The sequence below is a fragment of the Castor canadensis genome, chromosome X (genome assembly GCF_047511655.1).
Source record: "Castor canadensis chromosome X, mCasCan1.hap1v2, whole genome shotgun sequence".
In the NCBI taxonomy this organism is placed as follows: domain Eukaryota; kingdom Metazoa; phylum Chordata; class Mammalia; order Rodentia; family Castoridae; genus Castor; species Castor canadensis.
In genome coordinates, this window is record NC_133405.1 from 76,835,258 (window position 1) to 76,957,153 (window position 121,896).

The 121,896-nt window shown below is 36.1% G+C and overlaps 1 protein-coding gene and 1 pseudogene across 1 annotated transcript; both read left to right on the forward strand.

Annotated features, from left to right (window-relative positions):
* The first annotated feature begins 8,696 nt into the window (after window positions 1-8,696).
* On the forward strand, window positions 8,697-9,964 carry LOC109684158 (serine/threonine-protein phosphatase 4 regulatory subunit 2 pseudogene; annotated as a pseudogene).
* Window positions 9,965-16,919: 6,955 nt separating this feature from the next.
* Zdhhc15 (zDHHC palmitoyltransferase 15) lies at window positions 16,920-121,164 on the forward strand. Its single transcript, XM_020160423.2, has 12 exons — window positions 16,920-17,308; window positions 49,415-49,441; window positions 62,744-62,838; window positions 67,462-67,582; window positions 79,199-79,268; window positions 80,676-80,708; window positions 81,392-81,512; window positions 86,001-86,133; window positions 87,868-87,994; window positions 91,928-92,031; window positions 106,833-106,911; window positions 116,973-121,164. The coding sequence occupies exons 1-11, from the start codon at window positions 17,173-17,175 to the stop codon at window positions 106,877-106,879; spliced, it is 1,014 nt and encodes a 337-aa protein (XP_020016012.2). The 5' UTR covers window positions 16,920-17,172; the 3' UTR covers window positions 106,880-106,911; window positions 116,973-121,164.
* Window positions 121,165-121,896: the final 732 nt, after the last annotated feature.

Sequence of the window (121,896 nt, forward strand, 5' to 3'; positions counted from 1 at the left end):
CTCAGAAGACCAAAAATCATATGCTCTCCCTCATATGCGGGCTTTAGATCAAGGGCAAATGCAGCAACGTGGTTGCACTTGGATCACATGACAAGGGGAAAGCACATACGGGAGATATGGGAAAAGGTGAAAACCCAAAACATGAAAGCGTTTGATGTCCCCACTCCAGAGGAACTAATACAGAAACCCTTAAGCGACAGAGGTCAACATGAGAAAGGGGATCAGGAACCAGTGTAAAGATCAGTCAGAGATGAATCAACATGGGTCGTAACACATAGGTACATGAAAGCAATGCTAGAAATCTCTGTGTATAGCTATCCTTATTTCAAATAGCAAAAATGCTCTGTCCTTCTTATTATTGCTTATGTGTTCTCTTCAACAAAATTAGAGATAAGGGTAGAACAGGTTCTACCCTTAAGGAAGCGAGGGAGGGTGGGGTGTGAGGGTGGGGGCAGGGGGGAGAAACGGCCCAAACAATGTATGTACATGTGAATAAATGAATAAAAAATGTTTTTAAAAAGCAAGGTTTTAAGGAAAGAGTTTAGAAGCAAGGTTTAAAAGAATTGTAAAGGAGTAAGGCCTTAAAGAATAAAGATAGAGAAAAGAAGCAGAGTAAATGAAGAGAATAACATAGAAAAGAAGCAACGAGGCTTCTGTGCGTTTCCATCTGAGCACCTAGCATACCTGGCCCCAACTTTCTGTCTGTCTACCCTGTGTCCTTTCTGCATCTCCTGTTGCCGCCCAGTTAGTCCCAGTTAGGTTCAGTAGTAACAGGAGTCAGAGCAAAAGCTCGCTCCAGTTTCAGACTATCATGGCAGGGAGGGTGTGACAGAGCAATGCCCATCATGGTGACAAGGAAACAGAGACAGAGACAGAGACAATTTTGTTTTTTTAGATGACAAATGGAATAATACTCTACCCAACATTTTCAGACTGTTTTTTCCACCCAGTAGAATGCCTTTGAGAATAATACAATTTTATTTTATTAATAGTTCATTCCTATTTGTTGCTGCATAGTATTCAGTGGTATAAATGTACTGCAATTTGTTCAGCCATTCACCTGTTGAAGGACATCTGGGTTCTTTTCACTTTTTAGCACTCTGTTCATAAACACTATAAACATTCATGTACAATTTCTTGTGTAGATATAAATTTTCATTCATCTGGGATAAATGTCCAAGAATCCACTTGCTGTGTCATATGGTATCTTAGTCCATTTTCTATTGCTATCACAGTGTACCACAGAGTTGGTAATTTATAATGAACAGAAATTGACTTGGATCATGGTTCTGGAGGCTGGGTGGTGCAAAAGCACAGGATCAACATTGGGTGAGGGCCTTTGTGCTATGTCATAACATGTTGGAAGTGTAAGCAAGCACATGCAATACACTCAGAGAAAAAAATCAGGCTGAATTCATCCTTTTTCCAGGAACCCATTCCCTCAATAACTAACCCACTACTTTGACAATGGCACTAATCCATTCACAAGGACAGAGTGTCATGACCTAATCACCTCTTAAAGGTCTTCCTCTCAACAGTATTAGAATGGCAATTAAATTCTTTTTTTTTTTTTTTCATTTTTCTTTTATTATTCATATGTGCATACAAGGCTTGGTTTATTTCTCCCCCCTGCCCCCACCCCCTCCCTTACCACCCACTCCACCCCCTCCCACTCCCCCCCTCAATACCCAGCAGAAACTATTTTGCCCTTATCTCTAATTTTGTTGTAGAGAGAGTATAAGCAATAATAGGAAGGAACAAGGGGTTTTGCTGGTTGAGATAAGGATAGCTATACAGGGCATTGACTCACATTGATTTCCTGTGCGTGGGTGTTACCTTCTAGGTTAATTCTTTTTAATCTAACCTTTTCTCTAGTTCCTGGTCCCCTTTTCCTATTGGCCTCAGTTGCTTTAAGGTATCTGCTTTAGTTTCTCTGCATTAAGGGCAACAAATGCTAGCTAGTTTTTTAGGTGTCTTACCTTTCCTCACCCCTCCCTTGTGTGCTCTCGCTTTTATCATGTGCTCATAGTCCAATCCCCTTGTTGTGTTTGCCCTTGATCTAATGTCCACATATGAGGGAGAACATACGATTTTTGGTCTTTTGAGCCAGGCTAACCTCACTCAGAATGATGTTCTCCAATTCCATCCATTTACCAGCAAATGATAACATTTCGTTCTTCTTCATGGCTGCATAAAATTCCATTGTGTATAGATACCACATTTTCTCAATCCATTCGTCAGTGCTGGGGCATCTTGGCTGTTTCCATAACTTGGCTATTGTGAATAGTGCCGCAATAAACATGGATGTGCAGGTGCCTCTGGAGTAACAGTCTTTTGGGTATATCCCCAAGAGTGGTATTGCTGGATCAAATGGTAGATCGATGTCCAGCTTTTTAAGTAGCCTCCAAATTTTTTTCCAGAGTGGTTGTACTAGTCTACATTCCCACCAACAGTGTAAGAGGGTTCCTTTTTCCCCGCATCCTCGCCAACACCTGTTGTTGGTGGTGTTGAGAATGGCAATTAAATTCAACATGAGTTTTGGAGGGGTATTCAAACCACAGCATATAGTAATTGCATTTTTAGTTTTTAAAAGAAACTTCCAAACTGTCTTTGAAGGCAGTCAAAGGCCAGCCAAAAAAATAATAATAATAAGATAAGCTCACTCCAAAAGGGAAAATAATGAGGATGTCAGACAAGGTCTTGACAGTGGCTCAGATGAGAATGTATCAAAACGAAAGCAGTATAGTTTTTTTTTTCTTTCTTAAGCTGATTTGTAGTCAAGGAAACAGAATAGTGGAATTCTTTCACTGTCTTCTCTAAAATGTGACTATCAAGGCAAAAAGTCTTGTTATCCCAAAAAGTATCATTCCACCTTGATTTATTAGCAGTGGAAGTGGCCAGAAAGATTGCAAAAGAGAGATATTAAGTTCCTCGCATTGAAATGCTGGGGCTGTAAAGAAAAATAAATAGCAGAGTCTTAAAGGCAAAGACTTTCCAAATCCCTTAAATAAGCTATCCACCTACTTCACCTACCTCTATTCTAGGACTGGCAGAGCTCCAGGAGAACATGTCTGTGGAACACAGTCCTAGAGAGTAAGTGTTAAGAGTCTGTATTATATTTAAATCATTCTATGACAAGTATTTGAGCCATTTCTAATTATAAAGGTTAGGATGGGAAAATGATGTTTAAGCAGATAAAATGCCAGAGCAGAGAGCAGTACAGCATGATGGTTGTATGGGTGCCCACAGACAATGGCTGATATACCTAATATTCAAAGAACTCTTAAGTAATCTATGAGTAAAACAAATACCTAATAGAAAAATGAGGAAACAATATGAACAGAGCCGGGCATGGTGGTACATGCCTATAATTCCAGTACTCAGGAGACTGAGGCAGGTGGATCACAAGTTCCAGGCCAGCCTGGGCTACAGAGTGAGATCCTGTCTGGAAAAAGGAAATAACAAAGAGATAGGAACAGATAACTCATCAAAGATACAAAAATCTATCCTCAAAAATATACACATGTTCAAACTCAATCAAAATTAGAGAAATGCATAGTAAAATGCACTGAGAAACTATTTTTCACTTATCAGACTGGCAAGAAAAATATGCGGACATGTTCTGTTGGTGAGGCTGCGAGGAAATATGCATTTGCATACATTGATGGTGGGAAGAAAAACTGCTACAACTCTTCTGGCAGTAAATCCACAATACCTAATAAATCTACACATGGCTTTACTTTTTTTTTAAAGTAACAGCTTTATGGAGATACAATGCACATTCCATACAATTTACACATTTCAATTTTTTATGTAAATTCAGAGTTGTGTAGCCACAATATTTTCATCACCCCCCAATAAAACTCCATAACCATCAGTAGTCACTCCTCATTTCCTCTCACAATTCTCCCCACTCCTAGACTTAGGCAACTTAGCAAAGGGGCATATATGACGATATGAGACTGAACATTCAAAGAAACCATGGAAAGGATACTGGGTTTCTAACAGGTTGTGAAATTGAGAACTTAAGCTATGTTTAAGTGACATCTGAGTTAAAAATGGATGACACTCTTGATTTTAGATCAGGTACAACACTACCACCTCTAGGTCAACCTTGAGGAATTTGCTTCTAAGGGCCTGAAATAATAGCTGTTGTTATGTTTGTTGAGCCAAGGCATCCATATGATTTTGGAGAGGAAGTTCAGCATTTCCAGAATTGCTCATTACTATTGATATTTTCTTCACCATCCTTTCCTAATGATCATTCCATGAAATTATTTGTCCAGACAAGGAAACAATTATACCAAATAGTTACACATTCCAGGAGCTAAAAACTATTTTCCTATAATATCAGCCTACCCAGACCCAATTTACCCTGGCAAAAACCTCCTCTGATCCTAATTCTCTAAAAGATTGGTTATGGCTAAAGGCAACTACTCAATGTGAGAAAAGGACACTTATTATCAAGGCTATCCTATCCTAACTACATGGACACACTACCCTGAAGGATCTCAAAATTTCATAGAGGTATACCATAACACTTTAGACCATTAGTAGCTAGAAAAACTCAGTCTATGTCAAGTGGGGTAGATTTCCTTTTAAAATACTTTATTTTTTCCTTTTCATTATGATCAAAACAGGATAATGCTATCAGGGGTAACAGATGAATCTTATCCTGAGAGATTATCTGACCTAAGAACATTCCAATCACCAGTTTCAGCTATAGCATGGCAAATGAATGATGCATAGAAAAGAGTGAATGCAACAGGCCTGAGACTGTAGTCCTTAGAAGGGCCTGCTTATAAGGTTAGCCCTTGTCTGGGATTTGGAAACTTGGCTCTTGGAGTATTTCTAGACAAAGGTTAAATGATTAGAGTAGCACACTGTGCTTAGACTATCTGTGCAAGCAATGTGGTTTATGCTGAACACCTGCCTTCCTTCTAGGAATCTGGCATTTTGGTATGTGCTGGGTAGAGAGTGCTAATGGGCTCCCACTACAGAAAACAATTCACATGTGTTTGCTGCATTTTCATTGCTGGGAGAGAATGCACTCTGTATAACCCTTCATAAGGGAAAGAGAGCACACAAACCCTGCCCAGGGAGTTTTCCAGACTCTACCTGTATTCTTATAACCATGAATAAAATGATATGCTTAGTCCTGTGAGTTCAGCAAATCACCAAACGTGTGGACAATCTTGGGGATTTCTGATATAAGGCACTTATTCACCTAAACATTAACAGATAACCCCAATTTTCAATGAGTATTCTATGTCCTAAAAAGAGTAGCTTGAACTTTAGGTATGTGACCTTAAACAGCCACTGTAGCATTGAAAACTCTGAACATGGCTAGCAAGCAAAAAATTATTTACTTAATAAATATTTACTGAGTACCTACTATGTGCCAGATATGGTGGTTTCAGACTGAGGACAGGCATGAAAGGCTCAAAGTATTACTCTATCCTATCCTAATCACTAAATTCTCCATGAAGTACCATATAACTGAACTTTATGAAAAACCATCTCATTGGATATTTCTTCTTCCTAAGGGCATGATACCACATTGCATGTAGTAGAACCCTTATTAAAATGAAATGTTTGGGGCCAGGGGCATAGTTCAGTGATGGAGTCCTTGCTTTGTAGGTGAGAGACCCTGAGTTCCACACACCCCTAGCACTACAAAAAATAATGTTTATTCCATTTTCTGGACTCATTCACAACTAGCACTGCCACTTAATATATTTCATTTCCATGAACTCCATAACTTGAAATTGAATAAGACTCTCATTTAAAATCCTGATTCTGAAAAGCACTATTCTATATTGTGCCTATAGGCAGATCCACTTCTATATGGTCCTATAGATGTGAACCAACAGGTAAGGTAATAACCACACTTTATGAAAGTTCTGGAAGTACATATGCACTGTTATAGCACCTCAAACAATATGACTTTATTTATAATAATTCTTTATATTATTTACCCAAATATCAATTCACAGTAATGGCTTTCTCCTCCATAATTTCCCCATTGAGCAATACTATAATCCTGAGAGACTCTACAGTAGCCAGAAAGGGTAAAGGCCAGTCAAAAAGATATATGAGGCACTATGCTGAATAGCTCCAGGGGAAATATAAAAGTGTGACATACTGTCTCCTTTTTTCAGACACATCACCATATCCAACCCTGCTAATAATGTCTGTGTCCACTGAAGACCATGACAGCCTTTCAAATTTCACTTGCTTCACACTCAGTTTTTAGTATCTCTTCCACCGCTCTCTGCCATATTCTATGCATCAAACTCATCCTATTCCCTCCATTTGCCTGGGAAACCTCACGTGAGGAACCAGAATACTAAATGAAACAAGTATTTGACTCCCACACTGATTAATCAGTTGTAATACTTGGTGAAATTGGATGGGTATCAGCTAGAAGAGCAGTTATGGTAGTTTTCCTGGCACTACACAACATTCCTTTTCCTTCAAGCAAATCCAATAGTATGCCCCAGCATACAAAATGGTAATGTCTGTTCTGCTATTGCCTCATTAATCTACGTGACCTTCCTAAATAATACATACTAGCTGACTTATAAACCAAGCCACAAACACTAAAATGTTCTCTAATAATCACCTCAGAACCTCCCTTACTTCTTCTTTGAACATGTTCTCATTCTCCCATTCTTTCTCAATCAACCACCCCAATTGTTGGTAACATTGGTTCTAACTTATGTGCATTTGTTCTTTCTCTCATCTTTTAATCGCCATTGTCCTGAATGTCTGGTTCTTTGTCTCAGGTTCAAATCCCTGCCTCTAGCCTTGATTTTGAATAACCTTTACTGAATTCCCCTCCTTCTTAGCCATCATCTTTCCTATATAGCTACATAGTTCAACTTGTTCTCTGCTTTTGGCATCCCAAGGTGCCTTGGATGAAAACTTTACTCTCACTTTGGGCTCAACATAAACAAGTGGGATTTATCACTGGGATACAAGAATGTTTTCAAATATACAAATAAATAAATGTGACACATGACATTAACAGAATTAAGGATAAAGATCATATGATAATCTCAAGAGATGCAGAAAAAGCATTTAAAACATTCAGTACTCATTCATGATTTTAAAAAAAGCTCTCAACAAACTATGCTACCACAACTAACATGGTATGATAATGGCTTTCCCCTAAGACCAGGAATAAGACAAGAATGCCCACTCTCACCACTTCTGTTCAGTATATTACTGGAAGTCTTACCTAGATCATGTACGCAAGAAAAAGAAATAAGAGGCACCCAACTGGAAAGGAATAAATAATATTCTCTGTTTGTAGATGACATGATTTCATATTTAAAAGCCTCAAAAATGCATAAAAATTGTTGGAACTAACAAATGAATTCAGTAAAATTGCAGGATACAAAATCTACCTAAAAATCAGCCACATGTTTATATGATAATAATGAACTATCTAAAAAGGAAATTTAGAAAGTAATCCCCCTTACAATAGCATAATAAAGAATTAAAATTCTTAGGAATAACCTAACCAAGGAGGTAAAAGTCTTGGACAATGAAACTATGAAACAATGCAGAAAGAAACTAAAGACACAAATAAATGATAAGATATTCTGTGTCAATGAGTTGGAAGAAGTGATATCATTAAAATGTGCATACTACTCTGAGAGATTTACAGATTTAACACAATTTCCTATCAAATTACCAATACATTTTTCTCAGAAATAGAAAAAAAACAAACCTAATGTTCAAATGAAAACATGAGACTGAAAATAGTCAAAATAATCTTGAAAAAAGAATAACAAAATTAAAAGCTTCACATTTTCTGATTTCAACTTATATTACAAAACTACAGTGATCAAAACAGCATTGTACAGGCATAAAAACAGATTCATAGACCAATGGAACAGAATAGAGAAACCAGAAATAAACCCATGCATATACAGTGAACTAATCTTCACAAGGATGCCAAGAACATAAAATATGGACAGGATAGTCTCTTCAATAAATTGTGTTGGCTGCTGGGGGAGGGGAGCCAGGACACCTTCGTGGGGGGGCCGGCCCTTCTCCTACCCTGTTGGAGCCAACAGGCTCCATGATCCCCAGCCCCCCCTCCACTCATGCTAGGAGTCGGGGTGCTAGAAAGTCAAAGGTGGGGCACAGACATGGGGGAGGGGCAGAACAACTTTAAAGTTGCCCAGGAAGCCTATTTCAGGGTTAATGTACCCTAATTCCAAGGTGGTCGCCTTCCAAGCAACAGGCTTGAGAACAGTGGTTTCTCAAACTTGCAAGAGTGTGCTTTTCAGAATTCTTCTTTGTACATATGTATTACAACCAGAATTGATTCATCTCTACCAGACCACTTCACTACTTCCATGGAAGCAATGCTAGGAATCTCTCTGTATAGCTATTCTTATCTCAAACTAGCAAAAATGCTATGTCTTTCTTATTATTGCTTATGTCTTCTCTTCAACAAAATTGGAGAAGGAGGCAGAACAGGTTCTGCCTGGAGGCGAGGGGGTGTGTGGGGGACAGAGGGGAGAGATGGCCCAAACAATGTTTTCACATATGAATAAATGAATAAGTAAACAAAAAAAAGAATTCTTCTTGACATCCAGAATTAGTTGGGGATGGCTTACTTGGGGTAGCTGGTGTTTCTTCAAAAGGCAGATTGGTTGTAGACTTCACTTAGATTTGAGAAGAGGGAGAAAAAGGAAGTTTGTCCTGTTTTGGATCAGTTTCTTTGTCATGTAGCCAAGACTGGAGAAACAATGGTTCAGTGGTCTCAATTTAAAGGCTATTTTATTTTCAAACTGGAGAAAGTGATGGATGATTTCAGAACTTCAGCTTTTGAACCAAGAGGTCCTCCCATCCCTAATGTCGAATATATTCCTTTTGATGAAATGAAGGAAAGAATACTGAAAATTGTCACTGGATTTAATGGTACCCCTTTTACTATTCAGAGACTATATGAATTGCTATCAGATCCAAGAAGAAACTATACAGGAACAGACAAATTTCTCAGAGGAGCAGAAAAGAATGCGATGGTTGTTAGTTATGTTTACCCTTCCTCGGGGGGAAAAAAAAACATTTCCAATAGTTTAAATCGAATAAATGGTGTTACGTTTCCTAGAAATTCAGCAGGCTATACTGATAGGTCTAATATAAATGGGTCTGGAACACCCAGGCTACTTAATCAACCAAAGATTTCTTTGTCAGCCCCCTTGACAACAAATGGTTTGCCTGAGAGCACTGACAGCAAAGTCAAACGTACAGCACAATAAAGAGAAAAACCACAATGATTCTCCAACATCTGAATCAGAAGTTTCCTCAGTGAGCTCTGTGAAAAATAAGCATCCAGATGAAGATGCTGTGGAAGGTGAGGGGCACGAGGTAAAAAGACTGTTTGACAAGGAAGGTTGAGTCAGAGAGATGGCCAGCCAGACTACTTCCAGGGAGGTTTCTTCAGTTACAGTGGAAGGAATGGAAGTATTATCCTCATTTCAGAAAAAAGACAAAGAAAGTAGTCAAACCAGGCAGCACAGTAAGAAGAAGAGAAAGAAGAAAAAGAGGAGGAAGAAGAGTCTTTTATGACATGAAGAAAAATGATCCCAGAAAGAAAAAAACAAGACAGAGAGTCTGATGATGCCTTAACTGTGAATGAAGAGACTTCTGAGGAACATAATCAAATGGAGGACTCTGGTCTTCCTCAAACTGAGAAAGATTCACATTCTGAAGGTAGTGAAAGTACGGCTATGTAAGTAGCAATTCTGACTGCCATGAGACAGAAGAATTAGTAGGATCCAATTCCAGTAAAACTGGAGAGATTCTCTCTACGGAAAATGACGACAAAGCCACAGAAGTCACAGATGAAACAATGGAACAAGACTACCTAGAAGCATATAGATACAGTATTTTCATACAGTTCTGGTTTTACACTGTACCAAACTTTTATGTAATAAAGTAGACCTTTAGTTTTACAAGGGAAGCAAGTTGTAAAATAAAGTACTTTAAGAATAAATCCTAAAAGAGTTGTACATGTAAGAACTGTGAATATTAGCTCCTTTGGGTCTGCTTACTGCTTTTTTTTTCCCTTATTTTCTGGGGGTCTGGTCAAATCAGTGGTTTGTGTACGGATTTTTTTTAAATTTAGAGTTAAAGTTTTTAAATTGGAAGGTAATTATATTTTGAAAATCTTTTAAAGATGATTACATTTAGTTTATACTTATACAAGAAAGCTTTCTGTCTTGTCTCTTGACAGCTCTAGCAGTTTTCATATTTTAGTCATAGTTTCAACATTTTAACATGTGACTTTAGGGTTTCATGCTGGTTTCCAGATTTTATTGTTTGACTATGTACAATGCATCTTTAAGTCATCTGTACATATATATTAGTCTAAGGGGGAAATGTTATATTTCTCTGTTTCTATAAGAGATGAATACAGTGGATACTTTTTCTATTGGTAGTGATTGAGTTCACCTTTTTCAGAAGACATTTTTCTTTCTCTTCTGAGTAATTCAAATAAGATCTGGCCCTTGTGAAACCCTAGAAATTTTAAGTCTGTTCAAATACCAGGTTAAATACATTCCAAGAGATCTGTTCAAACTAAAGTTCTTTTGTATACTTCTGAGGTGCCTGAGAAAAAAAGACTCCATTATTTATGAGAAAATGTGCTTTATCTTAGAAATTGTGTTCAAACATTAGCTTGCTGTTTTGCTGACATGAGACCATCTCAAAAGAATTGGGCAGATTCCCTAACCTTTTGCTTGCTTTTCTGAACACTGTGAATATCACATTTCTTTCTAAATTATTCTAGAGTGTACAAATGTCAATGGTATGAATACCATTATACTGGAAGAATTAATATATTACTTTAGTAATGTATGTACCTGAGCTAAGGTGACTGAAGCTTTAGGGGTGCATAGAAACCACCATAATTTGTATGACATTTTGAAGTGAATTAAATATTTTTGAACACGCTTCTTCGACAGCCAGTGTTATATTTTTCAGATTAACACAAAGCACAATGATTACCCTAAACTCAGTATTTTCAGATTCACACATTTAAAGTCATGCAAGCTGCAACTTCCCTGTCAAAATTAGTGGCTGCCAAATTTATACCTGTTTCTTCAGCTGTACCTTTTGATATTTAGAATTTTAAAATTTCTATAAAGTAGATTTTTTAGGATGTAATATGTTTACTGCCTTTGTGAAGCGGTATATAATTGTATAATTTCTGTGTATAAACTGAATGCTTGGGCTTTCAATACAGTATTCATATAAAGTAATAAATATTAATGTTATGAAATATTTGAGTACATTTTTATTAAAATACAAAAGAATGCTTTTTTTTAGTTTCAGTGACCAGAAGTTACACAGATGAACTTACAAATAGTGATACAAACCGTTCCTGACACTTTATCACATGCTTTGGGTAATTTGGACAGAAACTTTCCCACAAGTTTTACATTTTGACCACTTAAATTACTATGACTAAAAATACCAAAACAATTTGGTTTGGTTTGCTTATGTTTGTACGGTAATATACTACTGACTGACTTGACTCACGTTCACAGCAGCTAGATTATACATTTATGTCTAACAGTTGAGATAAAAACTAAGTATTGATTTCCTATTCCCAAGAGGGAAAAATCAAACATGGTAAATTTAAAAACATTTTTTGCAAAAATGTTTAAGCAAATTTCAAATGTGACATTTATTTGTATTTAATTTAAATGTATTTATTCATTTTGTTCAGGGATTTTGCCAATGAGAATAGATTTAAAACATTGTAAGTTTAGAAAATTTGACATTTTTTTAGAATATTTATAAAATTGTCAACAAACCTATTTTTGAAACTCCTGTGACCTTTTGATAGTTTTTATTTTAATTGTAATGCCATGGGCCATTTGTAAACCAATCAATTTACTTCTGTTGATTTTGAGATTTGGCATTGTGACTTTGAGGTCTGTGGTTCTATTTGTAAACTTGCAATTGTGATTTTTTGCAAGGGGATAATGGTGAATGTAGTAAATAAATAAATAAATAAATTGTGTTGGGAAAACTGCATACCCACATGCAAAAGAATAAAGTAGAACACTTTAACTAACCACCAAAATCAACTCAAATGGATTAAAGATTTAAACATAACATATGAAACCATGAAATTCCTGGAAAACCCTTTGATATTGGTCTTTGCAGTCATTTTTTGGATAGTACACCAAAAGCACTTGGAATAAAAAGGAAAATAAACAAGTGGGATGACATCAAACTAAAAAATTTCTGCATAGCAAAGGAAACAACACAATAGAAAGGCAACCTACAGAATGAGAGACACTATTTGAAAACATACATATGCAGAAAAAATAGTCTAGATACAAATCTTACACCTTTCATAATAATTAGCTAAAAATGAATCACAGAGCTAAATGTGAAACACAAAATTACAAAATTAGCAGACAAAATAGGTAAAAATCTACATGTCCTTGAGTTTGGTGATGACTTTTTGGATAGGACACCAAAAGCATATGAAATAACAAAATGCTGAATGTTGTCAAAATTAAAATTTTCTGTTCTGCAAAAGATACTATCAAGAGAATAAAAAGAGAAGTCACAGACTGGGAGGAAATACTTGCAAAAGACACACATGATAAGGGGCTGTTGTCCAAAGTATACAATTTTCATCAGCTATTCAACAGATAAAGGATTACTATCAACAATATAAAAAGAGCTCAAAAATCTAAATAGCAAAAGAAAAATAATCTAATTAAAATGGGCAAATGAATTAAACAGGCGGTTCTCAGAAGATATATACATGAAGAAATGTTCAACATCTATAGCCATAGAAGAAATACAAATCAAAACCATACTAAGAGTCTATCTCACCCCAGTTAGATTGGCAATCATCAAGACAGCAAACAATAACAAATGCTGGCAAAGATGAGGGGAGAAAGGACCCTCATACACTGTTGGTAGGAATGTAAACAGGTGCAACCACTCTGGAAATCAGTATGAAATGTTCTCAAAAAACTAAAAAAAAACTTACCTTATAACCCCACCATACCACTCTTGGGCATATATCTGAAGGAATGTAAACCAATATACAAGAAAGAGACCTGTATACCCATGTCAATTGCAGCTCTGTTCACTACAGTTACACTGTGGAATCAGCAAAGGTGTCCAACAACTGATGAATGGATAAAGAAAATATTATATATAAAACATATATTATATATATACACACACATACCATGAAATATGTGTATTTTCAGCCGTAAAGAAAAATAAAATATGTCATTTGCAGGAAAATGGATTGAACTGGAGATCATCATGTTGAATGAGATAAGCCAAGCTCAAAGGGCCAAATATTGCATGTTCTTGCTCATTTGTGGAACCCAGACTTAAAATTATGATGATGATGATGATGATGATGCATGAATGTGATAGAGGGACAGTCTTGGAGGATCAATGGGAGTGGGGAGGGAAAAAGGAAAGGATACTGAGGGGGGAAAAGGATTGAAATTCATCACGTGTATATGTTCAAAGACAGCATAATGAAACCCACCAAACACTGTTTGTAACAGTGGGGAGGCGAGAAGGGGCAATGGTAATATAATGGAGGGGATGAACTTGTTCAAAATACACGTATATGTGTATGGAATTACTACAATGAAACCCCCTCATATTATTAATGCATACTAATTCAAAATATAAAAACTAGGTTAAAGACCATAAGATATACAGATCATGTACAAACATATGAAAAGAAATTCCATATCATACACCATTATGGAAATGCAATTAAAATAACAATGATATACTACTGCAGACCTTAGGGAAACATGAAGCTTCAGAACACTAACTATACCCAATGCTGGCAAGGACATGGAGCAACAAGAACTCTCTCATTCATTGTTGGTGGGAACACAAAATAGTTCAACTATTTTGGCAGACCTTGGTAGTATCGCACAAAACTAAACATATTCTTACCATATGATCCAACAATCCTACTTTTTGGTATTTATCCAAATGAGCTGAAAACTAGGACCACACAAAAACCTACACATGAATGTTTACAGTATCTTTACTACTAATTGCCCAAACTTGGAATGCAATCAAGATATCCTTCAGTAGATGAATAGATAAATAATGTGGTATATCCAGGCAAAGGAGTATTATTCAGCACCAAGAAGAAATGAGCTATCAGGCCATGAGAAAACTTGGTAGAATCTTAAATTCATATTACTAAGTAAAAGAAGGCAATCTGAAATGGGTCCATACTATATTATTGCAACTATATGACATTCTGGAAAACATCAGTAGTTGTTAGGGGATGGAGGAAGAGAGAAATGAATAGGTAAAGCACAGAAGATTTTTAAGGACAGTGAATATATTCTATATGATTCTACAATGATGGATAAACGTCATCATAGATTTATTCAAATCCATAGACTGTACAACACCAACACTATCAACTCCGGACTTTGGGGGATAATAATATGTTGATATAGGTTCATCAACTGTAATAAAGGTAGCACTCTAATGAAAATATTGATACATGAGGACCTGATGCATGTGTTGGGGAAAGAGGTACATGGGAAATTTATGAACTTTCCTTTAAATCCTTCTGCTAACCTAAAACTGCGCTAAAAATGAAGTCTGAGAATTTTTTTTTAAATTAAGCTTTGCATGACACATGATCTATGTCAGAACTGTTCGACTTTGCCATTGTAGTGCAAAATAGTCCTACACTATAGGCAAATGAATGGACATGAATGTGTTCCAATACAACTTCATTCACCAGCCAGTGGGCCAGATATGGCCCATGGGCATAGTTTTCCAAACCTTGCTATATATACTTGAACTTGGGTTGTCTCTAGTTCTTGCCCTTCATGTGACTCTGCATATGAGGTAACCCTATCATAAGCTCCTCAGCCCAGACTACCTGATTGGAGCCCAGGCTACCCTAAAAGAGGGAAATTTAGGCAACACTAACCATGTCCAAAAACAAAAGTTACCACCTTCCTCTACCAAACCTGCTGTTCTCACGCAGCTCCTATAGTGGTGATAGGCAACATTGTTCATCCAGGCATTGAGGTTAAAATTCTGTTAGTTAGCTTTGACTTATCTCACTCTTCACCTGCCAAGTGGTAAAGACAATTCTGTTGATTTTCTCCCTCCAACACTATTACATCTGCCCCTTCTTCTCATCCCCTGTTTTAGAACCAAATCCTTGCTATTTCTTGGCTAGACTAGTGTAATAGCTTATAGCAGGACCAGATTATCTGCAGTCCTCTAAATGTGATGTGATGTTTTACCTATCTTTGTCACTGAATATTTTCTTTTGTGGGGAATCCCTTCCCAATAACTCTTAATCCCATCTCTTATTAGTGAATTCTTAGTTATTATTCAAAAGGCAGCACAGACTGTCTCTTTCACATTTGATCGTTGACTCCTCAAAGCTACTTAATTTGAACAGAATATTCTTCACAATGCCAAAATATATGTTCTAAGGTCCCCAAATTCATGAGTAATGGAAAATTTAAGAATCCACATCAGAACTTTAGGGCTCAAATAATTCATTGTGCTAGTAAATATTATAATTAAAAATAAACTCTGCACTTCATTACATTCATTACTTCAGTAACATCAACATTTAATCTGAAAAGAAATAATAAATCTCATCACTTTAGAAAAGTTATCACATGTATAAACATAAATGAAAAACACAGAACTTTATGGACATCTTTGCTTCCACACAGCAGTCATACAGAATGTGAATCAAACGTGGGTCTCAGCAAAATTACAATTTCCTCATGTAAACAGATCTTTGGAACTTATTAGAACTATGAATGTCAAATCCATAAATGCCCAGAGCTTACCAGACTACTATCATTGTACTTGTGTTTAGAAAACAAAACCAAACACCTATCTTCCTGATGAGAACAGGGACAAGGCCTCTGTTTTGTCATTCTTTTTATACCAAAGTTGACCTAACAGAGAGCAACCATTCCAAAAACATTTGTTGACTGAAGTTGCCTCCTAATTGGTCTCCCTGCTTTTATGTCATCTTCCTTTCCAAAATCCTTTCTGTTCTTTACAAAACTACGTCTGTGACGTCACTCCATTGTACGCCATGCCTTTGATAGGCGTTCATAATCTGCTTTATAGGAGTGTGTCCCCACATCCTGGCAAGCATAATAGAACCCCCTGGCTTCAGCCTGTAATGCCCAGCCTCTCCTTTTCACACATTGCTCTTTTCAAGCCACACTGTTCCTGGAACACTCTGAGACTTTCATTACTCCATGCCTTTGCGAATTCTGTTTCCTCTGACTGAAAGGTCCTTTCCGTATCATCTACCTGGAAAAATCATTTATTAGTAAATTCCAGCTTAAATATCACTACCTATAAAGCTGTCCCTGGCTCCTCTCAGAATCAGTATCTCCTTCGTTTGCTTTTCTGTACCATTTTGTTTATTCCGAAAATCTACTAAGCTAATTCTGCAGGGAGGGAAGAAGACGGGGAAGGAAAGAGTACCCTGTCAACGGACTTACCGGGCAGCGACTGCGGCACTACGTGTTAAGCATATTGTTCAAGCAGTAGTGGGAGGATGGGGCTGGATGACCTTTAAGTCATGAGATACTAAGATGCGCATCTTTCACACTGTGTGATGTGTACTCGTGTGTGTCGGGGGTGGGGGGAGCAGGGACAGGGAGAGAAAAGCGGGGGGAAAGACAGAGACAGAAATGAAATTGGAGAGAGAAGGGTGGACGCAGTGCAGTGAGAGCAGAGGGGCGGACCCAATTTTCTTCTGCTTTACAGTTTTGCAGAAGTCCAACCCTGCGTCTAGCGCTGGAGCGAGGGGTGGGGGAGGTGGGGGGAGAGAGGCGGAAAGGGGAGGGACTGGAGTCCCTCCGAGCGCGCTCAGCCTCAACTGCCTGACGGATCGCCTTCCGCTCCAGCAAGGCCAGTTCCTCCACGCTGTGACTCACGCCTATTGGGCCTGCCGGGCGCACTCGGCAGTGCAGCCCCACAGGTGGCATCGGCTGGGTGAGACGGTTCCCGCCAGGCTAGGCAGTGGAGCGCCGCACAGCGCGCCTTCCTGCCTCCCAGCCGCCGCCCCAGCAGCTCCTATCCAGCGCCAGAAGGCCTGCTCGGTCGATCTTCGAGCCGAAGATGCGGCGGGGCTGGAAGATGGCTCTGTCTGGGGGGCTGCGCTGCTGTCGCCGGGTACTGTCCTGGGTGCCAGTGCTCGTTATTGTTCTCGTCGTGCTCTGGTCCTACTATGCCTACGTCTTTGAACTCTGCCTGGGTAAGTGGGGCTGGGTACCTAAGGTGGGGAAATTATGCTCCAGCATAATCGTCTGCCCTACCCTTCACAGTGGTGTCCCCTGGGTTCTTAGCCCTCACTCTGCGGTTTTCCTTTCGCTCCTTGAAGACCTCCCAGACCCCCCAGCCTCTAGCTTCCCACAATTTTTCCCGCGCCCTCCCACGAGGATCTCACCATGTCACCGTCGCCCCCCCACCTAAGGTTTCTTATTTCTTTGCCCTACCACAATAATCTTTGGCTTTTCCCACTAGCTAGGGCTCCCTCTTCTCACACAGTGCAATCACTTGCGCGGCATGCTCCCCTTTGGGACCCCCACCCTACCAATTTGAGGAAATACCATACCCTGTGTCCCTAAACTGTCCGCTCACACTACGAATCCCACCAATGTATCCAACTAGGAGCCCTACCATTTTCCCTTCTACTAGAATCCTACTAGGATTTCACAGTGGGAATTCCCTACTAAGAATCCAAAAATATTTCCTGCACTCTCTTACTAGCTCTCTGCCCACATTGTGATCCATCCTTTTCCCGCGATCCTCTCACACTGGCTGAAGTGCTTATCTTCAACCACTTGTGACCCTCCCCGCAGAACACTGTATCTTATCCTACTGAGGTCTGCCTTTTCACACAGTGATAAATACGCCATTCTCTTTCCGCCTGGGTTTTCACCGTTTTCTCAACTTCTCTGACTGGTTTGGGGGTTCTACACAAAACCCTCTCACACTAGAGCCCCTGGTTTGGTTACACGGGGGTTCCCTCCAGCCTCCTGACTTCCTACTTTGTGGAGCATTCAACTTCTTCCCATTAGGGGCCCAGTGTTATTTTCTGGCACCTCATACTAGCGACCCTGCTTTTATCACATGAAGGAAGATTCTGCATTGTCCCTTATCTTCTCACACTGGAATTTTTTTTTTTTACCTTCTCCAAAGAGTTCCCACAATCTATCATGTCCCTTCAAAGGGCCACTATTTTTCTGATCATAATTCCTCCTTGTTATCTTTTCTGGGACATCCACTGCCCACTTCCTGCAGTGCCTTTTCACTGTTAAGGCTACATTCTGTCATCTTCTTTCTGGTGTTTGTTACTATTATTTCCTCTAGGATTGTAATTGCCCCTGTCTTCTCAAATTGGGGAGGCCCTATATCCTCTCCTGCTGCAGTCTCTAATATTTCCTGCCTCTCCCAATGGGAGTGTCATTTCTTGTTCCCTCTCATTAGACCAGTCTTTTTCTGACTCTGGTCTTCTCTTATACCTTGTCCTGTCACACTAGGTAGCACTCTATTCACTACTTATTTGTAACATGGTTCCCACAGTATATGTTATGCTTTCAAACGCAGAATTCCACAGTATTTCCCAACATAAACCCCTTATATTTTCCCAATTGGATTTCCTCTCGTACTCTATCCTTATTACAAATGGTATTCTAATGTGCTCATAAACTCACACTAGTTTTTATATTATATTGTCTCCTCACAACAGAGCCCCTGCTTTTCTCACAGTGAAATCTCCCCCAGACCTTTTTCATCAAAGAATCCCCATCCCTTCTCAGAAGAGATTCCATTAATGAATAACATCATCACTTTAACCCTTAAACTTGTGATCTAAAATGTCCCCTATCCATTTTGTGTGGGGTTCCCACTCCCACCACATTAAAATTCCCAATTGTCTCTTTGGACATCCTCTCAAGCCCAAGTCTTTCCAAGATTCCTTCATTTCCTGATGCCAGAATTTCTCACCTAACAAATTATGATTGGGGTGCTGCCTTTTCAACCCCAGGACCTGATTCCACTTAGGAACAGGGGGTACCCTCCTATTACATATATGACAAAATAATATTCTACTCTAGGTTGACTGGGATGAGCTAGGGAGGTAGGAGATGACCTTTTCCCAATCAATTCTAGACATCAGAGCTTGAATTTTCCTCACCTCCTTCTTATATGGAAAATACAGAAACAGCTCTTAAAAATAAATTTCATTAATTTCCTTCATAGATGCAAGTTTGGGCTGTTTTTCTTTTTTATCTCAATCTAGTATTGAGGCACATTATGCAAGCTATGCAATGACTGGAAAGTTTTCCTAGTCTCAGATCTCACCACTTTGATTTTTTTGAATGACTGACTAAAAGATCAAAAGTTCACCTCCATTATTATGGTATGGACATTGCTCCTAAGATCAATGCCACATGGTAAGCACTATTAAACATATTTTGGTGTTGTTCAGTACTGACTCACATGAATTTTGCCAAGAATTTTTTTAAATCCATAATGATAATGCCTACCTTTTATATAGCACTTACTTTGTGCCAGAAAATGTGCTAAGTTCTGTACATATATTAACTTTACATATCAGCTCATTTAATCCTCACAACCTTATGAAGCAGGTACCATTATTATCTCCATTGTGCAGATGTATAAAATATGATACAGATGAGCACACTGACATAAAGACCAAGTTAGAATCAGTAAAAATAATTAGCTTTTTTTGGTAAATTCTTATTTAGTCCTATAGGATTAAAAAGCTGAAAGAAAATTTAGGACTTAATTATTTTGGTTTATTTAACATACTTTCACAGCACTTGCTACATGTCAAGTACTATTTCTACATGACCACACACACACAAATACACACACACGGACACACACTTAATCTCTTAACCTTATGAGGTCTATACTGTCAGTATATCCAGTTTACCGACAAATAAACTGAGGCATAGACAGATTAAAATGGCTTATCTAAGGTCACAGAGCTAGTAAATGACTAAACTTGGATTGCAACACAGGCAGTTTGACTCCACAGTCCATGCTCTTAACTACCACACTATCTTAACATCTTACCTCACAGAAGTCAAAACTACTTGCGATTCACAGGTCAGGTAAAACCTGCAAATGTATTTTATTTGGCTTGCAGTGTTTTCTTAACATTTGCATCAGTTAGCATTATTTAAATTCAGAATAAGCCCAACATGAGTGGGACTCACCTGAAGTCTCAACTGGAGGATCACTTGAGACTAGGAGTTCATTTGAGACCAGCCTAGGCAACACAGCAAGACCCTATCTCAAAAAAAAATTAGGAGAATGTGACAGCCTTGACTTACAATTCTGACTCCACCATTCTACCCTTCTGTCTTCATTTTATAGTCTATTAACAAATAGGTTTGTATTAATCTTGGTTTCAGAATGGTTAAACCAAAATTTCCTAATGTCACATGTTTAGTAAAGAGTAGAGAACTGTAAGTCAAGGTTGCCTGATACCAAGGCTGTGCCTTATCCAATGCAACCAAAGTAACAGTTTACTGAAACTCAAAAAGTAACATTAACATTTCCAGGGATAGAACCTGATCTCTTTCTTCCGATATCAGCTTAAAAATGAAACCAAAAGTGATATTCTGTGCTATAAATCTTACAATTTGAATTCTGCCAGTTACTAGCCAGGAGACCTGGGGCAAACTACCCAGTCTTTCCCAAGCTCAATTGCTTTACATGCATTTATATGTATTCTGTTATTGCTGTTGTTTTGTTTTTAAGACAGTCTCTCTATGTAACCCAGGCTGGCCTGAAAGTCACAGTTCTCCCGCCTCAGCCTCTAGAGTGCTGGGATTAAAGGCAAGTACCACCAAACCTGGCATATGGTTGTTTATTCATAATACAAATACTTCCTCAGTACCTAGTATATGCCAAGCATTGCTGTTGTGACGTTTAATGTGGTAGTTGAAAAGCACAAATGTTCATAGAACCTTGTAAGAGCCCATTAGATACCAACTTGTTATTATTGTTAATAAGAATATAAGGGATTCTGCTTCACTCAGGAAAATAGGAGGCTTAAACTTTTAGAGAAGAAAGTAATAGTATGCATTTTATTGCTGTAAAATTTACAAAACAGAAAACTAACCATTTTATTCAATTCAGTGCTATTTATTACATTCACAATGTTGTGCATCCATCACTTGTGTATAGTACTCGTCACCCCAAAAGGAAACCTCATAGGCATTAAGCAGTTACTCCCTGTGCACTCCTCCCCTAGTCCCTGTCAACTATTAATCTGAATTCTCTATATATTTACCTATCCTGGATATTTCATATAGATAGCATCATATAATATATGTGCATTTATGTCTGGCTTTGTTTTGGTGGCAGAATCTTACTATGTAGCCCAGGCTAGCCTGAAACTCACTATATAGCCCACACTGGTCTCAAACTCGTGATCCTCCTGCTTCAACCTCCTGAATGCTGGGATTACAGGTATGCACCACCATGGCCAGTTTTTGTGTCTGACTTCTTTCAGTTGCCATAATGTTTTCAAGATCTTCCCACATTGTAGCATATAATAATAATTCATTGCTTTTATAGCTGAATTTATAATATTATGTTGTATAATAATTGTTTTCATAATATATTCCACAGTTTATTGATTCATCTGTTGATGGACATGTGGACTGTTTCCATCTTTTATTTATTCTGACTAGTGCTGTTATGAACATTTGTGTACAAGTATTTGTGTGAATATCTGTCAATTCTTTATTTGAATGGGAAGTTTTAATAATTATTAATGCATATTAATTATAAAAATTAGTTGTATTCACTGTGATAGTTACATACATACATATATCATACATTGATCATGTCCTTCAACTGTTCTTGTGCCCCCTTCTTCCTCCCATCTTTCCTTCCTTCCCCAACCCTTCCCATTACCTAGTAATCCCTCTTCTACTTTCAGGTTATTTTTTTTTCAGTTTCAGCATTTGATAGAAAACATATAATACTTGTCTTTCAGTGACTGGATTATTTTGCTTAACATGATGTCTTCTAATTCCATCTATTTTCTTTCAAATGACAGTATTTCATTCTTCTTTATAGCTGATTAATACTTCATTGTACATATACCATTGTTTTCTTTGTCACTCGTGTGTTTGTGGACACCTAGACTAATACTATTCCTTGGTTATTGTGAATAGAGGCACATATGTGCACATGTTGGTATCTCTTTATGTGCCAATCTCATTTCTTTTGGATATATACCCTGGAGTAGGATAGGTTGATCATAAGTTAGTTCTAGTTTAAGTTTTTTGAGGAAATTCAGTATTCTTTTCATATTGGCTATACTAATTTTCATTACCACCCAATGTTTGCATTATCTACATCCTTACCAGCATTTATTATTCTTGTTTTTTAGATACTAGTCATTCCCACTGGGGTGAGATAGAATGTCATTGTAGTTTTGATTTGTATTTCTCTGATGACTGAAGACATTGAGTATTTTTCTTGTATTTATTGGCCATTGTATTTCTTCTTTTGAATAGTGTCTATTCAGATTATTGGCCCATTATTAATTGATATTTGTTATTTATTTTTATGTTTTTTGAGTTTTGCATGTATTCTGGATATTATCCTCTGTCAAATGAATAGCTAGGAAAGATTTTCTCCCATTATGTTGGTTCTCTCTTCCCTCTTTTTATGGCTTCTTTGCTGTGCATAAACTTTAATTTGATACAATCCCTTTTGTCAATTCTCGCTCTTATTTCCTGTGCTTTTGGAGTCCTGTCCAGGAAATTATTGACTGTGACAATACCTTGAAGTTTTTCTCCTGTTTTCCTCTAGTAATTTCAGAGTTTCAGGTCTTACATTAAGGTTTTGACCTAATTAGAGTTGATTTTTATACCCGGTGAGAGCTAGGTGTCAAGATTCAATCTTGTAATGTGAATATACAGTTTTCCCAGCACCATTTGTTGAAGAGGCTTTCCTTTCTCCAATTTATTATGTTTGGTCCCTTCATCAAAGTCAGTTGGCCAAAGATTCATAGAATTATTTCTGTGTCTTCTATTCTGAACTATCAGTCTACATGCTATTTACATGTTTATGCTAATAACATTTCACTTTTGTTAGTAGGGCTCTATAGTATATCTTCAAATTAGCTATTTTGATGCCTCCAGCTTTGCTCTTTTGCCCCATTTCAGGGTCTTTTGTGCTTCAAAATGAATTTTAGGATTTTATTTTTAGTTTTGTATAGAATGTCATTGGTATTTTGGTGGGAAATGCATTGAATATGTAGATCACACATTGCTTAGCATGGGCATTTTAGCACTATTAATTGTTCTAATCCATGAACTTGGAAGGACCTTTCACCTTTTAGTGTCTTCTGTAATTTCTTCAGTGTTTTGTAATTTTTAATGTAAAGGTATTTTATATATTTAGTTAAATTTATTCCTAGTTATTTTGTGTTTTTTGTGGCTACTGTGATTATGATTACTTTCCTGATTATTTTAGGAAAGCTACTGATTTTTGCATATTTTGTATCATGCTACTTTATCAAATTTTTAAAATTAATTTTAATAGTCTAGGTGAATGGGAAAATTTGACCATGCAAAAGGAGATGAGAGGTTTTCCCAAGTTATGTTTCAAGCTAGGGAAGAGTGAATGAATGGATTCTATGTTCATGTGCTTGTCTTCACTAAGTACATGTGTAACTAAACACTTTTCCTTGTCATAAAAATAAGTAAAATAAAATGTCTTAAACACATGAATATTTTAAAGTCATTAATATTATAATAACTACTAAACAAATGGAGCTAAACAATTTTATACAGAAACCACTCAATCAGATTTATTTACAAGATTAAAGAAAAAAACAGGAATACAGGTGCAGAATATCCTCTAATTCATTTCATAAGACCACCACAACATGGATGCCCAAATAAGACAAGATCAGAACAAGAAAGGAATAAATAAAAGTACACTGACACCTGAAAAATTACTTAAAGGATTTCTGAAAATAAAATTGAGCAAGGATTAAAAAGGAATAATGGAGTCTGCCAAATTGGGTTTTGCTCCAGGAATCTAAGGTTATTTCACTTTCTGCACAATCACATCATTCATTCCTGAACCTTCATCAGTCTGTGTTCAAATGTCAAATTCTTTTTTTTGTTATTTTTTATGTTTATTTTTTGTTCATTTATTCACATGTGCATACATTGTTTGGGTCATTTCTCCACCCTGCCTCCCTGACCCACCTGTCCCCTCCCTCCCCCCCTCAGTTTCAGGCAGGTCCTGTTCTGCCCTTATCACTGATTTTGTTGAAGAAATGACATAAGCATAATAAGAAAGACAAAGCGTTTTTGCTGGTTGATTTAAGGATAGTTATACAGAAGGATTCCTACTATTGCTTTCATGTACCTATGTGTTAAGACCCATGTTGATTCAACTCTAACTGATCTTTACATTGGCTCCTGATCCCCTGCTCATGATAACCTGTTGTTTTAAGGTTTCTGTATTAGTTCCTCTGGAGTGGGGACATAAACCACTTTCATGTTTTGGGTTTTCTACCTATTCATATATCTCCCGTATGTGCTCTCCCTTTTCTTGTGATCCAAGTCCAATCACATTGCTGCATTTGCCCTAGATCTAAAGTCCGCATATGAGGGAAAACATACGATTTTTGGTCTTCTGAGCTTGGCTGACCTCGCTCAGAATGATGTTCTCTAGTTCCATCCATTTACCTGCAAATGATAAGATTTCATTCTTCTTCATGGCTGAGTAAAATTCCATTGTGTACAACTACCACATTTTCTTGATCCATTCATCAATAGTGGGGCATCTTGGTTGTTTCCATAACTTGGCTATTGTGAATAGCGCTGCAATAAACATGGGTGTGCAGGTGCCTCTGGAGCAACCTGTGTTGCATTTCTTTGGGTATATCCCCGGGAGTGGGATTGCTGGATCATATGGCAGGTCTCTGTTTAGATTTTTAAGAAGCCTCCAAATTTCTTTCCAGAGTGGTTGTACCAGCTTGTATTCCGACCAGCAGTGGACTAGGGTTCCTTTTTCCCCGCGTCCTCGCCAACACATGTTGTTGTTGGTGTTTTTGATGATGGCTATTCTAACAGGGGTGAGGTGGAATCTTAGTGTGGTTTTGATTTGCATTTCCTTTATGGCCAGAGATGGTGAGCATTTTTTCATGTGCTTTTTTGCCATTTGAATTTCTTCTTTTGAGAAAGTTCTGTTTAGTTCAGGTGCCCATTTTTTAATTGGTTCATTGATTTTAGGAGAGTTTAGTTTCTTAAGTTCCCTGTATATTCTGGTTATCCGTCCCTTGTCTGATGTCTAGCTGGCAAATATTTTCTCCCACTCTGTGGGTGGTCTCTTCAGTTTAGAAACCATTTCTTTTGTTGTGCAGAAGCTTTTTAATTTTATGAAGTCCCATTTATTCATCCTTTCTCTTAGTTGCTGGGCTGCTAAGGTTCTATTGAGGAAGTCCTTGCCTATACCTATTAGTTCCAGAGTGTTTCCTGTTCCTTCCTGTAGTAACTTCAGAGTTTCGGGTCTGATATTTAGGTCCTTGATCCACTTTGAGTTGATACTAGTACAGGGTGATAGATATGGATGTAGTTTCAATTTCTTGCGGATGAGTAACCACTTTTCCCAGCAACATTTGTTGAAGAGGCTGTCTTTTCTCCATCGTATATTTTTGGCACCTTTGTCAAAAATGAGGTGGGTATAATTGTGTGGATTCATATCTGGGTCCTCTGTTCTGTTCCACTGGTCTTCATGTCTGTTTTTGTGCCAGTACCTTGCTGTTTTTATTGCAATTGCTTTGTAATATAATTTGAAGTCAGGTGTTGTGATACCTCCAGCATTGCTCTTTTTGCTGAGTATTGCCTTGGCTATTTGTGGTCTCTTGTGTTTCCAAATGAACTTTAGGGTAGATTTTTCAATCTCTGTGATGAAAGTCATTGGGATTTTGATGGGAATTGCATTAAACATATAGATTGCTTTTGGTAGTATAGCCATTTTTAATATGTTGATTCTACCAATCCATGAACATGGAAGACCTTAAGTTTACGCCTAGGTATCTGATATTTTTGAGGGTATTGTAACTGGAATTGTTTTCATATATTCCTTCTCAGTTTGTTCGTTGTTGGTGTATAGAAAAGCTAATGATTTTTGTAGGTTGATTTTGTTTCCCGCCGTCTTACTGTAGCTGTTTATGGTGTCTAAGAGCTTTTGGGTAGAGTTTTTTGGGTCTTTAAGGTATAGGATCATATCGTCTGCAAATAAGGATATTTTGACAGTTTCTTTACCTATTGTATTCCTTTTATTTCTTCTTGCCTAATTGCTCTGGCTAGAAATTCCAGTACTATGTTGAATAGGAGTGGGGATAGTGGGCACCCTTGTTTCATTCCTGATTTTAGGGGGAATGGTTTCAGTTTTTTACCATTAAGTATGATTTTGGCTGTAGGTTTGTTATATATAGCCTTTACAATGTTGAGGTACATTACTTCTATTCCTAGTTTTCTTAGAGCTTTTATCATGAAGTGGTGTTGGATCTTTTTGAAGGCTTTTTCTGCATCTATTGAGATGATCAAGTGGTTTTTGTCTTTGCTTCTATTGACGTGCTGTATTACATTTATAGATTTGCGTATGTTGAACCACCCCTGCATCCCTGGGATGAAGCCAACATGGTCGTGGTGAATGATCTTTCTGATGTGTTGTTGGATTCGGTTTGCCATTATTTTATTGAGGATTTTTGCATCGATTTTCATTAGGGAAATTGGCCTTTAGTTCTCCCTTTTGGAGGTGTCTTTGTCTGGTTTTTAGATGAGAGTAATATTGGCTTCATAAAATTAGTTAGGCAGCATTCCTTCCCATTCTATTTCATGGAACAGTTTAAGGAGAGTTGGTATCAGTTCTTCTTTAAAGGTCTGATAGAATTCAGCAAAGAATCCGTCTGGTCCTGGACTTTTCTTTTTTGAGAGGCTGTTGATGGCAGCTTCAGTTTCTTTTTGTGTTATAGATCTATTCAAGTGATTAATATCCTCTTGGTTCACTTTTGGATGGTCATAAGTTTCTAGCAATCTGTCCATTTCTTCGAGATTTTCAAATTTATTAGAGTATAGGCTCTCAAAGTAGTCTCTGATGATTTCCTGGATTTCTGTGGTGTTTGTTGTTCTCTCTCCTTTTGAATTTCTGATTTTACTGATTTGGGTTTTTTCTCTCCTCATTTTAGTCAGGTTTGCCAGGGGTCTGTCAATCTTATTTATTTTTTCAAATAACCAGCTTTTTGTTTCATTGATTCTTTGTATAGTTTTTCTTTTATTTATTTCTATTTCATTGATTTCAGCTCTTATCTTAATTATTTCTTTCCTTCTGCTTGTTTTGGGATTTGTTTGTTCTTGTTTTTCTAGGAGTTTCAGCTGTAGTGTTAGGTCATTGATTTGAGATCTTTCTGTCCTTTTGATATATGGACTCATGGCTTTAAACTTTCCTCTTAGGACTTACTTTGCTCTGTCCTATAGGTTCCGGTAGGTCGTGTTTGCATTTTTATTAACTTCCAGGAACCTTTTAATTTCCTCTTTTATTTTATCAGTGACCCATTCACCGTTAGTAATGTGTTGTTCAGCTTCCAATTATTTGCATGTTTTTTACTGCTGTTTTTGTTGTTGATTTCTAGTTTTAATGCATTGTCGTCAGATAGAATGCATGGGATTATTTCTATTTTTTATATTTACTGAGGCTTGCTTTGTGCCCTAAGATATGATCAATTTTGGAAAAGGTTCCATGGGCTGCTGAGGAGAATGTATATTGTGCAGAAGTTGGATGAAATGTTCTGTAGACATCAGCTAGGTCCATTTGATCTATGGTGTGATTTAGTTCTAGGATTTCTTTATTGATTTTTTGTTTGGATGACCTATCTTTTGGTGATAGGGGGGTATTAAGGTCTCCCACTACCACTGTGTTGGGGTCTGTATATGCTTTTAGGCCCTTCAGAGTATGATTGGTGAAATTGGCATTCAGTGCATATAGGTTGATAATTGTTATTTCTTTTTGGTGTGTTTCCTCTTTTATTAGTATGGAGTGTCCTTCTTTATCTCATTTGATCAAAGTAGGTTTGAAGTCTACTTTGTCCAAGATAAGTATTGCTACCCCTGCCTGTTTTCGGGGACCATTGGCTTGGTAGATCTTCCAGCCTTTCACTCTCAGCCAGTGCTTATTTCTGTAGATGAGGTTGGTTTCCTGTAGGCAGCAGATTGTTGGACCTTCCCTTTTAATCCAGTTTGCCAATTGGTGTCTTTTGATGGGGGAATTAAGTCTATTAACATTCAGTGTTAGTATTGATAAATATGTGGTGATCCCTGTCATGTAGTTGTCTTTGTTGATTAAGGGTTTGATTGTGTGTAGCTGAATCAGTGTTACTGTTTACTTTCTTGCCTTTTCTTCTCCTGTGGTTTGGTATTGCCTGCCCTTTCATGGTTTTGTTTGCTTTCATTTTCTGTGTGCAGAATCCCTTGAAGAATCTTTTATAGTGGTGGCTTTGTGGTCATATATTGTTTTAGTTTCTGCTTATCATGGAAGACTTTTATTGTTCCATCTATTCTGAGTGATAGTTTTGCTGGGTAGAGTATCCTAGGGTTGAAGTTATGTTCATTCAGTGCTTGGAAGACCTCACTCCATGCTCTTCTTGCTTTTAATGTTTCTGTTGAGAAGTCTGCTGTGATTTTGATGGGTTTACATTTGTATGTTGTTTTTTCTCTCTTACAGCCTTCAATATTCTTTCTCTAGTCTCTGTACTTGTCATTTTAATGATAATATGTTGTGGGGTAGTTCTATTTTGGTCAGGTCTGTTCAGTGTTCTGGAGGTACCCTGTACCTGAATGGGCATAGTTTTCTCTAGATTTGGGAAGTTTGCTGTTATTATTTTGTTGAATATATTACGCATTCCTTTTGCTTGCACCTCTTCTCCTTCTTCAATGCCCGTGGATTCTCAGGTTTGGTCTTTTGATGGAGTCGGCGAGTTCTTGTATTTTCTTTTCACAGGTCTTGAGTTGTTTAACTAATAGTTCTTCAGTTTTTCCTTTAATTGCCATTTCATCTTCACGTTCTGAGATTCTGTCTTCTGTTTGTTTTATTCTGCTAGAATGGCCTTCTATTTTATTTTGTATTTCTGTTTCATTCTTTTTTCTGAGGTTTTTCCATATCATGGGTTACTTCCTGTTTAATATTGTCAATTTTTGACCTTAATTTGTTAATCTCTCTGTTTATTGTGGTCTCAGTTTAAGTTTGGTATTTATTTAGGGCTCCTATGATTTCATTTATTTGTTTCTGGGTTTTCCCATATTCTTTCATTTTGTTGTCTTGGAATTTCTTCAGTGCCTCCTGTAGGTTTTGGTTGACCATGTCTAGTAGCATCTCTATGAAGTTCTCATTAATTACTTGATGAATTTCTTCTTTCAGAGTGTTATTGTGGTCTTCATTGGGTTCCTTGGCATAGTTTATCTTTGTTTTGTTGGAGTCTGGATCTGGGTATCCATTTTCTTCATTTCACTCTAAATCCTGTAGTACTTTATTTTGGGGGAAGGAATGGTTTCCATACCCATCTATTCAAATTATTGCCCATTTTTTAAAGTGGGATTTTTAACTGAATTGTCTATTTTTCATTGTTGAATTATAATGTTTATTACTTGATCTTTGTCAGAAAAGTATTTGCAAATATTTTCTCCCATTCCACAAGTTGTCTTTTCACTGTCTTAGCATCTTTTGGTGTACAAAGTTTTCAATTTTGATAAAATTAAATTTATTTAGTTTTTTTCTTTTGTTGCCCTGCTTTTGGTCTCATATACCCTGTGTTTTCTTGTAAGAGTTAGTTTTAGTTCTGACATTTGGGTCTTTGTTCTACCCTGGGGTAATTTTTGTATCTAGTCTATGTGGCTATTTGGATGTCCCAGCAACATATATAGCAGATACTATTCTTTCCCCAATTTAATAGTCTTGGCATAATTGTCAAAAATCAATTGACATAGATATATGAATTTGTTTATGGACTCACAATTCTGTTCCATTGATCTCTTTGTTCTTCTACCAGTACTGCACTGTGCTGATTACTGTAACTTTGTTATAAATTTTTAATTCAAGAAATATGCATTCTCCAACTTTATTTTTCTCCTTTAAGTTGTTTTGGCTATTCAGGGCCAGTGACAATGCCATTTCAATCTTAGGTTCAGCTTTCCACTTCCATAAGAATGGTAGTTGAGATTTTGTTAGGAATTGCACTGAACCTCTGTATTACTTTGGAGAGGATTGCCAATTTAATAATCTCAAATCTTTTAATCTATATGAATATGGGATTTTTGTTTCCATTTACTTAGGTTTTTAATTACTTTCAGTCATTTTGTAATTTTAAATGTAAAGATCTTGAGCCTTCTTGGTTAATTTATTCCTAAATATTTTTTTTTCTTTTTGGTGCTATTGTAAATAGAATCATTTTCTTAATTTCTTCTTCTAATTGTTCATTGCTAAAATATAGAAATAGAACTGATTTGGGGTATTAAGCTTGTATTCTGAAAGTTTGCTGAATTTATTAGTTTTACAAAGGGTTTTTGTGGCTTCTTTGAAATTGCATGTACATAGGATCATGCCATCTTCCAATAAATATAATTTTCCTTCTTTCCAGTTTGGATACCTTTAATTCCTTTTTATTTGCTAATTCTGCTGGTTTGAACTTCTGGTATAATTTTTTACTAGAAATGGTAAAAACAGGGATCCTGGTCTGGCTCCTGATCTTGAGGGGGCGATTTTCACAGTGGTATTGAGAATACCACTGTGGGTTTTCCATAAATGCCTTTTATCATATTGTTATTAATTTCTTGTGCATTTTCATTACCATATTAGAATATTGTTGCATGCTTTTCTAGCGTCACTTGAGATGATCATGTAAGGTTTTTTCCTTCATTCTATGATATAGTGTATTACATAATTGATTTCTGTGTGTTGCACCATCCTTACATTTCTTGGATAAATCCCATTTGTTAATATTGCTTGGAAAAAAAATCCCACTTTCCATATGTTGCTGAATACTGTTTCCTAATATTTGCTTGAAGAATTTTGTATCTATGTTCAAAAGAGATATTTGACTTTTTTTTCTTATAATGTCTTTATCTGGCTTGGGTATCAGGTTGACAGTGGCCTCATAGAATGAGTTAGGAAGTGATACCTTCTCTTCATTGTTTTGTAAGAGTTTTAGAATTGATGTTAATCTTTTTTAATGTTTTATTAGAGTTCATCATTTAGCCATGTGGTCTTGGGGTTTTATTTGCTGGGAGTTTTTGATTACATGTGCCATCTTTATTTATTATTGATCTGTTCAGATTTTCTGTTTCTTCTTAACTCCGTGTTGTATGTTTCTGGGAATTTAACCATTTCTTTGAGGTTATCCAATTGTTGGTGTATAACTTTTAAATGTTTTTGTCGTGTTGGATAGGGATATATTGTGGCATTTACAAAGCTTCTTACAGTATATCAAATATGTCACAGTTGAATTCACCCCCTCCACTGTTCTCCTTTATCACCCTTTCCACCATTCGAGAAATAGTTTCAACAGGTATCTTTTTTGTTTACGTTCACGTGTACACAGTATTTATACTACATTCACCCTCTTACACATTTTCCCCACCTCCTCCCCCTTCCCACCGGTATCAAATCCCAGGCAGGGCCTGTTTGCCCTCCTGTTCTCTGATTTTGCAAAAGAAAGGAAAAAGAAATGACATTTTTGCTTATTTAAGATAGCTACACAGGGGGTTTCCTTGTGGCACTTCCATGTATATATGTATTATAGCCCAATCTGGTTCCTTTCCTCTGTTTTTCTTCTTTCTATACTTTAGTCCCTTTCTTATGGTTGTTTCAAGTCATTTAGAAATTCTGTATTTATTATTGTATAGAGAGTACATCAACCACATTCACCTTAACTTCCTTCTTTTACCCTCCCTGTCTTGGATGTGGCCTCCCCTAGGTGTGTCCTATTTTTCATAATATTTCTACATTTGGATGAGGTCCATATTCTGCATATGAGAGAAAACATGTGACTTTGGGCCTTTTGAACCTAACTAACTGCACTAAAGGTGATGTTCTCCAGTTCCATCCATTTACCTGCAAATGACAAAATTTCATTCTTCTTTGTGACTGAATAGAATTCCATTGTATATAAGTGCCACATTTTCTTAATCTATTCATCAGTGTTGGGGCATCTTGGCTGTTTCCATAGCTTAGCTATTGTGAATAATGCTGCAGTAAATATGGGTGTGCAGGTGCCTTTGTTGTAACCTGACTTGCATTCCTTGAGGTATATCTAATTGTGGAATTGCTGGATCATATGGTATTTCTATTTTTAGTTTTTTGTGAAGCCTCCATACTGTTTTCCATAGTCATTGTACTAATTTTCATTCTCACCAGCAGTGTATGAGGGTTCCTTTTTCTCCACATCCTCACCAACATTTGTTGTTTGTATTCTTGATGGTAGCCATTCTAACAGGAGTGAAGTAGAATCTTCATGTGGTTGGTTTTGATTTGCATTTCCTTTATGGACAAGGATGTTGAGAATTTCTTCATGTGGTTTTTAGCACTTTGGATTTCTTCCTTTGGAAAATCTCTGTTCCGTTTTTTTGCCCAGTTCTTCATTTGGTCACTGAATTTTTGGGCATTTAGTTTTTTCAGCTCCCTGTAGATTCTGGTTATCAACCCCTTGTCAGATGTATAGCTGGCAAAGATTCTCTCCCATTCTGTGGGCAGCCTCTTCAATTTAGAGACCATTTCTTTTGTTATGCAGAAGCTTTTAAATTTCATGTAGCCCCATTTGTCAATCCTTTCTCTTAGTTGCTGAGGCATTCGAGTTCTATTGAGGAAATCATTGCCTATGATTGTTGTATAATTTTATAGAAGTCATTTATGATCCTTGTATATTTGGAAAAAAGAGAAAATTCAAGTAAATAAAATTATAAATGAAAGAGAAGTATTTTCTATTTAATTTATTTCTGCTTTAGATTTTATTATTTCCTTCCTTTTGCTAATTTAGGTATAGTTTGTTCTTCTTCCAGTTCTCTAAAATGTAAAGTTAGATTGTTTCAGATCTTTTTTCTTTCTTCTTTACTTAATTTTTATTGTGGTAAGAAATGTAACATAAGATCTACCTTCTTAATAAATTTATAAGTGTGTAATACATTATTGTTGACCATAGATAAAATGTTGAATAGAAGATCAGTACAGTTCATTCATCTTGCTTAATTTCATGCCCATTGATTAGTGACTCCTTGTTTCCCACCTTTTATACCTTGGCAACATTCTTGAGTCAATATGAATAGTTCATATTCTAGAAATTTGTCCATTTCATCTAGGTTATCTAATTTTTTGGCATACATTGTTCCTAGAATTATAGTTTGGTTTGGTTTGGTCAAGATAGAGTGTCACTATGCAGCCCAGGTTGGCCTGGAACTCACAATCCTCCTACTTTTGCCTTCCAAGTGCTGGGATTATTGTCATGTACCACCATGTCTGGCTCTAAAATTCTAGTATAGTCCTTTCTAGTTCTATATGTTGTCCACTTTTACTTCTAGTTTTAGTAATTTAAGTTTTCTTTCTTTTTTCTTGTTCAATGTAGTAAAAGGTTTGTCAATTTTGTTGATCTTTACAAGTTTCCCCCAACTTTTGGTTTCATTAATTCTATTTATATTTTCTTTTTTTTTCCTTTAGTGTATGTTTAATGAAGTTGGGTGCACTGGCAATGGGTGTACAGAAGTTGATAATTGTTATTTCCTCTTGATGTATTTCTCCTTTTATTAGTATGAAGTTTCTTTTGACTAATGTGAGTTTGAAGTCTACTTTGTCTGATATTAAGTATTGCTACTCCTGTCTGTTTTGGGGGGCCATTAGCTTGATAAATCTTGTTCCAGCCTTTCACTCTAAGCCAGTGTTTATTTCTGTCAACAAGGTGGGTCTCTTGTAAACAACAGACTGTCAGATCTTCCTTTTTAATCCAGTTTCCCAAACAGTGTCTTTTGATGGGGTAGTTGAGTTCATTAACATTCAGTGTTAGTATTGAGAGGTATGTGGTAATTCCTGCCATTTAGTTGTTTTTGTTGTTTAAGGATTTGAGTATGTGCAGCTGAATCAATGGCATTCTCTGATTACTTGTCTTTTCTTCTCCTGCAATTTAATAATTCCTGTCCTCTCATGGTTTTGCTTGTTTGTTTTCATCTTCTGTATGTAGAATTCCTTGCAGAATATTCTGTAGTGGTGGCTTGGTGGACATATATTGGTTTAGTTTGTTTATCATTGAAGACTTTTATTCCTCCATTAATTTGGAAGGATAGTTTTGCTGGGTACAGTACCCTAGGGCTGAAATTGCTTTCTTTCAGTGCTCAAAATACCTCACTCCATGCCCTTATTGCTTTTAAAGTTTCTGCTGAGAAATCTATTATTTTGATGGGTTTACCTTTATATAATTTTTTTCTCTTACAGCCTTCAAATTCTTTCTCTCTTCTCTGTGCTAGTTGTTTTAATGATAATATTCCACAGAGAGGTCCTATTTTGGTCAAGTCTGTTTGGTGTCCTGGAGGCTTCCTGTTACCTGAATGGGAAACTCTTACTAGAGATTTGGGGAAGTTTCTGCTATTATTTTGTTGAATATATTATGTATCCCTTTGACTTGCACCTCTTCTCCTTCTTCAATGCCCATGATTCTCAGGTTTGGTCTTTCGATGGGGTCGCTGAGTTCTTGCATATTCCTTTCACAGTTCTTGAGTTTTTTGACTAAGAGTTCTTCTGTTTTTTCTTTAATATCTATTTTATCTTTGCGCCCTGAGATTCTGTCTTCCACTTGTTCTAGTCTGCTGGAACAGCCTTCCACTGTATTTTTTATTGATTAAAGGGATTTGTTATTTCCCAGATTTCTGATTGATCTTTTTTCTAAGGTTTTCCATGTCTTTGTTTAACTCCTCTTTCATATCTTGTGTTGTCTTCTTTATTTCATATATCTAGTTTTTTATAGTCTCTTTTGTTTCACTTTGGAGTTTGTTGAAGTCCTCTCTGAGTTCATTTAGTTGTTTCTGTGTCTTCTCACATTTTTTTATTTGAAGTGTCTTGATATTTCTTGAGTTCATCCTATACATTCTGTTTAACCATGCTTGTAGCTTCTCCATGAGTTTCTCAATGATCTTGTCCATGATTTCCTCTTTGAGAGATTTTTGTGGACATCACTGAGCTCATTGGTGATATTTATCATTGTTGTGTTGGGGTCAGGAACTAGGTATTTATTTTCTTTATTTCCCACTAAATCCTCTATTGAATTGTTGTTCTTTTGAGGAGTGGGGTTTCCTTGCCTTCTTGTTCTCACCAGTTGTTTACATAATATATCAAAAACCCCTGGTGACAATATCTATAAACAGTGGGAGTTGGGGGTGGGGTAATGGTTGTTTGGACAGAGATAGAAACTTGGGTAATTTAGAAAGATGGTACAATGGGTGGAGGAAGAGGTGTGGGGCTATAGGGTTTTGTGGCTCTTGTGTATGTTAGGGTGTAGTTCAGCTGTTGTAGTGGAGAGTGCTTCTGCCAGGGACTGCAGAGGGCTGGGGGTGTGTATGGTTGTTACAGTAGGCTAATCAGTGGGTGGTAAATGAGGAGGGAGGGGTAGTGTGGTGACATGTAGGGAAGGTGAAGAGGGGGAGGCAAAGTCAGAGGGAGAGAGTGGATTAAAAGGGGCAGAATGAATAGTTGGGGGAAGAACATGGATTGTAGCACAAGAAAAGGAGAGAAAGTGAAGGGGGTAAGAATAGAGATAAGAAAATAGTAATAGTAAAATTAAAAATACTAAATAAAACAAGGGGGAAAACTAAGAAAAAAACAAAAACAACAAAAAGTACAGTCAGTTCAACAAAAGTTCTGTACTTATTCCTTTGGCATCCAATCCTGGTTTTGGCGCTTATGACTGGGGGTTATTTGGTACCCTGTCTCTTCTCAAGGTTGGTATTCTGGGCTATGTGGGGAAGGGTGCTGCCCCTCTTGTCGGAGAGCTTGGTGGGGATGGAGGGGAGTCGGCTGGAGGGTTTTTTCCCCCTGCTTTCCTTGGTCTGATGGGCCATCTGTTATAAGTGGGAACTCTGAAGTGGTCTCACCGGATGGCTGACTTGTGAGCAATATTTGGTTCCTTCTGTCCACAGGGCAGGTTGCAAGTAGGACCTGAGGTAGCTCAGTTTGTGCAAGGTGGTCAGATCTGTTGTTATTTTCACCAAGTGGCAGCTGTGTTGCCCTACATCTGCAACTCTGACTGGTCAGCTCCTCCCCAAGCAAGGTGGGACAGTTCAGTTTTGTGCACTGCCCTCAGTCCCACAAAGTTAGCTCAGCAATCTGCCACGTCCCCGCTCTGGGAGCTTGACTTCTGTTTATACTTTCTGTTTACTATTTCAGTGTTCTCCATTGTAAGTCTTAAAATCTGTATTATCTGCTTTCTCTTTTTTGGTGGGACTGGGCTTTGAAGTCAGGGCCTCATGCTTGTTAGGCAAGTGCTCTTTCACTTGAGCCACTCTAACCAGCTCTTTTTTGTGTTGTATATTTTTCAAGATAGTGTCTCATGAATTATTTGCCTGGGTTAGCCTCAAACCACAATCCTCCTGATCACTACCTCCCAAGTAGCTAGGATTATAGGTTTGAGCCACCAGCACCTGTCTATATGCTTCCTTTTCTTAGCTTTGAGTTTGGTTTGTTCATTCTATTCTAGTTCCTTGGGGTGTAAAGTTAGGTCATTGACTTAGGATTTTTGCTGGGATTGTGTGCATGTGTGTATACATGGGTATATTTTGGTGGGACTGAGGTTTAAACTCAGGGATTTTTGCTCTGCTTATTTGGGAGATGGGGTCTTGCAAACTGTTTTTCGAGGCTGGCCTTGAACTGTGATCCTGCTGATCTCAGCCTCTCAAACAGCTAGGATTGCAGGTGTGAGCCACCAGCCTGGCAGCTGTTTTTTAATGTAAATATTTACAGCCATAAACATGCTTTCCCTACATCCTATATGATTTGGTTTGTTATATTTTTGTTTTTATTTGTCTCTGGGAGTTTTTGATTATTTTAGTTATGATTTATTCTTTAACTAATTAAGAGTATAACACTGAAGTTCTTTATATTTTTTAATTTAATAGTTTTCATTATATTACTGATTTCTAGTTTCATTCCATTATGGTCAGAGAAAATACTTCATATCATTTCATTCTTTAAAATTTATTGAGACATGTTTTGCAGTCTAACATATTGTCATATCATCTATATAGAATAATGTTCTATATGTATTTCAGAAGAATGTGTATTCCACTGTTGTTCGATTGAGTGTTCTTCATATGTCTGTTACATATAGTTATCATTTTGTTCAAGTCGTTTATTTTCTTACTGATCTTCTGCCTAATTGTTCTTTTCTTTCAGTGCTGGGGATTAAACCCAGGGCCTTGTACATGCTAGGCATGTACTTTGGGCCACATCCCCAGCCCTTGATCTACTCTGTAGCTTTTTTTCCCTTATTGTTGTGCTGGGTGGGGGTGCATTGTAGCATTTACAAAGGTTCTTACAATGTAACAAATATATCATACCCCCTCCACTGCTCTCCTTTACCCTGTCCCCCCTCCCCATTCCTGGAATAGTTTCAAAAGGTATCATTTTTGCATTTACATCTATCCATAGTTGAGAGTGGATATTGGAGTCTCCAGATATTGATATAATACTACCCATATCTCACTTCAGTCCTGTCAGTGTTTGCATCCTATATTTTGGAGCTGCATTGTTAGGTATACATATGTTTATAATCATTGCATCTTCATCAAAGATTAAGATTATTATTATTATTCACTTTATTATTCACTGTCTCATAATCAATTTTTAAATTACAATCTATTTTGTCTGACACTAGTGTAGCAACCCTAGCTGCCTTTTTTTTTTTGGTGGTACTGGGGTTTGAACTTAGGGCTTCATGCTTGCTAGGCAGGCACCCTAGCTGCCTTTTGGTTACTATTTGAGTGGATAACTTTTTTATGTTTCTACTTTCAACCAATTTATGTGTTTGGATCTAAAATGAGTCTCTTTCAGACAACATGTAATTTGATCATGTGTTTTTATCCATTCTACTAATTTCTGCCTTTTTCTAAGAAAGCTTAATCCATCTACATTTAGTAATTAGGAATAAGGATTTACTTTCTGTATGCCTTGCTTCATTTTTGTGTTTCCATTCCTCCGTTAATGCCTTTAATTTTTAATAGACTTCATTTTAGAGCAGTTTTATGTTCACAGAAAAACAGAAAGTACAGAATTCCCATACAAAGAGTCATTCCTACCCCTATCAACATCCCACACCAGAATGCTACATTTATTACAATCAAGGAAACTACACTGACACATCATTACCAACCAAGTTCATGGTTTACATTAGTGTTCACTCTTGGTATTATACATTCTATGGATTTTAACAAATGTATAATTATATGTGTCCACCATTATGATGTCATAATAGAGTATTTTCACTGCCATAGAAATACTTTAAACTCTGCCTGTCTACCTTTCTTCCCCTACCTCCTAGAAATCACTGACTTTAAAAAAAAATTTATTAGTATATGATAGTTATACAGAGGGTTTCATTGTGACATTTCCATATATCCATATATTATACCCTGGTTTGGTTCATTCTCTCCATCATTGTCCCTCTTCTCCCACTCCCCTTCTTAAAATGACCTTGACAGTTTTCAATGCTCCATATTCACAAATGTAGAGAAAGTACTTCAACCATAGTCACTCTCCATTACCCTCTTTATTTACCTTCTTCCTCAGGCTATAACCCTCCCCTCAATATGACCTGTTTTACATTCCTGTCCTTTATTGTTTAAGTGTCTGTTTATTGTTCAGTGGGGCTTTGAGTTGGTATTTTACCTGTGTAAGTATATTTACACAGATGTGATGTATTTCAATATTATTCACTGTCATTCTTTTTTTTCTCCTCCCTTAGTCTCCTCTAACAGTCCCACTTTTGGAAACATGTTATATATATATATATATACACACATACACGCACACATACATATAGTATGTATATATGAAACATGTATATGTGGTGATGCTTTTATTTGTGTTTGGATCTATCTTCCATGTACGAGAGAAAACGTGCAACCTTTGTCTTTTTGAACCTGGCTAACTTCAGTTAAGATGATGTTCTCTCCAGTTCCACCCATTTACCTGTGAACAACAAAATTTCATTCTTCTTTATGTCTGAGTAATGTTCCATTGTGTGTTCATATGCCAGGACTTTTTTTTTAAAGTAACAGTAAGTTTATTAGGAGAGGAATAAGGGGGGAGAAAAAAGAGAGAGAAGCATTTCCTGTTCCCCATGTAGGAAATGGGAGCAAAAACTCAAAATGGTGATCCCTAACTCCTAGTTTTATGCTGGAGAGCTGGGGGAAATACATATGGTCAAAGATAATGGGTCTGGGTGGCTGAGATGGCTCACAAAACAGGGAGAGGTCACCCTCCCAAATTATACCCAATCACACCCACAACCCAAGTCACAGAGACAATAGCTGTGTTTTAGAACTTCCCTTTCCTAGACATGATTATTTCTCCAGCCATCCAAGGATCTTTGCACCTCCTTAACATTTCAAAGAGGAAAGCAAAAGCAGGTAGCTCCTCTTTGTCCTCCTGTTCCTGTGACTTTAGCATCTAAAAGATGGGAGGGGAGCTAGCTGCTTGGGCTCTCCTTTTCCAAATCTGGCCATTTAAATATTTACTAAAATAATATGACTTCCCTGTCTCTTCTTATAGCCACTGCTTATGTCTAACCTATCATTTCCCACTCAAGGACTAGAGACCCTGAAATCTTTCAGGGAAAAGGGGAGTCATAATCTGTCATTAGCTGCTTCCTGCTGGCATGGGATGTAGTTATAAGTCAGGAGTCTCAGGTCCTTGCTCTCTATTGGTGGTCAGGGAGGAAGACAAGTCACCTCTCCGTATTCAGGTCTGTCCATCGGTCCGTGACAGTGAGAGCTGCATTCGCAGGGCACAGTAACCAGTGAGAATTGCCCATCAGGATGCACTGGTAGACTGCAAAGATGCAGAGTTCCACAGACAGGGATTAGGTTAGCAAAACAGTACAGGCAACAATAGCGTGAGATGCCTATTATGATGATGATGACAAACATTAATGCCTTTTACACCAGGTAAATCCTGTAAACCAAGAGGAAAGAAGGTCTCCAAAGTTTATTTTAGGATCAAACATAGCATCTATTTGGGTGTGGAGGTCCTTGAGAACCTCTGATACAATTGTTGGGTGTCTGGAATATACACACAGCATATCGTTTTAATTAATGCACAAATGGCTTGTCACATTTAAATTGCCTATTTAAAATACCCACACATAAAGACCCATTCTTTTTTAACTTATTGGCTTTACTTTGGAAGGGCTGGCAGGAGTGACTCCATTTTGTTGTTAGTTTAGATACAGGGTATCATAGAGTTTAAGTTGGCCTGGAACTCACTACGTAGCCCAGGCTAGCCTTAACTCAGGATCCTCCTGTTTTAGCTTTCCAATCACTGGGATTCAAGGCATGGACCACCATGCCCAGCATGTCTTTATTCTGACAACTTCTCCCTTGTTTCCCAAGTTTTTTCCTAAAGATATCCATTTACCAATCACTCTTATATGGCTTTAGTTTTTCCTCATTGTGGGGATGACATGCCTGAGATGTTCTGGAAGTAATCCCACATTGGGGGACAAGTGTCAGACAGGTTTGAGAGTCAGTGCCAATAAAACTGTTTTTGTGGCCAATTTAAGCAAACTGAAAGGTTTAGAAGAAGTGGACCTTAGGTTGGGCTTATAAAGCACCCATTTTTAAGTCAACAGAGAATAGTTAAAATTTTGCAAGGAAAATAACAAAACCAAACCAATGATAGCAAATACTTAAATAGACAACTGTTTGAGAAATAAATACTGGCTAGAGGCATTTTCTGGAAGCTTGATTGTAAATGGCTTAAAGAAGAATCCAAACCCAACAAAACAGACATGAGATCTGTCTAGTATTCCAGTCATGTTGTGATACAACTGGTATCTGAGTCATGGTGCCAAGTATGTTACTGGAAAAACAGTCCTGAAAATTACCTTGGTTCTTGCGTCCAGCAGGAGAAGAATCCAAGTAAGACACAAAGATTTAGTAAAAGTAATAGTAAAGTTTATTAAGGGAGGAATAAGGGGGGAGAAAAGAGTGAGAAGGAGCATTTCCTGTTCCCCATGTAGGAAATGGGAGCAAAAACTCCTATGCCATGACTTTTTAACTGTCTCCATAGATAGGTTTACCTTTTCCAATATGTCATATAATTGGAATCATATATAGTCTTTTCAAATTGATTTCTTTCACTTACGGATATGCATTTAAACGTTCTCCATGTCTTTTCATGGTTTAATAGCTCATTTGTTTTGGCACAGAATAATATTCCATTATGTGAATATGCCACAGTTATCTATTGAAAGGCATCTTGGTTGCATCCATGTTTTCATCATTTTGAATAAAGTTGTTAAAATATGTGTGAGTTTTTGTGGATATATGTTTTTAGCTTATTTGAGTTAGCAAGGAGTGTGATTGCTAGATTGTATGATAAGAGTATATTTAGTTTTGTAAGAAGTTGGTGAAAATTGGCACAATAGCAAATGATGCTTGTAGTCTCAACTACTTGGGAGACTGAGACAGAAAGATCGCTTGAGTTCACAAGTTCAAGAGCAGCATGGGCAACATGGTGAGACCCCATTTCAAAAAAAAACCCTGCCAAAATGTCCGAAAAAAGTGACTGAACCTAGCTGGGAATGGGGGTTCACAACTGTAATCCTGGCTGAGGCAGGAGGATCACAAGTTGGAGGCCGGCCTGAACTACATAATGAGACCCTGTCTAAAAAAACAAAGTTCCTATTGCTTTATATACTTACCAGCATTTGGTGTGGTCAGTGTTGTGGAGCTTTTCATCATTGCAATAGGTGTGTGTAGTACTACCTCATTAATTTACTTTTTCCAGCATATGCTTTTGATTTTCTCTTACTTATTTCTCAATATATTTTTAAGTTTTTCCTAGTGGTTATCCTGATTATTACAATTAAAACATTAACTTAATAATGATCAAATATGAATTAGTAGTAATGTAGCTTAACACTGTATAACTCTCTGCCCTTTACAGCTCTATTCCCCCTTTATGTTGTTATTATTGCAAACTATGTCTTTACATATTGCATGTTCCTTAACATAGGTTTATCCTTATTGTTTTATACATTTGTCTTTAAAATCACAAAGCAAATAAAAGAGTTAAAAACTGAAAATTTTATGCTACTGGGTTTTGTAGTTACCGATGTAATTATCTTTACCAGTGTACTTTGTTTCTTTTTGACTTGAATTACAGTTAGTGCCCTTTTATTTTTCTTAGATGACTCCTTTTGGCTTTTCTTATAGGGCCATTCTACTAGTGATGAACTCACTGTTTTTGTTTAGCTGTGAATATCTTATTCTCTTCATCATTTTTTGGAGTATATTGTTGCTGGATATAGAAATCTTCGCTGGCAGGTATGTTTCTGTTAGCAAGTTAATAGGGCATATCTCTGCCATCTGTGGACTCTGGAGAAAAATCAGCTGTTAGTCTTATTGAGTACTTCTTGTATATAAAGAGTCATTTTTCCTGCTTTCAAGACTTTCTTTGTCTTTTGATAGTTTGACTATTACTTTGAATAGCCTTCAGTTAATTCTATGTGGAGTTTCTTATACTTCTTGAATGTTTAGACTCATATCTTTTGCCAAATTTGAGAAGTTTTTAGCTATCATTTCTTTAAATATTCTTTTTGCTCCATTTTCTTTTTCCATCTGGAAGTCCCATTATGTATATATATATAAAAGTACATGTGACAGTGTCCTACAGGTCTCATAAGTGCTGATCATTTTTATTCATTTATCCTCATTCTGTTCCTCAGATTGAGCAATTTCAGTTGATCTGTCTTCATGGTCAGTAACTCTTCTGCTTTCTCAACTCTATTGTTGAACCTCTCTAGTGAATTTTTCATTTCTGTGATTGTCCTTTTCACCTCTAGAATTTTTATTTAGTTCCTTTCTCTCATTTCTTGGTTTCCTTTAGGTCTTTTTCCATGGTTTCCTTTAGCTCTTCACTCATATTTAAGAACGTTGACTTAGGCCTTTATCTAGCAAGTGCAATGTCTGGGCTTCCTCATGGACAATTTTTAGTGATTTCTTTCTTCATGTTAAATGGGCCATACTGTTTTGTTCCTTTGTATTCCTTGTAACTTGTTGAAAGGTAAGCATTTTGAATATTACAAAGTGACACCAAAATCAGATTTCCTCCTTCTCTGTGGTTTGTTGTTGTCGGCTGTTGTAAGTTGTTTGATTCTTTATTGACTTTTCTAACCTATATTTTAAAGACCATATATTCTTTGTTATGTATGGTCTTTAAGTTCTTTGTTCCATAGACATGTGGTCAACTAGTTGTCTAATAGAGACTTCATGAGTGCTAGGAGTAAAAGCAAAAAAAATAAAAAAGAAGAAAAAATATAATCTCCCAGTCTGCAGATTGACTCTGTGTTGTAGTACTCCTTCAGTCTTTAACCAGGCTGTTTACATTTAGGCCTTAGCCTTCACTTCCTGCTGTGCAAATACCTCAAGTCCAGCTAGATTTGAAAGCTTAGAGTTTTCTGAGGCCTTTTCCAAGCATGCATGCCCATCCTGGGTGTCTGCATGCCTTTCTTATTTCTGTAGTATACATGGTAGAACTTAAACATCCTGATTTCACCTATATCCCTTGTCAACCTCCTTTTTTTATCAGACTTTTTGTCTATCTATTGCCAGATGATGTCCCTTGTCCAAGGCTGCTATAGGCATTACCTGTGCCTTTATATACTTCTGGAAAAAGTCACCAAGGCAGCTGTCCTAGCCCTGGGAATATTTTGAGTAGACAAAACACAGGGAAGCCTTTGTATTGGTTATAAGAGAACCACCAGATGATTGAGGTTCACAACCACAATTCTTTTAGAATAATATCTGTACTGCTACCTCTAACACTGGAAACCTGCACCAAGAATGTGGGATACCATCTTCATAGTCCCTGCTGATCTGGGATGTGGAGCATTGTGGGCAGCCAATTTAAAATATTATAGCATTTTCTTACTACAAAGCAACACCAAGTTTTCCCCTAAGTATTTTACTAGATTCCAAAGTTCTGCAAAAGTTGATTCTGACAGTTTTTGGCAGCTCATTAATTGCTTTGGGGGAGGAGTAAGACTCTAGAATTGCCTACACTGCCATTTTTGTGAAACACTATCCATTTTGAGATGAAAAAATAAAAAGTCTAAGAACTAATTCTACTCAAAAGGTAGAGATTCTGGGCCTGGAGTGGTGGTGTGCACCTCAAATCTCAGCTACATGAGAGGTGGAGGTAGGAGAATTGTGGGGCTGCCTTGGAGTAAAAACATGAAAACTTAACTGGAAAATAGCTTAAGTAACTGGGCTGGGAATGTCGCTCAAGTAGTAGAGTACCTGCCTAGTAAGCATGAGGCCCTGAGTTCAAAACTCTAGTACCTCCAAAAAAGGATTGAGATTCTTCAAAGACATTTTTCACAAAATGAAAATGAAAAATGATTAAGACAAAAACTAGAACCATTTTCTAGAAACCAAGTTTCTACAGAAGTGAAAGCTATCCATTCAAGTCTGTATGAATCATACTATTACCACATCTAAGATAGTTATATAATTCATCCATATGTCAAACACTTAAATGTATTATACCTACCTAAGATACCAGACTTCTAAAATAATGGCAGTAGTAGTTTTTACACATGGCTAATAATCAGAATTACCTGCTGAAAATTTAAAGACAAATTCCTGCTCCTCCACTTAGAGATATGTGTGAAGAGGAACCTGGAATCTATATTTTTATCATGCTCCCTAAGTAATTATTAAGATAATTGCCTCAAAAGAGGCAAGAATTAGTCATTCTTGATACTAGAATGACTAGTATCAAGGCATAAATGAAAACTGGCATAATTAGCTTACTTTCAACATGCAGAAAATAATCAGAAATGTGCCTTAGTTCCCCATTTTGAATTCTCTTTCCTGATTTAGAATTTAAGAAATATCTAAGTGAAAATGGGAATCAATGTTACTTATTTTGGCATTGAATAAATTAATTTAAAACTGTCGTGTGTAACTTGATATCTACATTATTTAATAATCACATTTGCTTAGTCCTAAACTTATTATAAAACTTAGCCGTAGTGAATAATTCACCTTTCTCAGAAAAATAATGAGTACTTACTGTTTTCCAGGCACCCAAGTATTTTACATTTCTTTTTTTATGTAGTCCTTGTAACAACTTGATTACAAAATAATTTTATCCTCATTTTGTAGATGAAAAAACTGAGGTACAGAGTAATTAACCTCCCCAAGATCACAAAACAGAGTCAGAATATAAATACATGTCAAAATATATGCTGCACATCAATACAATAACCTCCCTTCCCAAACATGTTAATTAAGAGAGAACTTCATGTTGTAAATGCCACTGGAGTCCTATTATTTTCAAGCTTTTCACTCTCCTTTCATAAGTCCTTTTGAACTGCACTGATTCAGTAGCCACTAGCCACATGTATCTATTAAATACTTCGGATGTGGCTCCTGAATTGAGATGTTCAGGAAGCATAAAATATCTTTCAAAAATTTAGTACAAAAAAGAATAAAAAATATCATTAATAATTTTCTATGGATAAGAATATGAAAATATTTTTGTGTATTGGGCTAAATGAAATTATTAAAATTAATTGCACTCTTTCTTTAGCTTTTTAAAAATGTTCCTACTAGAAAAATTTAAACTACATGGCTCACATTATATTTCTATTTGACAGCACTGCCATGAAAATTCTTCCATGTTCTTTCTACTATATTTGTGACCAATCCATTAAGTCCCAAGTTAGGCTTATTCTACCCATACCCTTCTATGAACCTATAATATGCATGTACTTAAAGGAAGTCGTGAGGTATGCTTTGCTTTTAACACCAATTGCCTGTGATGAACAGTTCTTCCATATACTTCACATTTCCAAACCTTTCTCCATATCTCATTGCATAAAACAGTAAATAGATGAGAGAAAAGAGGAAAGACAATGAAAAAAGCTATTTAGTGATAACTCCAGTCACTTAACTCTCCAGTAATGAGCTGAAATTTGAAGAAACAGAACAGATGTAATTACTTGTATAACCACATAACTATAATCATCATGGCAAGTTACCTGTAAAACTAGCTAACTGTACACTTACCCAAGAGATTCATGGTAAAAGGCTCATTTTGTAAAGGTTTAGTGTGGCGCTTCTAACATTTTCACTTTAAATATGACTAGAGTATTTTAGCCTTTTTCTTTAATCGTGCAAAAGACAATATTATAAAAATAAAAAGAACTACTGAGATAAGTGTTACAATCTTTCACAATAAAGCCTTTTCTCACTAATGTGTAACTTCCAATGGGGAAATTTTGCAAGAAAATATTTTTCCCTTAAACTGTCTCCTTACAGAATTTCAGGGATATAAAGACTTTAAAAGTCAAGTCCACTGCCAAACTAATGTCTGATATCCTCTACATTTCCGTGTTTATAATGGGAAACTCACTCCTTCCCAAAGCTAAATCATTGTTTTCTTCCTCCTCCTCGTCATTTTTTCTTATATTGAGCTAAAATGTGTTAACTTGCAGCTTTTGCCAATAGATTATGTTTCTGTCCTCTGCTCTTGAATCATATAAGCCAATCCCACTTACTCATGAGAGTCCTGCATTTACTTAAAGATAGCTGTCTTGGAGAATTCACTGGCTCTCACTCATTCATCTGTATGCACATTGTCTCATCCCAGTATCTGCCAAGTCCAAGGTGATCTTCCCACACCCACAGTGCTGTAGCAAGTGGCTAAGCAAATGAGAATTAGAACCTCCACTTATTTCGAAGGGCATATTCACAAAGAATTCATAAATGTTTGAGATTAAAGTATGTTTAATCTCATTTAAATATCATGTGTTGTATACATTTATCAAAATTACATGGTACGCCATTAATATGCACAACTTTTATGTTTTTGTATAAACAGTTAAAATAAGTGTTCAGCTTGAGGTAGAAAGAGATATGCCAAAAAGAAATTAATCGGCTATTCTTTATTAAGATTAATCTCCAAGCAATTCTGCTTTCTTTCACTCCATTTTAAAGAAATGTAATTAGCTTAATTCAAGGTCTAGTGGAACCAAGACAGTCATGCACATGCAAAACCATGAAGTCCCAAGTCAACCCATCACACTTCCATGTGCATTGTCAGCGTATGCACCTCTTTCACACATTCTTAACCAGGACTCTTCAACTAGGAAAAAAAAGGAAAAGAAAAACAAGGACTTGGTATCAGTCTCCAGTCTTGTGTATAAGGAAAAAGAAAAAACATCATGAAGTCAGATTTTTAGTACAGACCAAATTTAACACTTTTAACTGTTCATTCAAATGATCATTGAAAGGAGAATTTTATTAGCATAAATTAATTGTATAAAGGGGTTTCATTATGGTATTTATATACATGAATATAATGTACTTTGATCAAATTCACCCCCTTTATTGCTCTTTCATAATCCCCTTGCTGCCGCCCCCTAGCAAAGGAAAAATGTTTTTAAGACTCAACAAAAAGACCTGCATATAAATGGAAAGAGGTAGAGCACCTGCTTTGCAAGTGTGTGAAGTCCCGAGTTCAAGCCCGAGTCCCACCAAAAAAAAAAGAAAAAGAAAAAGAAACAAAGAAAGGAGAAAGCATCACCTAGAACACAGTCTTATTCTCTGTTTGGATTTTTCCGCATTCCTCTAACCCTTGGCATTATTATTATGTCCCCAAACATCTTAATTTAGCAGTTTCTCTGCATTGAGAGCCAGGTCCTCTAATTTATGTTTACCTTAGCACCTAGTACAAGTGCATACAGATGGTGCTGGTGAGTAGACCTCATTTTGTACAAATGCCATTCTAAACAGAAGTGATTTATAACTCACAGTAACCCAGTAAGAAATGATTGAGGGAGGTAGATGCAGTATGTGAAAAGGCTCAGGAAACTAGAATCTAGTCCCAACGCTACTACTAACTTGCTCTGTTACTTTAGGCAAATCATTTGAATCTACTCCAGTCTATTTTTCCACATTTGTAAAAAGACATAGATAAACCAGATAGTCAGTAACGTTCACTCCACTTCTGATATTCTGTGAAATCTTAGTTCAGAGATATTAGTAATATATATTCATTAAGTATTCACCTTGTGTTAGATACTAAGCTAAGCAGCATGTGTTAGATACTAAGCTAAGCAGCATTTATATGCATTAATTCATTTAATTCTCAAGTAATCTTAAGATGTGGGTATGTTAGGGAAGTAAAGCAACTTGCCCAGGATCACAAAAGAGTACAACTGGACTTCTAAACAAGTCTGACTTTAGAGAGAGATGGAATGCAATATCCACACTATATTACTTCCACATATACAAAAGAAGCTTGGTATTTAAAGGCATCATATACTGAATACTTTGGGAAAGTAAATACAGAGGGTCCAAACTTAACATTTTTCAGTGTTATAACGGTGTGAAAGTGAACCCATCCAACCATTCTGTTTTTCATTTTCAGTACAATATTCAATAAATCACATGAGATAGTCAGCATTTTATTATAAATAGACTTTTTGTTAGGTAGTTTTGTCCAACAGTAGGCTAATGTAAGTGTTCTGAGCAGGTTTATGGTGGCTAGACTAGATGTTCAGTAAGTTAGGCGTATTAAAAGCATTTTCAATTTAATAATATTTTTAACAATTGATTTATTAGGCCACAACACCATCACCATTCAAGAGGCATCTGTAATCATCTCCTAATTTATCAGCTTTTAAGTTTTTAATGCCATGTTATATAGCTTATACAGGTTTCTATTTTTTGTTTTTTAAAAAATCAAGTTATAACTATATTTGTTGAATGATTGGTAATTCTTAATTACTGAAGGTTTAAGATAAAGGAAGATAGCAAAGGATGGAATGTGATCATATTGTTTTCCCTCATCTTAGGCTCGTATTTTCCTAAAGTAGCATATAAAAATTGCTAAAAAATGATACTAGGGAAAATGAATTAGAAAATACATTTTAAAAATATCATTAATTTGATGTCTCTCTCTCCCCCTCCCTCCCTTTTCTCTCTTTCTCCTTCCTCCCTTCCTCCCTCCCTCCCTCTTTCCACAGTGACTGTTTTGAGCCCCGCAGAGAAAGGTAAGTGGGTAAGTGGATGTTGTGAACTGTGTGTTCAGTAATGTATCCTTCTTGCTATCTAAAAGTAAATTACGTAAAAATCTTTGAGCAACTTTCCCAAGAATACACTTAGGTGATTGGAAAGTTTAGGATGATGGTTTTTGGGAAGCTAATCTAGAAATAGAGCAGAACATACTTTCAATGGCCCTTTTGGCTATAAGACAGGGATTGGAAATTATCAGGATTTATGGTAGAGAAGGACACAGTTAACCATACTGTTTGTCATAGTGACCCAGGCTCTTTCTTGGTTCATCACTATTGTCATAGGTACCTGGCCTTGCTTCCCAATCTACCCCATCTTAATGGTACAGAGTAAGGGCCCCACTGGAAGCCACAAGGGCTCAGTCCTTCACTATTACAGTTCCTGTACGTTTACTGTGTTCCTTTCCACTCCTTGCCATTAGGCTTGACCTGTAATTTAACTACCTTTCTAAAGATCTCAAGGCATTTTCCACTTAAAAAAACATAAGCTTAGCATGAGTCTTAACAAAACATTAGTTTTACATTATTTTATCAGTAATAGCCAGAGTATTTATGTAGCCACTTTATGTTGCTACTTTTAATTCTCATTTCATGGGAATTAGTTGTTACAACTTATTAAAACCTACCTGACATTCATATTTTGCTGTTTTAAAGATCCAGTTTGCTATTAACTCATTTAACAGAGGCATTAGCTAAAGGGACAACAAAATTGTATGACTGGAAGATAATAGACTATGGTAGTTAACAGTTAATAGCTAGATTGTCTGAATTCAAATCATAGCTCTTCTACTTCCTAATTAATTGTTTTGTCCCTGTTCTCATTTTATTTGTATATAGAATGGAAATAGTAGTACTACCTACTTCATACAATTGTTAGGAAAATAATGCACATAAAGCACTTAAAGCAGGTGAATAAAGCACATTTCTGGTGACTCAATAACCAATAAACATGTGCTATTATTCGTGAGCACTAGAGCAAGTCTTAAATTGCCTCTTATGTATTGTTCTTAAGGTCAGAAATCATCTTATACAAGTATTAAATAATTATAAATAAATATTTTCCACAATAAACATTCAAGACAAGTTGAGTGGTGGCTCAGATGATACTCTACCATATGGGGAATAATATTCTTCTTACTATTGAAAACTGCAATTTATTGTGCTGGACACTCTGCTAAGTATTGTGTATACATTACATCCTTCAGTATTTACATTGATACAATGATGTATGTATTCTTAATATCCACTTTATAGAGAAGGAAACTGAAATTTAGATAAGTTAAATAACTTATCCCAGGTCATCTAATTCATGAGTATTAGGAGTCAAATCCAGAAGTGTCTGACCTAAAAGCCCATGCTCTTAAGTAAATCTGCATTTTTATTAACTCTTCAATCTACAACTCCTAGGTTTGCTTGACTGAACTCCTTATTCAGAAACTTGATGCTCAGTCGCTTTTTTCAATTGTCCAAAGTACCATATCTTCATTTTTGCATGTTATCACTGAACTCAAGTATACCAGAATTGTCATTTGTAAGCCCAACTAACACACTTTAATACCTTCCTGGCATCATCAATCCAGTTACCAGGATTTGAGTTCTCTAAGTGACTGTTACAAAAATGTATGATTTTTATTGTGTCTTCTGATTCTAGGATTCTATGATTCCAAAGCACTTTTTTTATGATAAGATTTTGCTTATTCATTCTGCAATGGAGTATAATGGGACAGAACACAGAGAAGGCAGAAGATTTGTGTTAGAGTTCTAGCTCTGTCATTTGCTACCTCTATGACATTTGGAAAACAATTCAACTTCTCTGAATATCAGTTTCTATAAAATGAAGGTAGTTTAATACCCTATGCAGCAGTAGTCTGCTTTGTAAATGTTAAGTATTACCAATCTCAGTTATTACTAGGTTGGTTTTTGTGTGTGTGTGTGTGTGTTCGTTTTTTTGTTTTGTAACCCAGGCTGGCCTTGAACTTGGTATATAGCCCAAGCTGACCTGGAACTCACAATCTTCCTGCCTCATCCTCTCAAGTGCTGGAATTGCTGGTGTGCACTGCCATATTTGACTCAGTTATTACTTTTTTATGTCAGGATTCTCAAAGATAGTGGAATCCATAAACTAAAATAGGATTCAGTTGTAATACAAAAGTCAAAGATTCACTTGTAAAGAACTTCCGAACACTAGGGCAAATTACTGAGGGATGCTAAGGAATCCCATTTTCTGAAAGTATCAGACTCTTAAATATCTGGCATAAATCAATGAGCCTTGTCTAGAAACAGACCCATATGCTAATACCTATCTGAGGTCCCTACTCACCCTGTCAATATGAGACTTGTTTCAAACTACATTGCACTATTAAAGTACAATAAAATATATGACTGCCAACAGGAACATTGTTTGGCATACAGGCAAAGAAAACATGTCAAGAAAATGAAAGCATTAAATCACATAACTATTTGTCTCCAGTGTTTAAAAAAATCAGGGCTGGAGGAGGGGCTCAAGTGGTAGAGCACCTCCCTAGCAAAGTTAAAGAAAATCATAGTCAAACATACTGCAAAAGGTTTTTTATTTCTTGTTTACTTAATGACTCCTGTATGGAGTTCAATAGCGTCCCCTCAAGTTCATGTCCACCTGGAACTTGCAAATGTGTCCTTATTTGGAAATAGGATTTTTTCAGATATAATCAAGTTATGATGAGATTATATAAGATTAGACTGAACTGTAATTCAGCAATGGGTGTTAAGAAGAAGGAAATTTGGATATACAGAAACAGAGAGAAAATAACCATGTGAAGATGGAGGCAGAGATTGGAGTTATGGTGCCACAAACCAAGAAACACTAAGGATTGCCAGGAACCACCAAAAACTAGGATGAGGCAAGGAAGGATCCAACCCTGGAGCCTTCAGTGAGAACATGACCCTGGCTATACTTTGATTTCAGGCATGTAGCCTTCAGAACTGTGAGAGAATAAATTTCTCTTATTTTAATCTGCACAGTTTGGTAACAAGTCACTGCAGCTCTAGGAAACTAATACAGTACCTGACAAATTTCAATCTCTTATGTGCTGTTATAAGAGAGTTGTAACAGTAGCAAAGACTTTGGTGTCAGACCTACCTGGGGTCAAGTCAACTTTGCCACTTCCCACATATATGACATTGGGAAAGTTAACGTAAATTTCACTGTCTTCCTCTGTGAAATAGAAATGATACTTACCTCCCATGGTTATTTTAAGCATGAATGAGATAATGTATCTAAGTACCTTAGCATAGTGCCTGGCACACAATAAGTATAAAATAGATAGTAGTAAATAACTATTACTGTGTTGTTATTATTAATACTGCTACCATTGGTATTAACATTGAGCAGGATCTGAAAGATCTTCCTTCTAAGAAGCCTAAATATTTCAGGACTATAATTCCTTATGATTCCTTTTATGACTAGGTTGTCAAAATCCACATATTCACTTATTTTGGGATTGAACTCATTCTGTGTTCCACAAACTTACATGTATCCCTTTTTGTACCTCTCTCCCAAGTTTCCACAATAGTGTGATGTCTTGGGTTATAAATCTTCTTAAAAATATTAAAGAATTTATGAGTTGGCTTGGACAAATTTAACTTTATTTTCAATGTGTTAATTTCTTGGAGTAAATGCATGAATGCAAAAATATATTAATCTAAAAAATAAATTCATTTACTTTGTATAAGTAGAACAATTGAGATCCAAATCCATGCATTCATATTGTGTAAATAGAACAAGTTAGATCCAAAGAAGTAAAATATGTTGACTTAGAAATACTGATTCTTTTGCAAAGAAAGGGACTGAAGTCCCAGTTATGTGAACCACAGTTCAGAATATTATATATCAGCCTTGGTTACACAGGACTCAGAAATTTTTAGATATAACTTCCCGTCTTCTTCCATATATCACACTAAAGACATGATAATAATGTATTTCTTTTGCTTTCATAAGTGTATTGCAAAGATGCTCTCATCTAGCATGATCTGTCCATATTTTGAAGATCCTTGATTGGAAAATCTTCCCTCCTCTACCCCAGAAATGAAGATCTTGGATGAGCTAGGGATTAAAAAAATTAGTAGGACCTAAAGATGGAGTGACAGATAAACTTAAGAATGAGATGGACATCAGGTATGATCCATCACACAATTCAAGCATAATTAAGAGTAACACATTGTCCACAGATGCTCATCTTCAAAAATGGCCATTAATCATTTTAAACAAAAGTTCAACTCACTCTCTGCATATTCACTTTCATTTTTACTGGTTTATACACTAAATTCTCTGGTCTCTCCCTTAAAGTTATATGATTATAATTATTTACCATCTCAGAAATGGATGTACTTGAGTCCCCTCCCCAAATTCATATGTGAAGTCCTAACCCTCAGAGCTTCAGAATATGACCTTATTTGGAGATAGTACTTTTAAAGAGTTATACTAGGTTAAAGTGAAGTCACTAAGGTGGGCCCTAATCCAATATGACTGGTGCCCTTATAAGAAAAGAAAATTCAGACACAGGTTACAGAAGGAAGTACATATAAAAACAGAGGAAGAACATGTCTATTGACATGCCAAGGAGAAATGCCTCAGAAGGAACCAATGCTGTTGACACCTTGATCTTGGACTTCTAATCTCCAGAATTATAGAAAATAAATTACTGTTATTTAAGACACCCAGTCTATGGTATTTTATTATGGCCTAAGCAAACTGATAAAAGAGCTCAGTCAGATTTCCATTTGAAAATCCAGAACATGGAACTATGTGCTTTGTGTCACCTTCTCAGTTATACTAATCTTAACTTATTGGTGATATGTTAATCATCAAAAGAATGAGAGGGTACTAGATGGAAAAAGTTTGAGCCACAGTATGATTTTGTATAGTCACCTCCAACTGCTATAGGAAATCTTCAGTTTGGTTTTGAGCAGTTATCTCAGTATTCTTAATATACTATTTTGAAGAGACGGCCTGCAGAATACAAGTTATACATCTGGCAAAGGGTTGATATCCAGAATATATAAGAAACTAAAAACTCAACAGCAAAAACAAATAACCTAATTAAAAGATGGGCAACAGATCTAAGCAGACATTTCTCAAAAGAAGACATACAAATGGCCAACAGGTACATGAAAAAAGCTCAACATCACTAATCATCAAGGGGAGTGCAAATCAAACCACAATCACTCCAATAAAAATAGCTATTATCAGGAAAACATAAGACAAACAAGTGCTGGTTAGGATGTGAAGAAAAGGGAACACTTATATACTGTTGGTGGAAGTATCAATTGGTATAGCCATTATGGAAATTAAATTAAACATTGAACTACCACATGATTCAGTATTGTACACATTACTTAGCAAAGTTTGTGGGTCTTTTTTTTCCTTTTGAGGTACTGGGGTTTGAACACAGGACTTTGCACTGATAGGCAGGTACTCTACCACTTGAGCCATACTCCCAGCCAAGTGAAAAAAAAGTTTTAAAGTAATTTTGCCCCTTTACATTTTGACAAATTTCTTTTGATATAGGTACATCTAAATATATCATTTCAAAGCTCTGACTTCCACATGTTTCCACTCATCTATCCCCAATAGGCCTAGATAGAACTTCCATGCTCCTGTGCCCTTCCCAACATGCCCCTGTAACCTCTGCTTATATTTGGTTCCTTCTGGGTAGGGTCATATATTGAGTCAGAATGATGAAATCTATGTACATGGGGAAATGTCTGCCACAGTGAAGCCAGTGCTTGGTTTCAGTCATGATTTTGTTTCCCACCCTAGCTATGTACCTATTGACATTGCTTTCGATCCTACAGCCTGTAACTCCCAACATTTGAATATGGCTACGGAGAAAAATTAAAATATTAGGCTGAGAAGTTAGAATAACTACTTATCTGTTCTACTAAATGTCAGAAAATCTAAGAAAAGGCATCAAAGGAAATGGCCCATTTTTAGATTTGTTTTATTTTGTCAGAATCATTGAGATATAATTTATATAATATAGGAGTCATGCTTTTTAAGTGTGCAAGTTGATGAGTTCCATAAATGCTTACAGTAATATAAGTACCAAAATAATAAAAATGTAGAATACTTACATTATCCCAAATTATTCCCTCTGGCTCATTTTCAAATAATTCTCTCACTCCCTTTACCTGGGTACCACCAGTTTGTTTTTTGGGTTCCAGTTTGGAGCTATTTTGAATAAAGCTGGTAAGAATATACCTGTACGGGCCTTTGTGGAAATATGTTTTTATTTCTCTTGAGTAAATAGCTAAGAGAGGGATTTCTGGTTCCAAAGTATTTTCCAATGTATTTTGCTTCCAGAACAGTGGTATGTGAGAATTCCAGTTGCTCTAATCTTCATGGCCACTAAATTTTATCAGTTTATTGTTTTGTTGTTTTGTTTCATTTGGCACTACTGCAGTGTGAACTCAGGGCTTCGTGCTTGCTAGGCAGGAGCTCTACCAGTTGGATAAAGCCTCCAGCCCGGTTATTTTTGAGATAGTGTATCACTTTTTCCCCCAGGGACAGCCTGGGCTGTGATCTTCCTATTTATACTTCCTGCCATAGCTCAGATGACAGGTATACACTAGCATGCCCAGCTCTTTCTGTGGGGATGGAGTCTCATGAATTTTTTATCCAGGCTGGCCTCAATTTCAATAATTCCAATCTCAGCCTCCCAAGTAAACAGAATTACAGGTATGAGCCACAGGTACCTGGCTGTTTTATCATTCTATGTATGAAGTGGTATCTCCTTGTGGTTTTAACTTATACTTTTGTAATGATTAATGATGTCAAGCATCTTTTCATGTGCTTCTTTGCAATCTAAATCTTCTTTTGCGATGTGTCTGGTCTTCTGCACATTTTTACTGAGTTATTTATCATATTATTAAGTTGTAAGAGATCTTTAAATGTCTGGATACAGGTCTCTTGGTTTTTAAGCAAATCTGATTTCTTTCCCATAGAGCAAAACTAGGATCAATGGGAGGGAGTATCCAGGAGGCTTATTCCCATAATATAAGGAAAATATGTTTAACAGTAGGAGTTTTCTAACAGTACAATGGGATGACTCAGGAACTGATGAATTCTCCATCACTTCAGTTGTTCAAAAAAAGTTTGGTGACTAATTATTAGAGATAAGATAAAACAGATTTATGTATCCTCTAGAGTACTGTACCAAATAGCATCTAAAGTCCCTCACAAAGAAAATCAAAAACTTGGATGTGGTTGATGTGTTCACTGTATTGGAACAAATATAGCAATCTTAAACTGGCAGAGGCTACTATGGGAAGGGGACAAGGTAGTAGTGAAGAGGTCTGGTAGAGATGAACCACTTTGGGTTGTAATACATATATGCATGGAAGGAAAGCTAGGAATCTCCCTGTTTGGCTACCCTTATCTCAAACTAGCAAAAATGCCATGTTTTTCTTCAGCAAAATTGGAGAACAAGAGGGTGGAACAGGTTCTGTCCGGAGGCGAGGGAGAGAGAGGGAGGTGGCCCAAATAATGTATACACATGTAAGTAAATGTAAAAATGGTAAAATAAAAATTTTAAAAAATAAAGTCCCTCACAACTCTGAAATATGATATTAAAATCAATCAAGTCAATATCAAGTTAATGAGGTAAACTTATTGGTTGTATCAACTAAAAGCAGTACATTCTGTGGGAACCAACCTGTAATTGAACTCCTGCTACTTCTCCAGTCAGTGAGAATTGACTTACACATCCCTGGTCACCATGTAGACAACAGAAAATCTCTAATTCCCCCATTTAGAGTTTACTGTGAACATGGAAATAATAGAATCTACTTGATACAAATCATACATACAGAATAATATTATCCCAACTCTTCAATTTAAGCCAGGAAAGAAGCCAAAGATCATTCCCCAAAGGATAAGCCCTATGTACTTCTTTATATGCAACATGAATAAATCAATGAAGTGTGGGGTAGACACCAAGAAGAAGACTAGAAACAAACCATTCTCTTTCTTTTTAACAAAGCCATCAGGTATCTGCCTCTTAAGTTTGTGTGATTTTTATTACCATATCTCAGAAAATAAATCACTAAGATTTATTTAAGATGGAAGCTGAGAGGATAAAAACTGTTTATTAAGTCCTTAAAAGTATGTCAGATATGTTCACACATTTAAGTCAATTATTTCTCACAAAAACTTTGTCAGGCATGTATTTTAATTTTATATATAAAAATACATTTAGAGCTGGATGCAGTGGCTCATGCCTTTACATAATCCTAGCTACTTGGGAGGTGGAGATCACAAGGATCACTGTTTGAGGATAGCCTAGGCAAAAAAGTTAGTGAGACCTCCATCTCAACCAATAAAAACTGGGCATGGTGGCACACACTTGTCATCCCAGCTATGTGGAAGGTATAAGTAGGAGGATCATGGTCCAGGCTATCCTGAGCATAAAAAAGATGAGACCCTATTAAAAAATACATAAAGCAAAAGGGGCTGAGGAGTGGCTTGTGTGATAGAGTGCTCTGCTAGCAAGCTCAAGGCCCTTAGTTCAAACCCTAGTGCCATCAAAAATATATGCAAGTATGTATTTCATATATATTGTTTAGAAATATATTTAAGCATACATTATATATATGTTATATATATACATACACACATGCATACATATAATTATTGGAAAGGTTAACCAGCTTCTTAAGGACACATAGTTTGGAGGGGGTTGTTTTTTGTTGTCTTGTTGTGGTGGTGGTGGTAGTACTGGGGATCAAACTCAGGGCCTTGAACATGCTAGGTAAATTCTCTGCCACTGAGCTATGCTTCATTCCCAAGGATACATAATTATTACGTGGTAAATCCAGAGTTCAAACCCTAGTCATCTGATTCCAAATGTATTGAATTTTATATGACACTTCAGTGTCCAAAATAGACTAAAAAGGGGAGACTTTTTTTAAAATGGAAAAACAAAAACTGAAAGGGACTATAATCCACAATCATAAACATATTAAGTCTATGTATTTTGTTAACTTGATATACTGTTCACTAACTCATAATGCACATTGTCTAGAAAACTCTTTGAAACTTAAAAGTGCTGTTTTGGACTGGGGGTTGTAATTCAGCAGTGGAGCACTTGAGTAGCATATGCTATGCCCCAGGTTCAATCCCTAAAACTGCAAAAAAAAAAAAAGAGCCAAGTTTATGAAAATTAAAATGAAGTCCTGCCTTGCATAGTGACTGGCAAACTTATGAAACTCATTCCTCTCAAGGATTGATATAGACTGAAAACATAACCAGCTTCATAAAAGGTTTATTTAAATTGATGAGCAGTAAATGCCTAATGGATAATTTGGAGAAATTAGCATAGTTGGATAAACCTCTAACTTTTGAAGTTAATATCAATGAGGAAAGCCATGTTCTTTCAAAACGTAATGTTGTATGTTGGTGCCAGAATTTGATCCCACTATGAGAGTGACTCCTAGGGATTAGGTGACTGAACCCTGGAAACAACCTGAGAAAATCTTGAATGCTAGGGATAAGCTGAATGCAATTGTAAGGTACTCTTCTTTTTCTGTTTCCCCCCTCTATCAACACAAATTATTTTAGTCATCAATCTATCTGAACGATATTACAGAAAATGATCTCTTTTTATGGTAGTTTCCAACAATAACTTGCCACAGTAACAGCCTTATTTATAGGTGTCTGAAAAAACATAATAAAGCTGCTTTATTTTCCTCTTTTCCCATTTGGGGATCATCTTGCTGCATTCAGAACAATCTATCTGCTGCAATCATTGTTATTCACACAAGAATGTGAATGCAAGCATCACATGTATACACATACACACACATTTCCCACTGGTCCTTGGGAATACCTAAAAAAAGGCAGTGTGCTATTCAAAGATGCAACTTCAAGCTACTTACACTATGTAATTTAAGATTTTGTAATTTTTTATCAAGATGTTTATGAATCATTATTTTAGGGAAAGAGCTTGAGTCATTCTAATTTCAGAAGCTATTCTTATAATGGGCCATTCACATTACAATGCAGTGATTAAATGTAGAACAACTTAATGCTTAGTTGGATTTTTCTTTGCTATTTGGTCATGCAGGAAGAAGCACTCTTTTATTGATGGTAATAAGGTAAATCATATACAACTTTTCTTATTGGCTATTTAGCAATTTCCACCAAAAGGCCTATCTTTAGGCCTGGAATTTCTACTTCAGGGAATTGAGCCTATAGATGTTCTTCATACATGTGCTGAAAACATATATACAAATTATTCATTGAAATATTATTTGTATTAGCAATAGCAGGGGAAAATTACTTTCCATCAAAGACAGTCTGATAGTAAATTATAGTACATTTATGTAATGGCCATTCAGCCTTCCAAAAGGAGAATGAGGAAGCTCAATTCTTTCCAAGTTATATTAAGTGAAATAATCTCCAATTTAAAATAAGCAGAAAAGAAATATAGTATAAAACCACTATGCACAGAATACTATTGTTTATGTGACAGAACACACTATTTGGGTGATTTTATAAATATAAAATCTGAAAGGATACACAAAATAGTCCTGGCCTTCTGACATTAGTTGCTTCCAGAGAAGGGATCTGGGTGACTGATGGACAAAACTCAGAGAAAATTCACTTATATACCTTTCTATACTTTCAAATTTTGAACTTATGAATGTATTACTTTTCAAAAGAAATGTAATGAAAATTTTAAATATAAAATTCCATGTTTTGTATATATATGCATTTAAATGAGATGATCTAGAATGATACACAGCCAATGCCAAGAAGCTGTTGTGCCTTAGGTAGCAAGTTAGATGTATACTTGGGATGAACATTTATTTTTACTTTATATTACTTGAATTTTAAAGTTATATTTGATAATTACAGAAATCAAACACATATAAAAGGTCTTGTATTGTGGGACTGGGGTACTGGCCCAGAAGAGTAAGGCTTTTTTTCAGTTCAGCCATAAACATATGAGAGGTTCAGCCCTGTTAACTTGGTCTTTTTTTTATTTTATTATTCACTTATTCACATGTGCATACATTGTTTGGGTCATTTCTCCCCCCTGCTCCCTCCCCCACCCTTTTCCTCCTTCCTCCCTCAGTCCCAGGCAGGTCCTGTTCTGCCTTTATACTAGTTTTGTTGAAGAAAAGAGACAAGCCTAATAAGGAAGACAAAGTGTTTTGCTAGTTGAGTTGAGGATAGCTATACAGAAATATTCCTAGCATTGCTTTTGTGTACACGTGTTATGACCCATGTTGATTCATCTCTAATTGATCTTTACCCTAGTTACTGATCCCCTTCTCATGATAACCTCTGTTGCTTTAAGGTTTCTGTATTACTTCCTCTGGAGTGGGGACATCAAATGCTTTCATGTTTTGGGTTTTCTACCTATTTCTATATCACCCATATATGCTCTCCCCTTGTCATGTGGTCCCAGTCCAACCACATTGCTTCATTTACCCTAGATCTAAAGTCAGCATATGAGGGAGAACATATGATTTTTGGTCTTCTGAGCTTGGCTGACCTCGCTCAGAATGATGTTCTCTAGTTCCATCCATTTACCTGCAAATGATAAGATTTCATTCTTCTTCATGGCTGAGTAAAATTCCATTGTGTACAACTACCACATTTTCTTGATCCATTCATCAATAATGGGGCATCTTGGTTGTTTCCATAACTTGGGTATTGTGAATAGCGCTGCAATAAACATGGGTGTGCAGGTGCCTCTGGAGTAACCTGTGTTGCATTTTTGGGTATATCACCAGGAACGGGATTGCTGGATCATATGGCAGGTCTCTGTTTAGATTTTTAAGAAGCCTCCAAATTTTTTTCCAGAGTGGTTGTACCAGCTTGCATTCCGACCAGCAGTGGATTAGGGTTCCTTTTTCCCCGCATCCTCGCCAACACATGTTGTTGGTGGTGTTTTTGATGATGGCTATTCTAGCAGGGTGAGGTGGAATCTTAGTGTGGTTTTGATTTGCATTTCCTTTATGGCTAGAGATGGTGAGCATTTTTTCATGTGCTTTTTTGCCATTTGAATTTCTTCTTTTAAGAAAGTTCTATTAAGTTCAGTTGCCCATTTTTAAATTGGTTCATTGATTTTAGGAGAGTTTAGTTCCTTAAGTTCCCTGTATATTCTGGTTATCCGTCCCTTGTCTGATGTATAGCTGGCAAATATTTTCTGTGGGTGATCTCTTCAGTTTAGAAACCATTTCTTTTGTTGTGCAGAAGCTTTTTAATTTTATGAAGTCCCATTTATTCATCCTTTCTCTTAGTTGCTGGGCTGCTGGGGTTCTATTGAGGAAGTCCTTGCCTATACCTATTAGTTCCAGAGTGTTTCCTGCTCCTTCCTGTAGTAACTTCAGAGTTTCGGGTCTGATATTTAGGTCCTTGATCCACTTTGAATTGATACTAGTACAGGGTGATAGACATGGATCTAGTTTTAGTTTCTTGGAGATGGATAACCACTTTTCCCAGCAACATTTGTTAACTTGGTCTTGAGTCACATAATTCCCTTGAGTCTTTCTGATGGATTGAAGTAATAAGACCATGCCATTCAAGGACTCACAATGAAACAGTAAAGTGACCTTCAGTCATAACCCTCTCTGTGGAGAATACCAAAATTCCCCATATCAGAAAAGCTAAGAGGCAAAGAGTATGAAAAAAGGGCAGTGGAGAGTCACTTATACATCTGTTTCAAGGTGCAGCTCACTCTTCAGAACTGTTGTGTATGGGGCTACTGAAAAGGTCTTGGTATTTATACTTGGAAGTTCTGTATTTAAAACCTGACTACATTATAGACTAACTATGACTTTGGTTAATCAACCACCCCTAATAATCAACTACCTTAACTGTTACCTATATCACAATGTTATTGAGAAAATAAAATGAGATAAATATATTATGAAAGCATGTTGTAAATTTGCTATGTAAATTAAAGCACCATCACCTTTCAGCACCAACAATGGCAAAGATAATGACAATTAGTTAAATTAGCTTTTACTATATTGTCATAAAGGACATTTCCTCACTTTACTCAAAGAATCTCATGGCAACTTTTAAAGAATACAACTTCCAGACAGTATCTGGTTCAGAATTTGGTATTATGATTTATTTCTGTCACTGCATGAGAAAATAGTAACAATTAACATTTCATAATAGTACTATAGAATACTTGGTAATTGGAAAACAAGATAGAGATTTGTCATTGAGTCTTTTTGAACTCTTAAGAAGGGATAAAAATCATAAACACTGTTTGTTTATTTCAGTTATCTACCTCATACTCTACCATGCCATCTTTGTGTTCTTTGCCTGGACCTACTGGAAGTCTATCTTTACACTACCACAGCAGCCAAACCAGAAGGTAAGAATATTGGTAACTTCACAAAGGCTAAGAACAGAGGAAAGTAGAGAGGTTAATAAAGCAATACGAGAACAAAAAGAAAAGCAAATAACTTTCTATTACAAAGGAAAATTAGGTAATTTTTTTTGACACAAGGTCTCACTATGTTGCCCAGGCTGGCCTCAAACTCCTAGGCTCAAGTGATCCTCCTACTTATCCCTCCCAATTAACTGTGACTGCAGTCATACATCACCGGGCCTGATCAGTAGAAACTAAGAAGGACTCAGTGACAAAGGTGAATTAGGGTAGGATAAGCTATTGAAGGAGTTTCTGATATCACCAGTCCTGGGCATTTTTATGACTAGGAAGCCACTATACCTGCAATGTTGACTAAGTTAGAAAAAAACAACAATCCACAGAGATCTCATTTAGTTCAATTCTATGAAACTTTTTTTAGTACCCAGCAAAGCTCTGGAAGACAACTCTGAGAAAAAGTACAATAGTTAAATCAATAACTGAGCAGTATTCTCTTGAATCCATGTGTTTCATGTAATATTTGTAAGAGTTCATGAAAGGACTTATAAGCATACCAGGCATTTATTATATGAAACATGTAGAATATAAAATGGTGCAAATGGTATAGAAAACAGCTGTGCAGTTCCTTGTAAAGTTAAATATAGAGTTGTCATGTGACTTGGAAATTCTAACCTTAGGCATACACTCAAAAGAATTGAAAGCAAGTATTCAAATAAATACTTATTTGTGACTATTCCCAGAAGCACTAATCAACATAGACAAAGATGGAACCATCATAAATGGAAAAATGGATGAAGAAAATATGGTCTGTTCACACAGAGGAATATTATTCAGCCATAAAAAGGAATGCAGTACTGACATATGCTACAACATGGATGAACCCTGAAAACTTTGTGCTAGCTAAAAGATACAAGACACAAAAGGCCACACCATTTTCATTACATTTACATGAACTATCTAGAAAGGCAAATCCATAGAGACAGAAAGTTGGCAGATTAGTGGTTGGCAGAGTCTGAGCATAGAGAGGAAATAGGAATAAGAATGATAGCTGAATGAGTACTGAATAAGGGACTTTCTTTTGGGGTAATGAAATTTCCTGAAACTAAATATTGGTGATATTTTCACATTGTGAATGTTCTAAATGCCACTGAATTGTGTACTATAAAATGCACCCTTGAAAATTGAATTTTATGTTATGTGAATTTCAGTTCAATAAATAATTTCCCCTTCATATTATTTGTGAAGCTTGTAGGAGAGTAGAAGGGCTAGGTGGTTTGGAGTTTTATAGGCCTAAACTGGGTGAGATAATGACAAAACTTAGTCAAACACTACAAACATCTAACATTTAAGACTACATCTTTACCATTTTAAATTTGTATTAGTGCCTCAAAGGCACTAACCAAACATCCATGTCAACTTGTTTGTCCCAAACCAAAGCCAACTTGTTAAATGACCACAAGATGTTCATCACATACAAGTAAAAACAATTCTGCCTATGCCCTTAAAATATGTGCAGTGTACCATAAGAAAGTTACATTCACAAGAACATCTCAAAAATTGAACTAACACAAGGTGCTATTTTAATTATCAAAATTAAAAAGAAAAAATTTTAAACCTTATACGCATTATTCAGTATAATTGTCCTTCTAAGGAAACAGAACAATCAAATTGTTTTTATATTAATTTACAGCATTTGTTACTGTTTTATAACATTGATTTATAGCCTCTTGGTTGGAAAAATTCATACTTGTGTACATCTGTCCAGTTCATTGCAGAATCCTGGGCTAAGAATGAAATGCTTATAACATACCACATTTACATAACATCCCAAAGTGACCCCCTACACATTTTCACATACTGCCAGGAGGGCACTTAATTCTCATTCTGCTTGAGAATGACATGACACCATAAAAATGTACCACTGGGTATGGTTCTTAACATAGATTAATTCTATACATTTCCATTTTAAAGTGAGATATATTTTAAGGTTCTCAATATTTTATTAATTTATTTGTTTTGCTATTTTATTGAGGTATGGCATACATACTCTAAGAATTAAGTTGTAAGAAGTACAATTTGATGAATTTTTATACATGGGTCCACATACTCCCATGGAATCACTGTTCAGGATAAGATCTAGCTACTCAGAAATCTGCATGACCTTTCCCAATAAACCTTCTCTCAGGGGTAACTACTGATCTGACTTCTATCACCACAGTTTGATTTTGTCTGTTTTTGAACCTCATAAAAAAGGAATCAGTATGCAATATTCTACATAACTCTTTCAACATAGTGTTTTTCAGATGTATCCATGCTGATGCCTATTTCAGTAGACATTTCCCTTTTATTGCTGATAGGTATTCCCTTTTATCACAGTTGGTTTATCCATTCACCTACTGAAGGACACTTGCGTTGTTACCATTTTTTCTATTATGAACAAAACTGCTGTCAACATTATTGTACTTGTTTTTGACATACATATGTAAATTTAACATCACACATATATACAAACACATATTCATTCCTCTTGGTTATATAATTGCTGGGTCATAGTGCAGGCATATATTTAGCATAAACAGATAATGTCAAAGTTTTTCAAAATGATTATATAAATCTACACTCTCTCCAAGATCTTCTGTTCATCAAACTGTCCCATAAAGGAAGTGAAAAGGAAAATTACAGACTGGTAGGAAAGTATTCAACAAAAGAGTGAAATTCACCATATATGAAAAATTGCAATACAAAGAGAATAGCAACACAATTCTTTTTTAACAGACAAGACTTGAATAGGCTTTTCACAAGAGGATAACCAAATGGCCAGTAAAATCATGAAAAGGTGTTTGACGTCATTAATAATTAGGGAAATGCTAAATAATGTCCACATATGAGGGAGAACATACGATTTTTGGTCTTTTGGGCCAGGCTAAACTCACTCAGAATGATGTTCTCCAATTCCATCCATTTACCAGCGAATGATAACATTGCGTTCTTCTTCATGGCTGCATAAAATTCCATTGTGTATAGATACTACATTTTCTTGATCCATTCGTCAATAGTGGGGCATCTTGGCTGTTTCCATAACTTGGCTATTGTGAATAGTGCTGCAATAAACATGGGTGTGCATTAGATCAAGGGCAAACACAACAAGGGGATTGGACTTTGAGCACATGATAAAAGCGAGAGCACACAAGGGAGGGGTGAGGATAGGTAAGACACCTAAAAAATTAGCTAGCATTTGTTGCCCTTAACGCAGAGAAACTAAAGCAGATACCTTAAAAGCAACTGGGGCCAATAGGAGAAGGGGACCAGGAACTAGAGAAAAGGTTAGATCAAAAAGAATTAACCTAGAAGGTAACACACACGCACAGGAAATCAATGTGAGTCAATGCCCTGTATAGCTATCCTTATCTCAACCAGCAAAACCCCTTGTTCCTTCCTATTATTGCTTATACTCTCTCTTCAACAAAATTAGAGATAAGGGCAAAATAGTTTCTGCCGGGTATTGAGGGGGTGGGGAGGAGAGGGAGGGGGCGGAGTAGGTGGTAAGGGAGGAGGTAGAGGCAGGGGGGAGAAATGACCCAAGCCTTGTATGCACATATGAATAATAAAACAATAAAAAAAAGAAATGCTAAATAAAATATTGATACACACCAACTAGAAGAGGTAAAATTATAATGATTAGCAGTGTCAAATTTTTTAAATGATTCAATAATTAGACTACTAAATGAATCTTCAAATTACTTGTTATTATCTAGCACTTGGGCATCAATCTTGTGAAATAGGTATTATTTCCTCTATTTTACAGATGAGAAACAAGGTTAAGAGCATCTAATTTTCCAAAGTGATTTCCTAACTATAAAGTGACAGGGATGGGGTTTAAACTCCAAAATTCTGACCATGGGCCCTTCGCTTTTTCACCTTTACACCTTTGGTGTATACTAAAGGAAGTATCTTTAGTAATCAAATCTGTATTACTTTAGGAAATCATTGGCATATCTTTTGCAAGATTAGCAAAGTGTAGCAATAACATAGCAACAAGGTCCATACCAAACTAAACATTCTTAATCACATTTGTACTCATTTGCAAATTAGAATATGCAGTCTATGTCACAAGCAGTCTCATCCATGTTCTCCAAGGTTGTCATCAGTGTCACCTATGAAAAGCACTTGGAAAGTAGTAAGCCTAGTTGTTACCCATCAGCAGAATCCTGGCAGCAGTATATTGCATATCTGTATGCAACATAATATTATGGTATAATGGAATGGAAACAGCACAAGTCTTGAAGTTAGGTGAAATCAGATTGGGGCCCAGCTTTGTTTGCTACTTATTAATTGAGTGAGTACAACCTTGGACAAGATGCTTAATCTCTGTAAGTTTTATTTTTATTTATTTATAAGACAGTACCACCTATCTTAAAAAGTTATAAAGATTGAGATAAAAGCCAGGTAAGATGATTGAGATAATTAACCATAGAAACTTATAAGCTGAACTGATACCTGGGTTTCAAGGGTAGGTAGCAGATATTTTATTTTGGGTAGTTATTATTGTTTTTAATCTTTCCTGTGAAGCTTAGAAAATGAAGTCTTACCTATCACTTCTGCTTCCAGTTCCACTTGTCCTACACAGACAAGGAGCGCTATGAAAATGAAGAGAGACCTGAGGTCCAGAAGCAGATGCTTGTTGATATGGCCAAGAAGCTGCCTGTGTACACAAGAACCGGGAGTGGAGGTCAGTTCATCCAGAGTCATCTAAAGAGGCAGCTCAGCAAGAATCTCAGAAAGACTAAGTCATCTATGTTGTCAGGCTACTGTCTTTTCCTCCCATCTTCTGAAAACCACTATGGGATTTTTTTCTCAACATCTTATATAAAACTTTTCAAGCACATATCAAAGTTGGGAGAATTGTAAACATCTTAATATCCAACTCTGGATTCTACCACTAACATTTCACTATATTTTAAAATCACATATCTGTTCATATATTCATCCTTCTATCCATCATTTATCAAGCCATCTTATTTTTCTGATTCATTTCAAAGCAAAGAGCAGATATCAGTATCCATCCACCTAAATATTTTTCATTCTTTTTTTTGTAAAATTCACACAAATCTTAAGTGTACCATTTAGTGCTTTTGAAAAATGAACACACTTGTGTAACCAAAACCTCTATAAACATTATCACCACTCCAAAAAGTTCTTCCACGCCCATTCCCAGTCAGTCCCCCCCCAGACAATCATTATTCTGATAGTTTCTACTATAGAATAGTTTTGCAGGCTCTAAAATTTTATATTATTGGAATCATGAAGTGTGTAGTCTTGCATATTACTTCTTTTATTCAGCATAATGTTTTTGAGATTCATTCATGTTGTGTATTTCATTCTTTGTATTAATGACTAGTATCATATTTTATGAACATGTCACAGGTTGTTTATCCATTCCCTGATTGATACATATTTGTGTGGTTTCCAGTGCTTAGCTAGTATGAGACAATCTGCTATGAACATCCTTATACAAGTCTTCATTTTTTCTTTGGTAAATACCCACTGTAAAGTTTTACTCAGGTTTTATCTGCATGACTAACACAGTACTTGTTGAACTAACTTTCCACCTTTTAAAATTTGAAAACTAAGACTCTTCTGCCAAATCATCCTAATATTCCTAATAAGGAAGACTATGTTTCAAGGCTTTTAGAAAGCATACTGTCAGACACTTATGTTCATTTGTTCATCATTTATTTATTCAACAAATATTTATTAAGATACCATGTGACAAGTGGAGAAATTTAGTGTGGTCTGGGTATTAGATAACATCAAGCATTTATTGCTATTTTGTTAGAGCAGTAATGTGACAGCATTGTGAAAAACACAATTGTATGAATGAATCTCAAAAAGTATTTTAAAAGTCTTTCTGGCTGGATGTGGTAGCTTATGCTAATCCTAGCTACTCAGGAGGCAGAGATCAGGAAGATAACAGTTCAAGGCCAGTCCATTCAAAAAGTTAGCAAGATCCCATGTCAACTAATAGCTGGGCATGGTGGTGCACACCTGTCATCTCAGTTACACAGGAAACATAAATGGAAGGATCATGGTCCAGGCTGACTTGGGTAAAAAAAAGCAAGCCCCTATCCCAAACATAACTCAAGTAAAAAAGGGCTGGGGTGTAACTCAAGTGTTAGAGTACCTGCTTAACCAGCACAGGGCCCTTAGTTCAAACCCCAGTAGTAACAAAAAAAGTCTTTGTGCATACTGTACAGCTAGTGATTGGAAATGATACAATGTCTGCGATTTGCTTCAAATGCTCAAGTGAAAAACCAGTGGAAGAAACAGATTTAACAAAAATGACACAATTTATAATTGTTGAAGCTGAGTGATTATGCATGGAGTTCATTTATACTATTCTATTTTTAGTGGATGTTGAAAATTTCCATACTACTAATTTTTTAAGTGACTAATGTGTGTGAGGCACTATTCCAAATATTGGGAATACCAAGTTGGACAGAGAGGTAAGGTCTCTTTTGGAGTTTAAGTTCTGATGAAAATCAGCAGTCAGGAAATTATATAATTTCAGGCAGTTATAAGCAAAATACTATGGTGGAGCAGAGAATATGAACTAGATGCACATGGGATGCATTGGGCTCAGAGATATATTTTGTTTGATATCTAATGTGTCTTTGTCTCTTTATTATCAACATGAAATGAGTGTGCATATTTATGGGGCCCAGTGTGATGTTCAATGCACTTATACAATGTGTAATATCAAATCAGGATAGTTATAACTTCTGCCTCCTTAAACATTCATCATTTTTTGTGTTGGGAACCTTCAAACTCCGTTCTTGTAGTTCTTTATAAAATATATAATAAATTGCAATGTATGCTTACCCTGCTGTGCTATATACAACATCAGAACTTATTCCTCCTCTATGACTGAATTTTGATACCCATTATCCGACCTCTTTCTATCTTCCACCTCAGTAGCCTTCCTGACTTCCAGTGACCACTGCTCTACGCACTACTTCTATGAAATCAACTTTTTTTAGTTTCCACATATAAGTAAGAACATGTAGTATTTGCCTTTCTGTGCCTGGCTTATTTCACTTAACATAATGACCTTTAGTTCCATCCATGTTTCCACAAATGACAGGATTTCATTCATTTTATGACTAATAACATTTCATTATGTATATATGCCACATTTTCTTTATCCATTCAATGTGTCTTTTAAAACTTTGTCCACTGTGAGTTGGACCTAACCTAAAACCCGTTGATTACCTGACCTCCATGACCTCTAAATCTTACTAGTAAACCATGAGGACGTTTTGGGTCTCCTGGAATTAGTGTCAGTTCAGAGAAAGTGTCCAGTACTGAAAAGGGCTACTTATTTCCTTTTTCCTAATGCAAAGTTACCTTGGTAAAAGGTCAGAGGATCCTTAGAAAAAGGTTGGGGAAATATTAATGACATAATGTTTTGATAGTTATTCTGGGGTCCTTTCTCAAGGGAACCCATGTCTCCCCTTCATTCAAGGGACTCTGGATCTGTAAACTGGCTCATGTCCAGGAATTGGTCAATGGGGCTATAACTGTTCTTATGATTCAGAATATGTTCTCATTTATTTGACCTAGAACTTGTTTATTAGATCAATAAACAAGTCAATAAATATGACTGGTGATGGAAGAGGCTGCTTCCACTAGTGGTGGGAAGATCTCTTCTGGCCAAGAGTTATCAGAATTTAGCAGTTTCCCTCTCTTCAGTAGGGTCTTCTCACATCCCCATCCTAACTTACAGCACCTAATCAGTGCTCTCACTTTAACAGTAGACAGCCTATAAGCCCTCAATTTATATTATAATTTAGCTAATCCCAGGATGAAATTCTCTTTGATTTTCAGCAATCTATATTTTATGTCTACAGGAGATAAGCATCTCCTTCAGGAGACACATAGATTCTTTAAGGTCATTTATGTGGCACTTGAGCAAGAATTTGGATCTCTGAGCTTATGCTTTTCTTTCAGCATTTTTCCAGTGATGTTGAGTAGCCAGCCAACCTCATTGTATTTGTTAGTTTTCTAAAAGTGTTTTAAATGTTGCTTTCCTCTGGAAACACCCTTGTAGACACACCCAGATATATTTACCCAAATATCTGGGTACCTTGTGACCCAGTTAACACCTAAAATTACCCATCACAGCATTCAAAGAGCAGAGGGAGATGGCCAGACATGGTGGCTCATGCCTGTAATCTTAACTACTTAGGAGGCAGAGATTGGGAGGATTGCAGTTCATTGTCAGCCCAGGTAAAAGTTAGTGAGAATCCTTCTCAACAACAACAAAAACAAAAAACAGGTGTGGTGATGCATTCCTTTAATCATAGCTACATGGGAGGCCTAGACAGGAGGATCATGGTCCAGGCAAAAACAAGGCCCTATCTGAAAAATAACCTATAGCAAAAAATGGCAGGGGGTGGGGACTGGAGCCATAGCTCAAGTAGTAAAGTGCTTCCCTAGCATAGCCCTGAGTTCAAACCCCAACACCACCAAAAAAAAAAAATCAGGGAGGATCACTCTAGGTATATGGAACTGCAAAAGGCCCTAAGACAGGAGGAAGCTTGCAGTGTTACAAGGGCAGAGAGGTAGCCAATGTCACTGAACAGGTAGGTAGAAAATGGTACAAGGGAAGACTGAAAAGCTAGGCAGAGGCCAGATAATGAAGGCCATGGTTAGTAGTTTGGATTTTAATCTAAGGGTATTGGAAACCATTGAGAGCTGTAAGTAGATAGTAATATTATTTAATTTATATTTTAATAGACCACTTAGCTACTCAGTATAATAGGTGACCTATGAGAGAAACGAGCTGAGTTACATGTGAAATATTCTGTGGAAATATGTCATTACCATGTGAAATGAGAAAATGTCTACCTAGCAAGCACGAGGCCCTAAATTCAAACCTTAGTCTGTGAAAATAAATAAATAAAAAAAAATGCTAAAGACCCAAACATGCAAGTCCTTCTTTCTTCCTTCTTGACTCAATTATATCTATAGCTTTATGATTTCTCCCTCTCTCTCTCTCTCTCTCTCTCTCTCTCTCACACACACACACACACACACACACACGCACACACACACACACAGGTACAAATGACCACAGAACATTGTTGAACTAGCGGTCTATTGTGTTAAATCAATTATTTGTGCTTAATTTACACTTTAAGCAGAATTATTATACAGCTCAAATTACCTATAATTTTAGTTTCTATACTTGATAATAATCACATTATAAATAGCCATACTGTATCAGGGAATATGGAGAAAATGAGAAGGAATGGAAAATGCCTATAATCTAAGAGAAAGAAAGAAAGAAGGAGGGGGGAGGAAGGAAAGAAGGAAGGAAGGAAGGAAGAAAAAGAAAGATAAGAGATGGCAATGAGGGATTTTTTTTAGGTCACACATATTATAGGGTGACTACAATCCTGAACTAAGAAGTCACATAAACTGTACAGGTCAAAGCCCTGCCACTCATTTGCTGTGTGACCTTGAGCAAAGCATTTGATATGGCCCAGGTCTTCCTTATCTGTGAAATGATTGATTGAACTAATTGTTCTAGAATGTCGTTTCTAAAGGTTAGATCAAAAAGAATTAACCTAGAAGGTAACACCCACGCACAGGAAATCAATGTGAGTCAATGCCCTGTATAGCTATCCTTATCTCAACCAGCAAAAACCCTTGTTCCTTCCTATTATTGCTTATACTCTCTCTACAACAAAATTAGAAATAAGGGCAAAATAGTTTCTGCTGGGTATTGAGGGGGGGAGAGGGAGGGGGCGGAGTGGGTGGTAAGGGAGGGGGTGGGGGCAGGGGGGAGAAATGAACCAAGCCTTGTATGCACATATGAATAATAAAAGAAAAATGAAAAAAAATAGAATGTCGTTTCTATTTTTCCAAATTTTATACATTTATACTAGTGTGTATGAATTGCACAAAGGGGTTTCATTATGATATTTCCATACATGCATATAATGTACTTTCATCAAATTCACCCCCTCTATTACTCTTTCTTATCCCCCTTCCCTATTTTTTATAATTTTAATGGGTTTCCTTATTCTTTTTTCATGCATTCATGTGAAGAACTTTGATCATATTCACCCCCTAACACCCTCTCATTTTGCCCTCCCCACTTCCAGTGGTTCCCCTCACCAGCCAGTACCCCTTTTATGTTCATGTTATATTTCATAGGTCTAGGTTCTGCATAACAGAGAAAACACAGTATTTGTCTTTCTTAAGATGATAGTCTTCAGTTCCATCCATTTTCCTGCAAACAATATAATTTCATTCTTCTTTTTGGCTGAAGAATAACCCATTGCGTATATATACCACATTTTCTTTGTACATTTATTGGTTAACGGACACCTAAGCTGTTTTGATAGGTTGGCTATTGTGAATACTGCTACTCTAAACATGAGTGTACAGGAATCTCTATTGTGTGCTGATTTACATTCTTTTAGACATATTCCCAGCACTGGTATAGCATATGTTTGTTCTATTTTTAGTTTCTCGAGGAAGCTCCATACTGATTTCCATAGTATCTGCATTAATTTATATTTCCACTAAGAATGCATAAGGTTTCCTTTTCCCCATATCCTCACCAACATTTGTTTTCTTGATGATAGATAGCCATTATGACTTGAATGAGATGGAATCCCAATGTTGTTTCATGTGCATTTTCCTTATGGCTAAAGATATTGAACATTTCTTCTGGTATTTATTTCATGTTTATACTTCTTTTGCTAACTGTTAATATGTTTGCCCATTTATTAATTAGATTATTTGTTCTTTTGGTGTTTAACTTTTTGACTGATTATATATTCTGAATATTCTTTCTCTTATGAATAGCTGGCAAAGATTTTTTCCCCATTTTGTATGTTTTCTTTGGATTCTGGTAATTGTTTCCTTTTCTGTGCAGTAGCTTTTTAATTTGATACAATTCCATTAGTCAATTCTTTCTCTTATTACCTAAGTAATTGAAGTCCTATTAAGAAAGTTGCCTATATCTACTGTAGTAGTTTCAAAGTTTCAGGTCTTATATTAAGATCTTTCATCCACTTTGAAATGATTTTAGTACTGGGTGACAGATAAGAATTTAGTTTAAGTCTTCTACATGTAGATGTCCAGTTTCTTCGACACCATTTATTGAAGAGGCTGTTTTTTTTCCCACACGTTTTTGGCACTTTCATCAAAGATCAGATGGCTGTAGCTCTGTGGGTTTATTTCTGGGTCTTCTATTCTTTTCCATTTGTCTATGTGTCTTTTGTGCTAATGACATGCTGTTTTTTGTTACTGTGGCTCTGTAATATAATTTAATGTCAGTTATTGAGATACCAGCATTGCCCTCTTTGCTCAGGGTTACTTTGGCTTTTCTGAGTCTTTTATGCTTCTATATATATTTTAGGATTGATTTTTTTTATTTCTGTGAAGAATGACATTGGAATTTTGATGAGAATTTCACTGAATCTTGTAGTTTGCTTTCAGTATTATAGCCATTTTTGTAATATTAATTCTGCTGATCCATGAACATGGGAGGTCTTTTCATCTTCTAGTGTATTCTTATATTTCTTTTTCAATATTTTATAGCTTTCACTGTAGAGATCTTTCACATCCTTAGGTACATTACTAGGTATTTTTAAGACTATTGTGAATTGGATTATATTCCTGATTTCTTCCTCAACCTATTCATTATTTTTTTAAATCTACTTAATTTTGTATGTTGGTTTTGTATACTGCTACTTTGTCAAAAGTATTCATCAGGTTTAAGAGATTTTTTGGTGGAATCTTTAGGGTCTTTTAAGTATAGGATCATATCATCTGCAAAGAAGGACAATTTGACTTCTTCCTTTCCTATTTGTATCCTTTTATTTCCTTCTCTTGCCTTATTGCTCTGGCAAAGAATTAAAGCACTAAATTGAATAAGAGAAGAAAGAGTGGGAACCCTTGTTTCATCCCTGACTTTAGAGGAAATGGTTCATTTTCTTCCCCATTTACTATGATGTTGGCTAGAGGCTTACTATACATATCCTTTATTATTTTGATACACTCTTCTTGTATCCTAGTTTCTTCAGAGATTTTATCATGAAAGGTAGTTTAATTTTGTCAAAGTCATTTTCTGACTCTATTAGACAATCATGTCTGTTTATGTGGTGCATTTTGTTTATTGATTTGCATGTGTTGAACTATCCGTGCATCCCTGAAATGGTCAACTTCATCATGGTGTGTGATCTTTCAATACATTGTTGAATCTGGTTTGCTGGTGTTTTATTGAGAATTTTTGCATGTATATTCATCAAGAAAATTGGTCTGTAATTTTCTTTATCGGTATATCATTACCTGGTTTTGGTATCTGGATAATACTTGCTTTATAGAATGAGTTTGGTAGCGTTCCTTCCCTTCCTATTTTATGGAATGGTTTGGGAAACATTGGTGTTAGTTCTTCTTTAAGGTCTGGTAGAATTCAGCTGTGAATCTGACCAATCCTGTGTTTTATTTTTTTGTGTGGGGGGAGATTCTTTATTATTGCTTCAATTCTATTTCATGTTAGTGTTTTATATTCTGTTGGTTCAATTTTGGTAGATCATATACATCTAGAAATTTATTCATGTCTTCTAGATTTTCCAGTTTATTAGATTATAAGTTTTCAAAATGTTCCTTAATGATCCTGTGAATTTTATTGGTATTAGTTGTTGTATCTTCTTTTTCATCTCCAATTTTATTAATTTGGGTCTTCTCCATCATTTTTTTAGTTAGTTTGGCTAAGGGTTTATTAATTTATCTTTTCAAAGAACCAACTTTTGTGTTGATTCCCCTCATTATTTTTTAGTCTCCATTTCATTAATTTCTGCCCCAATCTTTATTATTTCTTTCAGTCTACTGCTTTTGGGTTTGGTTTGTTCATGTTTTTCTAAGAACCATGTGCACCATTAGGTTATTTATTTGTGATCCTTCTGATTTTTGAACTTTCCTTTTAGCACTGTCTTTGCTGTGTCTCAAAGGTTCTGGTAAATTATGTTTTCATTTTCATCCAATTCTAGAAATTTTTTATTCTCCCTTTTTTCCTTCATTCAAAAGTGTCCTTTTCATCTCCATGTGCTTGAATATTTTCTGTAGTATCTCTTGTTGATTTCTAAGTTTATTCCATTGTGGTCTGATAAAAACACAAGAAGTAATTTCAGTTTTCTTGAATTTGTTAAGACTTGTTTTATGTCCTAAAATATGACCTATTTTGGAGACAGTTCAAGAGGCTGCTAAGAAAAATTTGTGGCTGTTGGGTAGAATATTCTGTAGATGTTTGTTAAGCTCACATCAACAGTGTCATTTAATTCTGATGTTTCTTCATTGATTTTTTGTCTGCATGAACTATCTGTTGGTGAGAGTGAGGTGTTAAAATCACCCACTATTATTGTGTTGGGGTCTATTTGTGCTCTATGTCCAGTAATGTTTGTATTATGAAATTACATGCACTGATTTTAGTTAGTATAGATTTATAATTATTATACCCTCTTGCCGGGTTCTGCCTTTTATCAACATGAAGTGGCCTTCTTTGTCTCTTATGCATAATTTTGTTTTGAAATCTGCTTTGTCAGACATGAGTGTAACTACTTATACTTGCTTTCAGGCTCCATTTGCTTGGAATATCTTTTTCCATTATTTCACTTTAAGCCTGTATTTGTCTTTGCTAGTGAGGTGCTTCTCTTGTAGTCAACAAATGGTTGGGTCTTTTTTTTTTTTTTTTAAATCCAATCTGCCAGTCTGTCTTTGAATTGAAATTGAGACCATGAACATTCAGTTACTACTGAAAGGTAAATAGAAATTGCTGTCTTTTTTGTTTTGTAGTGTTTGATTCTTCCCTATTCTTCATTTGCTTACCTACTCATCTTATAGGACTTATTTTTCCTTTATTTTTGTGGGTCCATTTCTCTTCTATGTGTAGGGTTCCTTTAAGTATCTTATGTAGTGCTGGCTTAGTGGTCATGAATTGCTTTGGTTTTTGTTTCTTACTGTAGGTTTTGTTTTTTTTTTGGTAGTACTGGAATTTGAACTCAGGGTGTCACACTTGCTAGGCAGCCACTTTACCACTTGAGCCACTCCTCTAGACCTTCTGGAAGGTTTTTATTTCTTCTTCAATTACAAAGGATAGCTTTGCTTGATACATTTGATCTAGGTTTGTAGTTGTTTTCTTTTAGGACTTGAAATACATCTTTTCATGCCCTCCTTGCTTTTAGAGTTTCTTGTGAGAAATATACTGTTATTTTGATGAGTTTTCCTTTATATATCTCTTGGCATTTGTCTTTTGCATATTTTAATATTCTTTTCTTGTCTATATTCTTAATGTTTTAACTATAATATGAAATGAGTCTATTCTGGTCTTTTTTTTTTTTGGAGTCCTAAATGCCCCCTGTATTTGGATAACCATCTCTTTCTCAAGATTTTGGAACTTGTTTGCTGTTACTTTATTGAAAATGTTTTCTGTGCCCATGATTTGTAGTTTTGGTCTTCTAATGGTGTCTTAGAGGTCTTGCATATTCCCTTTGTACTTATTGTGGGCAGGAGGAGGCTGGAGGAAGTCATGTGATCTGTGTATCCTGGGCCGAGAGCTCTTAGTCCTACCTGGCAGCAAACATATGTTGCCAAGAGATAGCTCACAAAGGACAGTCTCAGTGCTTACAGACCCCACTCAGCAATTCATTACCCTGTGGGAAGGGGGGAACTAGGGAAATCATGTGATTCATGGGACCTGGGTTCAGTGATCTAAGTCTCTGTGAGATGAAATGTATCTGGGAGGCAGTTCCTGGAGGCTGAGAACTATGTCAGCCATGGGACTGATGCTCTGTTTCTGTTTCCACAGTGATCCTTAGGTGATGGAAGTCACTCCTTGTCAGGGAAGGCAAGGCCACTGAGCACCACACTCTACACTGGTCAAGCTCCCCACTGTTTAATCTTCTCTATGTCAGACCCTGTTCCTATTCATGACCACCTCTCATGGCCATCTCCCACCCAGACTCTATGGCAGGGTGTCATCAGAATCCCTGTGCTGTAATTGTTCCTGGCTTTGAAGTCCCCAGAGTCTCTCAGTCTCAAACAGTAGGCCCCTTTAAAGATGGTGCCTTGCTATAGCTCTACAAGCTAAGGGGAATGACAAAATGTCTTTCTTCTTTCAGGCTAGCCTACCATACAGGAGCAGTCACTGTTACACCAAATTCCTGCAGTGGGTTTAAGGTTTGCTGGAAGTGTGGGCCTGAGGATAAGCCCAGGTAGAATTGCCAGTCTCTTGCAAGGACCATCTGGCTTACATCATAGTTATGACTTTGGCTACCCTCTTCATCCCCCAGGGAAGATGCAAACTGTGCTCTAATTTTCTCTGTTGTCTTTCTGTTCTCCATGTTTTTCAGGTGTACTATCACCTCCTTTGTGATTTTTCAATGTTCTTCTCTTTCTCTCTTCAGAATATAGTCCTTCCTTCATTACTATGACTCTCTCTTCTCATTCACAAAGTCAAACAGAGGACATTTATGAGTATAAATTAATTGTACAAAGGGGTTTCATTATGCCATTTACAACATGCATATAATATAATTTGATCAAATTCACCCCATCTATGTTACTCTTTCTTAACCACCCTTTCTACTCCCCTATCATTTTTAACAGTTTTGGTAGGCTTCTTTGTGCTGTTTTCATACATGTATGTAATGTGCTTCTATAATATTCACTTCCCGTTACCCTCTCCTTTCCCCCTCTCCACTGATTCCCTCCAAACAGTTTCTCATTTAAAATAATGTCATATTATTATTTTATTTTAGGTGTAGATTCATGTTTTCTATGAACGAAACATGCAATACAAAACATGCAATATTTGTCTTTCATTCAAAGGATATGTCTAATCCTCCATCTTGCTGTGTCTCTCCTCCAAATTTTTATTCTAAGAACCACTCTCTTTACCATGTTGTAGGAGTTTTATCCATCTTAAACAGCCTAACCCCTGGAGACAGGAGATAAATTGTGGATCCTTGTTTTCAGATAGGATTGTTCAAGTAAACTGAGGCTAAACAATTTCCCAAGATCACTCAAGCAGCTTATAGTAGTCAAAATCTATGTCAGTTATCCAAATATGAAACATTTCCCCTTCTTTTCATTCCCTCAAAGGTGTTTTCCATACTGATCCAATAAGGAATAGACCTACCACAATTCTACTATGTGATTGCCTTTTGTTTGGCAACTTGAGATGAGTTTGACTATCTGTAGTCAGTGTATAACGTAAGGTCTTACGTTGACCCATAACAAGTACTAACCATCGTATTTTTCCTTTATATAGCTGTACGATTCTGTGACAGGTGCCATCTGATCAAGCCAGATCGCTGCCACCACTGTTCTGTCTGTGCCGTGTAAGTGACAGCCGTATTTTCCCCATGCTGAGCTTGGCCACTGATAGTTGCCTAGACAACAAAATGACTGATTCTAATATGCAACCATGCCTAGATAAGAGCATTTCCTTTCAGTCATAATGAGCACATGCCAAACACCCTCACAGATTTGATGAGGAGTCAAAGTATTCTAAAGATAGAAAGAGAACTAAAACCACATTTTAAAAATAAACATTTTATTTTAGAACAGTTCTAGATTTATGGATTTATTGTGAAGATAGTTCTTATATATCTGACACTCACTTTTTCCTATTATTAGCACATTCCATTAACATGGCACATTTGTTACAATTAGTAAACCAATATTGATACCTTATTTTTAACTGGTCTATACTTTAATTATCCTCATTAGTTTCCCCCTAATGTCCTTATTTATGCCAGGATTCCATCTGGAATACCACATTACATTTAGTAGTCGAATTTCCTTAGTTCCTGTAAGCTGTGACAAATTTTCAGGATCAAGGGCCAATTGAAATTTGTTTTATCTTTTCTCATGATCATTTGTCTGGTGTAATGTGATCTGGGGAGGAAGACCATAGAGGTGAAGTACATTCTTATATCAAGGGTACAGATAGTCCTACGTTAGCTCAGGCAGTGGTCTCCACTGTTAGATTTCTCCACTGTAAAATTATTCTCCCCATTTCCTTTTATATTGTACTCTTCAGAAGAAAATCACTATGCACTGCCCACACTAAAGGATGGGAACTTACGGTCAATGTCCTTGAAGTTGGAGTGCCTGTATAAGTTATTTGGAATTCTTCCTTCATGGAATATTTGCCTTTCCTTCCTCCCTTTTATTTATTTATTTAATTATTTATTCAATCACTTATTTATGTCAATAAAGAGGCATAGATATTCAGTTTCCATTTTGCACTATAACCCAATATTTATTTATTTTGTGGCTCAAATTGTTCCAGTTTTTAAAACACAATTTAAATGTAAATACATACAATTTTCATGCCTTTCTTTTTGAGTGATAATTCCACCCATATTTTTCTTACCTTTGATTCAAATTCAGCCTGTAGTTGTATGTTTTCTTCTATATTTTATTAAACTGAGTACTAAGCAAAACTAGAGGAGACATCCTAGACCTTTTCTACACATCAATATCCTGAGGTTCCCAATCCCTTTTAAAGTTTGGACATCTAGGCACATAACTTGCTGCCAGCATAATCTTATAATGTGTTGTTGTGATTGACCCATCCTAGGAATAACTAAGGATACAATAGTTTTGGAGTCAGTACAGTAGAAATCTGAATAGGTGTATTGGAAGCATGTAAAATATTGGTGAGACTTTGAGTTCAATTTTGAGGTGTTGCTTCACTTCCATAGCCTCATTTATCACACTGTATTTTGTTCCTTTTGTAGGTGTGTTTTAAAAATGGACCATCACTGCCCTTGGTATGTCCCTTCAATTAATTTCTCTCTCTAAAAGGGTCAAAGTTGCTCAATATGCCCACTTTCCTAAGCATAATTGTAATACACCTATTTCTGCTGCCGAGTCACTGTGCTTTCTGTGTGGGATAGGGGAGGGGTAATATTTTAAAGTAAGATAAATATACCACCAAAGGTAATGGTCTCCTGGCCATTCATTTTAGCAATTGTGCATAGTAATTAACTATAACACAGGTATTTCTCATCTTCATCATTATGCAATTCAATTCTATTTCTAGAAGCCTGATTCTGAAATATTATAGATTGCTACTCAATTCTATGAATTTTGTATATGAGACCTAGAGAACCAGTCTGAAGTCATCTGATTATAGAGAGCATGCCACAACTGTAGAAAGTATAGCTTCTAAGACATTAATAGGTTTTTAGTAACCAAGACCCAGGTTTGCTTGGGTGTATCAAAATCCATTTTCTGTGCCTATAGATGAAAGGAGAAACAAGTGAGATATGAATGTGTTTTTTCCAGTCTGTTCCTATTAAGGAACATCTATCTTTGTTGAGTTTCTACATGGCACATAATGAAGCAGCAGGAGTAACATGCTTTCATTCCTTTGTCCACTTGTATATCAGTGTATTCTCAATCAATAAGTCCTGATTTCAAATTAGTTTTTCTTTTTCTTTTTCTTTTTTAGGGTTAATAACTGCATTGGATTTTCCAACTACAAATTCTTCCTTCAGTTCTTAGCTTATTCTGTTCTCTACTGCCTGTACATTGCTACAACAGTTTTCAGTTACTTCATCAAATATTGGAGGGTAAGTTTTTTTAAATCCTGAAGGGTCCCCCCAGAATAAATGTGCACATACTCCAATCTATAACACTGTTCACCATATGCCCTTTTACATTTTGAAATAGTTAATACAGAAGTATCCAAAAGGGAAGACACTAAAAACAAGTCTTCCATGTTAAATACTTGAAGATTTAAGACACTTTTATTTAAAGAATCTAGCTAAACAAGTTTCTGTTATGACAATCTTGCCAAGGCCCTCAGAAACCTAACATTTTGACTCCTACTGATTCTTTAAAATGTCGTTCAGTTGAATTGTAAAAACCCACTTCTTACCAGTTATGTATTTGAAAAATGTTGAAACTAATTCTAACTTCCTTATTTCTAAGAAAAAGGTTAGTAAAGTACTCTGTTACTAGAAAATACTTTCTAATTCCATGTCTAAAGTTACAAAATTTCTGTTGGATAGAAAAATACACTGACTCACCTTCACATAGGACCAATGAAATGGGGAGTCTTTTTACAATTTCGTATAACAAACAATGGGTTGGGAATTAGTAGAACCATGATTTAATGCTGCTTCTGTTACTTGCTTCACTATCTCATTGCCAAGATCAAATGAAACAGATGTTGAAAGTACCTTTCAAAAATGTGATTATCATAATTATAATGAAATCTCAAAAATTTTCTTTCATCTTTCTCCTACTTGGAAATATCACTCATAATCTATTTCTAAAAAGTTAAGGCATATTTTCCATTTACGTATGTGTACAGGGATTGGCAGAAACAGTGAAGTATGTTCTCTTTAAATTTCATTCCAATTCCAAACTTCCAAACTCCAGAACAATTACTAAGATAGGGATGGAGGTATGGCTTGAGCAGTAGAGTGCCTGCCTTATAAGTGTAAAGCTCTGAGTTGAAACCCCAGTACCACCCGTACAAAACAATTACTAAGATATCCATACTGAGGACTGTATAAACCTAAATAGCAAAAGATAAATGTGGGCAGAGCTATTACTTATTACTTTACTAGTTGTACAACAGCCTGTATACCAGGAATATCTCCACTTAGCTGGAAAGGTAAAGCAGTAGGGAAAGAACATGAATCCTATGGTTAGAATATAAATTTTAAATCTGGAGGAAATAAGAAAAAGACAAAGCAGTAAGAAGCTAAATAACTGAGAATATTTAAATTATAGAGTAGTGCTTTTATTCCTAGTGGTGTAGAAAATTATATTTATTAATTAACTCAGATATTTAATAACTTTAAGAATTAGGAGTTATACAGTAGACTTCAAAATCTTCAATTCAGAGACACAAAGAAAACTATAAGCAAAAATGACAGTTTTCACATAAATTTTCTCCAAATAGGAAATATTTCACCAAGTTACACATCTTACCTTTTCTTCTTTGGCCCCTTTCTAGAGCACAAGATCTATTGCTTAGGTTTCCATGATTTGTCTGGTATTCCATCTACATGCTTGGCAACTACTCTAAATGTGAAAAAACTCTGCTGCATCCAATCACCAGGGAAGTATAAGCCTTGATCTTCACTACAGACCTCTCTTGGTCCTTAACACAGTAAGCTACTATTTAAGAACCAACCATTATAACAAAGTAAACAATATTGTATTACACACATCCTGCCTTTAGCTCTCCTAGTCAGCCACTAATCAAATACCAGAATGCAAGACAGGTGCTGTGTGCTTTTTTTTCCACTCTTGAAAGATGAGAGTTGAGTAGGAATAAATCACCAGAAATATTACAGTATTCACAAGCAATACCACAAGTGAACATAGCCGTGTCCTTTTCCTATTGTTTCATTGTTTTTCCTCCACAATAGGCTAGCTCATGCCTGACATACGAGAGGTGAGGAAACCTGTCTTGGCTTGCCCTCATAATGAAAAGGGCATTGACAGTTCAAGGAAATCCTTCTGTGCATTCTCTCCATTGAGAGAGCACTTTAGTGTGATTTAGGGATGGCTTTCTCAGTGTAAATTGAGTCTCTCCTTAAAATAAACACTTCCATGTATTTTTAAAGCCATGTATTAAGGAGATAAGCTGTGCTTCTAAGAACAGCAAACTGTATTTATAAGGTACTTTACAGTTTTGGAAGCACTTTCATATCCATTATTTCATCTGATTCTCACCACAATCCTATGAAGTAGGCAAAGCAAGAATTAATTTCTTTCAAAGGTGATAAAACTGAGAGGTTCATAGTAGTTAAGTGATTTGCCCAAGATCATCTAGCTTATAAATTTTAAAGAGTGAACTTGAACATAAGGCTGACCCAAGGACCAGTGATCTTATAAACTGTACCCTGTCCCACTGCTCATTATGATTCAGCTATGGAGAAGCTTTAACTCTTTTGGAATAAAGAATTCAGAAGACCATCATATTATTTCCTCTCCTGTCACTATTAACTTAAACTACTTCTATAGGAGATTGATCTTTGCCTTATGCAAATGTAGTAGTACACACCTCCCACACTGAGCCATGAATTTCCTCACAAAACCTATGAGTTATTTTAGAAACATAATAATAGCATCATTTTGCATTATTCCTCTGAACTGTCATGATTATTGCTTTGAGTTATTTGGATTGGTTATCTCCTGAGAAGGTAGTTTTGAACATTGGATTGTCAGCCTCTGTGAACAAAAAAATTCATTTGATATTAAGAACTCTATCAAATAGGTATGCTTTAGCAGATGAGTTCTGAAAGAGTAGTTGGGGGAGGTTGCAGCTTCTACCTCAGCTATCCAAGTAGTGAACTGAATTTATATCAGTCTTATTTGCTCAGTCATTTCTTATTGCCCATTGAAATATTAATGGAGGTAGGGGGGATAAAGGAGAATGATGGAGGGGGTGAATTCAACTATGATATATTTGATATATTGGAAGAACTTTTATAAATGCCACAATGTACACCCAGCACAACAATTTTTTTAAAAAAATACTAAAATGTGAAAAATGAGCCAAGTGCCAGTGGCTCATGCTTGTAATCCTAGTTACTTGGGAGGCAGAGGTAAGGAGGATTGCGGTTCAAAGCCAGTCCAGGCAATAGTTCATGAGACCCTATCTCGAAAATACCCAAAACAAAAAGGGGCTGGAGAGGTAGCTCAAGCTATAGAGTACTTGCTTAGCAAGTGTGAGGCCCTGAGTTCAAACCACCAATAAATAAATACATAAATAAATGTGAAAAAATTTAGAAGTAAAATTTAGAAGCTTTAAATGCTGTAGAAAACATACTGATGTAGAATATGAAAGCAAAAATCTCAGTGAAGACAAAAAAAAAACACTAACAAAGTGATATCTGGCATCTTACTGTGAATTCCAAATCAAACAAACAAAACCAATCCAATCCAATTTGTGTGCTTAGGCCAAGATTTTGTGGAGACATCATTTAATAAAGTAGAGTTTCCAATAAAGGTTCCTAATGGTTGAAGTCCTTGAAGTAGCTACTTTCTGGGCTGCTCTGCTCCTATGAAAATTTCACCCACACCTCCCCTCAGATGAAAGTATCTGATATGCTTAGTTCCTCTTATCTTCATCCTTCAAATACATATACCTTGGAAGATTCCCAATATCCTCTTCCTAAAAAATGAATATCTTCTTTGAAAAGAAAAAAATCTGTACTGCTTAAACTTACCAAGTATTGCCAATGTTTAACTTTCTCCTCTAAAACTGGAATAGGATCATTTGGAAGTTAAGGTCTACTTCACTTAAGAAGGAAATAAGTAAGTCATTTTTCTAACTCTATACTCCAAAACTGCTTCAGAAAGCAAAATGCTACATACCTATGCATGTTATTGAACTTTAGAACATTCACTCTAATCTAGAATCGCATGTAAAAAATGGTGCCACATGTAAAATAAGATATACCAGATAACTATAAAAATCTTTAGCCACCTACCTTTGCAATTGTTTATAAAATCCTGCTTGATTTTTACTGTCTAAAAAGCTATTCCACTGGATGTATGTTCCACAGCACATTCTTTAGCTTTAAAAAATAATCACATAAAATTTACAGCATCTTCAAAATTAGGTCATGACTTTAGGTAAGACATTTAAAAATTCTGCATCATTTTAATTTCTTATGCTCATCACTGTAACATTTTTAACACATATATGTCCAAGAAAACATGACATATACAGAATTCCAGAATAGCCCATCTTGAGACAAGAGGATGAACCATATGGAATATGAGCTTCATGCCAATTATGACCTGACTATACTCTTTTCACATTACACTTTTCTAATTGGTACATTATATATTCTATTTTACACTAAACTGCACTAAAGCAATGATCTATTTTAGGCTTTGTAGGTTAAGACCATATCCATAATGAGGCATGATCATCAATAGAAAGAGCAATTTGTTAAAATTACAAAATCTGTTTTCTAAAATTATAGCTAGATTTTTATATATGTGAAAAACTACTAATCTATATGGAAAATGTGCCAACCTTTACCACTTTAATCTTTTGTTTTATTTGTTCATTGTTTCTTTTCTAGGGGGAATTACCCAGTGTTCGCTCTAAGTTCCATGTCCTTTTTCTCCTTTTTGTGGCCTGCATGTTTTTTGTCAGCCTTGTGATTCTGTTTGGTTACCATTGTTGGCTTGTCAGCAGAAACAAAACTACCTTAGGTAAGATTGAATATTAAGACTAGGAAAAAACATATTAATGTATATCAAAATGACCTATAGATCCTGCCTGGTATTGAGGGGAAGGGGGGGAGAGGGAGGGGGCGGAGTGGGTGGTAAGGGAGGGGGTGGGGGCAGGGGGGAGAAATGACCCAAGCCTTGTATGCACATATGAATAATAAAACAATAAAAAAATGACCTATAGATTATTCCCAAGGAAGGGAAAGCCTTACAATGAGTATTTTAGTTGTAATGGCATCCGTCTGCCTCCAAGCTGAAACAGATGAAAATATATTATACCAAACTGGAGAACCATCATGAACAAAGTTTATAGATCAAAGAGAACATTAGTGAGTGAAATCCCACACAAAACCAAAAATTTCCCTAGTTCTTTATAGTACATATTGGGTAATAGCTCCCCAGATTCACAGCTCAGGAGATTTCTAAAAGGTGTTCACATGAAGGAATGAAAGAAAGGATCAGTATAGAAAGAAACATCAGAAGGAGGAGGTAAAGAGTCAATAATGGTAGAAGAATCTCACTTATTGAGCACATCCCAAAACAGTCTCAAAAAATTCAAACCAATAACAAGAATGCCAAAACTCTTGAAAAAGAATCAAATAATTGAACATCTAAAATAATCAAGGAGCTGTGTAGGAACCATGGGAATGAGATAAACATATTGAACAAGGGAGCCTTTAGAAAATAAGTAAAAGAAATGAATGTTTTTTGCTGCCACTCAATACTTTAAACTTATTATTATATGGAGAACTATATTTCTGATGGATTCTAGTGCAATAATTTTTTCATTTATGGTGAAGCAAATATTTACATGGTCTATATACACAAGGAGTGAGGAGAAAGTTTTCAAATGTTGAATGTTTAGCTAGGAAAGTTTATTCCTAAAGCCACTACATTTTGGGAATTCATTTGCTAATAACACTAACAGTTAAGAAAGTACTTGTACCCATTTTCTAAATCAAATATATATGTAGTACATTGTTGTTAGGGAGGTAAAGTATCATATTTGGCTTAGAGATCAGCAACAAAGAGGAAAAGTACTAAAAGCTTCATGATAATGGGTCTGAAAACAAAGGACACATGGGAAATAGTCATATGCAGCCAGAACCCAACAGTGAAAGAGTTTGCTTAATAGGATAAATGTGTATCAAAAACTAGTGTGCACTAACCTGGTTCAATTCCTCATAGTCTTTGAGGTGATTATAGTTCACCCATGGACATTTTATCTGTAGTAGAACTTGATTTCTTATATTGCAGTCTTGAGCTTGAACATCTTCATTTCTGAAATACTAGCTCTTTATTTGTCATTACTTTGGTCTCAGCTCTACAGATGGATACCATTTGGCTGTTGTTGCCACTTAGATTCAAATAAAATGCTATCGGATCTGTTCCTTTGCTCCTTAAATCCAGAATTACAAATACCCCCATGGCTGCTTATTATTTCTACCATCATGTGTTTTCCTGCCTTTTTAAAATTAAAAGTGTTAATTCTTTATATTGAGTAAAAAGATAACAAGCTTGCCTTTTGTTAAGTAATTAAACTGATTTTTACTGAGTAATTTAGCAAAAACTAAGAATAAAGGGACTATGCTAACATAGCAAAAAGATATCATAGAACCAAGTCACAATCTTAAAGAAATGTAAAATCAAGACTGCTGAAATTTGTTCCTTTATTTCTTTCTTCCTCGCTTCTTCAACTCCCCTATCCTGTCCTAGAGGCCTTCTGCACTCCAGTGTTTACAAGTGGCCCAGAGAAAAATGGGTTCAATCTTGGCTTCATCAAGAATATCCAGCAAGTGTTTGGAGATAATAAGAAGTTCTGGTTAATACCTATAGGGTCCAGGTAGGTAATAATTACCACTAAAAGAGACTGATGCTGGACCATGCCGTAAAGTAGCAAATTCAATTGTGATTACAGTATTCAGCTGATGTTAGTCCAATATGAGACCCTATTTCCCATATTTTTCATTTTTAGGTTTGTAAAGATAAATCATGAGGTGAAAGTATAAGATAGACATTCTCATGCTTTGTTTATGGCAGGGTAAACTGGCACCAATCTTTTATAAATGGACTTTGTAATATGTGTCAAAAACCATAAGAATCTATATGTCTGATGTCCCAGTGATTACATTTCTAGGAATCTGTCCTAAAGATAGAGACAAACTATGCACAAAAATGTTTATCACAGGCTGTGCATACTGTTTCATGCCTGTAATCCAAGCACTCAGGAGCCTGAGGCAGGAGAATGGTAAGTTTGAGTCCAAACAATAATAATAATAATATTAAAACAAGATTTTCCCCCTTGGCAATCTATTTACTTCAATTTCATACACTGAGCCTGTTCACTTTGTGTTCTCATTTCACATAACCACAAATCCAATTTCATGATGATACTTGTGTACCTGTTCTTCCTTTGATGGTAATTTACTCTTACTAACATTCTTAAATATTAAATGTGGACATCTAGTACAACCTCTAAAGGATAGGGGTTGTGAAAACTAATTCATATTTTAAACTGCTACCAAAAGATAGAGATGTTCTAATCTACTACCACTGACATGCTTTGTAGATCCAAGGGGTAAAGGATACAGAAGCCAAACTTTAGTATTATTAGATTTAGGTTAGTTTTGTCAAATATTTTAGCTTCTGAAATTTTGGACTCTCTGCACAGGGTAGCTTAGTTGTTGGTGTTCAGTCAGGAATCATGGAGAGAAAGCATCTTTTATATCATTGTCTGAAAATGAGCCATCATACTTCTTGGGGGATGCTGCTTTTCAACTCTCACCTTCCTCTGTCTTCTTTTTTTCTAAAACAAGCTTTTAAAATGTTAACCACAGCATTCTTTACAGCCAATAGTTCTAAAAAGCCTGAATACCAGATAATACGGAACATATTTGTATATCTACCAGATGGAAAATTATATAGTCAAAAGTAATGGCTATAATGTTTATGTCACAAAAGGGAAAATGCTTACTATATTTTAAATGAAAATTGTAAAATCCAAAATAGTATAGCGAATACATATGTATAATAAAAACAACAGAAGAAAAATATGCCAAAAATGCTATAAAAGTTGTTAGAGCAATAGTCTTAGAAATTATTTTTCTTTTCTCTATTTTTCATATTTGGACTGAAATACTAATATTATTTTTATGGAGGAAAAATTAAAATAAAAAGCAAGAACAGAGATTGATTTAGAGATTGTAGTAATTCTTAGGACTGCAACAAGAATGTAAGTGGAACAGTGAATAAGAAACATGTAGCACCAAAGTGACTTTGTTGAACCAGATTAAACCATCTTCAACTAAACTAGTTCTAGAATGCAGCTCATTTACAGCCCTTTTTGCATCTCTCTTTAGGTCCACTCCTCAGACAGGGAGATATTCATATTCACTTATTTGAGGAAACTTTATTCTGATCAGGTGGTAATTAAGGAAATTTTTCTCCTCCCCTTCACTTATTGCCCTGATACTTCCTCTATAGTAGTTAAGTGTTTCCCAGGCTTGTTTAAGATGTGATATATTCAATTCTCCTGGCTGAAACTCACAAGACAAAATTTGTCAGTGGGTAATGTTAATTAAAAACTGTTACTAGTAATTAGTAACACACACACACACACACACACTCCCAAACACCATCATCACATCAAAGGGAAGTCTAAAATGAGTCTTCACTGGCATGAAAAAAAAAAACAAAAGTCATAGTCTATTCACTTATAATCAGTATACTTACATTCTCTATACAGTACTACAAATAAAACCTGTAAACTTTTTAAAAATTTCTTTTATTCATATGTGCATATAATGTTTGGGTCATTTCTCCCCCCTTCCCTCTGCCCCCTCCCTTTTCCCCATCCCCTCCCTCTCCCCCACTACCACCTTGCTACCAGGCAGAAACTATTTTGCCCTTATCTCTAATTTTGTTGAAGAGAGAGTATAAGCATTAATAGGAAAGACCAAGAGTTTTTGCTAGTTGAGATACGGATAGCTATACAGGGAGTTGACTCACATTGCTTTCCTGTACATATGTGTTACCTTCCAAATTAATTCTTCTTGAACTAACCTTTTCTCTAGTTCCTGGTCCCCTTCTCCTATTGGCCTCTGTCGCTTTAAAGTTTCTGCATTAGTTCCTTTGCATTGAGGACATCAAATGCTATCTTGTTGGTTTTTTTTTTTTTTTTGGTTTCTTGCCTATCCTCATACCTCCCTTGTGTGCTCTTGCCTCATCATGTGATCAAAGTCCAATCCCCTTGTTGTGTTTGCCCTTGATCTAATGTCCGCATATGAGGGAGAACATACAATTTTTGGTCTTCTGGGCCTGGCTAACCTGACTCAGGATGATGTTCTCCAGTTCCATCCATTTACCTGCAAATGATAAGATTTCATTCTTCTTCATAGCTGAGTAGTATTCCATTGTATATAAATACCACATTTTCTTAATCCATTCATCGATAGTGGGGCATCTTGGCTGTTTCCATAACTTGGCTGTTGTGAATAGCGCTGCAATAAACATGGGTGTGCAGGTGCCTCTGGAATAACCTGTGTCTCATTCCTTTGGGTATATCCCCAGGAGTGGGATTGCTGGATCATATAGCAGGTCTATGTTTAGATTTTTAAGAAGTCTCCAAATTTTTTTCCAGAATAGTTGCACCAGCTTGCATTCCCACCAGCAGTAGACTAGGGTTCCTTTTTCCCCTCATCCTCTCCAACACCTGTTGTTGGTGGTGCTGCTGATGATGGCTATTCTAACAGGGGTGAGGTGGATCTTAGTGTGGTTTTAATTTGCATTTCCTTTATTACTAGAGATGGTGAGCATTTTTTCATGTGTTTTTTGGCCATTTGAATTTCTTCTTTTGAGAAAGTTCTGTTTAGTTCACTTGCCCAGTTCTTTATTGGTTCATTAATTTTAGGAGAAAAACCTGTAAACTTTTAATTAACCACATTCATGAACAGGAGAAAAGTCATAGATAATAGCATATGAATAATCCAAAAGTCACTGAGATTTAAATTTGGAATGAATTCAGATATTAGACTCAAGCATTCAAACTGTAACTTGTTCTAATTCATCCAATCTGATAATGACCAGGATAGGGAGGTGACCCTATCCTACCAGAGATAGCCACAAAGTAAACCCATGTGTAGAAAATTGCTCCAAAACCTGCACTCCAGAGATACCTTATTATGACTCTTTCCTGGAGTTCCTAATAACCAAATAAATAACAGGATACTAGGGCATTATCTATCACCAATTTACAGCAACTTTTCTCCACTGTATTAAATGATTCTGAGTCTACTCATCTTCCTTAAAAATTTAGAATCAAAGCAATAATTTAATGGAATATAAATTGAGATCACCATAATTAAATTTCTGAAACTTCCCATCTGTGCATATTGCATTGTGGAAATTAAGTTAAAGAGTTTCTTACAAACAAGAATGGTTAATACTGATGCAGATAAACAAGATATGGAAATTGTGAGCAAACAGTAACTAGATGATGCTATTGTAAGAGCTTATTTCATGATGGCTTTAGACAAGAAGCCTAATTATTCCTAAGAACTCCCAAGACAAAATAGCCCCAATACATAATTACATCCTGTTTCTAAGAGGATTATTACCTTCACAAAGTCTATGTCAGAGATAGACATGTTAGTCCCAGCACTTGGGAGGCAGAGGCAGGAAGATTAAGAGTTTGAGGACAGCCGAGGTACATAGTGAGACTCTGTCTCAAAAGAAGCCTATTTTTGCTCCAAAATCTCACTGCCTTTCTTTCTCACAGCCCTGGTGATGGACACTCCTTCCCCATGAGGTCTATGAATGAGTCACAGAATCCACTGCTAGCAAATGAAGAACCCTGGGAAGACAATGAGGATGACAATCGAGGTGAGTTGTCTCAGAAGAAAGTCTTTTCTATGCTCAGCAGACCAAGAACTAAAAGATCTACGTTAATATAACCAATGTAATGGGTGGTGAGCAAATAATGTCCAGAGATATTTTATAAGCATGCCGCACTCTTAAGTGACCTCTGGGTGGAGGAGAGGAAGCATAGCCAGACTGGCCAGATTTGTTTAGCAAACACAGGTAGCTTAGGTAGCATTAGATGGAAGCTTAAGAGGCTCCTTACCAGCTTTGTGATACCATGATTTATAACTAGTCAGATAAATCAAGAAACATAATAAATACTGTTATGCATGTTTGTAAACAATCCTGCTAGGTGGTCGCTCATGTTTTGCTCGAGTAGAAAGCTTTAATTCAAAGAGCAGCAGTTCACTTTTTTTCTACCCTTCTTCATTCATATTAGTTAAATTTTCTTTAAAGTCTTACATACATTACCTTTTGGAATAGTTTAAATACACAAGAAAGTAAGAGGCATCTGTGGGAAACCTGCATATGCATGTAGTAGGGGCAAAGGAAAAATAAGGAAGCCCTTTTTTTTACCTTTCCAGCTTTCTTCCACCAGGTCAATGAGTCATCTTAAGATTTTGTGTGAAGAATTGAAAGTTAGGTTGTCATGTCATATATCCCCATTACTAACTCTATTCTTTGTCTCCACCTGTTACCATGCCTACTTCTGTGCAGCCATGTTTGCTTATGTTGCTGATACCAGCCACCAGAGAGTAGTTTTTAGCTACTGTTCCAAATAAAGCAGTAACTGGCAGCAATTTTGAGTAGACTTGTAATACTTATCACAAGCTGTACCTGGGGTGAATGGGTATTAATGAGGACATGAAAAGCATTGAGGTGGGGAGTGAAAGTGGAAAATAAGCCTTTCTAAATTGTCATACAGTTAGATTATCTAGGCCCAGGTTCTCTCCTGGAAGTCTAGCCTTAAAGAAAAGCATGTTTCAAGGATCAAGGAAGGCAAAATAGCCCCAAATCCATATTAAAAAAGAAAATTTTTGTTCCAGGCACCAGTGGCCCACACCTGTAATCCTAGCTACTTGAGAGGCTGAGATAGGGAGGATCACAGTTCAAGGCCAGCCCAGGCAAATAGCTTGCAAGATCCCATCTCCAAAAAATAACCAGAGCAAAATGGACTGTGGGTGTGGCTTAAGCATCAGAGAGCCTACTTTGCATGTAGGAAGCCCTGAGTTCAAACCCCAGTTCCATCAGAAAACAAGAAAAGAAAGAGAGAGAGAGAGAGAGAGAGAGAGAAAGAGAGAGAAAAGATAAGAAATTGTACAATTTAAAGAATTTCCAACATAACGAACACCCTTGCCTCCTCCTGCTGTCTACTGGAAAATTGACTGTGTTTTGACCTACTGTCCTTCTAACTTCAGTCTTTCTGAATAGACTTTTACTTATAGCAGTCACAAGTGATAAAAACTCTTATTTTGGCATTAAGAAACCCAGAATGTAATAAAAATCAGAGACTCAGGAGTCTCAACTTGGTTTGAAATAATTCCACAATGGGAAAAACTATTCATATCTGAGCCTTATGTTAGCAAGCAAAACACTTTAGGTATAGATGTAGCACCATATCATAAACAGGTTACTTTTTTGAAGCAGTCTCCAAGTCCAGACTTTTCCAAAAACATTAAAGCATAAAAATCTTGTATAAATTTTTACATTTTATAAAGTACTTTCAAATGCGTTTTCCATTCTTTGACCCTCACAACTATCATGTCAGGTAGGCATTATTATTAACACCACCCCCATTTTGAAAACTGAGATTAGGATATGCTAAGTAACATATCCAAGTTCACATAGCAAGAAAAAGGTATTCTAATTCCAAATTCTGAGTTTTTTACAATATGATGTTATGTCTCTCCTTTGGACAAATACATATGAGATATATCACTGTGATTTGGTGCCATCTGAAGCGTCCAATTGCTAAGTCATAAAATCATAAATTATCAGCCACTTTTAGCTTTATCAAGACCATTATGCCATGTTACATGGAGTCATTTTTTATGTTTGTTTAGCCCACTCAAGTATCTAACAATTTTATTAGAAAATGGTGCTTTTCTCTAACATGAGTCATCAGGCTGTACTATTAGTCCAATTTATTCTGTGTTATTTTAGTTGCTCCCATTTTCTGTGCATAGCTGGTCATAGTCACACAATCTATGCAGTTAACCACTTAGATTCCCGAGAAAGGAGATGTAAGTTAAAATTATGTGGGTTGAATTTAATTTCTTTTAGAAATGATGTTAGGGACTAACTCAGTGAAAAATATAATATTCAGTTTACTATGAATTATGTACTTGTTCATTGTATAATGTAAAACATTCTATATTAACTCAACTAGCAAAAACACTTTGTCTTCCTTATTATGCTTGTCTCTTTTCTTCAACAAAACTATTGATAAAGGCAGAACAGGACCTACCTGGAACTGAGCGGGGAAGAGGGGAGAGGGTGAGAGAGAGGGGCAGGGGGGAGAACTGACCCAAACAATATATGCACATGTGAATAAATGAATAATAAAAAAATTCTAAAATGTATAGAAGACAATACAACATGACAACAGTGACCTGTTAAGTAAAAATATGATATGACAGTTAGAAACTATATAAACTCTTTAACTTCCCTATCTTATTTTAATACAGGAAAGTAAAGAAACACACATTTATGAAACCAAGGAATTTAAATAGGCTTCTCTGATGTGGATTTTTAAAAATAAGGTATTTAATTAATGTACAAATGCATAGAAAATGCACAAATATAACCATGTAGTTTTCTGTGGAAATTTAAAAGATATCTTTTTAAAGACTTTTGAAGGATTTGGAGTTATACTTTAGCTTTTTGAGGAAGTGATCCAGAAATATTTGTTCTATTACTGCTCTTGCACATTATAAATTTTTCTGTAGCTTACATTTTAAAAATTAGAAATTGCAAGGCTGCTGGAGTGGCTCAAGTGGTAGAGTGCCTGCCTAGAAAGCATTGAGATCCTTGTTCAAATCCCAGTCCTAAAAAAAAACCCAGAAATTACAATATAAGTCTTTATACTAATCTCAAAATTGGAATGTATTTCCTCCAAATTGGATGGGTGGCATCTATAGCATATTGTGTCATGAATAATAAAGTGCATATGACTGTTGGGGAGATTCTTAAATGCAAACTGCTGTGAGCCAACATCTACTTCTATGTGAATCCTATTAAAAAAATAAAACTCTCCCTCAACCTTCTCAGTAGGAATAATTCTAGTCTCTTAATATTTTCTTATAGAACTGATTTCTCAGAATTTTCTTCTTTATGGTTCTTATACCTTTCTGAATGTTCTTTGTCCCTTTATTGTTTCAGTAAGTAACAAAGCCTATACCATTTTCCAACAATGACCCCTTTCAAATTAGTTGCTGAACTCTTTGATCATGAATATTTATTTGAGGTATTCAGCATCCCTGGCAGTCCAGAGGAAGTAACCACACTGTTCCTTAGACAGTGAACCTAACCTTAAAGACATTGACATAACTCCAGCAGGACAGTAATGGCTTTTTCCATTTGTGAGATGGGTTAGCTTTCTGTCACTATAACAAAATACCTGAGATAATCAACTTATAAAGAGAAAATGTTTATTTTAGTTCACAGCTTTGGAGAGTACTGTCCATAATTGGTTGGCCCCATTGGTTTAGGCCTTTGACAAGGGAGTATGTCATGACAGGAATTGTTATAGTACAAAATTGCTCACTTCATAGCCAGAAAGCAAAAGAAAGAGGAAAAGACTGTGATCCCACAATCACCTCAAGGGTACACCCCCAATGACCTAAAGTCTTCCAATTAGGCCTCATCTCTTAAAAGTTGCACCCACTTCCCAAATAGTGCCACCATGGGGACCAAGTCTTCAACATATGGGCCTTTCAAGGACATTTAAGATCCATAGTGGGCTGGTGGAGTGGCTCAAGCGGCAAAAGTGCCTGTCTAGCAAGCACAAGGCCCTGAGTTCAAACCCCAGTGCTGCCAGAAAAAAAAAAGTTCTAAGATCCAAACTATAGCTTATATATAGTTTATACTTCTTCATTTTTTATTATCAAAATTTAAAATGTATAATATAATGTTCATATATATAATGAAGTGATTGCTACAGGTGAGCAATTTGACATATACATCAGCTCACAGTTATCTTTTTGTGCTAAGAGCACTTAAAATCTATTCTCTTAGAAAATTCTTAGTATATAATACAATGCTATTACATAAAGTCCCCATGCTGCCCTTTAGATCTCTAGACTTATTCGTCCTATATAATTGCTGCTTTGTGTACTTTGTCCTAAAGCTTCCCATTCCTCCCTACCACATGCCTGCCGCTACTAAGTACTGTTCTATTTTATTTCTATGTATTTGACTCCTTTTTTAGATTCTTCACATAAGAGAGATCATATAGTTGTTTTCTTTTTTGTGTTTGGCTTATTTTAACTGAACATAATGTCCTTGACAGAATTTCCTTATTTTTAAAATATAAATAATAATCCAGTGCATATGTGTGTGTGTATCTCACAATTTCTTTATCCATATATCCATCCACAGATAGACACTTTGTTTGCTTCTATATTTGGTTATTGGGAACAATGCTGCAATAAGCATATACCTAGAAGAAGAAATGCTAGATCATATGGTAGTTCTATTCTAAATTTTTTGAAAAACCTATGTACTGTTTTCTGTAAGGGCTGTACCAATTTACATTCCTAGCACTTGTTATCTTTTGACTTTTTGAGAATAGCCATCATAACAGATAGAAGGTGATATGTGATTTTGATTTGCATTTCCCTGGTGATTAGGAACTTGAGCACTTTTTCATATATCTGTTGACCATTTTTGTGTCTTGAAAAAAATGTCTATTTAGGTTCTTTGTCCATTTTTAATCCAGTTTTTTTTTTAGTTTTTTGCTACTGAGTTGTGCGAGTTTCTTGATATAATTTGTCATTATCCCCTTATCAGATACATGGTTTGCAAACATTTTCTCTCATTCTGTAGGTTACCTTTCCATTTTATTGATTGTTTCCTTTGCCATATAGAAGCTTTTTTAGTTTGATATTGTCTCATTTGTTCATTTTTGCTTTTCTTGGGCACTGGTGCTTGAACTCAGGGCCTCATGCTTGCTAGGCAGGTGCTGTACTACTTGAGCCACTCTGCCAGCCCTATTTTTGCTTTCATCGCTTGTGCTTTTGGTGTCACATCCAAAAAACTTATCCCAAGACCAATGTCAAGAGGCCTTTCCCCTGTGTTTTCTTCTAAGAGCTTTACAGTTTCAGGTCTTAGGTTTAGGCTTTTTATTCATTTTGAATTGATTTTTGTGTATGGCATTATTTCATTTATTTGCATGTGGATATCCAGGTATCCCAACACCATTTATTGAAGAGACCATCCTTTTCACATTGCATATTAATGTCACCCTTGTCAAAGATTGACAGTATATGCATAGACTTGCCCCAGAAGGGCTCTCCATCCTGTCCCATTGTTCTATGCATCTGCTTTTATGTTCCATTCTGTTTTTCTTGCTATAGGTTTGTAAAAACAATTTGAAATCAGGTAGAGTGATGCCTTTGAGAGACTTAGGGTTACATTTTAGCTTTTTGAAAGTGATCTAGAAAGGTCTGTTCTATTACTGCTTTTGTTTGATATAAATGTTTTCTTTCTCAGGATTGCTTTGGCTATGCAGGATCTTTTGTAGTTCCTTACAAAATTTATTATTGCTTTTTTCTATTTGTGAAAAATGCCATTAGAATTTTGATGGGGATTGCATTGAATGTGTTAATTGTTTTAGATAAAGTGGACATTTTGAAAATATTGGTTCTAATCCATAAACACAGACTATCTTTCCATTTGTTTGTATCTTCTTCAACTTCTTACATCATTGTTTTAAAACCTTTAGCATACATATCTTGAAGCCCCTTGATCAAATCAATTCTCTGTCTTTGCTGAGTCATGCCAGCTTAGGGGATGGGATGATGCAGACAAAATGAAATTGTCCTTCCTACCTCTTTTTTGTGATTATTCTTGGGTCTTTTCTTCCACTGTATGACTGCAGCTTTTTAAGTGGACATCTGAGTTCTTTCAGCATTATTTTCATGCATGTATAGGTTCCAGATTGTTACTTTTTATAGGAGGAAGGAAAGCTGGGCTGTCACTTATTCCACCATCTAATGTCACCTGGAAGTAACTTTTTTTTATCTACATCCATGATTAAATAATCATTTTAAATGATTCTAGAGATGTTCTTAGTCAGAAATATTTTAAGATAAATAGGAATACAACCCACTTGTTAGGAAACTTTGCTCTGAAGATCTTACCAAAGAGACATAAGAAGTTTGTTTTAAAGTTGGGATCCTCCCACAGAGAAGCCTAAATTGAATATGTATATTATGATTGGCCAGTCAACATCTTCCTTATCACTCCTCCATAAAGTTGCTATCTTAGGTGTAGATTTGCCCAGGTTACCAGAAACAAGTCACCTGAGCTTTGAATGGTAGCCACAAGGCTTCTTAAGAGTCTAGGCTTAACTGATAGAGTCAGAACTTTTCCAGAGAAAAGTTGTCCCAGAGTTTACAGGGAACTTCCCAGTTATTCGTTTTTCTAAAACAAACCTGAACTCGCAATAATTGACCTTTCAATGATTCTCTTGCCTGGACCCACAAATTTGAGTCTTCAAAAAGATTGTCAAGAATACCTAGTTTGTGGCTATCTGACAGGAACTGAACTCAATTTTTGCTTTGATATTAGTACAAGGTTAGAATTTACCAAGTGTAATTCTATGACCTCTATCCATTAGGCATTTTTCTTTTATTTCCTAGTAAAGAAATTAAAGCTGCTCCCTTCCTCTTTCTCGCCCAGCTCTTCCACCAGCTTGGTTTGAGAATCTAGTAGAGAACTCCAAGTCAGGATCAGTCCCAGGGTACATGATAATTAGGCACAGCCTTTCTGCATGGTCTATATCAGTGTACTAACATTTCAAAAGAATTCAGTAATTAGAACTGAACTTTCCTTAACTAGCCAAAACTTCTCTTAGCTTTAATTAATGAGACTGGAAATAAACCTTTTAATTTCTTTTGATAATTTTAATAGAGTATCCCAGAGGGAATATTTTATCAAGTAAAGTCCATAATGTAAAACCAGAAAATTGCTTGAATTTGTTAACACAACCTTCTGATGTTAATAATGATTACAGAGCTTGGAGGAATTAATCTCCTTCCTATCAAATGCTAAACAATTATCCAGAAAAATATTGACCTCGTCTCCTAGTATATGAACTGTTTTATATATAGTCTGATTTCCTACTCCTTTATTTGGATAAAACTTTCTTTATGTGATACCATTAGTATTGCTCAAGGTAGAATACGTTTCTGACTTATTTTTAATCTGTTAGTTTCTGCGGTCGTGATAAGTCACCTGTTAGAATAACAGAAGTAATAAACTGGCATTTATTGAGAGCATATTAAACTTATGATATTGGACCTATAGTGGGATTAAGCAATATAGTCTTTGAACTCAAAATAGTATACATACATGATGAATTTGGGGAGATAGTACACATACATGAAAAGTTGCCCAACAAAACATAATATGGTTATATTTGTGACCAAATGAATAGATTGTTAGGCTGATTCAGTGAGTTAATTAGTATCAAAATGGATGGGACTGAAGACACAAGAACAAGAACTTTATTTTTTGTGGATGATGGAGTTTTTGAACAGGTGGGTGATGTGAGGGAAATGTTTTTACATGATGAAATGATATATCTATCAAAGCATACTTTCAATATATGGCAAAATGGCTCTAATCCCTGGACCTTTGGAGGGGATTGATGAGAGCCCTTCTCTTTATCACAACTCAAACTCTCCAAGTACATCCTATATACAAGAGCTCTGGTTCAGAGATGAGAGGCCTTTTACATCAAGAGCTTTGCTGTTTAGAAGCCTCTCCGGGTGAGATTCTGTGCAACCATTTCTCAGAGATGGCCACTGAATCTTACTTAGTTCTTCATGTTTAGCCATACCTGTGTGATTATGCCTGAGGACTTAGACATTGTGGTCCTAAGTTAAATTCATGCTTTCTACCTCAAAAATATACTTCTTCAGGGACACCAAATTGACCTATTTGTTCCCGTGTATATTGGGAATAGGAAGGGACAGCTACGGAAAACTCCTTAGTCTAAGTCAATTTTTTGCCAGCTTTCCATAATTGACCTATACTAACACCTTCCAAACTGGTCTTCCCATGAGTCTTGTACTTATAATTAGACATTCAAGGCAATGAAGTAAGTGGATCTTTTCCAACAGGCTATTTTCTCTCTTATTCCCATATGTGGGAGGTAGTACCATTCTGGACTAGGATGTCTGATTAGCTGACCAAAACTATAATAGGAAAGGAGAAGGAAGGAGAAACTCCACATTTGTTTGAAAAAACATATACATGAAAAGCTGCCTAACAAATCACAATACAAAGTATGCTGCTGACCAAATGAATATAAGGTTTGTGTTATAGGAATCCAAAGGAAAGAATGATTGCCTGTGGTCTAGGCTGGTCAAGAAAGGCTTCATATAGTTGGTAGGATTGGGGCCCTAAAGATTAGCTAGGACCTAGACTGGTGGCAAGGAAAGAAGAGGCACAACTATAATTACAAGACCCCAAACTAAGTGAGGGGAACAGAAAACAGCCTAACTCCAATAAAGAGTTTGGGCAATAAGGGACCACATGGGAACTCACTGAAGTCAGAGACCTTATCACCTTCATTTTTTTCCTGAAACCCTAGCAAAATATTGTTGTGCACACACATACACACACACACACACAAACAATTGTTGAATCAATCAAAGAGCACGACTAATATCTGTTGAATTCATATTACGTGCCAGGTGATTTACAGGCTTTGTCACATTTAATTATCATATCACTTTTTTTCTTTTATTCATATGTGCATACAATGTTTGGGTCATTTCTCCCCCCTTCCCCCCGCCCCCTCCCTTACCCTTCCCCCCTCCTTCCTTTACCCCCCCTTACCCCTCGCTACCAGGCAGAAACTATTTTTCCCTTCTCTCTAATTTTGTTGTAGAGAGAGTATTAGCCGGAATAGGAAGGACCAAGGGTTTTTGCTAGTTGAGATAAGGATAGCTATACAGGGAGTTGACTCGCATTGATTTCCTGTACATGTGTGTTACCTTCTAAGTTAATTCTTCTCGAACTGACCTTTTCTCTAGTTTCTTGTCCCCTTCTCCTATTAGCCTCAGTTGCTTTAAAGTATCTGCATTAGTTTCTCTGCATTGAGGGCAACAAATGCAATCTAGTTTTTTGGGTGTCTTACCTATCTTCATATCTCCCTTGTGTGCTCTCACTTTTATCATGGGATCAAAGTCCAATCTCCTTGTTGTGCTTGCCCTTCAGCTAATGTCTGCATATGAGGGAGAACATATGATTTTTGGTCTTTTGGGCCAGGCTAACCTCACTCAGAATGATGTTCTCCAGTTCTATCCATTTACTTGTGAATGATAAGATTTCGTTCTTCTTCATGGCTGCATAAAACTCCATTGTGTATAAATACCACATTTTCTTAATCCATTCGTCACTGGTGGGGCATCTTGGCTGTTTCCATAACTTGGCTATTGTGAATAGTGCTGCAATAAACATGGGTGTGCAGGTGCCTCTGGAGTAACCTGAGTCACATTCTTTTGTGTATATCCCCAAGAGTGGTATTGCTGGATCATATATCATATCATGTTTTAAGTTGTAAAGGTAAATAACTCCATTTTATAGAAAAGGAAACTCAAACTCACACAGCTTAGTAAGTGATAGATCCTGATCCTGGCTCCAAAGTCCAAACCCTTAATCACTGTTCCACCCAGTTGCTGTTCTTTGCTCTTATTTTCTTTTCAGTTTATAGACCTTTTTAAGATCCATTTGAAAGAAAATCATCTCAATATCCATGCCTTATTCACCAGAAATAGAAGAATGGAAAAACGTGGAGAACTCTAGCATGGGAAATACTTCCCAGCTCTGCCACTAAATTATACATGTGACTTTGGAGATCTTCTCTCTGGACCTCAGTTTCAATTCCATGATCTCCAAGCTATCTTCAGCTCTAAGGTTCTGATGTCTTTTTTTTTTTCATTTTTCTTTTATTATTCATATGTGCATACAAGGCTTGGTTTATTTCTCCCCCCTGCCCCCACCCCCTCCCTTACCACCCACTCCACCCCCTCCCGCTCCCCCCCTCAATACCCAGCAGAAACTATTTTGCCCTTATCTCTAATTTTGTTGTAGAGAGAGTATAAGCAATAATAGGAAGGAACAAGGGGTTTTGCTGGTTGAGATAAGGATAGCTATACAGGGCATTGACTCACATTGATTTCCTGTGCGTGTGTGTTACCTTCTAGGTTAATTCTTTTTAATCTAACCTTTTCTCTAGTTCCTGGTCCCCTTTTCCTATTGGCCTCAGTTGCTTTAAGGTATCTGCTTTAGTTTCTCTGCATTAAGGGCAACAAATTAAGGTTCTGATGTTTTATGAGCCCTTCTAATACTGAGTGGTCAGAAGTCAAGCTGAATAACCACAGCCTGATATTTTTCACCAAATAGTTCCTTTCCTTTTATTTATTTATTTATTTATGTTTAAAAAGAATGATAGCATATACTAAAGGCCACTATAAACATATTATTAATCTACTTTCTGCATTCTGGAACCAAATTTATTTACTCATGTATTCTCTCTATACATACATAATGTTCTCCTTATCACCTCTACCTAGCATCTTGGCCACTGGCCTATAAACAACTCGTGGTTGCACTTGTCATTTGACTTTCCTCAAGATTTCTACTAGAAATCCAGAGCTATCATAGTGGCTCAAGTAATAAAAGCACCTGTTTAGTAAGTGTGAGACCCTGAGTTTAAACCCCAGTGCTGCCAAAAAAAAGTAGAAATCCTAGGTCTTAACTCTGAAAGCATCAAACATAAAATACTTGGTTAAGGAAGCCCTCCTCCTTTGAGTAGCTAGGCAATCTGTGAATGAATTTTTCCCCGTGTTTCTAGATAAGAAGGGAGTATTCATGGCCTCAGCTCTTGAAGAACTTACCGCATGCAATAATATCATGGATGTTCATTTTACTGCTTTATGTATATTGTCCAACTCTGAGCTTTGAATTAGTATGTGTTCCTGAAATAATGCAAGTCTTCAATCAACGAGTTCAATTCAGACAGTACCTAAAACATGGTACAGTGGAAGTCTATAAAGACAAATAAAAGGGGATCCCTGTCCTCAAAGAATTCACAATTGCAGGGAAAGACAGGAAGAGTATGTAAGTCTAACACAAGAGATTATATGCATATTGCAATAAAAGTGATTGTAGCAATTACATACTTAATGTAGGCTTTACCATGTATTCAGGACTATGTGATATACATGGTAAACATGTGATTATTAGTGATCTTTAACCACTGAGTATAAAAACAAAAGGGGGGTGTGTGTAGGTTATACTAGTGAGAGTTGTGAGGAAGAGGCAGGACTTAAGCTAGATGCTATTAAGGATGGATAACATGAATATAGATTCTCAGAGGAAGGAAATAGCATTCAGATAAAGGTATGGTCTATTTGTTTTTTGTGATACTGGGGCTTAAACTCAGGGCCTACACCTTGAGCCACTCCACTATCCCTTTTTTATCTTGGGTTTTTTTGAGATAGGGTCTTGGGAACTATTTGCTGGGCTGGCATCAAACCACAGTCCTCCTGATCTCTGCTTCCTGAGTAGCTAGGATTACAGGTGTGAGCCACCAGCACCCAGCAAGAGGTACAGTCTGAATGTTATAAGAAGACTAAGGGGGCCACCCATTCTGAAGCATAGGGTGGATGGACATTGTGGTTGTGGGCAGTAGTGCTAAGAGAGGTAAAATATAACTTTGCACACTTGATATAATAGGAAATAACTATTAATATTATAGTATTGAGTTAACATTTACATAATAAAGGACAAATTTTAGAAAGATTACTCAAGTACTTATATGCAGACGCAAATTATATTTGAAGAGATAAAAAACTGGAAAGAAAAACAGAAAGCTGGGTATGTGTCATAATGGGTTCATAAGTGGCAGTAACTGTACAGAATAGTCAGGACAGATCAAAACCAAGATACAGTTTAAATTAACCAGAAATAGTCCCACTGACTAGAGAGATCTGGGAACCATTAAACCCATGAAAAGTGGAGGAAATAATTAAGGGAGAGAATAAAACTAGATAAAGGAGATAAATATGTAGAATTTGGAATCACATTAACAGTGTTGATATGCATCCACATGGACAAGGAAAGGAATGGTGAAAGAGAAAAGTCAGAAGGCCAGGGATCAAACATCAGAAAACACTCATAGTTCAGGGGAGAAGATACAAAAATACTGTGACTGAGACAGCATTGTCCCTATTTTACAGGCCAAGGCAGGGGTGGTGGTGTGGTAATGTGACTTATGTCAGGTCACAAAACAGTCATGACTCAACTTAAGTTCTTCTAGATTCCACATTATACTCTTTTCTCTACTCTTCCTAATCTCTGAGAAAGTGGCTAGACAGTGTATATATCCTGCCATAGTCACTTTACATAGTATCAAGGGTTTATGTGGGAACCGAGAATTTTAAAAGAAAGGAGATCTTAGACAAGACAGGAAGAAAATCACAGCTGAGCCAGCTAGCATACACTACAACTAAAATGACATCATTTTTGGTTCAAGTAGACATCCACTGAATAATCGTGAAACCATTATTTCATAAGCAATGAGAGCAGATGGGATGGGGGAAGCAGTATAGATGCAGATGGTAGAAGGTGAATTAACTGACAAAATTCTACCTTTGCCTTCTTTTATGCAGAGCCTAATGTAGGTTCTCTGCATTTTTTTCAATTCATTCCTCACCAGGTGAGCCTACGCATGCAGCCTTAGCTTATTCTCACCCTAGGAATGAAACCATAAGGAAATTGGTAATCAGGTTTTTCATTTCAGCCATCATGTCTGCAAGAATATAATTTTAATTCAAATAATTGCTTCACAGAAGTATTCTGTGCCAAATAAGAGTATGAGTCACAGTGGGAAAAAAAGTAAAAGAAACCCACTTAGCAGGAATCCTAAATGTCAACTTTTGGACAGTCTCACTGCCAAACCACACCTAAAAAACTTGAGAGCCAACCATGAGTGAGGAGTGAGCATCAAAAGACTGAGCATTACTTCTCAGGAGCAGCAAGGCAAAGAAGTTTATTGTACTTCCAGAATTGTCTTTCCCTCGGTCAATTGCCTTCTTGGCAGAAATTATGGATAGGTTGGGTAAGATATTTTCTTAAGTACCTGCTGCTTCTTTTTCTCGTTGTCTGACAAACATGAGTTACTCTATTATCTCTCACCAAAGACCTGACTACTGCTGATTTCTGTTCAGGCTCAACAGCAAGAATACTCTAAGGCTGAGATTCTAGACAAAACAGAATCCTGTGTCCATCATAGGGCCATAATTACAAAGACAGCCATTCCCAGCACTTTTACTTTTTCCACTGTTCCTGGAATAAAGCAGCTTTGTGTCTGGAATTTGTTTAGTCAACTCTGGCATGAGAGTTTTCCAGCCTGGGTGTTGCAAAGGTAACCCACCCTGGCTGGTTGGCCTTAGTTTTCAGAGACCTCATACTTTTGGGAGCACTCTAAATGGCACAGTGGTTTCATAAAAGAAATGTACGAGGCAGAAATTATAGGGGATGACCACTGTCAACTTTCTTATCTCAAAGTGCCAAGTACATTATTATGTTGGGAGTGTGAGGAAAGTGATTATCTGCACATTGAGTAAGCTGACTTAGAGTGCACTTTGCTTTTCCAAAAAGCTGGAAGTCAGAAATAAAACATTTGTACCACAAATGATGTGGCTTGTTAATCCCAAAGCCTTTTATTTTCTAGATACCTCATTTCTTTTTAGAAATACACCAACACCTAAAATACTATAATAGCTATCTCAATTATGTCCAGTGAAATAACAGCAAGACAGGGTAATTTTGTGAGTAGCAAGACCCAAAACATTCCATTAAAGCCAGATGATGTTGAGCTGCCATCACAGCTATTTAAGTCAAATACCAGCCAATATTATGGATCAGATAATGCTGATAAATGGAATAATTCTATTCATAGTATAGCAGGCCTATTGCTCTTAGAATGTAAATGTCTGAGCTGTTTGTAAATGCCTCCATGTAGCACACCAGTTTTTAGAGATTTGTAGATATCTGCCTTCCTCCAGGGATTGGACAAGAAGGAAAAATGCCACTAAATGAATAGTTACCCACATAAGACACAGAAGCATTTGATCACCATCTTAGTCCATTTTCTGTTACTGTAACAAATTACCTGAGGGTAGGTACTTTATAAATTAAAGTGGTTTGTTTGGCTCCCAATTCTGGTGGCTAGAATGTCATAAACAGTATGGTGCCAGTGACATGGCAAAGGCCCTCTAGCTCTATTACAACATGGTAGAGAAATGGCCATGTTAGAAGGATCCAAGCACCTGGAGTGGCCTTGCTTTACAAGAACCTGCTCTTAAAAGAATTAGCCAAGGTTCCACAAGAACTACATTATCCCCTTATGAGGGCAGAACCCCCAACAATCTAATCACCTTTCACTAGGCCCCTCCTCTTAAAAGTTCTACCACCTCAACACCACCACACTGAGTACCAAGCTTCCAGCACATCAACATTTAGGTGACATGCTCAAACCATATCCAAACCATAGCAATCACTTTCACTTTTCAATCTTACAGATTATCCAGAAGTCTCATCATCTCTTGCTGTGGAAACAGAAACGTAGCAGTTTTCATATTTCCTGCATCTCTCAGACAGGTCAGTATTCTGATGGGGGGGGTGCATTCAGTAACACGTAGATTGCAGCCTTGGGAGCAGAAATAGAAAAGGAGTAAGTTCTCATTCTGGTGAACGAGGTATCACATTCTTCACTCTCATTGCACACATAAGCAAAAGTTCTATACATAATTTCCCTGTGCAATGTACTGAAAAAAATGTCTTTATTCCTTCTAAACTCACATTTGCATCACTTGTGCTAAAAGACCCCCAGGAATCCAGAAACAGCCAAACATTCTGTTCAGGTTATTTACTTTCATACTGTGAATGATAAACCTTGCCATGGTGCATTCCAGGTCTCTAAAATAATACAGATTTTAAATAAGTTCTTTTTGCCTGACTCCATTATGTCACTTAATAACCTACTCTTACCACTAACAAGCAAAACACACCGTCCCAACACTCCAACACTCCTAAAATGCTACTAATTTGCAATCAGTGACAAGCAGTTTTACACGTGGGATTCTCTTTCACCTAGTGAAAAGCTGAATGGCCTTCTCTTTTCAACACTTACAAGTAAACAAACCCAATTGAACAAACCCTTCAATACTAAAGGGTGATTTTTTTTTTTACTTTAGAAATACCATGGAGCTCAAAGCTTTCATCTAGTAAGACTTCCAATTCCTTTACCATGAGAAAGCTAGCAATTATCCAGAAGCCTACCAGTTTGTTTGTGGGTTCTCAGGTCTTAATTCTTTCCCTTACAAGACTTCTATTATGTGCTGTGTACACGTATACATACTGTATGAGACTTTGTGTAGGCCAGCATTTTGCTATGGACTTGGAGTGTGTTATCTCATTTAATTCTCACATCAACTCTGTGAGGTAAATGATACTATTCCCAATTATAAAAAAACTGAACTCCAGAGAGGTGTAAACCACTTATCTGAGGTTACACAGCTAGTAAGCGGCAAACCTAGGATTACAAGCTAGGGCTGTCTGACTTCAAATCATGATATTTCCACTGTGGCACAAAGTGTAAAAAATAACCTATTTAATATGCAGCTTCAGTTATAATCAAAGTTTTAAAAAGGGAAGAATTAAGTCTGTTTTCTTATCTAATACTTCGATGAAATGTTTAATATTTACATAAGACAGCTTGTATAATAGTAATATCTAGATTTCAATGATCTATGGTGCTCATTGCTCATTAGCATTTTGCCAAGGATATTCTCTGAAACACTAGTATTTTGACATGTTAACAACGTTAAAGGAAAAAAGTTGTTTGGTGGATAAACTTAGGGAGTTGTCCTTAGTGTATGAATGACCATGTAACTTGCCTTTTTTAGAGCATCTTGAATGAATATTGAACCATGAAAAACATTTTATGTGTTTCCCTAAATAAGCAAAAGTGCCTTTAAGTAATGACTTTTCCAGAGCACACTGTCCAAATAAATTAGCTGATTAGCTTTGTGGGAATAACAAAGCCATGTTCTGATAATAAAGTAAGAATGTTTGGGAACACAGGAGAGAAGAGTCAGAGAAATATTTTACATCATATCAAGAGATGAAGACTTTTTAAACATATTCAGATAATCACTACAGTGATATTTGTAAAATCTCCAAACTGAAAACAATTTGAATATATCAATAAGAGAATAATTGAGTAATTTATATATGTCCAAATTATTATATATGTTATACATAATGTCATTTGAAAAGCTTCTTAATTAAAGAAAAAGATGATGGATAAAATGAATACCCATATGTTTATAACTTAGAATTAACACATGCTGACATTTTTTCATTTTGTCTCAAATTTTTATATATAAAAAGAAATTATTTCCATAATTTTTACATAAAAATATACTGATTCTAAATGATATTTACTTCAAAATGAAAAGACAAACTTGGAAAAGACATTTACAAGATATACACCATACAAAATTTAACATCCTTAATTTTGGAAGCTTTTGCAAATCAGTAAGCAAAAGAAAAACTAACAGTTAGAAAATGGGCAAAGGATGTGACAACATAATCAATAAAATTAAAATGGAGAATAAACATGAAAATTGCTCAACTTCACTGTAAAGAAATATGAATTAAAATAATGTAAAATACCAATTTGTGTCTATTAAATCAGCCAATTTTTACAAATTACAGACTTACTGTTGGTAATGTGTTCAATTAGGTGTTCTTATGCATTGCTGATTAAGTTTAAATCCATGCATTGTTTTTTTAGGACAATTTGGTGAAATGTATAAAAGCCTTAAAATGTTCATACAATTTTATCTGACTGTATGAACAATCCTAAAACTGCATTTTAGGAATACTTGTTAATGAAACAATCAGAGATTGTTAACTATTTGATAAACTATTGTTGGTAAACTATTTATCATAGGTTTATTATATTGTCAGAAAATTTGAACCAAAACTAAATATCTACCAATAGGAGATTGGTGAAATAAATGGCTATATCATTAGGATGAAATATTATACAAATATTAAAAATAATTATTTTGAAGAATAATTAATAGAATTATGTGAAAAGGCTATATGAATCCATGTTAATTTTAATTTTTTTGTGGTTCTGGAAATTAAACCTAAGGCCTCTTGAGTACTAGACAACCACTGTAGAGTGCTAGACCCCTAGCTCTAAAATTAAAAGTACATTTTTGTCAGCTCTTTTGAGATGCAATTCACGTATTATATAATTTGACTACATGAAATTCTTTGGCTTTTAGTATATTCACAGAGCTGTGCAACCATCACTAAAATCAATTTTAGAATATTTTCATTCCCCCCAATATAAGCCCCATATATATAATCAGTCGTATTCTATTCCTCCCACTCGCATATTTAGGTAATCACTAATTTACTTTTTGGGAAGTTTTGGTTTTTTGAGACAGGATCTTGCTATATAAACTAGACTGGCCTTGAACTTGGAATCCTCCTGTCTTAGCCTCCCAAGTGCTAGGATTACAGACATGTGCCACCATTCCTATCTCACTAATCTACTTTTTAGCACTATGGATCTACCTATTCTGAACATTTCATATAAATGGAATCATATAATAGGCAGTCTTTGGGGAGAAAACATTTGTAAGTCAAATATCTGATAAGAGATTTATATGCAGAATATATAAAGGACTCTTACAATTCAATAATGAAAACAGAAATAATCGAATTTTTTTAATGGGCAAATAATCTACAGACATTTTGCCAAAGAAGATATACAAATGACCACCAAACACATGAAAAGATGTTCGATCTCATTAGTCATTAGGGAAATGAAAATGAAAATCACAGTGAAATATCATTTAACATCTGCTAGGATGGCTGTAATCCAAAAGATATAATAATGGGTGTTGGTGAGGATGGGAGAAATCAGAACCCTCATATATTGCTTGTGGGAATGTAAAAATGATGCAGTCACTTTGGAAAATAGTTTGGCAGTTCCTCAAGACATTAAACATAGAATTAGCATGTGACTCAACAATTTTACTCCTAGGTATATAAACAAGAGAAATGAAAACACATGTCCACACAAAAGTTTGTACATAGCATTTCCATAATGGCAAAAAATGGGAAAAACCCAAGTGTCCATCTACTGATGAACATATAAATAAAATGCCATATATCCACACAATGTAGTTTTAGTCAACAACAAAAAGATACATGTTGCAACTCAAATGAACCTTGAAAACATAAAATTATACTTTAATTTAAAACTTTTAAGCATTAAGATATATATAGAAAAACATTGAAAAGAAATATGCCAAAATATAACTAAACATAAAAATTTTATTTCTCTGTTCACCCAAGACACTTTAACTTCTCTTTTGCCAATATTCTCATCTCACTACCTACATTTCCCTAGCCAGCAAAAACCCAAATTCCAGATTTACTCCAACTGTCTACCTTTTCCACTTCTACATACAGGGTGCTGAGAAATACTACAAATATTACAAAATGGCTTATAAATACCTATTACTACTTATTACAAATGACATGACTGAAATTACAGATCTGTGGTCTCCAGCCTCAACTAACCTGACAAGTCTTTCTTCATTACTTACCAACTTTACTCGTACTTCTTTCCTTCATTAGTCACACCTTCATACTTTTTTTTCCTATCACTCCTATCCCATATCATATTGAAAGTCCTAATATATAATAAGGCTAGAAAAAGAAGCAAAAGGTGTTCTAATGGGAAAGGAAGAAATAAAACTACTCCCCTATTTTACATGACATGAATGTATAGATAGATAGATAGATAATCCAAAGAAGCTACAAAAACTACTAGAACTAATAAGTGAGTTTAGCAAATTCATAGCAACAAGATCAACAAATATCTGTTGTGTTTTTATATACTAGCAATGTACATTTGTAAATCTAAAATTAAAACCTACCATTTACAATAACTCCAAAAAGTTAAAGAGCTTAGTATAAATATAACAAATCATATACAAGACCTACATGCTGAAATCTACAAAACACTGATAAAAGAGACCTAAATAAATGGAAAGACATATCAAATTCATGGCTTAGAAAACATGATATAATTAAGATATCAGGTCTCACCATCAGGCATGGTGGCATGTGCCTGTAGTTCCAGCACTTGGGAGGCTGAAGTGGGAGGATTGCTGGAATGCATGAGTTTAAGACCTGCCTGTGCAGCATAGTGAGACCTTGTCTCAAAAAATCAATTCTCTCCAAATTGATATACAGACTTAATTCAATCCTAATGAAAATCCCAGTAAGACTTTTTGTAGACATAGACAAGCTGATTCTAAAATTTATATGGGAAAGTAAAAATTAGAATGGCCAAACAATTGTATAAAAGAAAGCCAAAGTCAGAGGACTCAAACTATCCAATTTTAAGACATAGTATAATGCTATAGGATTCAAGACAGTGTAATATTTGCAAAAGGATAGATAGGCCCTAAACCAATTAAACAGAATAAAATGCAAAATACAGAAATGGTCCCACATAAAGATGATTGATTGTTTTCACACAAAGGTGTAATGTCAATTCAATGGAAAAAATGGTGCTGGGACAACTGGACATCCTCACACCAAATATATCTCACAATATATACAAAAACTAACTTAAAATGGATGATAGACTTAAATGTAAATCTATAAAGCTTTGTTTATTTTATGTTTTTAATGTTGTGCTGGATGGGAGTACATTGTGGCATCCACGAAGTAAAACTCTCAGAAGAAAATCTTCATCATCTTGAATTAGGCAAAAGTTGTTAGATATGACATCAAAAGCAAGACACTAAAAGAAAAAATTATGAATTGGACTTCAACAAAATTAAAAATGTTTGTTCTAGGAAGAACCCTGTTAAGGGCATAAAATGATAAGCCACCGGTTGGGAGAAAATATCTGCAAAACACATATCTGATAAAGGACTTATATCCATAATATGTTAAATGCTCTAAAAGCTCAAAAATAAGAAAAAAATCCAACACATTTTTTTAAATGCTCAAAGGGCTTGAATGTACAGTTCATCAAAGAAGATATACAAATGGCAAATAAACACAAGAAAGGATGCTCAGCATCACTAGCTATTATGAAAAATACAAATTAAAACTGTTAGGAGATTCAATATACCCATACTAGAATGAGTAAAATTTAAAAATTATGAAAATATCAAGTGCTAACAAGGATCCAGAACAAATGAAACTTTTATACATTTCTATCGGGAATGCAAAATAGTAAAGATACTCTGAAAATCGGTTTGTCAGTCTCTTATAAAGTTAAAACCTACTATAAGACTCAGAAAGTCTATTACTGAGTATTTCTCCTAGAGAAATGAAAACCTGCATTCATACAAAAATTTGTGTATTAATATATATAGCAGCTCTATTCATAATAGCCTAAATATGGAAAACAAAACAAATATTCTTCAATGAGTGAATGGGTGTTGCTTAGGGATGCATAAAAGAATACTGTATCCCAAACTGGGATGGCACTGACAGCCCAGAGAATGATTCAAGTCCAGCTTGATGAGTAAAATGAGTTTAATAGGGACTGCTTACTGAGCAGTGGACTATGGAGGGCTACATCTACCCAAAGTCACCAAAGTTGCCAGGGCCCCACCAACCAAGTTCTTTTTTCGTATTGCTGTAAGTCTATAGCAGAAACCTCAGCTTAGAGTAAACACCTAAACAGCAAAAGTAATTGTAGGCTCAAATAACATAACATAGACAAAAGCAGACTCTGGGAAAGTTATATGTTTATGCATACTCCAACCTTGTTCTTATCAGAGATTCTACTGTTCTCAGCAAAGAGTCCAACTGTGGGAAGTATGGCTTGTTCTGCTGTAGTCTGGCACATGGAATAGCTAAATGGTGGCTTGTTGCAATACAAATTACTCTAGCTAGGATTCAGAGGACTAGTCTTACCACACTGGTTAAATAAAATTACTCAGCAATAAAAAAAAAAGAATGAACTATCGATGCTTGTAACAACATGCATTATGTTAAGTGAAGAAAACCCCATCTTGAATGGCTACATATTGTATGATTCCATTGGTATGACATTTTGGAAAAGGCAAAAACATAGGGAGAGAAAACACATTAGTAGTTGCCAGGGTTAGGAGTGAGGGAAAGTTCTGCATTCTATCTGTGATGACAGTTATGATTCTATGCACGTGTAAAAGCTCACAGAACTGTATACCAAGCAAACGTAATTTTACTACATCTAAAATTTAAAGTTAAAAATGAAAGCAAAAAAGGAAAACCCTTTTCATGTCTCTCTCAAACTTCTTATACCCACATTCCTCCCCTCTACACCAGAAGTCTCCTTACAGTGCCTTCCCAAACTTTGCTAGGTTTTCTCCTGACCATCTCATAAATCTAGTTCTTCCTCAGAGAATCTGTCCATTTCTTGGCTAAAGACCATACATATGCTGGTAATTACTGAGTGTGCATCTCCAGCCCAGAACTCTCTCCTCTGCTCCACACCTGAATAACCAATCAAGTGCCTTTCAATTTTACTCTCAAAAAACCAATCCATTTCGCGTTTTCCACTCTCCTTCACCCTCAACCCCATCTAATTAATTGCCAAGGTGTGTTGATTATAATTCCCAAATATCTGTGCAAGCTATGCACTTTTCTCTAATCATGTATCACCTGTATTACTGCAAATAACCTCTTAGCAGGTCTCCCTGTCTCCAATTTTGTCCTCCTTCCAGTCCACTCTCCATACTGCAACTAAAATGAATAATGCCCCATTCTTCTCAGAACATTGTGAGCTCTTTAACATGGTTTGCAAGTCCTTTCATGACCCAGCCCTTACTCATCTCTCTAGGCTCATCTCATTATTCTTAATTCTGAAGTTTCCTCTTCATCAGTCCTATCCCCATTCTGTGTTTGAACCACACTCTATTTTCAGTCTATCAAACATGCCTCTGCTCTTTCCCATGACAGGGATGTTTCCTCAGCAACCTCACTCCTCCACTCCACACCCCCTCAGCTATCTGGATAATATTTATCCTCCAGGCTTTACATTCCACATCACCTGTTCATTATGGTATAACTGACTTAACAATCACAACTGAGTTACATGTCCCTCTGTGTACTATCATAATACTATTGCAAGATACTTTTATTCTGTGTTGTAATAGTCTATTTATTTGTCTGTCTCCCACACTGGATTGCAAGCTCCTTGAAGGCAATAATTATGTGTTGTTCACATTTTGGTACCCACCCCTAGCACAGTGCCTGACATTTGGTAAGTATTCAATAAATATTTTGTGGATGAATGACAAGGAAGGGAGATGGAAAACAATATGTGAGATAATAGATCATTATTTTTCTTTATCCCTTTCTGTATTTTTCAAGTATTCTGTGTTGACATTTATTGCTTTTATGATCAGGAAATAATATATTAGAATTAATTTTAAAAGTATATTAAGATATCTATAATCTCAGCACAGAGGAAGCTGAGAGGCAGGAGGATTGTGAGTTCAAGGCCAACCTTGGCTATGCTGCAAGACCCTGTCTACAAAAAATATATTAAGCATACTCAAAATAGAAAAAGAGAAAAAAAATGAAGAAATTAAAATCTCTCATAATCCTACAACCTAAGGATTACTTATTAACATTCTTCCATCCTTTTCAATATTTTTTATGAATACATAGTTTAAACATTGAGACCATATTATGTTCTGTTTTGAATTCTGCTTTTTTCAGTAACATCGAAAGTAACTTCCATTATATCAAGAAGCTGTTGTTTATTTAGCTATTCCTTTGCTGTTCAACATTAAGATTTTATCTCATTTTTCACTATTATAAATAAAGCTGTGAATAGTATCATTGAACAGAAATGTCTACCCTTATTTATAATCATTTTTGTAGTATAGAATCCTAAAAGCAAAATTACTATTATCAACTTTAAAGACTCAATATACATGGCTAAATTGTTTTCCAGAATGTTTATACTATTAATAGCTACTTGAGAACTTACTATATTCTATTCTGTTTGGTAGATTTTATTATGCCTATTTTACAGATGAGAAAACTAAGTTCCATTGAAGTTATTTGCCAAGAATCACTGAGATAGGGGGAAGGAGGGAGAAATGACCCAAACATTGTATGCACTTATGAATAAAAGAAAAAAGAAAGAAAGAGTTTCCTTGGAGACAATGCTGAGTAAACCAACCAACACTCCTAAGCTTTTATTTGGGTATTTTTCAAATGTTTTAGAAAATTACTATTGAAGTCTATACAGTCTTCCTTATGAGAGCAGAAATACTGGCCAGCTCTCAAATAATTTATGATAGCCAAAATGAGGGGCATTCATTCATTCACTCACTCACTTATTCATGTTAATCCAGGAACTCTAAGAGAAAACAGTATGCAAAGCAGTTGAAAATAAGCTAATGTCAATGGATAAGAGAAGAAACCAAACCATTCTGAAGGCCTCCAATACTTTGTCAGTGGATGCTAATGACAGATGCATGAATGCCAATCTTCTAATGAAATGAATTACAAGTCATACTGTGAATTTTTTTCCTAATTGGTTTAAGAGAAAGAGGAATGGGACATTGAACCAAAAGACTTGATATGACATCCCTGTATTACTACTTAGTACCAACATGACTTTGACTCAACCAATTTACCCTCTGTTAGTTTCTGCATCTGTAACATGAGGTTGTTGTTGCCTATTTTAGGTAATTCCTTGCACTCAGCTGGCTCTCATTGGTATTATTTTACTGTAAATTTAGGGAGAAATAGTATCAACTTATAATTCTATGGTTTCTGATTAAACCTTACAACCTCCCAAAAGCCAGACAGAACATTGTTTCTATTTATCCTCATTAGGAAAGAAATCAAGTGTCAAAGACATATCTTGTGCAATGTCATGTGCAGGAAGTATGGTGAATAGCGGAGTCTAGATTTGAACCCATATCTCCTAAGATAAACCAAAAACATTGCTGCACTTCTGTTTCCTAGATAAATTTCCATACCCTGCTACTTCAAGATTTTATAAATCAAATCTAAATTATTTGCCTAATACTCTATTTTTGTCCATTGAAAGCAAGTGACATGTTCCACACTTTGATGCGGAGCTATTTTCTATAGCTATAGACATTATTGTAGTGACTTTCATTAACAATGGGATAAATAGTCACATTTATTCTCAAGATAAACCAAAGTCATTCAAATACAAACTTCTGAGTAGAAAAAAAAGGAATCACTGAGATAGCAAGTGGCAAAGGTAGAATTCGAGTTCAGAATTGCTGGATTTCAAAGCTCATGTTTATTTTCATGTAGACTTCAAAAATAAATACTTTTAACTATCAGATTATTATATGTTTACTTAAGAAAATACAAATAGAAAGTAACAAAAATGAAAATAGATTACTTGTGAGCCCACTACTTTCAACAGTTTAGTCAATTTCTTGTCTTTTGTTCCACATACAACTTTTGGGTTGTATCCTGCCCTTTTCACTTAATATTTGCAATATTTCCATATTCTTCATAGCCATAATTCAAACAGTTATATATTATTGTCAAATGGCTGTTACCATGTGAATATTTGCAGTTGATCAGCTCACCTGTGAATTTCTTCTTTTCATTTCCAGAACCCACCATTTCCCATGAGGCTTACAGAGTTCAATGTTTGAAACCATTCTAATCCTCAAAATAAGACACCAAGTTGGACTGAAAGCTTCACAATTTGAAAGTGTTCCATCAAATATGTGCTGTGCAGATGTTTCAGGACTTTACAAATTATTTAATTTACTGACTGAACTCCACTTTGGTAACAATTACTTCAAGTCAGTTTTTCTTTCTTTCTTATCCTACCCAAATCATGAAAGCCTAAATGTAAAATATATATCTTTATATTCATCTTGTCAGGTAAAAAAAGGAACTCATAAGACTACCTTAGAGTCTTTAATTCCCCCAGAAATCATATAGTCATATATACAGGGTCTTTTTGGTAATGAGGGGAATCGGCATACATTCACTGCTTATATGCATGTGCATTCATAAACATGTATGTTTGCAGCATATCTATATAAAATTCTGCTGTAATGTCATGAAAATCAAGATTTTAAAAACCGAGGCTTTTATTTAATCATGCTGTTTCCCTAAATAGATATTTAAATATTTGATGAGCTTTGAAACATCCCTATATCAGGTATCTAAAATTTGAGAGATAAAGTCAATTCACTGTGACCAAGATCCTCAAATTGAGAGTTGAACAACAATGTAAAACCTGTTCTCTATCACAAAGGTTCCTGAAAGCACCACAGCCAACAGAGAAGACCAGATCAGATCAGATCAGATTTCTACTTTATTAATCATAACAATTAATGTCTTAAAGACTTCTAATGCCAGGCTATGGTAAAATTCTCCAATTATTGTTATTAATTTCTCTGCTATCTAGCTTTTCATAAATTATGTTTATGATGAAAGAGATGCCATAAGCCTAAGTTATGGACCATCAGTTTTGTAAAGGGTTTTTAAAATTATTTTCAGGTTTAATTATAATATTCTTCAAAAGGTAAAGTTTCATAACTGACATTAGCTATGGATCTGTGTTTTCATAGCAGGGGTTAATGTACAGCTAGTGAAAACTGAACAGTAATATGCCAGCACCACCACCCCCGCCTTTTTTTTAAGCTTCAGTGGTATCTCAGCCATTAAGATAGTTTACATCCATTTCCCCATTTATTTATAATCAACCTTTCTTTCAGTCCTAGTGCCTGAATCAATGAATATGGACACTAATGCTGCTTCTTTATAATAATAATAATACCTAAGAGTATTGATGTTTTTCATTTTTCAACCAGGGCAGCTGCTGACAATAAAAGCCCCAACTCTTACAGAGATCAGTGGGAGTTAGAGTGATCTTACAGATATCAAGGAATTGAGCTGCTAGAGGGATGGTTAGGTTTACTAAATTATCCTTCCTAAAATCCCTTTGGGCAAAAATGAGTTGCCTGCCACAAATAAAACAGTATCGGGGGTCTAGTACAATCAAGAAGGTGAGCAATCTAGCTACTTAAAGCAACAACAAAACCTATTCATTTGGACCCCCTAGGTAATTTTGACCACGTGAGACATTTAACATAAAGTAAATATATTGTCATAAACATGTCATTTGAGAGAACACTGGACATGACTAAATCTATTAGGGCCCAGGGACAGGGGCTGTTCCTCAAACTCAGAAGTTAAGGAACAGCCTAGAAGACTATGCACAGTGGATTTCATGATGAAATCTTATATGTTCAGATGGGAAGATTTTTCCCTTTCTGCTCTCCTAAAACACTTCTCTTGGTTAGGTTTCCCTTGAAAGTGTATTTGGCCATCCACATGGTTTTATGATGGACAATTTTTGCCTTCTATTCCTATACAAATGCATCTTTCTCTAAATAGGGGAGTCATTACTTATTCCACAGTCAGTAGGCATCAAAGCAATCTTTCCCCTTTCCTCTCTATCATTTCCCAAGAGTTTAGGAAGAGCAGCTGCTATGTATGATTCAAAGTCAGGAAGACATCAAGAACTTCTCTGATGCAATAAAGTGCATCAGCATTTAGCTCTCATAGAAATCAGGTCACAAAAGACAGTGTCAGTAAGCGACAGGGAAGCACTATAAGGATAACGCTCAGGGGAGCTATAATGGAATGCTGATTGTTTAGTGTTTTATAAACTTGCACTGTCTTCAAAAGGCCAAATAAATCAGGGTTTTACCTGGGAGCTTGGAGAAAAAAGAAACCCTATTCCTATCTTAGTACCTTGATCCCACTAGTTTGTAAACTCTGATAGTATCCCTATCCATACATCATTCGAGTATTTACTACTGTACATAACCAGCATCTAACTGGTTGCTTCTCAATCAAGAAGACAGAGAGGTTTTCACACCTTGACCTGGCTTTTTTGCTTTCTTGTCCTTGGAGCCCTGCCCGATAAGCTATATGGGATCTCATTCCCCAATTATTAGTACTCTTCTTCCCCACCTGCAAAATGAAGATACTTATTGTCAAGGTCCTAAAGCTGAAAGGTGCTACGTAACTCCTTAGTGCTCTTATATGTCTTTAATTGCCGGACTGGAATGAAAAGTTTAACCAGAACAGTATTTCTAAGCAAAGTAATAATGCTCCCTCCATTCCTTCTTCCATACCCTCATTGCTGATTTGTTTTCTTGTAGAATTCATAGTACTTTGTTAAATGTTCTTCCATTTGTTCCAATGATGTTTTGGAAAGAGAAATTATTTTTCCCTTGATACAACTGGAAAAATAAGGATAAAAGAGACAATGTGCCCTACAAAAGTATAGAGATGTATTCACAGTTACTGCATGCAGTAAACTGAGCAACTTGGCTTCCTAGTACTGGAATTACCATGAAGCAGTTTAGAACACCGAGAGCAATTAGGACATGATCATATTTCAAAAGAGTCTTGCATTGTTCAAAGTCTTGAACAATTTATACAATTGTATAAATGTATGCAATTTATACAACTCTTATTTTATAATGCAGCATGTCCTCCATTGGCCCCATGTGACACATACATTTCACATGATATGGCATCAGCCAGTGCCATAATCTCCTGCAGCACTGATAGAGTCCAATCTCAGAGCTGTTTTTGCAAGGAAAAAGAATATGCTTCCCCATGTTTATGCTAAATTGCACAAAGGATAGGCATTGAGGTTAAGAGAGATTAAAGCACAATTCTAGCAGATATGTTTTAAGAATGTTGAGGATATGCTGTTGTAATGTGCATCTGAAATTTAATAAGGCCTCAACTCAAAGAATGTAACAATCTTATTCCTTTCACGTCTCATCACACATATCTACACACACACGTGCATATGCACATGGACACCTCCCCCCCCCCCCCCACACAAACATGTCTCCCAAAGTAGGCTGCTAGGTCATCAGAACAAATATTTTAAAGGAATGATTCTCCTCTCCTTTAAAAAAAAAGTCCAACAATCACAGCAAGCAAAGAACATCCATCTATACTTTCTAAAATCTCTGCTGTCAGAGTGGCTAAGAAACTTAGTTGGTTCAAAAGACATGTTCCGTGCAGAAGCACAGAGGTCATCTAACAAGATCATCAGACCCTTCCACAAGTCCTGTGTTCTGAGTATTCATGAGTTCCATCCAATCAGTAGGAAAAGGTTGACAATGTATGGTACATCTGCATTTCTTTAATCATAGCTGTAATGTATCATATTATATTGTAGCCTTTTGCATGTGGGTGTTATATAGTATAATAATGAATGGGTGGCTCCTAATAGCATGTAACCCGTGACTTGTTTACTTCCCCAAAAAGGGCTAGGGCTGTGTCGTGCGCAGTGTTCAAAATCATTAAATGTTCTGGAGAGCAGCTTGGTACACAGCTATCAGCAGAATGAGTTAAAACAGACAATGAATTCAATATATCAGGAAATAGATTCTTAGTAGGGAGTGGTGTTAAATGAAAAAGAAAAACAGTAAGATATGATGCATTCAAGAAATAATTACTTTCACCCTGCTGGCTAAATCAGCAAAGGAATGCAGCGGGAAAGCTGGGACTGGGTCTTGGTAATATATGAAATGTATTGGAGAGCCAGAAAAAGAAAGGCACTGGGGACCTCAGGAGTTAAGCTCAAGTTGCCAATTTGCTACAAATCCTTTTTTTCCATCAATGTGCTCAAAGTGATTGTATATAGTATTCTTAAAACCATGTGTTTTGCTGCAGAAATACTGAAAAATGCTGGCCAGCTTTATCTTCCTATGTCCTTTATTAAAAGTATATGCATAAAACTAATTGTTGTTTCTTTTCTGTATTATGATTTTCTTAAACAATGTTGGCAAAGTCTAAAGTTTAGACCACTCCTAAGAAAGTTTTGGTATATCACATTTCATGGGGCAGAATAGTTTATTCACTCCCAGGTTGATTGGTATGTAGACTTTTCTGTAATATCTCATCTTCTGAACACCCACACCACACACACACACACATGTTCAGTATTTCTCTTATGTTCCTCCATGAATATAAGAGGGGAATTTGACAGCAATGGCTATTTGACCAGTCTAATGGCAATGAATCATGTTCAGCCTCTGCTCAGCCTCACATGTCTTTTGTCTTTCACTTTGCCATTGTGATAAGTGAAGAAGAAATTTGTTTTATGTGTCTCAAGGTGATATGAAATCTGGTTTGCTTTCTCTTATGCTGAAAACTGTTTATTAGTCTCCAAAAGCATGTCACTGAAAAAACAATACAGTTGGTCCTGAGAAAAGAACATAGTAACCCACTTTCTCATAAATCTTACATCACCCTTAGAGAAATATATTTGAAGAGACCCTCATTAAGTAAGCCCCAAATATGGTTTTCTTCAACAGATGCATCATTTGCACAAAAAGATCCTTTACAGAAAAATGGAAACAACCCCTTCCTTCCCCACCCCTCCCTTAGCCAACCAAGAAGGCAGAAATCATTGGATATGCAAGAGCATTCAAAGCTGGAGATTAGAACAGCCATTGGTGACCATCTGACTAAATAATAATGGAG

Excerpts from the sequence above, each read along its gene's own strand:
- Zdhhc15 (XM_020160423.2), top strand. The coding sequence starts at position 17,173 with ATGCGGCGGGGCTGGAAGATGGCTCTGTCTGGGGGGCTGCGCTGCTGT. Across the intron at positions 62,839-67,461 it reads CACAGCAGCCAAACCAGAAG|TTCCACTTGTCCTACACAGA; the intron begins GTAAGAATATTG and ends TTCTGCTTCCAG. Across the intron at positions 87,995-91,927 it reads TTAATACCTATAGGGTCCAG|CCCTGGTGATGGACACTCCT; the intron begins GTAGGTAATAAT and ends TCTTTCTCACAG.